General features: G+C 45.9%; 2 protein-coding genes and 1 long non-coding RNA gene across 6 annotated transcripts; 1 reads left to right on the forward strand and 2 right to left on the reverse strand.

The window, feature by feature from the left end:
- Positions 1-14,937: 14,937 nt before the first annotated feature.
- Positions 14,938-74,245, forward strand: DEUP1 (deuterosome assembly protein 1). Of its 2 annotated transcripts, none has more exons than XM_081002123.1 (13): positions 14,938-15,058; positions 17,815-17,875; positions 24,006-24,177; positions 26,863-26,958; positions 29,687-29,821; positions 33,050-33,163; positions 36,887-37,141; positions 41,638-41,783; positions 44,329-44,434; positions 51,476-51,673; positions 56,140-56,339; positions 67,746-68,034; positions 73,826-74,245. In XM_081002123.1, exons 2-13 carry the CDS (start codon positions 17,832-17,834, stop codon positions 73,997-73,999), a joined length of 1,929 nt encoding a protein of 642 aa, XP_080858249.1. In that variant the 5' UTR covers positions 14,938-15,058; positions 17,815-17,831; the 3' UTR covers positions 74,000-74,245. The 2 variants fall into 2 exon arrangements, with proteins under 2 accessions (XP_080858249.1, XP_080858250.1); XM_081002124.1 differs by having other exon boundaries at positions 36,890-37,141.
- A 127-nt stretch (positions 74,246-74,372) lies between these two features.
- Positions 74,373-76,042, reverse strand: LOC308475499. The gene is made up of 2 exons (XR_013985267.1): positions 75,505-76,042; positions 74,373-74,890 (listed from the first exon to the last, which is right to left on the reverse strand). It is a non-coding gene; the product is annotated as an uncharacterized lncRNA (long non-coding RNA).
- A 17,593-nt stretch (positions 76,043-93,635) lies between these two features.
- On the reverse strand, positions 93,636-143,042 carry SMCO4 (single-pass membrane protein with coiled-coil domains 4). 3 transcript variants are annotated; one of them, XM_081002521.1, is made up of 2 exons: positions 142,939-143,042; positions 93,636-94,825 (listed from the first exon to the last, which is right to left on the reverse strand). In XM_081002521.1, exon 2 carries the CDS (start codon positions 94,685-94,687, stop codon positions 94,508-94,510), a length of 180 nt encoding a protein of 59 aa, XP_080858647.1. In that variant the 5' UTR covers positions 94,688-94,825; positions 142,939-143,042; the 3' UTR covers positions 93,636-94,507. The 3 variants fall into 3 exon arrangements, with proteins under 3 accessions (XP_080858647.1, XP_080858646.1, XP_080858645.1); XM_081002520.1 differs by lacking the exon at positions 142,939-143,042 and adding an exon at positions 142,781-142,932; XM_081002519.1 differs by lacking the exon at positions 142,939-143,042 and adding an exon at positions 116,213-116,358.
- Positions 143,043-144,179: the final 1,137 nt, after the last annotated feature.

Here is a 144,179-nt window from a genome sequence, read left to right on the forward strand (position 1 = left end):
CATCAGGGTCTTTTCCAGGGAGTCTTCTCTTCTCATGAGGTGGCCAAAGTATTGGAGCCTCAGCTTCAGGATCTGTCCTTCCAGTGAGCACTCAGGGCTGATTTCCTTCAGAATGGAGAGGTTTGATCTTCTTGCAGTCCATGGGACTGTCAAGAGTCTCCTGCAGCACCAGAATTCAAAAGCATCAATCCGAATGCTAAGGTGCTTCTTTTTCTCCATAAGAAATTTGGTCAGAGACTCTTGACAGCTCCCCGCTCCCAGCAACGATATTGAGGACAGGGATAAGGCCACCTACTCGTGGCGGGGGTGGCAGCGGCATGATCCAATGTGTCACTGCAACATATTTAAAGCATTCCCCCCCCCCCAAAAAAAATCCTCTTTCTGTCATGGTAATTATTCGTTTGGGTGGACAATTTAGCTCAAAGGACTTTGGGAGGCAGGGAGCTGAGATGTGATTTTCTGGTTTGGCAAGAAAATTATACACTGGGCAGGGTTTTTATTGGGTCTGTGGGGCTGCACTGTTTTTAAACATTTGTCAGATGTTAAAACTACAAAAATCTCTAATTTTCCAGGAAACTGGAACTGAGTTCCTGGTGCAAACAATTAACAGTTAAAGAGGGGGAAACAGAGATGAGGCGATTTGAAACAAACAAGGACAGCAGGTTTCAGTTCTTGAGCCTTTTAATTTCTTTCTTACAGTACATCGATATTCCCCCATTTTCTTCAGGGGAAAATAATGCCACAAAAAGGCAGGTGATGAACGGGCTTGGGATTAGGAGCTGCTTTTGGGGTGCTCACAAGCAGCACATAAAGGCAACAAGTCTCTGGTGGGGGTTTTTTGTCCCCTGATTTTGGTGTTCAGAGGCAGACCTCTGTAATGAGATGAGTGGGGTTGTTTCCTCTTAAAGGGATGTAGAAGAATTTTGATTTTTCTTTGCATTTTAATGAGAAACTACCTAATTCACACTTCTCAAATCAACACAAGAATACCGAAATCCTACAACATTCACACATCCCTGAATTTTGAGATGCACTTCCCCAAGCAATGTGTGCAAAAACGCATACACCAGGCAAAATCGTGCACGGAGCTGCATACATTGGTGAAAATAACGTCCAAAAATGCATTGTTATCAGGGGGGAATTACTTTCAGAATATGTATATTAGGGGAAATGTGTAGATTAGGAGGAACACATGAAATTAGAATTAATAATAATAATAATAATAATAATAATAATAATAATAATTTATTATTTATACCCCGCCCATCTGGCTGGGTTTCCCCAGCCACTCTGGGCAGCTTCCAACTGAATATTAAAAACAATACAGCATCAGACATTAAAAACTTCCCTAAACCTTCAGTTGTCTTTTAAAAGTAAAATAGTTGTTTATTGCCTTGACATCTCCTGGGGGGAATCTTCCAGAGGATTTTTTTTTTAAGAAACGGCGAATTGCTGTGGAAATGTGGTGAGCTAAATTTAAGACTGGGAACAGGAGAAACTGGGAGAAACCAAAATTGACAGATCTGTCCAATCCTAGAAGTATTTCTTCAGGATTTCTCTCTCCCCAGTATTCCCCCAAGTCTAGGTTTGTTTGTTTTTTAAAGGTTCTTTAAGATTCTTTTTAAAGATTCATGGGTGTCTCTCCCTCTTGCTGTCACAAGCTCCCCTTCCCTCTGGTCTCCGAGAACCAAAAGAGGCATGAACAGGGCAGAGTAGAGGTTGGCTTCATTTAGGCACAGTCTCCAATTGCTTGGGGGAAACCCTAGGGAGGCAGGGATTTTCAGTCTCAGCAGCTGATCCATGGGGCAAGACCTAGCGGCCTGATACTCTGCCAAGTCGGTACAGATCATGTTCTTGCTGATAAAGAACAACTCCCACTTGAATGGTGTGATTTTTGCTCTCTACTGTCATTTTGCATCTCCTTCTCTTCTCCCTCTCCCTCAGGAAGCCTGAGTTGTTGGAGGGAGGGCATCAGCGACTGTTCTTTGGAGTTGGCTGCTTCTACAGTGCAAAGAAGCCAGCAATATGGCACAGATGACAAGCCAGGCAGATCCTGCGTGACTAAATGTGAATCCAGATCTAAATCACAGTGTGGGCAGCCTCATTCAACATCAAGAGCGCTACGCTGAGAAGACACTGCAAGCCCCAGGGCCTCCACTAATTTGCTCTTTTAGTTGCACATAATTAACAAGATGTGCATGTCATTTTTATGAACCTGGCAGATGCCAAACTCCAGCTGGTAAATATCTTGCATTTAACCTGCAATTATCTTGATCTGAAATTGCTCTCTTCCAGTGTGAAGGACTTTTTGAGTTGTTCCAAGGGGGCGGGGATGATACCTCGACTTTTGATGCATCATTTTTTCCATACTTTTAAGCCAGTTCTGCTGTCACGCTTTTGAACTTACAGCCCGATCCTACAGATCTTTGCTCAGAAGTAAGCCTCTATACATTCAGTGGAGCTTTCCTTGAAGTTAGGTTCTCCATCGGTCGGAGAAAATGACAGAGGCTAACCAGAGAATTATTGAGAAGCAAAGCAGCTAGTAAGCCTGATCTTTATTGAACTGTTGCAACAGGGTGCTCCCCTCACATGCAGGAAAGGAGGAGGACCCAGAACAAAGGTGTGCCCGCCCTTATATAGACATTTTAAATTGCCAGTCCTGGAGTCCAAGACCACCCCCCAGACACATCATACCTACATCACAGAAAGGGGGGTCTACAACAGAAATCTGAGTGCGTTGTTTACCTCCTGTCTGGCAGGTTACCTGTTAATGCTTACTTGGTTGGATACCCTGGGGAGCCTGGCCAGTCTTTTGTAATGATAAATACTTAGTTCCTGAGCCAGGTCACAGGTTCACCCTATTCATCCACAGACATACCCTTAAGACAGGATTTGTGAACAAAATGACAATGGGAAGGCTCCCCCACCTCCTCCCTCCTTGCAGAGAAAACATTTGGTCAGTCTGGGAGTGAAAATGGTTTCAGGGCGGTCCTCCTGTGCTGCTCCAGACATGTGGTCCACACATTTATGTATGCGCTTGGTTGGTACATTTATGAACATTTATTGATATGTATATAGATAGATATAGATATAGATATAGATACAGATATAGATATAGATATGACCTTAAATTTTTTATTTCACCTGTTTACTTAGAAAGCAGAGAACCCCAAAGTTTGAAGAAATACCAAAAAAATATTGAGAGAGACCTAAGGGGGCCACACCCCCAGCCAAAAATAAATAAATACCACACTGGAATTAGGACTGAGCAGCATGATCAGTGGGCATAACTGCTGAGGGAAAACAGAGGGGGAAAAGGAATGGGTCCCTTGCTAGAGCCCTGAACTTAATCGCTCCACACTGCAACATTGTGTTGCAAGCCCCATTTTGTTCCCCATTTCCCTGCACATCATGAAATGTCGCTGTCCAATCACACTGCATCAGCATGCCATTGATGATTGTGGAGATCGCCTTATATTGATTCAGGATATATCAATTAGTTCAATCTACCCAACTTAAGTGTTGTTTGCTGGGCCTTGTGTACCTTTAGACAAATAAGGCACAAGAATTATATATTCCTATTTAAACCACAGAGCCTATGAATTGCCGATCAGAAGGTCGGCAGTTCGAATCCCTGCAACGGGCTGAGCTCCCGTTGCTCGGTCCCTGCTCCTGCCAACCTAGCAGTTTGACAGCACGTCAAAGTGAAAGTAGATAAATAGGTACCGCTCCAGAGGGAAGGTAAACGGCGTTTCCATGTGCTGCTCTGGTTCACCAGAAGCAGCTTAGTCATGCTGGCCACATGACCCGGAAGCTGTACGCCGGCTCCCTCGGCCAATAAAGTGAGATGAGCGCCACAACCCCAGAGTCGGCCACGACTGGACCTAATGGTCAGGGGTCCCTTTACCTTTTATTTCTATCCTGCAGCCAACAACTGAGGCCCTGATCATCGTTCCCCATCTTCAAAGGGGAGATGAGTGGGCACAAAAGACAAGACAGGAATACAATTATAGTTGTAATATTACAATAGCAAACCATGCCAAACAGCAGGGAAAAGGGGGAAATGACAGAAGAGGCCATTAAAAGCAACACAGTTTCCTTCCGGCAATTGAAACAATTCAATAAGAACTGGAAAACCTCTCTTAGCTCAAAATGAAATCACCAGTGCCCATATACCATTTCCATATGTTGGCACTCCCATGGTCTCTTTTAAAAGCCCATTACTTAGATCAAAATGTCTTTGAACTTCTTTTTTTAGGCATTTTATATCATCCTTCATATATCTGTTCCAGGCGGTTTACAACTTTTTTAAAAAATCCGCAATAACCTGGGACCTTTATGTCAGACATCATGCTGTTGGTTGGTTTGGAATGTCATGATTGCACAAACATTTTCTAGTTTTCCATTTTCTTATTCTCCCTCTCTCTCTCTCTCTCTCTCTCTCTCTCTCTTTCTCTCTCTCTCTCTCCTTTCTGCTTGCAGTTGCTGCAGTCCCTTTACTATGGGCTTTGCTGCCACCATGTGGAACGCCAAAAAAATTCTCACATTTGATAGAACCGTATTTGTCACAGGCTGACATATTAGAATCATAGAATTGTAGGGCTAGGAAGGCCACCAGGGTTAGCTAGTCTAATCCCCTGTAATGCCCCCGATGTGGGGCTTGAACCCATAAACCTGAGTCTCAGGCTCTACTGACTTTGCAGCTATAGTCTGGAACATGAAGAACTACACAACCAGTTATTCTATTTCTTTCTTTATGTGTTTTATTGAAAGATTTTCTTCGTTTATGAAAGTAAACCAAACCTTGTCTCTTTTTTCGGGTTGTACAGTCTCTTACAAATCAGTTACATTTGTTGTGAGGCATTAGTGTTGAGTACAGTATAAGGTTGGGGAAAAGGAGACGTGGGGTGTTTATATAGTGTACATGTGGGGTTTGGGGTCAGCGTCAACTGGGCAGGTTCTCTTTCTATTACTATTTATTCTATTTACTATTCTAATTGAGTTTACTATTCTAATGTAATTTACTATTCTGTTGTAGTTTACTATTCTAATGTATTCTAATGTAGTTACTATTCTAATGTAGTTCTAATACTATTCTAATGTAGTTTATTACATTTCCTTGGTAGTGAGAGGTATTGTGGGGTAGGGTATTGTTCGTTGGCTGTGGTTTGCTGCAGTGGGGTTTTTGTTTGCATTTGTGAAGGGGTGAGGGCTTGTTGGGTCAGGAAAGCCAGAATGATTCGTATGCTATCAGTGGATTCTTCTTGTTGGGCTGTGTATGTGAGAAAGGGGAGCCATACTCGCGTCCTCTTCTATTTGTTCCCATGTCAGTTTCAGTTTATTGGTTAGCTTTTCTAGTAAGGTCGTTTCCCATACAATTTGATACCATTGGCCCATGTTTACTCCTGACAGATGTCTCCAGTGTCAGGCTTGTTGGAAACACGCCCTGGGAAGGCTGCCAACTTCCCAAGTATTCGAAGCGGCTCTCCGGTGGTCCTCTCTGGCTGTAAATCTCCCTCAGTCCAGAGAGACCGGTAATAAGTGACCCTTCTCTCCTGAGAAGAGCACGCTAGTCTTCTGGTATATCACAGCAGAAGAAAGACTCAATCATAATTCTAAACTACTTTATTTACAGTCTTATAATACAGAGACTCCATCAGTACATCTGTGCCCTCTGAACACCAGTACAGTGGTACCTCAGGTCAAGTACTTAATTCATTCCAGAGGTCCGTACTTAACCTGAAACTGTTCTTAACCTGAAGCACCACTTTAGCTAATGGGGCCTCCTGCTGCCGCCGCGCCGCCGGAGCATGATTTCTGTTCTCATCTTGTTGGTTTTTTTTAAATAATATTTATTAATAATTTCAGAATTACAGGAAAAAAAGAAAAAACAAAAAACAACACTACAATACATAAAAAGAAGAAAAAACGCGAAACATAAAAACCAATACAACAATACAGCAAAAAAAATAAAAAAGAGGGGGGAAAAGACACAAATCCCATATTACATATATTTAACTTCCATTTGCTTGTTTCGTTGACCTCCTCACACCTCCCTTTTTGTATTCTAGTTTAGTTAGTTATTTCAGCAAATTCTTTCCATCTTTCTCAATTTTTATTAAATAATTTATCTTAACAATTTAACCTATTAATTAACTCGACAGATCCTTTCCATCTTTCCCCATATTCTGTTATTCAAATTACCTTAATTTATTTAACCTTATCTTACCATAAAATACCTTAAAGCTTGAAACTTAATACTCAGTTATACATAACTCCTGATATCATTTCTACTAGAGTCATATAGTTTCATTCCAACATTTTCCCTAATATTCATTAATTTTAGGCCAATTCCCTAAATAAAAATTTTCTTTATAAATTTTCTTCCAATCTTCATCCAACGTCTCTTCTTCCTGGTCTCGGGTCGTGTCAGTCCTTACTGTCCATTCCATGTAGTCCATCAACCTGGAAGTCTTATGTCCAAGGCCCTTAAGTCTCTTCCATGTCCCTTCTGCAGATCTTCTTCTTCTTGTTTATACTTGCACTTTTCCTTGTCTTTTGTTTGTCTCTTTCTTAATTTCTTTCCTTTCTCATTGAGGAGTAGGTCTCTGGGGGGTTCCAACCCAAAATTATCTCCGTCTCCCTTCATCAAACCAGCCCATTCCCCACAGTCCCATTCCCCACAGTCATCAATATAATCCAAAAAATATTTACGAGCATATTTCAAAGTCTCTCCAAAGATAAGAGCCTCCTCAGCTCCAGACTCCCCCTGGCCCACTCCAACTTCAATCTTCAAAAACAGCGGCTTATGCTCCTGTAGGGCCTTGGGACTCTCCATTTGTATTATTTGAGGTGCAACCGCAGCCTCCTCCATTATCTTCTGCACTTGCTCAATCAATACAGGTTCCTGAGTTGGTCCCTGGATGGTTTCTGTATCACTATTCACTATTTGTCCACAATTATTGGCCACAACAGTCATCAAATCCATTTTCTCATTCATCAAATCCATCTTCTCATGCATCTGTTCCAACAAAGCACTTGTCTTGCATAGAGCAAGCACCAAAACATCCTCCCAGCTCATATTTAGTCAAGGTCAAAAGGACTAATCCCACGATCTTAATCTCACAGCTGTGGAGTCCTCAAGTAGACTGCAGCAACAATTTAACAAGCTCCCTCTACAGGAGACAATTTCTATTTGTATCCATCTTTTTAAGGCAAGTCCAACAAAGGAAAATTACTTTCATTTTTCAGATATTTTGTTTCTTTAGAATGCAAAAGGCAACATTGGAATCAGTTTATTTCTCTTCTTTAGCTATCTGTCAAAGTATTCCATTCACAGTCAATGAACCTCTCCAACAATTTCTGTCTCTGACACCCCGTTCCCAGGTTAAAGACGGTGGAAACTTATCTTTCTTCACTCCCTCTCCTGCAGGCGTTACACAAAGTCCCCCCCCCCTTTTCTCCTGCTTCCAAGGGGGTTTCAGTAGTTATACATGAAGGAAATTTAGGCTTTTTTAATGACTTTCCAGGCTTTAGCTTACAAGGTTTTTGCTTCAGTCTATATACAAAAAGCGGAAGGCGGACTTCCTGTTTTGAACCTTCCCGCTTCGATGTCAAATTAAGATATTTCTTGATCCAATTTTCCGTTTCTACTCACGGGTACTTGTTTTAAATCCAATTGTCCACAGGAAAAAGTCAGCGCTCTCCGGCGATGGCTGTGCGGCTTCACTCCGTGAAAGTAGCAGTCAGTTCACAGCACCGCGCCGCTCACCCCACTTCACTCCGGAATCCCAAAAAGGGGTTCCCCGTGAGTAGGGGGGCACTCCTGGTGCCCTGCCGAACTCCACGTTCCCAGGCTTCCTCCGCCTGGGATTTCTAGCGGGTCCCCACCTTCGCCGCAGCGGGAAGACCCAGTTTTCACAGAGCCAGTTCCTCCGGTCGGAGGAACTCGGCCATTCGCCGATGGCGCTAACCCGGAAGTCCGATTTCTGTTCTCATCTTGAATCAAAGTTCTTAACCTGAAGCACTATTTCTGGGTTAGCGGAGTCTGTAACCTGAAGCATATGTAACCTGAAGTGTATGTAACCTGAGGTACCACTGTACAAAAATTCCAAAGCATACAGAAGTGAAACTAAATTCCAATAGTACTCAGACTTCCTGCTTCATGCTCTCTCAGACACTCACATGATATATACAAAACATAGTACCACTGCTGGAGTAGCTTGGATAAATAAAAATACTAACAGGGCTATGAGGTTTCTGGCTGCTGAGAGTAGGTGGGTTATAAGCTCTGTATAACGTGAGTGGTCATTTTGATCTTGGAAGATGTTCATTAGGGCCAGTTCTGGGGTGAGTTCTAATAGCTTTTTAGTTATTTTGCATATCTCTTGTAGGACTGCTGTCCAGAAGGGTTGGATTTTAGGGCAATCCCACCACATGTGGCGGTTCAAGGTTCTCCAGTCGTTGCAGGGCTTTAGGCATGTCAATGGCCACGTGCTGTGTTGTGTCAGTTGTTAGAATGAGATGAAGTGGGAAGCCCCATCAGTACAGTGGTACCTCAGGTTACAGATACTTCAGGTTACAGACTCCGCTAACCCAGAAATAGTATCTTGGGTTAAGAACTTTGCTTCAAGATGAGAACAGAAATCGCGAGGCGGCGGCATGGCGAGAGCGGGAGGCCCCATTAGCTAAAGTGGTACCTTAGGTTAAGAACAGTTTCAGGTTAAGAACAGACCTCCAGAACAAATTAAGTTCTTAACCCAAGGTACCACTGTACTTGATTCCTGCTTGTTGAAGACATTGGATACATGGGCGTAGGTGGCTTAGGGTCTCGCGATAAATCCTGAAAAGCCAGAATTGGGGGGTTTTCCCCATATCGGAGGTTGGTTGAGTTTCTGAGTTGTTCCATACATTTTCTTTCTTTTTTTGCGGGAGAAGCACACAAGGATGTCTTGTGGAGGGCCGTTGGCTTTCGGCATGGGTCTTAGAGCTGACCTCTGGACTTTACTGGCGTGGATTGAACTTTGAACTTTGGACCTGACATACTGACTTGCTGCCAGATATGACAGGGGTTCAGGACAGTTAGCCAGTTAGTGTTTAGGGAGAGTCACATCCAGCCAGGTTAGGGAAGCAGCTATAAAATTAGTTTTGTAACTGTCCTGGGATGGATCTACACACGGGGGGGGGGGGGGACCCACTATAAAAAAGTCAGAAATTAAATCTTTATAACAAAAGAAAAAGACACTATGGAAAATTGCAAACGCCATCTGGTGTTGCATGTTTATAACGCATTCAAAATGCTGGTTGTTTTTTTTTACTAATGTAGCTGAGTGCCTGGTTTTTATACTAACATTTTGATCTTACCAGTTGGTTGAACAGTGGATTGTTCCATATTCTATGTAACTTTTTATGTGACAGACTCCCTCGAAATATGGTGGACTCTCCTTCCTTGGAGGTTTTTAAGCAGAAGTTGGCTGGCCCTCTGTCATGGATGCTTTAGCTGAGATTTCTTCAATGTGGGGGTTAGACTAGATGACATAGCTGTCAACTTTTCTTGTGAGGAATCCTATTCGGAATAAGGGAATTTCCCTTAAAAAAGGGAAAACATTGACAGCTATGCCCTTGGAGGTCCCTTACAACTCTACAATTCTATGATTATATGATTCTATGGTCCAGTCCTGGTTTTCTGTACTTAAAAAAAGTTCAAAATCTGCCCTTCCCTCTTTTCAGCCAGAATAATTAAAAACACACACATCAGGAAACAGCAAATTAGAAGGGGGGAAAGTGTAGCAGTTGTGGAAAGAGGAAGCAATTAATTGGGTTGAAACCAGCAGGAGGAGACTTAAAAAAAAAAAAATGAAAAACAGTGATCAGAACAGGAATCACCTGTGGAGATTCTACTATAGATCTGCTCCTTTAAAATGTTGCATTTTTCTGTGGTGGGCGAGAACAGGGGGTGGTTGTTGAGAAAAGAGGCTGATTACTCAAGGATAGAGAGGTCATTTGGATCCCTCATAAAATGTGTGTGAACAAGGCATGGCTATTTGACTCACCCAGAAGCGGCTTTATTTTTTAACTCTGTACCCAGAGCATGAGATCTGGGGCACCGCTGAAGATTTTTCAAACTCTGGTGGACAAAAGAGTGTTATTATTCGCAGATCACAGAGCCTCCTTGCTGATCTCCGGTTCTGCTTCCCTCGTCTGCTTTCATAAATGCTTCTTGTAATGAAAAGGCAATGTATTCCTGGTTGCTGATGGTATTCAACCTCTGGGTCACTATTTTCAAAGCCCTCTGAGCAGCTTAAGAACATATTTAGGTGGGAATTTCAATTGCCATTCGAAAATGGAGAGAGTAGAATGGGAATAATAATACAGGGTTTAAACACACGCAGCCCATAAAATTTATGTTTCCATACCACGGGTGGCGGGGGGGGGGATGGTATGTATATGTGACATAATGAGAAAAAGAGATGAACACATACAAAAGCAAGCAGCTTGGACCCATCTTTTCTTCAGATGTCAAAGAGATAAACAACTACCTGACATTTAGAAGACATCTGAAGGCAGCCCTGTTCAGGGAAGTTTTTAATGTGTGACATTTTAATGTATTTTTAATCTTTGTTGGAAGCCACCCAGAGTAGCTGGGGAAACCCAGCCAGAGGGGCGGGGTACAAATAAATTGTTGTTGTTGTTGTTGTTGTTGTTGTTGTTGTTGTTGTTTTGTTGTTGTTTTACAAAAATAGCAGTGGAACAATAATAATAGAATTGTAGAGTGAGCAGTGAGCAGCTGTTCCCTGAAAAACTGAGTCAAAAATAATTTTCTGGTGATATATTTCTTAAAATCCCCCACCCACATCTTTTCTGGGGCTGCTCTTGAACTATTGGAGAACATTCATAGGATCATAGTGTTGAAAAGCGACCCTGAGGGTCATCTAGTCCAACCCCCTGCAATGCAGGAGTCTCAACTAAAGCCTCCATGACAGATGGCCAGCCAACCTCAGCTTAAAAACCTCCAAGGAAGGAGAGTCCACCACAACTTCCCAAGAGTGTCCATTTCACTGCCGAACACCTTTCTTGTAACTTGAAGCCACTGGCTTGAGTCCTACCCTCCAGAGCAGGAGAAAACAAGTTTGTTCCATCTTCCATGTGGAAGCCCTTTAGATATTTGAAGGTAACTATCCTATCTCCTATCAGTCTCCTCTTTTCCAGGCTAAACATACCCAGCTCCTTCGAGCGTTCCTCATCAGGCTTGCTTTCCAGACCCTTGATCACCTTGGTTGCTCTCCTCAGCACACCTTCCAGCTTGTCAACATCCTTCTTAAATTGTGGTGCCCAGAACTGGACACAGGACTCCAGGTGGGATCTGACTGAATAGAGCACTACTATTACTTCCGAAGAATTGATGCTTTTGAATTATGGTGCTGGAGGAGACTCTTGAGAGTCCCATGGACTGCAAGAAGATCAAACCTATCCATTCTTAAGGAAATCAGCCCTGAGTGCTCACTGGAAGGACAGATCGTGAAGCTGAGGCTCCAGTACTTTGGCCACCTCACGAGAAGAGAAGACTCCCTGGAAAAAACCCTGATGTTGGGAAAGATTGAGGGCACAAGAAGAAGGGGACGACAGAGGACAAGATGGTTGGACAGTGTTCTCGAAGCTACCAGCATGAGTTTGACCAAACTGTGGGAGGCAGTGGAAGACAGGAGTGCCTGGCATGCTCTGGTCCAGGGGGTCACAAAGAGTCGGACACGACTAAACAACAACAACAACAATTACTTCCTTTGATCTGGACACTATACAGTCGTACCTCAGGTTACATACGCTTCAGGTTACATACGCTTCAGGTTACAGACTGTGCTAACCCAGAAATAGTACCTCGGGTTAAGAACTTTGCTTCAAGATGAGAACAGAAATTGTAATCCGGCGGTGTGGCAGCAGCAGGAGGCCCCATTATCTAAAGTGGTGCTTCAGGTTAAGAACAGTTTCAGGTTAAGAATGGACCTCCAGAACGAATTAAGTTCTTAACCCGAGGTACTACTGTACTTCTAGGAGCATTTGAGATCTTTTAGTTTGGAGAAAAGGTAACATAAAATAAGTTTATAAAATCATCATCATATGGAAAAAAGTGTACAGAAAAAATTGTTTCTCTCCCTCTCTCATAGCTCTAGAACCCATCCAGTGAAGCTGAATGTTGGAAGATTCAGGACAGGGCCTAGTTAAACTATGGAACTTCCTCCCACTGGAGCCAGTGATGGCCAGCCAACTTAGAATCATCGAATTGTAGAGTTGTAAGGGATCCCAAGTGAGAAAGAGATAAAACTACAGTATACGCAGAAAAGGAAATTTGATATAAAAGCACAATTTAAAGTCCTGAATCAGCAGTCAGTTAGTGGCCCTTATTCTGATTGCCCCTGCTATGAACCTAGCAATCTTTGCTGTTATCTGCTCATTTTGATCTGATAGAAGAAAGGACATTGTGGCAGTGGTTGAGCGCCCTGGGATGGTTAGTATGAGTGGGGTGATGATCTCATTCCCCAGGTCTTTGTAGAGACTACAGGACAGGAGGACGTGTGCCGCTGTTTCGGTGCTACCGTCTCCACAGGGGCAAAGACGTTTCTCAGGCGGGATCTTTTGGAATCGACCCTCAAGTACCGCAGATGGCAAAGCATCCAGTCTTGCAAGTGTAAAAGCACATCTGTATTTTGGGATAATAAGTTTGTGCAGATATGGGGCCAGAGAATCAAAATGGAGAGGTGGAAACTGGACATACCAAGGGCAGAATTTCCTTATAGTGGCCAGGTTGTTCTGGTGCTTGATATCTTTTAGACGTTGACAAATTAGACTGTTTGCTTTAGTGAGGCCCATAGTGAGTAGGTGTTGTGGGGATAAGCCACAAGAGTGAAGTTTTTAATAGACGGTTTTAAGCCAGGCACTTTTATGGGAGTCTTGAAGTACTAGGGATAGTAAACCGGGGGGATTTGAAGGGACCCCAAGAGTCATCTAGTCTAGCCCCTTGCAATGCTTGGATGGCTTTAAAAAATGACTGGAAAAATCCATTGGGGATAACTCTATCCATGGCTACTATCAGTGGCTATGCTCTGCCTTCACAGTCGGAGGGCTCTTGTGCTCAGATCCTGCTTGCCCAGTTCTGACAGGCATCTATGGCTGCCTACTGTGACAACAGGATGCTGGACCAGACGGGCCATTGGCCTCATCCAGTTGGGTCTTCTTATGTCCTTACATAGCTTGCTGAGAGCAAATAAGCAAATAACAAGCTACAGTTCCCAAGATTCTTGAGGGGCTTTTTAAAGTGGTGTGATACTGCTTTAAATCTACAGTGCAGATGGGGCCGTGTTGTTTGACAAAGACCTGAATTTGACACAGTCTAAAAAGTGGCGCTGGGTGGTAAGGGTGCTGCTGCTGGAGGGATGCTTAATCCTTCTCCTGCCCCCTTATTTCTCTATATGCTCACCTCCCTCTTCTGTTGCCCCGTCCTGAGCTGGAGGAATGTGGTGGCTACAGGGGGGAAAGGGGGTGGCAAACTTAGGGGGAACCCTGAAGTTTGTTGGAGGGGAATAAGATCACTTTAAAAGCTGTCCAAGATTTCCCTCGCTCCCCTTCATAGACCTGGAACTGATGGGATCTTTTATCAGAGATTTGCAGTTTTCACGGAAATAGCAACAGACAAGAAAAGCAGCATGATGTCACTCTGGAAACAAAACAAAGAGAAACCGAGTCCCCAGTCTTGAGCTCATCTCCCTTTGCTGCTATCAGCCCTGCTTCCCTTTAAAGACCTCGGTGCAATGAGATAAAACTAATCTTTGTCAGTTGCTAAATAATTAGGGTACCCTAGGGTTCTGGCAGTCTGGAATGCTTGAGATAAAAATCGCTTTATTTTGCTAGAAAGGAACTCGGAAGAAAGTAGGTTCTGACTCAACATCAGGAAGAACTTTCTGACTGTAAGAGCTGTTCAACAGTGGACTCCCAGGAGAAGTGGTGGACTCTCCTTCTTTGGAGGGTTTTAAGCAGAGGTTGACTATGAAGGCCACTCCATTTCTTTTACGGGATTCTTGCCCACAGTAGTAGATATGGTCATCTGAGCTGAATTCGCCCATTCCCGTCCATTTTAGTTCACTGATGCCCAGGATGTCAATATTGGACCAGAGCACACCAGGCACTCCTGTCTTCCACTGCCTCCCGCAGTTTGGTCAAACTCATGCTGGTAGCTTCGCGAACACTGTCCAACCATCTCGTCCTCTGTCGTCCCCTTCTCGTTGTGCCCTCCATCTTTCTCAACATCAGGGTCTTTTCCAGGGAGTCTTCTCTTCTCATGAGGTGGCCAAAGTATTGAAGCCTCAGCTTCAGGATCTGTCCTTCCAGTGAGCACTCAGGGCTGATTTCCTTAAGAATGGATAGGTTTGATCTTCTTGCAGTCCATGGGACTCTCAAGAATCTCCTCCAGCACCAGAATTCAAAAGCATCCATTCTTTGGCGATCAGCCTTCTTTATGGTCCAGCTCTCACTTCCATACATCACTACTGGGAAAACCATAGCTTTAACTATATGGGCCTTTGTCGGCAAGGTGATGTCTCTGCTTTTTAAGATGCTGTCTAGGTTTGTCATTGCTTTTCTCCCAAGAAGCAGGCGTCTTTGAATTTCGTGACTGCTGTCACCATCTGCAGTGAGAGAGCTACCAAAGTCTATTTTGTTGCCGTGCATATTTGGCACACAGGCAAACGGGAGAAGGGCGCCCCCTCCTCTGATTCAGGCCCCGCCCCTCCGCTCTGGCCCCGCCTCCTCCGTCGGGGGATTCCCCAGGCCTGCTTCCTCCCTCCGCCCGCGGAGGCTCTTCCCTAGGCCGCCCCGTTGCCCCGGCAACGGGAGAAGCTAGCCGGGCCCTCCCCGCAACTGCCGCCCGGGCGGAGGGGGCGGGGCCTGCGCGAGGCGGCAGCCGCGGCGGGAGGGCAGGAGGGCGGCGGGGCGGACGGGCTCCTTCCCCGCCAGAGCGAGGGCAGCCGCGGCTCGCAGCAGCAGCAGCAGCAGCAGGGGAAGGGGCAAGGTAAGCGGGTCCCCACCCACCCATTCATGCTAGGTTTCTGAGCGCTGTGCATTTAGGGCTGCGGGAGGCAGGGAGTCTTCCTCTGGAGAAAGGCACTCTGTGCATGCTCAGAGGCCCTCTTTCTACTGCCCGGTTTCTGCGTGCTCCAGAGCTCTTGACTGTCTGGAGGAAGCCTCTCTAGCTATGCTCATAACCGTAGGGGTCAAGACCCCTGGAGAGAGCCCTCTGTGTATGTTCAGAGGCACACTTCCTTCCTCCTTTTCCCACACAGCTCCAGGGCAGAGTGCTGAGAGAGCCTGGAGAAAGCTGTTCTGTGCATGCTCAGAGGCATTTTCTCTGCTTCTCCTTCCCCAAGGCGGAGTACCAACAGAGGCTGGAGAAAGCCTTTCTGCAGATGCTCAGAGGCGCCCTTCCTTTCCCACATGCTCTGGGCAGAGTAGTGAGATCCTGCAAGAAAAGCCCCTCTAGGTATGCTCAGAGGCACTTCCCCTCTGCCTCACATTCCCACACGTGCACCTTGGCGGCATACTGAGAGAGGATGGACAAAGCTGTTCTGTGCATGCTCAGAGGCTGTTTTTTTTTATCTCTTCCTTTCCCACTTGCTCCAGGGTGGAGTATGGAGAAAGTTTGGGGGGGGGGGGGAGGCCCCTCTGCATATGCTCAGAGGAACCATTCCACCCTTTCCCACATTTTCCATGGCAGACCGTTGAGAGCAGGGAGGGTCCATCTGTGGCACTCCACATAATGCTAGTATCAGTTGCTGGGAATCATAGAATCAGAGTTGGAGAGTTGGCGGGATACCTGAATGTCATCTAGTCAAACCCCGTGAAATGCAGGGATCTCAACACGCAGTCTCCCATCCAGTTGGAAACCATACAGGACCCTGCTTAGCTTTGCAAATGTGCTAGCAGTTTTGTTGCGGCGGAGTGCTGTTCCCTTCTCATCCTGCTTCAGGCCTCTAGTCAGCCACTGTGAGAACAGGATACTGGACTGGCAGGGCTATTGACACGATCCAGCAGGTTCATTTTATGTTCTTACATTGGATTCCAGCTCCCTTAATCAGCGACCATTAGCCATCTGGGGCTGGTGGGAGTTGTAGTTTAACATTTGGAAAGTCATAGGTTTGCCTCACTGACTGAGTCTGAACTGAGGAATCCCCTCTGTATATGCTCAGAAGCACATTCCCCCTGGAGTCCTACATACTCCAGGACAAGGTATGCCCCTCGATGTTCACAGACAGCTGCCTTGTACCAAGTCAAACGATGGGTCCATCTAGCATAGTATGGTCTACTGGGAACTGCTCTCAAGGGTTTCAAATAGGGTTCCTGCCCCCATCCCTGGAGAGAGCAGAAATTGAACCCAGGACCTTCTTCATTTAACACGCTCCATTGAGCTTTGGCTCTTCTGACTCGCTAGGTAGCCTTAGACTAAGCTGTTTTTTCTCTCAACCTCCACCCCCCACCCCCGTTTGCACTATAAATGCTAATTATTGTCACATCAGTATACCCCAGTGACATGCTGCTTGGCAGCTCAATTCTGCGTCTGTTTAACTCAGAACATGAATAGGTTCCCGTGGTTTCTACAGGACATATTTCCAGTTAAAGAGTACAGTGGTACCTCAGGTTACATACACTTCAGGTTACAGACTCCGCTAACCCAGAAATAGTGCTTCAGGTTAAGAACTTTGCTTCAGGATGAGAACAGAAATCGGGCTCCGGTGGCGCAGCGGCAGCAGGAGGCCCCATTAGCTAAAGTGGTGCTTCAGGTTAAGAACAGTTTCAGGTTAAGTACGGACCTCTGGAACGAATAAAGTACTTAACCTGAAGTACCACTGTATACATAAAACTGCAGCCTCCCAAAAGCCATCTCACATAGCCTGCCTTGGTTGTTGAACACCGTGGTACTCGTACATTTTGGCTCCTGAAATGAGTGTTCCACTTTTCGAACTTTTTTTGGAAGCCAAACGTCTGACGGGGCTTCCGTGGCTTCCAGTTGGCTGCAGGAGCTTTGGTTTCCGAACATTTTGGAAGTCGAACAGACTTCCGGAATGGATTCTGTTCGACTTCCAAGGTACGACCGTATAGCTTTTGCTAATGAAATCACCAGATTAGAGGATTCCAAAAGACTATCAGAGACTCGCACAGATCTCTTGAGGGGATCCTTTTTTCACCATTTGAAAACAGGCAATCATGGATGCTTTCATTGAGATTCCTGGGTGCGCTTCCACCTCTAAGATTCTATGATGCCACATAGTGACTAGCTCATTCTGCAAAGCGGTGAGAATTTTATCTCTCCCTGCTTCCCCTGACCCGTCAGTTTCTGATCAGGCACAAATCCACCACTGGGCTGGATGTTTTATTTATTTAATGAAGTTATGCCCCACCCTTTAGTGTCAAGATATCTCCAAAGCAGATTAATAGTCCCATCAGTTGAAGACCACATATTACGTGCAGATTGATGTTAGCTTAACAGTTAAGCCACAGCAAACAGCCCTATTCCCACCCCTCTGGCCTGGCATGTTTGCACTTGGAATCATAGAACTGTAGAGTTGGAACAAACCATGAGCGTCATCTAGTCCCCCAATGTAGGAATTTTTTGTTTGACACGGGACTCAAACCCACAACCCTGAGAGTAAGACTCTTGTACTCTGTTACTGCTGTTTCTCAGGTCTCTCCTTTTAACTATGAGTCTTCTATGTAAATGAATAATTAAGGGGAAAAACATTAACCCACCTGCCCCCAAAATGTTCTTAATAGATTGGAGAAATGCTAAAATGGAGAAGAAAATAGAAGCACTTCAGGAACAAATGATGACTAGGTAGGTTGACGCATAATTTCCTGGTCGTTCCTGATTTATCTTATCTTATTTACACCTGTATGCTAAATATGATGTAGAACTTAAAACCTTACACTTCAAGATTTCAAAGTTCTGTGGTCTTTTGATTCTTCATTACTGCTTATCTCATAAAGAAACACCAGGCCTAGACTGCTCAGGCAGCAACTATATTGAACAGGAATGGTCACCTTGTTTATTTGTTTATAAAAATATTTATATACCACTATGTCATTAAAAAAAATCAAAGCTATTTATAACAATAAAACAGTACCAAGAAAACCATATTAAAAAGTTAAAAACAGACATCACTTAATCATTTGTGGTAAAACATAATAAACCTGTTCTTAGCCATACTGTGACGCTTGACACTGATGAGTTAACGATTTCGTTTATTAGGCAAACCATGAAGTGGTAATGCGACTTACTGCTTTTAATGAAGAGTGCACCCCTAATTGACCTACATTTCTTATTGAAATTACTTTTCAGGCCTGGTCAAAGCAGTAGAGGCGTCTTTTGTTTAAAACCTTTAGCGTGCATAACCTTTCCAATTAGAAAATGTTACGATCTGGAAACTGCACTGTAAAACTCACCCCTGACGAAAGACTATTGTTGGGAAAGCTTTTTTAAAATCATTACCTAATTAGAGTAGTAGGATTACTGTATCATGAAGAGGACACTTAAAAAAAAAGAAAAAATTCCTCAGAAGTGATGTCATCAACCTGCTTGAGATTTCTTTGGGCTCAGCTATACACAATTAAGATGTTTTAAGTGTGTTGTAAAGTACATTATACAAACATGACACTAGATGGCGATGGTTACCTATGGCAAATTCAATATATTTTTTCAAAACTTTTTTGTAAAAAACATTTTCACAACGTTTTTTATATGTGTCTATATTCCACCTTTGTCTTTTTGACATTTTGATTGCAATGTTTATCAGCAGCACAGCATGAAGCTATGCGTGTTGACTCAGTCCTGCTGAGACTTACTCCGATGTAAGTGTTCGTGGGATTGCAGTTTTAAAGCGATTCAATACAATTAATTGCCCAGAGTCAAAGATTGGGCTGGTTATTTGCAAATCAGCATGTGAAAACATCGTTTCTTACCTTTGCAGTTCCTGATCATGCAAAACTCATTCTCTCTCTCAATCTAGGGCAATGGTTGGAGGAGGGCGGTTAGATGAGGAGGGTGGGGAGTTTGTCGGGGAGGAAGCAGAGGTGGCAAAAAAGTGATGTTTTAGGGGACCAAAGATACTTTCTTGCCCAAGTGCCCACAAAAACCTGGAGCAAACTAGTCACTTTGGTGGGGAAATTAACAAACCATCTAATCATCTTTGTTCAAAGGAACAAATATAAAGATTCTTTTCTGGCATAGTAGCACTGTTTCATTGTTCATGCAAGTGAAGATTAAATGCAAATATGCCTGTCAGCAGCACACCAAACTTTCCGTCTGCTATGAACATCACAGACTTGACTGTCGATACTTCCTCTCTCTCTCTTTTCATTTGGTTTTCTGTTTGCATTTTCAAAAACAGGAACAGAGAGCATCTTTAACCCCCTTCCTTCCCCCTCCCCCTGTCCTACCTACAACTTGGTACCAAATACAGCATGTATACATATACCATATGACTTCACTTCCACCCTTTTCCTGGTTCCTTTGCTTTTCTACTACTCCGCGTAATCCACATCTTTTTAATCATTCAATTTGTTGTCTATTAAAAGCTCTTTTATCTATTTCAACTCTGCTGGATTTACTCGAGACCTGCTAAGCTGTGTATTTGTTTATACTGGTTCTTAAAATATTCAATAAACATTATCCATTCCTCCTTATATTCCTTATCTTCATTTTCACTTATCTTGTTCGTCAGACCAGCCAGTTCAGCATATTCGAACATTTTACACTGCCATTCTTCCTTAGTGGGTACTATACTTGTTCTCCACCTTTGTGCCAATAAGGTTCTAGCTGCTGCGGTGGCATATAATAATAAACCCTTTTGTGTGTGTGTGTGTGTGTGTGTGTGTGTGTGTGTTTTGGGGGGGTTACATTGTTACCACCCCCAAGAGGAAAATCTCGGGGGGGGGGTTGTTTCCCCCTCCTTTTAAAAAATATTTCGAAACCAAAAAAATTACAAACATCAAATTCAAAATCCATATTCATTTTCTAACATAAGCCTATTACATAGATTACCTAAATTAAAATATATCTAATTGCTCTAGGCTGAGGAAAATCTCAGGGGGGGGTTGGGAAAGTTTTTTTTAAGTATCCTTTTTAATTCATTATATATAGTTTCCCAAATTTCCTTAATTATTTTACAGGGCCACCACGTGTGAAGAAAGATCCCTCATTTTCATCACACTTCCAACATACACCTTTTTCTTTGAATGTCGATACTTCCTGATGGCTTACGCTGACAGATTAGTGTCTTTGGTTGGTTGGTTTGGTTTGGTTTGTTTGTTTGTTTGTTTTTAGCAACTCTCCAGGTCTCATGCAGAGATCTTTCACATCACCTGCTACCAGATATCTTTTAAACTGTAGATGCCTGGTTACCAGACGTCCCTGGGGACAGTCCCCGGATTTACAAATCTGTCCCCGGACAAAATCCGTCCCCAGAATGTCCCCGGATTTCATTTAATGTCCCCGGATTTATATTTTAAGTGTTGTAGATTTATTAGTAGGGAATGAACGTTCCGTGATTGGTTCAACGGCACAAGACACATCATATGGGGACTTCCGGCAAGGCAAAATGGTGGGCGCCAAGGCAGCAAGCAGCTCCTGAAGCCAGCCAGAGCCAACTGCGCCACCAGGCTGGCTCCAAGCTGCTGAGACTGCCACTGCCGAGGGGGAACCAGGGACACCCGGTGCGTCAACTGGGGGAACCGCTGACACACACACACCCCGCGACCCAAATTGAGCCGGGAGCAAGATCGCTCTGTCACCTGGCCGACTGCCCAGCGGCGCTCTGGGGCCAGTAAAAACCCCGGAGCCGACGCAGGGAGAAGGAGGAGAGGAGAAGGAAGAGAGAGAAAGAGGAAGGAGAAAAAAGAGAGGACCCCCGACCTTGCCGCGCCACTGCTGCTGAGGAGGAGAGGTAGGAGAGCACCGGGAGGACAAGGACATGTGGCCGAGCCCAGGCCCAACCCAAGCCTACTCCACAGCAGCTAGCGCTCCAAGAGAGTAGGCTGGGGCCTGGAGGAAAGCCATGCGACAGAGGAGACTACAGAAGGGAAGAGATTACTTCTTATTTTTTTAAAAAAATAATTTTTTGAAATAACTTTTTCTCTTTTCAAAAAAAAAAAAGTGTCCCTGGATTCTTTGAAAAAAATCTGGTAACTATAATTTGGTACCTTTCAGAGAAGGCTAGGCATATACTTTCCCTACATTGCCTCCTCTCGTTTCACTGGACTGCTCCCTCTTAATGCTCTCCTTCCCTGGCCTATCCAGCCTCAGTTCACCTGCCTACTGCATCCTCCCTCCCTAAGCCTCTCCTCCTGTCACTACTTTCCCTGTGGCTCTTCTGCCCGCCCTGCTCCTATTCCTTTGTACAACCTGAGCAGCTCAACCAGTAAGAATACCCAGACCCCTTTCTGCCCCTCTTGCCCCTCTTTAACCTTAAGGCAGCTTAGTTCAATCACTGCCAGAGGCTTCTGCCCATCCCTTCCTAACCTGCTGCCACTCGCAAGAACCCATTGCTCACATATAAAAGCTGAAGGAATACGGGTGAAAAGGCAGGAATTATATCAGTGACATGGCAATTTCCTGCAGCAATCCACGGCCACCTTCATTCCTGGGCTCCGGACCAGTTTCCTTTGTGAGAAAGCTACTCCACAGGGGTATGAAAGCAACTGTAGGTTCGACAGCATAGTTTTAGCAAATTGCATGTTCTCCTAGCAGGGCCGCTTCTTCTTTCCCCTCTTTCCTAGCATACTCAACTGCTTTAATTCATTCTATTTTGTGCTGTCACATTTCCACAGCAGGTCTTGTCCGCACACAGCTTGCTGTCTGACCCGGTGAGCAAACAGAGCCCCGCTGTGACTGTTGAAAGCACAGTTCAGGATCCCTGACAGAGAGGATGCCAAGGAGATTTGGCACCGGGGCCTGCAGCCCTGTTTAACTCTGCTCTTAATTGCAGCGTTCCCAGGCAGATGATGTGAGGGCTGTTGATCTGGAGGCCCCATCAAAACACAAGGCGGGTTGCAGGCAGGTTGAGAGAGGTGAATCTGGTCAGGCAAAAGGACCAGCACTTGGGCACATGCAAGCTGACATGTGTCTCTTTTCTAAAGACAATTTTTGGGGGGACACATCTGGAGCGTTTACAGGGCCGGATAAAACCTTGTTCACCATATGGCATCTAATAACCACTTAATAGGCATTTCCTTTCTATCCACTGTAGGGGTGGCATAGAAGTACCACATATACCAGTGGCACACAGTCAGTGGACTAGGGGGACTAAGCAAGTTCCTTAAATAGGGGTAAATTAGAGTATTAATGTATTAAAGTCTGGTGCCTCCTTCCCAAAGCCTGGGGAGCTTCTGCCTGGCTTAGGGAGGGAGGTGTGATGCTCCAAAGGGGTCCAGGTGCCTTCCCAAAGACCACCTGGCTTTAGGAAAGAGGCAGCCAGGCTCCAGCATCCTATCAGTGAAGACCTTACTTGGAAAATATATACAACCCAAGTGGTTAAGAAAGCCCAACAGAGACTCCATCTCCTCAGAGTATTGCAGAAGAACTATGTCAATCAACATTTGATGATCTCCTTCTACTGGTCAACAATAGAAAGTGTCCTTTCATACTGCATCACGGTGTGGTATGGTGGTTTGACATCACCTGACAGGAAGTGCCTACAGAGGGTGGCGAATACAGCACAAGATATTATGGGCTGTCCCGTGAATCCGCTGGATGAAATAGCAGAAGAACGTTGTCTCAGGAGAGTGAGGAGAATTCTCAGGGATAATTCACACCCTGGCCGGCACTTTCTTGATCTCCTGCCCTCAGGCAGAAGATATAGAAGCATGATTAGTTGCACCTACAGGGTAAAGAACAGCTTCTATCCGTGGGCTGTTAGGCTGCTGAATGAAAAGATAACAACAGGGCAACTGACTTTTGGGTTTGGTGGGCGTGCGTCAGTAAACGAGGGGAATTAAGACTAAGAGAGCTGAATGGGGGGTGCGCGAGTAATCTCACTGTATACAAGTTGTACAAGTAACAATAAAGTATTTCAGTTTCAATTTATTTCAATTTCAATCAGAGCCCTGGCACCTCCTTCCCAAACCCCAGGGAGCTTATGCCCAGTTTAGAGAGGGAGGCAAAATGCTCACATATCAATCCAATCGCCCTCACAAGCCGGCCCTCTGGCCCTAACTGTTCCCTTACAATAAAATTTTGCTGCACTCCTCTGACATATTCCCTCTTCTGCCAAACTGTCTTGGTAATGCCAGCAAGAAGAATGGAGCGAAAGGAGTCTGTAGCCCAACCAGTGTGTGGTGGGACAGGGTGTTTTTTTGATAGGGCCATGACTCACATGGGCAGGTTCATTTTTGAGCTGCTGCTCTTTATGTTTCTCACCAGGTGGGTAGCTAGGACGAGGCACTGTAATACATTGCGTTTGCACCATGATAGCAAGGGTTGATGTAAATGATAGGCCACAGTTAGAGCAAGCCAGGATTCATAAAACAACTTCAAATCTAAGATCCTGGTTTTACAGCCTCCAACAAACCATAGCTTGTGAGAGGGCCTAGGTTCCGATATACAACCAAACCATAGGGTGATATTCAACTTAAATTTTACTTAGAGTAGGTCTGTTGAAATGAATGCACCTATCTTAGGCGTGTTCATTAATTTTAAGGGGTTTTACTAGGAGTAAAATTTAGTAGGATATCCATTGGTAGTTCAGCTAAACAAATGACAGTTTAGTGTTACATCCAAACTGGACCAAGGAAACATTGACTAAGGAAAAAAACACATTAAAATAAGCCATTCGGTAAAACCATTAAAATAAGTCATTCAGTTATTCTCAAGTCGAATATGAGCTCACTGGAGGGAAAAAATAGCCTGAAGAATAATATTTCAATCTGTTCTATGCAGTACATTTAAAAAAGACCTCTTTTGTTGTTTTTAGATCCGTCCCTTGCAATGTTGAGCTTCAAGAATTAATGCATCAGATTGATATCATGGTAAACAACAAGAAACGAGAATGGGAAAAGAAATTGCAGGCTTTAGAAGCACGAATGACTGTCCGGGATCAAGAATTGGCAAGTGCCCAAAGCAGGTTGGATCAGAAAGGTCTAGAGGTATGGGACGCCTTCTGTTTTGTGAATGAAGCATTGACCTGGAGGTACTACTTAATTGTTCACTTTATTAACATACATGCACTTATCAACAGCTCTAATCCTGTACCCATCCATGAACATTTGAGTACACATAATTCTCCCCACCCCCACCCCAGACCCTCTGTGCATGGTGAGATCAGAATTGAGTTTCTAACTCTTTTGCACTGTCTTGGGTATATGTGTAGAATGTAATGGCTCGGCTGGGATATACAACACTGGTTTGAAGCTGGGAATTCCCTAACTTGCAAAATCCAATCCATATCTGAAAGAGTAATATGCCTGAGATCTGTTCACTGCATATAGATTTAGCTGAGAGGAATTAGGTGTCTACAGATGTAACATACATGTGTTTGTATTATGTATTATATGTCAGTTCCCAACATTTTGCCACTCTGGTATGACCAGGAACCCAGGATGGGGTGACGCAACTGACTGTTGTGGTGAGGGCAAAAGTTGCCCTCTATCCTGACTCGGATGGTCTAGTCCTTGCAGACTAGAATCCTGCCAGGGAGTGCAGTGTGTCTATTTGCAAAGTGCACCAAGATCAATTGAAACCCTGGCAGCAGTGCTTTTTGGGGGGTGGTACTCACTGGCACATGGAACGCGTGTGGCGCTGTGGGCTAAACCACAGAGCCTAGGACTTGCCGATCAGAAGGTCAGCGGTTCGAATCCCCGCGACAGGGTGAGCTCCTGTTGCTCGGTCCCTGCTCCTGCCAACCTAGCAGTTCGAAAGCACGTCAAAGTGCAAGTAGATAAATAGGTACCGCTCCGGCGGGAAGGTAAACGGCGTTTCCGTGCGCTGCTCTGGTTTGCCAGAACTTAGTCATGCTGGTCACATGACCCAGAAGCTGTACGCCAGCTCCCTCGGCCAATAAAGCGAGATGAGCACCGCAACCCCAGAGTCGGCCATGACTGGAACTAACAGTCAGGGGTCCCTTTACCTTTTTACTCACTGGCACAGAGTACCATCGTCTCATTATTTTGCTGCCAGCTAGATACCAGCACCTCATTTTATTTTACTTTATTTTTTTACCAAAAAAGCAATGGCTATGGGTATTTGCAACGCATAGATATTCCCTTTGCAGCTATCCCACTATGACCCACCATCCTGGACAAGTCACCCAATTTATAATAAACTGTGAAAAACTACCTACCTTGGACCTGAAATCAAGCCAACATCTGCCCCAGCCGTAAAGTTTTACAAAGCAGTTAAGCCCACATTTATATCTAACCATTGCAATAATGCATTAAATGTATTGGGGTAGCTTTTTCACCAGTTTCTCCTTTCACTCACCTCGCCTTCAGATGTATTAATCAGTACTCTTTGTATGAAACCCAGAAGGAGCAATTGCTTCCTTTCTAAGCTTGGTTCAGAGAAAGTAAGTATGCTGCTACACTAGGTATTTGTTCTAGAATTTTGTTCGTTTGCCACCCATTGTTTGTTCTTTGTATGGGGTGCCTATCAAATCGTTCTCCTGCCTTTCCCCCATACTTATCCCATTTCTTTTGAGAACTCAACATACCTGAGCAGCACCATATCTGCAGGTGCCCATTGCCTTTAAATTTCTCTTTGAAGATGCACTCGTATTTTCCTGGTGATGCTCTGCAGAAAATCCAACATCACATGGAAGATCCATTCTGTTGGCTTGGAGGGCTCCTGTCTCCTGATCAAAATGGAGCCATCTCCAGCTGGGATGTCCATTGCTGTCCTTGCAAATCTGCCATCTGGGAAGGGCATTTAAAGGCAGCAGCAGCAGAATGTTCCAAATTAGGAGGGGTGGCTTGTTCCTACTCCTAACAAAATATATTGTTTTGAAGTGCACAGCTATTACAGCTTGGCTTTTGAATTGTGCTATGTGTACCCATGTGATACCCAAGGATTTGACATGCACTTCATTCATGTCTACATATATTAGCTCTAGTTGAGAACTTCCTAGGCACTCTTTAAGGCCAAACAATTGCATGAATGTTTTTTATAGTAGAAGCCTCTGGAGAGGCAGGCAGGATCAGGGCCAATAGGATGGAGGGGGGGGGGAGCTTAACCCTTTCTGCTCTGACATAGCCCTGACGAAAATCCCCTTGCCCCAAGATCCTGTTTTCATTACAAGCAAAATTAGTAGCATTTTTATAGTCTCATAAAGAGAAGAAATAAAATACATTTACTAGATTGTGAGAACCCTCTTAGATTAGGATAATCTCAGCTGCACTCTTATATGGTCTCAATCTATCACTGTGTGCCTTTCAGACACAGACTTCAAAACCACTTATTTTGATTTAGTCTCTTAGGCTGTGGTCAGGCAGCTTCAGAACATAATGTAACGACTTGAGCTATAATCAAATGCAAAAGGTTTGTAGGGGGAAAGTGAAACTTTTCAGAAGATTCATAGATTTCCTTTTATGATCAAATTGTCGTAAAATTCTCGCAGTCCAACAAAAATGGATCAGAACATGCATCTGGGTAGGCTTGCCAAAACAAAAATGTTTTTAGCACGTGGAATGGGTATTATGTGGTGCCTCTAACTTGCAATTTATGTTAATAGCATGATGTTTGTTATTTTTTTAGCAGTGATATCTTTATGCTTTTAAAAATTCCTTTGGCTTTTGGAACTCTTTTGATGCCCAAGATTCATGTCCACTTCAATGCAGGTTGGGCTACTGAGGCAGAAACTGGACAGTTTGCAAAAGACAAAATATGAGATGGCTCAGAACTATGACACGCAGCTTCAAGCCCTGAAGAATCAAGTAAGGAAGGGGAAATCTCATTCCTATTTTACAGTTCATAATATTTCAAGCTAGGTTTAGTAGATTGCGGGCTGCTTTGTAACTAGCTCAATGACTGCCTATATTGTGATGTACTGAGTCAGGTGGCGGCTGATCTTTCTCGCCCTGAGGGTCCAGTTCATCCTCGCCAAACCCGCCAGGGCCCAGGGGCTGATAAGCCTTCCCATTCCCTCATGTGTGCAAACACAGGATATACACAGAGAGAGGATGTGTGCATATACATGCATATAGGCACACTGTCTGTGTTCTCCTGCTACTTGCACCAACCCTAGTGGAGTTTTCAACAAGTGACACATTTATGCAGCTTCGTGCAGCCCCCACCCCACACAAGCGTCAGGCTTAAAACTTATAACAAAGGCGATTATTTTTTTTGAAAGAAGCAGCTTTTGTTGTTGTTGCAAGAACACCTGGTATTTGTCCCAGCCCGACCGACCGCCCCCCCCCCCCCGACTTTATAATGGTCATGGGACCATAAAAAGATTTCTGCAGGATCAAACCACATGCTTATGGGAAACCTGCAAGCAGAACATGAATTCAACAGCCCTCCCAAAATTCTGAGCGAGCTCACCTTGAACAATAAATTTGGATAGCCGCTGTTTGGTGTTTCATGAACCCAGTGTCACCTTTTCCCCCACGCTGTATCCCTTATCCTGCCACAATTTTCATTTTAACCAAGTTCTTTTCTCGACGACATTTTTCAAGTATGTACATCGGGGCAGCCCAACTTTTCATACCAAAAAGAGCGCTTTGACACGAAACCCGTGGGCCGTGCACTGTCTTGCCGTGTGGGGTGGGCAGGGAGCAAGGACAGAATTTGAGGCCCACCTCTCAGGCCTCCCACTGCCTTCCCTAAGCTGGCTAAGCAAGGCGCCAGGCCTTGGAAAGGAGGTGCGAGGCTCCGGCAGAGTCCTAGAGCTCTCCCACCTTCTTCCCAAAGCTGGGGAAGTGCTCACTAGGCTTTGGGAAGGCGGCAGGTTCCAATCCAGGATCCGGTCAGAGCCCTCATGCCTCCTTCCCAAAGCCCAGTGCCTCGCTCACCCGGCTTTGGAAAAGCAGTGCAATGGCTGAAGGGGGCATCAAATGTGGAAGAGGGGCACCCAAAAAGGCCTTGAGGGCCGCATGTGGCTCTCAGGCCATGCATTGGACCACCCTGACAGGCCCCAATCATGATAAGGGCACATTGGCATTTAGCACGTCTGATTATTGTCTGTTGATAGAGTTGCCATGGGGAGGGGTATCGCTCTGGATTGGGACCATGGTGTGTAGGGAGTGCCCACCCAACCCCCACTCCATGCTGTCATCCCAGTGAAAATCAGCTTGCCTTGAAGCTGCTAATTATAAACAAAGGTAAAGGATTCCTGGATGGCTAAGTCCAGACTATGGGGTTGCGGCACTCATCTCGCTTTCAGGCCCAGGGAGCCAGCATTTATCCACAGACAGCTTTCCGGGTCATGTGACCAGCATGACTAAAACCGCTTCTGGCGCAACATAACACTGTGACGGAAACCAGAGCATGCGGAAACACCATTTACCTTCCCACTGGGCTTCCCCCCGTCAGCCCCAAAGAGCAGGTCGAAAGGAACCTGAAGCCTGGAGAGCGAGAGGGGTTGGTGCGCACCGACCCCTCTCGCTCTCCAGGCTTCCAAGGTAGCCACCTGAAGGCAGCTGAACGCACCTTGAACGGCACCTTGTTTTAGAGGGGGAAAACAAGGGGGGGGAATTCTCCCCCTCTCTGCGCAGCGCCTCCTGCCGCTTCGCTGAAGGGGCGCTGGGCAGAGAGGGGGAGGTTTTTTTTTCTTGTTCTCCCCCCTCTAAAACAACGTGCGTCCTATGGTCCGGTGCGTCCTATAGAGCGAAAAATACGGTAGTTAACCCCGCTGTCTAACTCTGAAGAACCATTAAAGCACCAACACAAGATGGCGCTACACTGATGCAAAACACTTCCTACAAAACCAGGCAAGAAATCCGTGTACATCAGAGCTTTCCAAACTTATTATGTTGGGCACACGCTTTTTAGACATGCATTGTTTTGCGACACAGTAAATCAGTTTTACTAGCAAGCCACAGGTTAAACTAGCCCCTTTCCAGCTCTGGGAGGAGCAGGGGGAGCGTTCACACAACACACCTACACACTGCAGCCGATGCACTAACGTGTCATGACGCAGATTTTGGAAAGCTCTACTCTACATGGTAGTATGAAACAAATATCCAGGCAATCTGTGTTTAAAAGTGCAGTTAACTAACATCACAGGTTGTATGAAAGCACTGGCTTGTTCACCCTTAACTGTTTAGTTGTAATAGCTGGTACAGGTGGCTCTCAATTTCTGCTGGGATTGCATTCCTGGGATAGCACCATAAAGCCAAAATCAAATATAATCGAAATGTATTGGGTTCAATGGGGGGTGGGATTGCCAAAGACTTTCTTCCTGGTTGCCCCCTTCCTTTCTGCCTCCCTATTTTCTTTAATTTGCCAAGTGCATAAAGCTGAATGCGTACCAGTTAAATGCATGTTAAGTTGCTGTACTTGAATGCACGTAAGTTAACTGTACTTTTTTTAATGGAAAAAAAAACCCCAGCAACCCAGATTAGATGGCTGTTTAGATCATTTAAGCTTAACTGCCTTTGCCAATTACACCTCCAAAACCGAGGCAAAAAAATAAGGCGTTTGTGACGTTCATTCCTCTTCCAGTTTGCCAAGCTGACACAAAGCTACGAAAAGCTACAGCTGCACCAATTAAAACAAAAAAAAGCTCACAGCTTGGAGAAATGTACAGAAAACCAAGAAGCCCCATTTCAGCTGAGCAGTTTGAACCAGAAATTGGAGGTCAGTTCCTGTATTAAAAGGAGCGTCTTTCTTCTTCTTCTTCTTCTTCTTCTTCTTCTTCTTCTTCTTCTTCTTCTTCTTCGATTTCCCAAAGTATGCCTTGTGACCACAGGATTCTTCTCAGTTGTGTCCCTCTGCACTACCACCACCTCTGTTGTGGGGGGAGGGGTGAAGACCCCTGAGGACCAGTCTTAGCCCATAATAGGTTCCCATTGGACCTACAAGGCCATTTTCTCCCAACCAGGCCTACCTGTATCATCACTGGGCAATGTCAGCGGATGGGCAGGGCTGCCAGGTTCAATCCTGCCAAGAGCAGGGTTGGGACTGTTCCTTGCCACCAGGGTGGTATTTGGGTGGAATCTAAGAGTTGGTAGGGACCCCAAGAGTCATCTAGTCCAACCCCCTGCAATGCAGGAATCTCAACTAAAGCATCCATGGCAGATAACCACCCAACCTGAGTTTAAAAACCTCCAAGGAAGGAAAGTCCACAACCTCCCGAGGCGGAGGCTATTCCACTGTTGGAGCAGCTCTTACTGTCAGAAAGTTCTTCCTGATGTTTCGTTGGAATCTCCTTTATTGTACCTCCCCCCCACCCTTTGCCCATCTTTAAAGGTAAAGGTAAAGGGACCCCTGACCATTAGGTCCAGTCGTGGCCGACTCTGGGGTTGTGGCGCTCAACTCGCTTTACTGGCCAAGGGAGCCGGTGTACAGCTTCCGGGTCATGTGGCCAGCATGACTAAGCCGCTTCTGGCGAACCAGAGCAGCGCATGGAAATGCCATTTACCTTCCCGCCGAAGCGGTACCTATTTATCTACTTTCACTTTGACGTGCTTTCGAACTGCTAGGTTGGCAGGAGCAGGGACCGAGCAACGGGAGCTCACCCCATCGCAGGGATTCGAACCGCCGACCTTCTGATCGGCAAGTCCTAGGCTCTGTAGTTTAACCCACAGCGCCACCCGCATCCCTTGCCCGTCTTTAGAACTGTGCAAAAAGCTGCTTAGCCCCTTTTTCTCAGGGGCAGAAGTTCAACCAGTGTACACACCACAAGGAATATACTTCCGCTCTCTGGGGGGAAACACCATCATCATCATTTGTCTCCAACTGTAGTTTGTCACAGCAGGCTATAAATGCCCTGGCTATAGGGAATTTTTTGGTGCACAATGTTCTTCAGATGTAGGGGAATATTTACTGGCACTAGCTACGATTCTAAACACATGCTTTGTGTGACCATTTCTTACTAAAGTGGTGTGCGCATTGCCACCTAATTGCCGATTTACTGCTGGCTTTTTCTCTGGTTCTGTCCTTGTCACTGTAGAACCTACATTTTTGCCACCAGGAATTTACTGCTGCTTTCCCAGGGCTTCCTCCGAAAGAGAGTGCTTTTGGAACTTCAGTTGTCCTGGGCTGAAACAGCTGAGTTAGGCAGCTTTGTCCTTTGCTCAATACAGAGAACGGAGAGTAAACACGGTATTTTCTTCTTAATCTGAAAGCAAAGCAAAGAAGAGCAGCAGTTGTTTATTCCCTTCCGAAGCAGACATGGAAAAGTATAGAAGAGGAAGAACCTCATGGCAGGAATATTTTACTGCTGTTTGAAGGCACACATGCATAAATGCCCCAGGTTTCATGGGACATTGTCCAAGGTTGTAAAGGCTGCGGAGAGAATAATTGGGTGCACTCTTCCCACCTTGGATCAAATCTATGCTTCCAGGTGCCATAAGAAAGCTGCAGAGATAGTGCAGGATAGTGCGCACCCCGGAAATGGTCTCTTTCAGCTTCTGCCTTCTGGAAGAAGGTACAGGGTTATAAAGACTAGGACTAGCCGCCTGTGAAACAGTTTCTATCCAAATGCGATTTTGATTTTAAACGCAGTGTAAGGAGTCTCTATGGGAGTATATTGTATTAAAAAATGGGGTATCATAGTTTTTAGGGGGCTAACCAGGCTGGGATAGCAGGCTTGTTGGTTTTTTAATGTCATGTAGATTTTTTTCAATTTCGTTGTTCTGTATGGGACAATGACAATAAAGAGTATCGTATCGTAACATGAGAATATAAAAAGAGCCCTGCTAGATCAGTCCAAAGGTCCATCTTAGTCTTTTTCCAACGTTGACTAGCCAGGTGGGATGCTTATGAAGGCAGCAGTCCTGCCACAACTGATGTTCACATGAACTGAGCGTGGAGGCGCCATGTAGCTATGGTGGATCATAATCATTATTTTATTATTTTTACCCCACCCATCTGGCTGGGTTGCCACTCTGGGCACCTTTCAACACATATGAAAACACAATTTAACACCAAACGTTAAATACTTCCCTAAACAGGGCCGCCTTCAGATGTCTTCTAAAAGTTGTGTAGTTCTTTATCTCCTTGACATCTGATGGGAGGGCATTCCACAGGGAGGGCGCCACCACCAAGAAGGCCCTCTGCCTGGTTCCCTGTAACTTCACTTCTCGCAGTGAGAGAGCCACCCGAAGGCCTTCGGAGCTGGACCTCAGTGTTTAGGAGGAATTTCCTTTCTTGAAGCCATTGATTCAGGTCCCACTGTCCAGAGCAGTAGAAAAGCAGGCTTGGTCCATCTTCCATGTGACAGCCAGTTAGACTTCAGCCCTCTCCTGGCGAATATTTGGCAAAATGGCCTCCCCAGTGTTGCCATCCTATAGATCCAGTATTCATATTGTTTAATATTATTTAAAGAAGCAATAGTGATGTCAGGTGATGCTGCCCTTTGAAGCCTTCAGTTGTTCCTTTGAAATCTTGCCCTTACCTGTCCCACACCTGACATCAGGTATGGTATCAGAGACGGGTGGGGCTTCCTGAAAACAGTCCTGCAGGGCAGTGGGAAGGGTGGAAGCTTCCCTTCCCAGATTTAAATACTAATAATTATTGATAGTTGTGAAAGTGCTTTGTACCTTGCAAGTACTATATAAATAATAGCTTAACAGTATCTAATGCAATAACTTGAAGTGCTCCCGACATTTTACTTCAATAGCCATGTATATTGACCCATTTATGTTCTTTATGTACAATGTGCTTTTCAAGTTCTCATTTTATACTTTTACTTCTTCCTCCCCACCAATATTTGTCCCCTGTTGTTAATTGTTATAAATAACCAAAATAGCTTTATACTTGAAATTGCAACATACATTATTTTTCTGGTTGTACACAGAGAATATACATATATAGAGATGTGATTCATTTCTTTTGTGGGTTTCTCTTTTTTTCATTTTTCAGGAATTTAGAGCAAAATCAAGAGAGTGGGATAAACAAGAAACATTGTATCAGAACCACCTCGTTTCATTAGATGCTCAGCGAAAACTGCTGTCTGAGAAATGCAATCTCTTTCAGGTACCATGCTGCTGTTTCTACTTTCATAGAGAAATTGTACCTAAAACTGTGCACGTCTGGATAGCAAAATCACACCGTTTTAGAAATGGCTATGTGGAGATCATTGCAAGTCAGGCTCTAAATGTTTGAAACGCAGTGTCATTAAAGGATTTTCTGACATAAGTACACAAAACGTCTCTGTGTTGTAAGAAAATGTAAATGTCTCAATCTCTGTTGTGAAATAACTGGTGCTGGAGATTGTTGTCTGCTCACTAGCAGTGCCAGGAGAGCCACTTAGGTGTGGGGTGGGTATGTTTTGAGGATATTGCATATTCTTTCTGGAGCAGGTACGTTTTCACTGATTCTACCCTCTCAAGACAGGTGACCTTGGACATCTGTGATCAGATCTCCTGGCTCTGGGTTTCCTTAGATGGGCTTGTGTGTGTGTGTGTGTGTGTGTGTGTGCGCAAATGTATTTTCTGTCTGCAGCTAATAGCAGCTTCAGGAGTGCTACCATTTGCTGGGACCATTTGCGGGGTATTTTGCTGCAAATACCAGAGCCAAGAAATGTTGCAGTTAAAGCAAAGGGGCTGCTGTGGATGACGTTATGTATATACCGTATATACTGGCGTATAAGACGACTTTTTAACCCCAGAAAATCCTCTAAAAAGTCGGGGGTCATCTTATATGCCAAGTATGGGTTCACTGGGCAACTTCGCCGGGCAGCTTCCTCCTGGCGTGGAGCCCGCCGCCCACTGCCGCTGCCCAACGAAGCTGCTGCGTATAAGACTGGGCATATAAGTCGACGCCCCAAATTGGCAGTGGTCGTCTTATACGCCCACTCGTCTAATACACCGGAGTCTACGGTATATGCCTTGCTTTTCCACTCTTGGGCTGAAGGTTCTGTACATTATCATCCCCTCCCCATGCTTTCGTCTTTGCAAGAGCATCCTTTTAATTGTTTAAAAAAAAGACAAAAAACAAGAAACGAATCTTACAGCATTATAACCTGCCCTGGGACCTTACAGGGGAAGGGCAGGTAAGAAATCAAATAATAAATGAATAATATCAATATCGGCAACAACAGCCCTTTGAGGTAGGCTATGCTAATATATGTACATAAGCAGCAGGTCTTGTAAATAGATCGCAGTGGGGAGCAAGCCACATACAATATCTTATTGGCATCCCAGGCAAGGTGGACTGATTCAGGACAAAGCAGCAACTCATGTTCATTCAAGGAGATGGGGGAGTGCTTAAGAATTATGGGAAACGCCAGCCCGAGTCTAAGGTTACCAGATTTTTTTTCAATGAATCTGGGGACTCTTTTCAACTTCCTACTAAATAGATGGATTTTGTCGGGGGACTGATTTGTGAATCCAGGGACTGTCCCCAGGAAACAGGGACGTCTGGTAACCTTAAACCAGAGTTCTATGTAGACTATGAGGATAAGAGCACCGCATGAAAATAACTCGTGCAGAAATGTCCTCGGAACAGTCTAAAATGCCTTTAAAATTCCTATGATACTCGGGCTCAATTAGCCACCCCCACCCCCATTTTGGTTGCTCAGTGCACTCTGTAGGGTTTACTAAATTACAGAGTATTGGATTAGAAGAACGAGCTTGATAATAATGGACCAGGTCACTCTCATTTTCATATTTTTGTCTGATTTAATGGACTATGCCTTTGATGTGGATAAAGCAGATGTCCAGCATTCTCAGAGCAGCACAATTACCATAGTAACATCGTTTTCCTGCCTGGCTTGTTGGGTGTCAATCAGAGAGCCACAAGTGCATTTCTGCCCTGAAAAAAAAAGGCACGTAAGAAACGCTCGGCGAAATCAATGGAACATAATCAAACAAAACAAAGGTAGCAGGTGACGAGGGTTTTATTTTTATACGGCTAAATTATGTGCCTCTGTTGTGCAATGGGTTTAACTACATATAGCCATTTATTGTCACATTTGTATTGGGATGTTCTTACTGTTTGATATCAGCTTTCCTAGCTTCCTCAAAACAGGCAACAATTGCAGGTGTGGATGTGTTCAGGGCATGCAGGGGTGGCAGGTGGTGCCCATTAGGGCTGGTAGGGCAGAAGGCAGGGAGACTGCCAGTAGGTGGCGATAGAGCCAATAGCAGGCAGGGCCAACTCATTCCTGTTTTGTCTCCATTCTCCTCCATGCTGAGTCCCACAGGGGGCAACAATGAGGCTAAGGAAGAGGAAGTGGACAGTTGGAATGGAGGGAAGTAGACATGGTCAGCTGGGGTTGCAATTGGTGAGGCAATGCCTTCTTTGCCGTAGTGGTCCAACCTCCACCAGCTGGACACGAAAGCAGCACAGTCCATCGCGGCTTGTGCAAATCGCCACAAACGTCGGAACCGCCAATAGAAAAGGATGAAGGAAAAAGATAACGATAAGATGTTAAGCTATTTTAAGCAAAGGATTGTACGCACTATGATGCAGCAAGAAGGGAGGAGAAGGGAATCACTACAGAAAACAGGAGGGGAAGTCAACTTTGTACAGTGGTACCTCGGGTTAGATACGCTTCAGGTTGCATACGTTTCAGGTTACAGACTCCGCTAACCCAGAAATAGTACCTCGGGTTAAGAACTTTGCTTCAGGATGAGAACAGAAATCGTGCTCCGGTGGCGCGGCAGCAGCGGGAGGCCCCATTAGCTAAAGTGGTGCTTCAGGTTAAGAACAGTTTCAGGTTAAGTACGGACCTCCGGAACGAATGAAGTACTTAACCCGAGGTACCACTGTAATTCGTATTGAATTAGCTGGATGTAGATTCATTAATTTTTTTGAAAACTAATAACAATTAATTGGCTTTAAAAAAAAAGTGGGAGGACAGGGAGATTTAAAAGTGCAGGAACTGAAGTTTTTCCCCAGCCCTGTTTTTAATCCCTAAAACTGTGAGCAGAAACACTGCAGCTCAGTGGTATAAGGTCCCATTTCAGTCCCTGGCATCTCTAGGTCGGGGTGGGAGAGGCTATTGTCTGAAACCTTATAGAGCCGCTGCCAGTCAGTGCAGACAGCACTGAGATAGATGGAGCAATGGTCCAACTCATCATAAGGCAGCTTCCTATGTAGTCCCAGGAGAAAAATTAACTGGGGAAGGAGTGATTGTAGGGGGCATCACCGTGCCATCTTTTAAATCTCCACCCCACTCTCACTTTATAGGGAATTGCCTGCGACCCATTGCAGTTGTGTAGATCTGTCCTGTGTAACCTGCCTCCCCATGTTCAAATGTGTGGGGACCACTGGGGACCACAGTGGTAGCCCGGCCCAAGTCTCAGGAGCGTACAAGTCTGGTAGTGAGTCTTATGTCAGAAACCTGCTGTCAAAAAAATACCGTATTTTTTGCTCTATAAGACTCACTTTTTCCCTCCTAAAAAGTAAGAGGAAATGTGTGTGCGTCTTATGGAGCAAATGCAGGCTGTGCAGCTATCCCAGAAGCCAGAACAGCAACAGGGATTGCTACTTTCGCTGTGCAGCGATCCCTCTTGCTGTTCTGGCTTCTGAGATTCAGAATATTTTTTTTCTTGTTTTCCTCCTCCAAAAACTAGGTGCGTCTTATGGTCTGGTGCGTCTTATAGAGCGAAAAATACGGTAATAATTTCTCCAGTGTTGGATTTCTGCTTCAGAGTTCTAAATTTCTGAACAGAAGGCGACTCACAGAATGGGAGAGGCACCTCTGTGCAAAAGAGATGGATTTCATGCGGGCCGTTTTCCTTGTCTCGCCAGAAGCAAGCACAGCACTGTCAAATCCAGACGCGGTGCCAGAAGCTAAGCCAAGACGACACGGGTACCTGCAGCCAGTGCCAAACCGAGCACCCCGGCATTCAGCGTGACGTCCTTGCGGAACCCGCCGAAAGGAGCGAGCTCTTTATGGAAAAACTGAAGTCGACCGTGAGCGAAATAGCCGTGAGCAGAAACAGGCTGCAGGAGGAAAACCGAAAGCTCCAGCAGGAAGTGAAAATGTACCAAAGGAAGTGCCAGGTAAAGAGTCAGCGGCGGTAATAAGGACCTTCCCAGGTGTTAAGATCAGCAGAGGGGGTGCCCTCTTGGTAGTGCCACTGCCCTCAGAAGCTGGATTGCCTGCCCCAGGAGAGGGTGTTCTCTGTGGTCAGTCCCTAAGTTGTGGAATTCGCTCCTTACATCCTTGCATCCGACACCTTCACTGCACGCTTTTTGTCCTATGCTGAAATTACATTAATTTACCCTGGCCTTTGACACTTGAGAGGTATGTTTTTATGGTGTGTACCCTCCTCTTGTGATTGCAATTTGTTTTAAACTGCTCTTGATTTTAAATTGCTGTGGCCGACCCTGGCACCGTAGGGTGATGGACGGGATAATAATAATAATAATAATAATAATAATAATAATAACAATAACAACAACAACAACAGTCAGTGCTTTTTTTCTGGGGGCACGCAGGGGTCCGCAAACGCTTAAACATTTTGTGAATCTTTGTACTTTTGTCCATTTACTGTATTTATTTCCCCCGATTTGAACTATAAAATGGTGGTTTTCTTGAGTCAAAATGAGAGTACCCCTAAACGCATTTTTAGGGGGGGAAAGCACTGGTAATAGTAATAATAATCCATGGTCCCAGGGTTGCTTTGGAATGTAGATGGATATGGCTGGAACAAGTCAAAAGAGGAGTCAGAAACAGGGAGGTTGGTACCTTCTCACTTGCTCCTTATTTGCCGATTCTGATGCAACTATTCCCGCTACCTTCACCGAAAGCTTACTTGTGGGGAAAAGATAAGTTTTGAATCTAAAATATACAGTGGTACCTCGGGTTACATATGCTTCAGGTTACAGACGCTTCAGGTTACAGACTCCGCTAACCCAGAAATAGTACCTCGGGTTAAGAACTTTGCTTTAGGATGAGAACAGAAATTGCACGGTGGCAGTGGGAGGCCCCATTAGCTAAAGTGGTACCTCAGGTTAAGAAGAGTTTCAGATTAAGAACGGACCTCCAGAACAAATTAAGTTCTTTTTTTTTTTTAATAATATTTATTATTTTTCCAAAAACTTAAACACTAAGAAGACAATACAATACAATACATTAAATTAACAAAACAAAACAAAAACAATAAAATAAATCAAACAATTTCATTATCCCATCTTTCATTCACTTATTTCCACGACCTCCTCACACCTCCCTTTTTGTATTCCACTTCTGTTAATTATTTCAGCAATTCCTTTCCATCTTCCTCTGTTTTCTATCCTATAATTATCTTAACTCATTCTAACCTTATTTTTTCCTTTAATGCTCTATTAACCTATCTGTACTTAATTCCTTATAACATTTCTACTAAAGCCATATAACTTCATTCCAACATTTTTCTAACATTCATTAATTTTACAGTATTTCTGTAAATAGTCTTTAAATTTTTTCCAATCTTCTTCCACCGACTCTTCTCCCAGTCATTTCCGCCAGTTCCATATAGTCCATCAACTTCATCTGCCATTCTTCCCGGGTGGGTAAATCTTGTGTCTTCCAATATTTTGCGATGAGTATCCTTGCTGCTGTTGTTGCATACAGAACAAATTAAGTTCTTAACCCAAGGTACCACTGTATCCAGATTTTGTAAGAAAGATCCACGAGAAGGTGCAGACGGATAAGTAACGGACACGTTTTCCTGTAACACCACGCCCTGCCCCCTGCAACCTCCCAAATCTCCTATCTCTGTCCACTCCTGGGGAGGATAGCTTTTTGCATTGGCCTAAATGGTCCAGCACCTGTCTCCCCATTGTTGCTTAATACAGGGGTTTTCCACCAGTGTGCTGTGGCATCCTGGGGTGTCTTGAATGATGGTCAGGGGTGCCGCAGGCAACACTGGCCTCTGTCCCTCTTTCCCTCCCTCCCTCCTCTGATGCCCTCTCATGTCCCAAAGGCTTGTACAGCTGTTTGTTGCCGCGGCCTTGGTTTACAAGCTCCCGAGGCGAATGGTGCCTCTGGGGCTAGACAGAAGGTGCTTCCCAGGCCCTTGTGGGGCAATGGGAAGAGGCACCTCTCTTTGGGGCGGGGGGGGCGGCAGCTCAGAGACCGGGAGGCAGCAGTGGCTGCCCAGAGGGACTCCCACGGGAGAGGGGAAAGGAGAGGAGGCTGAGGGAACACTTCGCAAGGGAGGGTATTTGAAAAAGGGCAAGAGGCTGCCCGCTCTGCAGACAAGGGGTGACAGAACTGGGTTCCTGAGCCCCACAGGGGTGCCGCAGAAAGAATGTAGTTGGCCAAGGGAGCCCTGGACTCTAAAGGTTGAAAACCTCTGGCTTAATAGCTCTGCACTCAGCTAGCCCAGGCAGCCTGGCCCAGTTGTGCAGCTTGCATTTCCCCTTCAGATCCCAAATATTATATAAATACTACCGCTCTTTAGTTTCTAATATTCACTAACAGACTCTAGTACCCCAGCTATAACCATGTGTACTTTCCCCACCCGAGTCCACTTTGCGAAGCAGCTGCATTTTTTAAAAGCTCAGATAAAATAAAAGGACCAGCAGAGGGCGAAGCAACAGCAGCTACCCAAGACACCATATAGTACAGATGGCTGCGTCTAGGTATTATAGTAGATGGTAGGAATGCTTCTAAAAATAGCTATGCACGTCCGACTTTTCTCTCCCCAGTATTGTCTAGTGCAAGTGTTAGAAACCTTTGGACTTGCCCCTGGCACAACCCCTCTCCAGCTTTGCTTCATACCCTCCTTGGGTGTTTCTGTCTGGCTGGAATGTGCCCTTGAACTCTGGGGTGCTCCTCCTCTTGGCTCTCAGCTCCACCCACCCCTCGGAAAACTGCTCTTTAACGCTCAATTGGTGCAAACTGCAATTCGGGTTTTCTCCAGATAGATAAGGCAAGAGGGAAACCTAGAAAGCATTTGAGTAGCAGAACTACAGGTGGCTCCCGCCTAATTAAGAAGATGACCTTGTGAAGATGGTACAGTCTCGCCTGGGCTCCTTGCAGTACCTGAAGGAGTTCTACCCCCTCCCTTCTTCTGCTAATTACGTTCCATTTTCTCTTGCAAATAAATGGCCCAACAGCCCCTTCAGAATAGCCAGAAGTGGTTGCCATTGGAGGGGAGGGTCATTTTCACCTGTGGCCGCAAATGAGCTTGAACTGGCTTTGCTCATAGGGTCTATGAGCTGGGATTGTACCTGGGAGGAAGAAGAGTTTGGATTTGATATCCCGCTTTATCACTACCCGAAGGAGTCTCAAAGCAGCTAACATTCTCCTTTTCCCTTCCTCCCCCACAACAAACACTCTGTGAGGTGAGTGGGGCTGAGAGACTTCAGAGAAGTGTGACTAGCCCAAGGTCACCCAGCAGCTGCATGTGGAGGAGCGGGGAAGCGAACCCGGTTCACCAGATTACGAGTCCACCTCTCTTAACCACTACACCACACTGGAGATGAAGAATGACCCTGGGGCTCACTTCCTTCCTCCCCCTTCTCTCACTTTGGGGCAGAAGTGAACAAGCAAGCCAAAACATCTCACTTTTGTATGGTCTCCCATGATCTTGTGAGACCGGCATCCCTTTAAAGAGACCCCCTTTTTTCTAATTATGAGTAGATTGCTTCTGTGCAACACCTCATCTATATTTGAGTAGAGTTATGATGGAACCACTATTGAATTGTAGAGGACAGTGGTCCGTGAATCATCTCTTCATTAATTTCCATAAAGGATGCCTGTTCCGTTCATTCAGTGTAGTTAGTTCTCTTCCGTTCCCCTTCTACCATTTCGAAAAATGTCTCCAAAAAGCCTCTCAGCCTCTCAAGGCGCTTGTTTTCCATATCACAGCAGATCATTTTTGGAGTTGTGAGTCACCACCATGACTATTTCAGAAGCTTTCAAAAGTTTGGCATTTCAGTTTGAAATGTAGTCAAATAAATGGAAGCAATAACTCCCACACTTGCACGTTCCAATGCTGAAATCTGCAGGCTTTCTCTTTCTCCTGTTGACGGATGATATGGCTGTTGATATAATTTAGTTTGTTACCGTCATATGGTATAGCTTGCCTTGTGGATAACACCGTTACCACTTACCATAACAGTAAAACATATAATTCCAAATATAGTGAATGTATTTCTGGGAGTTGTTTTTTTTTTGTTTGTTTGTTTTTTTTGGAGGGGGGGGCCTTTTAAATTACAGACTTAAATTGGTTTAAACAGCCATTCCCTTTCCCAAGAAAATATTGGGCATGTATTTATGTGATGGAGGACTAGGGATCTCTAGGAAGAAATTCTTGCCCTCACCAGGCTGCAGTTCCCAGAGTTCTTTGGTGAAAGCCATGGCAGCTAAACCGATATAAAACCTATATATGTCTTGTTAATGCAGATACGAGAGTTGGATGTTGAATGTAGGGACTGAGAAGCAGTCTCTGCATGGAACTTCCCAAAACACCAGGTTCCAAGTCTATCTCTGCATTGCATTGTGCCCCCTGATATCCTTACAACTGGGTAGGCTATTTTGAAGGCATTTCTTTGTCTTTGTTCAGAATATTGAAGCAAGGCTCACCCAAGTGACGAACGAACTGAAGTCACGAGAGGATCTCTTGAATATGGTCGAGCTGGAGTGCCAGCAGCTGCGCAACGAAGTCGCCAAAATGGAAGAGTATAAAAATAACGAAGAAAGCCGCGTGAAGTAGGTATTTAAAATACAGGTCTCCCCTGCATGAATTGGTTCTTGTTGACGTGAGAGTGAGTGCCTCTGGGTGGCGATAGCAAACATTACACATGCTCAGAGCAGAGACACTGAAATGGATAAACCTGTCCATTGGTTTTATTGGATTCATCAGCCAGTGGTCTGACTCAATATAAGTTCACTGCGAAAGCCCAAAAATAGTGACGTGCATAGCAATGCACACTGTTCCTATTGTAAATATAGGCGCAGTACAGTGCGAAGTTCTCCTGTTGAATTGGATGGGCAACCACACTGAAACGAGTGGTGGTGCCCCCCCCAAACACAAATGAATGGGAAGACCAAGATAATTTTGTCCCCTTTTTCTCTTTGGGTTCTTACTTAAAAAAGAAACAAGCAATTTGCTTTTAATAAAAGACGCCTGCTTCTTGGGAGAAAAGCAATGACAAACCTAGACAGCATCTTAAAAAGCAGAGACATCACCTTGCCAACAAAGGTCTGTATAGTCAAAGCTATGGTTTTCCCAGTAGTGATGTATGGAAATGAGGGCTGGACCATAAAGAAGGCTGATTGCCGAAGAATGGATGCTTTTGAATTATGGTGCTGGAGGAGACTCTTGAGAGTCCCATGGACTGCAAGAAGATCAAACCTATCCATGCTTAAGGAAATCAGCCCTGAGTGCTCACTGGAAGGACAGATCCTGAAGCTGAGGCTCCAATACTTTGGCCACCTCATGAGAAGAGAAGACTCCCTGGAAAAGACCCTGATATTGGGAAAGATGGAGGGCACAAGGAGAAGGGGACGACAGAGGATGAGATGGTTGGACAGTGTTCTCGAAGCTACCAGCATGAGTTTGACCAAACTGCGGGAGGCAGTGGAAGACAGGAGTGCCTGGCGTGCTCTGGTCCATGGGGTCACAAAGAGTCGAACACAACTAAATGACTAAACAACAACAACACACTTTCAAATATAGGAGGGAAAGCTGTCATCAAGAGAGTCCTGAACTCTTTTTTTTTTTTTTTTGCAGCTTGATCGATAGGGATGGGCAGTTGAATAGATGTATTTTGTGACACGTTTTGTTTGATAGCATGCCCGATGGTGGCTCGTCGGAGGGGGTCTGGCGTTATGCAGATAACTGGGAACCTCGAGCACTCGGCCTCGAAATAATTAGCTTCTGAACTGTGTTGTTTAAGGTTGCGTTTTGTGTTCACATCAGGGCACCTGACAGTGTCTTGCCAGCACGAGCATTTTACTACATTTAAAGGGCAGGAGCTGAATGCTTGGTATTTCTCCCTCGTGGCCAAATGCCTAGTGAGCCTAAGGTTACAAGCCAGAGCCATTATTGGGGATCAGCACTGATTGAAACCCTGTTAGAGCTCATGACCCAGCAAGGGGCCTGCTGCCAAGATCTGGAGAGCCTAGCTGCTGCCTGCTGCTACTGCTGCTACCCTTTGTCCTTAATGTTGCTGCCAATTTTCCTGCCCTCTCTGAATAAACAACCGGCAGTGGAGCAAGGAGAAGGTGTGGGAGCCAGGTGCTTCTCTCTGCCTCTGGGCAATGCTGCAGTTTGGGCCACCTAAGACGCGGGTGGCGCTGTGGGTTAAACGCTTGCCGATCAGAAGGTTGGCGGTTCGAATCCCCACGACGGGGTGAGCTCCCATTGCTCGGTCCCAGCTCCTGCCAGCCTAGCAGTTTGAAAGCACACCAGTGCAAGTAGATAAATAGGTACCACTCCAGCAGGAAGGTAAATGGCGTTTCCGTGTGCTGCTCTGGTTCGCCAGAAGCGGCTTAGTTATGCTGGCCACATGACCCGGAAACTGTACGCCGGCTCCCTCAGCCAATAAAGTGAGATGAGCGCCGCAACCCCAGAGTCGGCCACGACTGGACCTAATGGTCAGGGGTCCCCTTTACCCCTTTACCTTTAAGAGAGAGAAAGCAAAGGAGGAGTGGCTTTTGAAAGTAGTCGGCTATGCAGACATGGCAAAAAGCAGACAGCAAAATTAAGAGATCAAAATGAGGAACTTTTTATAGAAGAATGGGGAGGCCTTTCATGGACTACTTTAAAAAAACAACAACATGACAGCGGGCAGGAGTCGAGAGAAAAGCAGCAGACGAAAAATGGCAAAATAATTGTGACAGAAGCCTTTTGTAATAGATTAAAATATATCACAGTAGAAAAGGTTTGAGTAAAAACGCTGTGGAAGTGAGGGTGGGCAGTAAGCTTATGTAATACTGTAATTATTTGATTTGAAGGTTATTGTGAAAATATTTGGAAAAAAATTATATATGTGTGTGTGTATATATATATTTGACAATTTTTTCACCCTCTCAGCACACTGCTATTTACTAAAAACAGTTTGGGAATGACTGTCTCAGGCAAAGAGACTTGTATAGTATCATACAAACATAATGTAATGTGTTTCATATAATAAAACAATAATTTTGGGTTTGTTTGTTTTTTAAGAAGGGAAAACTGGACTTGTAATAGGTTTCTTTCTTTCTTTCTTTCTTTCTTTCTTTCTTTCTTTCTTTCTTTCTTTCTTTCTAGACTTCAGTCAGCTTATGCACAATGCATCAAGGACCTGGAAATAAAAAAAGCTCAGATACTTGCCTTGGAACAACAGCAGGAAAATCAGCAGAAAGAGCTGAACCAGGTATGTTCTGATCTTATTCCGTGGGTCACAATTTAGGAAAAACTATGATCCAGGCTGTAGAAGGACATTGGAGCATGAGAAAGCTGCTTTCTGGGCTAACTGTGGGTCTCAGATCTCTCTTCTCCAGCTTTGTACCAGTTAATGCAAGTGTTCTAAGTGTGTTTCCAGTGTGCCGTCAGTGTTATCAGCATCCAGTCACTGCTGTTAAAGCTGGAAGTGGAATAACAACTCTACTTCCAGGGGTTGGGGTAATTTTCATTGGGATTGTGGTGTGGGAGAGAAGCACTCCCAGTTATGATTACTGCCCCACTCCATCCTTGCTGTGGTTTAAGGAAGGCAGTGCAGAATATAAAGGCAATGCGGTTTGGAAAGGGAAGAGAGGGATGCCAACCAACCAACCAGAGGGATAAAACGGACTCCTAAAGAGGTGAGAGATGGAATTGGCTTCAGCAGGCAATAATCTGCCAGAAAAGCTATCGAACAGCTGCACAGCAGGCTGTATGCACTTGGGGCGACTGCATAGCTGTCGCTTTGTGTGTTTTTTTTAAAAAGCAAGAAAGTTGGATTTTCTGAGCTCTGAGAAAGGAAGGAAGCTGAACAGGTAAAATCTGGGCAGGGTATGTTTCAGGGAACTGCCATCGGCTCAGGGGCGAGAGGGGAAAAGCCAGATGGATTACAGAGAGCCCCCAAAGATCATGGGAAGCAGCACCTCCTCAGCAGAGGAGAGTAACCACGCCTCCAGCGGAGAGGGCTCATAGGAGGTGAGGCGGTGCCAGGACACCTTGCCTGAGCAAAGCAGGGAGGAGAGAGGTCCTCCGTTACCCACGCCCTCCCTGCGCAGTAGGCTTCCGCGCAGAGAGGGGAAGCACAGTCTGGGCGTCAAGAAACTACTCTGCTGGGGAAGGTTTAAGGACCTCCCACTCTCAGATTCTGCCAGTGAATGAGCCAGCCACGGAATAGTGGTGCTCTGCATGTTGAAGGTTTCTTTGGCACCAATAACAAGGCTTTACAGCCGACCAGGGAGGCATTTGCCTGATTGCTCTCGAGCAACCCCCTGATACCCTTACAGTATGTCTTGATCAGAACATCACGCAGGTGTAAAAAAGGGAAGTGGCCAAAGTTCGGCCATTCTACAGTAAATGGAAAGTGTGGATGCAGCCGGAATTGGTGCTTTTCAAACTGCCTCTTCTTAGAGAATTTTAGAGCTGGAAGGGGCCCTGAGGATCACCTTTTAATGCAGGAATATGCAGTTGTCCTATATGGAGGTTGAACCTGCAACCTTGGTGTCATCAGCATCGACTGAGCTATCCATTCACTAGCCTTACACGCTGCAGATAATTTTGGTTTTTTTTAAAAATGATATTTATTAAAATTTCAAAAGAAAAGGATCACATTAATAAGAAAATTAACAATAAAAAGGAAAAATACAAAATACAAAGTACAAAAAAACCCCCGTTAAAAACAATTCCATCTTTTCATCACTTCTTTTACATTTACTTGTTTCCCGGACCTCCTCATACCTCCCTCTTTTGTATTCTAATTCAATTTGTTAGTCCAGCGATTCCTTTCCCTCCTTTTTAATCCTGATCTTTAATCTTGATATATTATAACATTAAATTTTTAGATATTAAAAACCAATTTTTCCATATTCCTTTATACCATTACCGCTAGAAACCGCTTAACTTCAATCCGTCATCATTCTAACATTCATTAATTTTGCAATATTTCTGTAAGTAGTCTTTAAATTTCTTCCAATCTTCTTCCACCGACTCTTCTCCCTGGTCTCGGATTCTGCCAGTCATTTCCGCCAATTCCATATAGTCCATCATTTTCATCTGCCATTCCTCCAGTGTGGGTAGATCTTGTGTCTTCCAATGTTTTGCAATAAGTATTCTTGCTGCTGTTGTAGCATACATAAAGAAAGTTCTGTCCTTCTTTAACACTGATTGGCCGACTATGCCCAGGAGAAAGGCCTCTGGTTTCTTCAAGAAGGTATATTTAAATACCTTTTTTAATTCATTATAAATCATCTCCCAGAAAACCTTAATCCTTGGGCACGTCCACCAAAGGTGAAAGAATGTACCTTCAGTTTCTTTACATTTCCAACATTTGTTATCGGGCAAATGGTAGATTTTTGCAAGCTTGACTGGGGTTATGTACCACCTGTATATCATTTTCATAATATTCTCTCTTAGGGCATTACATGCCGTAAACTTCATACCTGTATGTATAATTTTGCAGCCTGTTAGAGGTCATGCTGTCAAGTCCCACTGAATGCTAACCAGGCCTGTTGGTCTCTGCCCATGTGGATTACATCATAATAATAATAATTTATTATTTTTACCCTGCCCATCTGGCTGGGTTTCCCCAGCCACTCTGGGCAGCTTCCAACCAAATATTAAAAACAATACAGCGTCAGACATTAAAAACTTCCCTAAACAGGGCCGCCTTCAATTGTCTTTTAAAAGTAAAATAGTTGTTTATTGCCTTGACATCTGCTGGGAGGGCGTTCCATAGGGGGGTGGGCGCCACTACCAAGAAGGCCCTCTGCCTGGTTCCCTGTAATGTCACTTGTCGCAGCGAGGGAACCGCCAGAAGGCCCTCAGTGCTGGACCTCAGTCTCTGGGCTGGATGATGGGGTGGAGACTCTCCTTCAGGTATACAGGACCGAGGCCGTTTAGGGCTTTAAAGGTCAGCATCAACACTTTGAATTGTGCTCGGAAACGTACTGGGAACCAATGAAGATCTTTCAGGACCGGTGTTATATGGTCTCGGCGGCTGCTCCCAGTCACCAGTCTAGCTACCACATTCTGGATTAATTGCAGTTTCCGAGTTACCTTCAAAGGTAGCCCCACGTAGAGCACATTGCAGTAGTCCAAGCGGGAGATAATTAGAGCATGCACCACTCTGGCAAGACAGACTGAGGGCAGGTAGGGTCTCAGCCTGCGTACCAGATGGAGCTGGTAGACAGCTGCCCTGGACACAGAATTAACCTGGGCCTCAATGGACAGCTGTGAGCCCAAAATGACTCCCAGGCTGCGCACCTGGTCCTTCAGGTGCACAGTTACCCCATTCAGGACCAGGGAGTCCTCCACACCTGCCCGCCCCCTGTCCCCCTGAAATATACTCAGAGTCGGTGGGGACCTTACGTTTCTGGAAGTCCCGTAGGGTGAATGGGGCCGGCCTGAGTTTGGGACCCCCAGTAGGACACAGTTTCCTTAAGGTCCTTGCCGAGATTATGGATAGAGTTGAACCCGTGTCGAGCTCCATGCGGCATGGGGCCCCCTCTATCTGTACCTCTACATAAATTTTCTCTACGTTGGGGTGGGGCAACTGGTATACCTGGCAGTCCGTGAGCTCCGTCGAGTTGCCTTGGTGCGTTGGGCCCCGGGACCTGGGGCTCTTGGATTGGTCATCTGATGCCTGGTGTCGGGTGGGCCGAGCCCGACACACCCGGGCAATGTGTCCCGATTTTCTGCACTGCCTGCACTCTGCGTTGCGGAAACGGCAGGTCCTCCTCTCGTGACTCTCCCCACAGCTTGCGCAGTTCCCTCCTTCTCGTCGAGGCAGCTGTGGTCTGTGCACTGCTTGAGTGCGCTGCTGTACTCGGTGCACCTCCTCCCTGTCGGATCCTGAGTCGTCGGTGAGATCTTCGTGGTGGACCCTCGGTTGGGATGGCAGGCTCGGCCGTGCCTCTTGCGTCGACCTCTCGGCAGCTTCCGTTGCCAGGGCCTCCTCCAGAGTGACCTGGAACGTTAGGTCCTTCTTAGCGTAGAGGCGTCATTGCAGCTTCTCATCCTTCAGGCCACTGACGAGGCGGTCACGAAGCATGTTCTCCAGCTCTGAGAAGTTGCAGAACCGGGCGGCTTGGCGGAGAGAGGTCACAAACCCAGTTATGGTTTCCCCAGGGGCTTGCCGCTTTGCGTAGAAGGCATTTCGACGAGCCACCACTGAGGGCTGCGGCGAAAAGTGCCCCTTCAGCTGTTCCATTATTGTTTTGTATGGAACAGTAGCGACGTCTTCAGGCGCAAGGAGAGCCCGGGCGATTTCAAACGTCTCCTCTCCGCAGACACTGAAGAATATCGCCCTCTTCTTGGCGTCTTCTTCATCGGTGACCCCTTTGGCTTCTAGGAGGAAGGTGAAACGGGAGGCGTACGCTTCCCAGTCTCCAGATGCTGGGTTGAATGGCGAGAAGCTGCTGTTGGCTGCCATTCTGAGTTCCTTGTGTCCCGGAGCTGAAGCCTGGATACACGGTGCGAGGCAGCGGTGCGGCAGGTGGCGGTGCTGCGGTGCTGTGTGTGGCAGTCAGCTCAGCTGGATCCCATCCTCGTCGCCAGTGAAATATACTCAAAGTCGCAAAGTGATTTCAGGCTCTTTATTCAGCTCATAGTGGTGAGGAGGAATGAACGAAGTCCCCTCACAGTATCTGCTTTATATACATTATTTACACAATGGGCTGCACATGATTGGCTAATTCCGGAATTCTACTGTAAGCCAATCAGGTTGTGGATTCACTTCTATCTGGAGCAGGATTGGGTGGTTCCTGCCAACCAATCATACTGCTGCATTGTTCTAGGACCAATCAGACTGCTGCATTCTGAATCCTATTGTTCTAGGACCAATCAGACTGCTGCATTTTGGATCCTATTGTTCTAGGACCAATCAGACTGCTGCAGTTTGGATCCTATTCAACTCAGTACATAACACCCCCAATAACAGTACTTCTGTCTGGAGTTGTAATCCAAACATCTGGAGGGCACAGGTGGGCAGAAGCTGCCTGAGGAACTGGGGGGGGGGGGGCTTTTAAATATTGCAGCATTTAAGAGCGTTGATTTCATTTACACTAGCCTCCTAAAGCCATCAGTTTTTAAGGCGAGAGACATCCTTGGTTCTTAGTGACTTTGAAATGGATCTCCAGCGTGTCTGAAGCATGTGCCCAGTAACCCTTAATATCGCCGAAGGGGCACATTGCATGTAAGAGTGCAATGAAAATCAATGGCAATTCATAAGGAAACAGAATACAACTGAACGTTGCTTGATTGGCCCTTTTTATATTGGCATCCAGAAGGGCTGTATTGTTCTAAGAAACAGGAGGATTTATTGGCATCTCGCTATTTGTTATTGGCAGAAAACTTATGAAAACCCACAAGCTTCTTTATACTCTCGGGGGAGAGCGAAGCGGTACAGGAAATGTGACCTTCAAAGCTAATAGCATAGAACAACCCATTAAATAACACTAGTGGCAAGCTTATTTTCTCTGAGAGTGGGGCTATTTTATATATATATATATATATTTTGTAACACTATGTCAGCATAGCCTTTATTTATTTTTATCATGTTTTCTCTTTAGTGAGCTGCTAAAAGTTATTTCTGGTAGTACCTGGTACTTTAACTATTGACTTTCCTTGCTTAGAGGGGGAACAGTAGACTCTGGTTACTACGTGCAACCTGCTTTTAAAGCTGACATAAGTAGTTTCTAACCATTTAGCCCTTTTGGAAAATTCCTTTGCCTCTCCAGATTCTCATTGGAGAAGATTTGGGGGTAGGCCCTGGGCTTCTGGGCTTGCTATCCCAAACTCCTTCCCACTCTCTTCGCTATAGGGATAAGAGAATACCTTGAATTGCAAGGTGAAGGATTTCCCTGTGTCTGAGTTTTCTCCGTAAATAAGAGTGCAGAAGGGAATCGACATACAACTGCTTGCCTGACGCTCACTCTCCAGGGTACGAATTGGTCAACATCACATCCAAACAGTGTAACATTACACTTTGTGACATCAACAGCATTGACGGAACATACTCTGAGCATTTGTTTGCTGATGCAGATATCCTTCTGTTTTCGCGAATGCCAGAAATGGCATTTTGCAATTCTGCTCAGAACTGAACAGAACAGAACAAGTCGCGTTTGCTGTGTGGTGATCACAGTAAAGTGAAGGACCAACAAGGCAATATATGCAGCTTGATAGCCCACTAACCACTTTCATCCTATGAATGTTTTAAAACAGTGGTGGGCAGGGAGCAAAATGGGGACCTCCCTGCCTCCATTCCTCTTCGAAATCTCCCCAGGTTGCATCCTGCTTCAAATTCTGAATGTTTTTGACTGGCTGGGATGTGTCCTTGACCTCTGAAAATGCCTCTTGTTCATCTGGGTGGCAGATAAAGAGGAATGTGTTAGAAACTAGCCTCCTCCTCCTCCTCCTTCTTCTTCTTCTTTGGCAATCACTCGTAGCCGAGTAAGATTGTCTTCCATAAACACGGTTTTAACAAAGTGACTGTGGAGGCCAATTCTGGACCCACACGTCCATCCACAGTGGGGACATTGGTCGGAGTTGATCACGGTGTGGATTTGCCAAGCGTGCCTTCCTCCTAGCACATTTCTCCCTTGCATCCTGAGTTCGAGTGTCTTCAAAGTCCATGACACCTTGGGTAAAGGCTGTTCTCCAACTGGAGCACTCACAGGCCAGTGTTTCCCAGTTGGCAGTGTTTATACAACATTTTTTTAGATTTTCCTTGAGACAGTCTTTAAACCTCTATTGTTGACCACCAGCATTACGCTTTCAGAGGCTGGACTGCCGGGCACATTAACGTTGGTGGGTAAATTTTCTTTCACTTGACTTCCTTTCGGCAGGGGTGCCAACTTGGATAAAATATTGTGGGGGCCCAGGTTAGCCCCGCCCCACAAAATCGATCACATGACACAGTATACACACACCATTTGAATGGGAATGCCAGTCAACTTTGTTGGGGCCCAGCCTCCTCAAATATTTTATTGTGGGGGCTGAAGCCCCCCATGCCCACTCAGAGTTGGCTCCTATGATTCTTGGCATGTAGCGTTTAAACAAGAGAGGAGGTGGAAAGTGTGAACTCTAAACTGAAACACAAAGAAGCTGGTCTGAATCGTAAGCCTTTCTAAATCTCTGCGCTATCGCTCACACGGCTGGTAGGGTTGCTGTGTTGGAAACGGAGAACCCCAAAAGTTGGTGGTATGTGAAAAAAACGATGCTATCTGCAATGCCAGCGCTCATTCTTCCCTTTTCGCTGCAGATAAGGGACCGCCTTTATCAGGAAGAACAGTCCCATCGCTCTGAGGTGGAAAGAATGAGGACGGAAATCTCTGACCTGACAGAAGAGCTTCATCAGAAGGAGATTACTATAGCAACTATCATGGAGAAAGCTGCTCTACTGGAAAGGCAGTTACAAACGGAGTTAGAGATAAAAGAGAAAATGTTAGGGAAACAACAGGTATGCAAACAGAATAAAAAGCAGTGCAGGTCATTTGGTCCTTACGGAGATTAGCACCTATTGACGTTTAAGGAAGCGATTGCCTCATAGAATATGGGCAGGGAGTGGGGGGGGGGACAAGACTACAGCAGGAAATAAGACCATTTGACATAACGCTAATCTTACACTTATCATACAGAACCAAGCATTCTGGGGTTTATACTCCTAGCATACACATGAAAATCTTTCCAACGTTCCTGCTCATATCTCTTCCCTATAACCTGCAGTTTCTTAGCTGTATTTGCTGATCTGCATTACTTTTCTGAATTTCTTGTTGGGATTATTTGGGTGTGGCACCCATGGGCGTAGCCAGGATTTTTGTTACAGGGGGCGGCCAAAGTTGTTGAGATTTTTTAAAGAAATCCAAGTTGTCAAGCTTTTCTTGGAAAATCACGGTTAAAAATACCCCATAAATAAGGCATTGTGGGTACAGTGGTGCCCCGCAAGATGAATGCCTCGCAAGACGAAAAACCCGCTAGATGAAAGGGTTTTCCGTTTTTCAATGCGCTTCGCAAGACAAATTTCCCTATGGGCTTGCTTCGCAAGACGAAAACGTCTTGCGAGTCTTGCGATTTTTTCCGCTCCCCCCCCTCTTTCTAAGCCGCTAAGCCGCTAATAGCCTTTTAGCCGCTAAGCCTTTAATAGCCGCTAAACCACTAATAGCGCTAATCCGCTAAGTGGGTTGCTTCGCAAGACGAAAAAAACGCTAGACGAAGAGACTCACGGAACGGATTATTTTCGTCTTGTGAGGCACCACTGTATCAGGCTTCTGCTGGGGGCTAGGGGAGAACCTCAGATAATTGAGTACTTTCAACGCTTTTCAAAAATAGTTGTGGATCTAGCACCCTTGGCTATGTCCATGATGACACCTGTAGACCTTGCAGTTTAAATTGTGCTAATAAGCAATTAACAGCGCTGCTGTTCTTCCTGCACCACCAGAAATTGCAAGGGGAGTCGCGGCTACATGCTTGAAGTCAAATATCTGTGTTAGCATCACCAAATTGACCTCCCCTGAGCGCAAGCCTAGGCAGTGTGTATGGAAGCATATAGATATATACGTGTGTGTGTGTGTGTTAACATTTAAATGTGCGGTTCCCCACCTGTGCCCTGAAGTGCTGTTTTGACACATATTTGCCTTCCTAACCATATGTCGGAACTATTTCAGCATAGTGTGATCCCACCCTGCAGGACCATGTTGGGAATAACATAAAACCACATGAGCAGGGTCAGTCCCGTGGCCTGCAGCCTAAGACCACACCATGCTGAAGTGTTTGTGTCTGAGTGTAGTGTACCTGAATCAGCTTTCAAAGAGAGGGTGGGGAAATCAAGGGCATATAGCACACCAAGCAACTGTTAAATCACATAAGTTGTTTATATTTATAATCTGGGTGGGCCTCTTTGGGAAGTAACAGCAGAATGGCCACTGATCTTGTCTATCAAAACTTGCTTTTATTTTCCATTCCACCCACAGGAAATCACTCGCACAGTGTCTAAGCTTGAGGATATTACATGAATCTTTTACACTTGATAGTTTTTATGCTGATTACTTCTTGTCTTTTTCGAAAACACAAAGCATCTTGATATTGAAACAAGAATTTAGTTTTATTGTTGTTAGCCGCCCTGAGCCCGGCTTCGGCTGGGGACGGCGGGATATAAATAAAATTTATTATTATTATTAGTTCGTTGGAATGCTGCACTCCAGAGTGGTGTGTTTAATTAACAAATCTGAGCTGTTCAAGGCCTCCATTTAAAGTTTTTGAAACGTCTGCTAAACTTCCCAACCCCTTTGCAAATTGTTGTTGTTGTTGTTTAGTCATTTAGTCGTGTCTGACTCTTCGTGACCCCATGGACCAGAGCACGCCAGGCACTCCTGTCTTCCACTGCCTCCCGCAGTTTGGTCAAACTCATGCTGGTAGCTTTGAGAACACTGTCCAATCATCTCGTCCTCTGTCGTCCCCTTCTCCTTGTGCCCTCAATCTTTCCCAACATCAGGGTCTTTTCCAGGGAGTCTTCTCTTCTCATGAGGTGGCCAAAGTATTGGAGCCTCAGCTTCAGGATTTGTCCTTCCAGTGAGCACTCAGGGCTGATTTCCTTAAGAATGGAGAGGTTTGATCTTCTTGCAGTCCATGGGACTCTCAAGAGTCTCCTCCAGCACCATAATTCAAAAGCATCAATTCTTCGGCGATCAGCCTTCTTTATGGTCCAGCTCTCACTTCCATACATCGCTACTGGGAAAACCATAGCTTTAACTATACGGATCTTTGTCGGCAAGGTGATGTCTCTGCTTTTTAAGATGCTGTCTAGGTTTGTCATTGTTTTTCTCCCAAGAAGCAGGTGTCTTTTAATTTCATGACTGCTGTCACTATCTGCAGTGAATCATCTGCAAATAGAATCATATAATCATAAATAGAATCATACAATTTTCTATGATGATTATGATTAGTAGTAATAACAAAAACAAAATTGGTTAATTCAATTTCTTAAGCACTGCTGGCGCATCCTCTAGACCAGGGGTCAGCAACCTAAGGCCCATGGGCCAGAAGCAGCCCACGGAGGTCGTTTGACCGGCCTACAAGCCGTCCCTGAACGAAGCCAGCCGCTCTCGTGCTGTGCTAAACCGGTGCAGCGCAGCGCAGGAACTTGCTTCCACGGCACCAGAAATTGCATCTGCACAGACGCAGGCACTGGATATCGCGTCTGTGCATGCGCAGGCGCCGCAGATTGTGGGCACGCGCACAATCCGGCCCACAGAGGGATCTCCGCGGGACCGATCTGGTCCAGGCAAGATAAACCTTGCTGACCCCTGCTCTAGACAACTTACAGTAAAATGTTAACAAAACAATCCAGCATGAAAGAGCCATTATTCGATAAAAACAGTGGAACAAGAAAAACGACTAAGCCCAAGTTATCCCCATCCACATAGGAACATAACTGGGGTATCAACTTCAGCTGGTAAAAGACGCTCCATGATATATTGGATGTAGCTGATGGGAAATGGAGTCCAGCAATATATGGAGGGCCACAGCTTCTACCTCTCTGATAAATCAAGGGGGAAATATGGGAATAAACCCTTGTCTCCACCATCAAGTGCTTTTCAACCTGGAAAAGAAATGCAGACTCAAAATATTATATTTGTCCTTAACAGCCAGTAATATCGCTTTGGAGAGCCCGCTGGCATTCATGTCTCCCTTTTTTTATCTGCCATTCAATAAAAGCCCCAGTGATCAGATAAACCCGCAAAGATGTTTTATCTGAAGACCTGTTTTTGTTAAGGAATGCAAAAACCCACAAGCCTATTACGAGAGAGACTTCAGGTCTGAAGTAAATGGGATGAAGGCTGTAATCCTAAACATACTTTCTAAACTCTAGAGAGTGAGTTCCATCAAGCTCCAACTTCTGAATAAACATCCTTAGGATTGTGCTGTAAATCAGCTTATAGTCAAGTATTTCAGTTTAAGTGTATGGTGAATTAGGCTGTTTATACGAAGTGGTTGAAGTTCAGATCCAGCACAGCTGAATGATAATGGAGTGTGTGAGAGCAAAATTTGAGCTTTTTCCCTCTTTTAACTCCCACTGAGGTGTGAAGAGTTCATTGCATTACAAAATAAATATATGTGTGTGTGTCCCTTGCATATTTCATATCCCATCCCATGAAAAACCATCTCCCCTTGTAGTTCTTAGTGTCACTGCAAATCTATGATTTAACTTTGTAGCAACTAAGCAAATTAAACATTTTGTAAAAGTCCCATTGCTTTTTAATGGAAAAGGAAAGTTTGTGTGTGAGAGTTTGCTCTGTTTTAATCAGTGGGATCATGTCTCCCGTTTCCTTAATAAACCGCCTCCAAAATATTTAACATGGCATTGGTTATGCTTTTTTAGTCAGCACTTTTAAGGCAATTTTTCTCATTGACACGAGGATATTGCAATTTTATACATAAAGATTTTGAAGGAATTATGTAGTTACAACTTCAGCATTTTTCTACAATTCTCTCTTTCTGGAAGCATAACTTGAGGGAGCGTTATAATGAAAATATTTACAACTCTGGCAGCTAAGGATGTCTTATGTGCCTCTTTAAGACTTCTGAGGCAAGCAGTTCAAATGTGTTGAGTGATTTGAAAAAAAGAAAATGAAAACGCAGTTTGCAGGGTTCATTGAGCAATTGTAATATGGTGCTTTTTTTGTGTTACACAGGCTATTATCCTTTCTACCCATTTGTCTTGTTTGCTATTTCTGGAGGCAGTTCTGTGAGGGTTATCATTTACAATAAATGCTGTATGATTACATATGGTAAATAAGCAGTGAAAATATTGCCCCGTGCCTGTTTCTTTGTTGAATTGTGTGAATTCAATTATGATGAAGTTGTAAACAAACTGATCTTTTTTATAAAAAAACAAACAAACATAAAACAAAACAATTCCTTCAACAGATGATAGATTTGTCCAAGAAAGAACACGCGGCCTATTCCGATTCCATCGAAAAGCTGGAGCGCGAGAGTGGAATGTTACGCAATGACCTTGCGAAATTGCCAAAGGACAAAGAAATGCCTTTGCGAGTGAACCCCATTATGTACTTTGGAAGAAATTGTGCCAAGCAGACGGCAGTAAAAGTGGAAGAGAAAGAAGAGAGGTAGGTGCATGACAGTACACAAATAACTGCACTTTGTCTCTCCGTAGCTATTCTTTTTTCTTCTCTGACGTCTTCAGGGCGGGTGGAGGGGAATTGCTCTGCAATTGACATAAGACAGGGCTCAGCAAACTTACCGTGCCTCAGGCTGGTGTCTCCAGCGCCAATCGTGCCGGGGAGCGCATGGCCATATGTGTGCGCACACGCTATTTCCGGCGCACTTCCAGGTTGGAGGAGCACCGGAAATAGCTTGTGTGCATGTGCACGGGCCTCCTCCGACCCGGATGTGCACAGGAAATAACATTGCACATGCGCACAATGTTTGCACATGCGCACAACGCTTGTGCATGCGCACAAGCTATTTCCAGTGCTCCTCCGACCCAGAAGTGGGCAGCTACACAGTGCAGTGCCGGTAAGTGTGGGCAGCGGGGGTCGCCGCGGGCTGGATAAACGAGTCCCTCGGGCCTTATCCAGCCCGCAGACCTTAGTTTGGGGACTCCTGACATAAGAGGTGCCTTGCTGGCCAAATGGTCAACCTGGTCAACTCTCTCTTTCCAAAAGCAGCTAAACCATATGCCTCTAGCTTGAAGCAGCTGTTTAGCATCAGCAGCCTGGATCCTAGCATCTAAGACACAGTTCTCCTTTGCAGCTGTAAAACATAGGAGGGTGGGAAGGTGCTAGCCTTGCTAAGCACAAGGACTGTCAGGGACTTCAAGGAGCTGGGCACAGCATGCCCTGGGATACTGGAGTCAGACTTGGCATGTGTGTCACCTGCCCACACTTGGAGAATTTGTGAAAAGTGGAAAGAAATGTCAGTCTCTCAACATTCCATGCCACACAGTTCTTAACAGGGTTTTGTACAGAATCATTTTGCGCTCTTCAATTAAGGAATGTTGTTTCAATATGCGATCACAGTGGAGAGACACTAACACGGACACAGCGGAAGAATTTACTGTTGTCACTCAGCATGGAGGCATGGTGGTGGGAATTACCGGAGGTCAAGTTGAAGAAGCTCAGATGACATTTACTATTAGGAGTAATAATTTGGAAAGTCCTCTTGGACTTTTCATGGGGAAAGGAAATGAGTGATTTTGAGATGCTTTTATTGAAAGGAAATATTGCTTAACAGAAAGTAGAGAAGATGTCGTTCAGCCCAGTCACTGAGATCCAGTGCCGAGCAGTGGCGTAGCGTGGGGGGTGCAGGGGGGGCCGGCCGCACCGGGCGCAACATCGGGGGGGGGGCCGCTCGCACTCGCAGCTCTCTGCCCCTACTAAAATCCATGGGTTAGGGGGCGCAAATTACTTACCTTGCCCCCGAGTGCTGACAACCCACGCTACGCCACTGGTGCCGAGGGCCTACTGGTGGTTCCCTCATTGCAAGAAGTGAGGTTACAGGGAACCAGGCAGAGGGCCTTCTCAGTAGTAGCGCCCGCCCTGTGGAACGCCCTCCCTTCAGATGTGAAGGAAATAAGCAACTATCCTATCTTTAAAAGACATCTGAAGGCAGCCCTGTTTAGGGAAGTTTTTAATATTTAATGCTGTATTGTTTTTAACACTTGATTGGGAAATGCCCAGAGTGGCTGGGGAAACTCAGCCAGATGGGCGGGGTATAAATAATATATTATTATTATTATTATTGTTGTTGTTGTTGTTGTTGTTGTTGTTGTTGTTAGTCATTGTGGACTGAATGCCTTAAATGCCTTTTTCTTATGAAATGGAAAATCAGAAGTCCTTTTTATTTTTCTTTATTGTTCTTTTCCCCTTTCCTTTTTCTTCTCTATTTCCTTTCTTCTTCCTGCTCATTCTCTATTCTCTTATCATGAAAAACTTTAATAAAAGATTTCAACATGCAAAAAAATATTTTTGTGCCCTGCCGTCTTGTGCAGTTCTTCTTTGGAAATGGAGAGTTGGGAAACAATTCTTTCACTAAGGGATAGGACATCTCAGGAGGAAAAGGGAGTCCCTCCACAATCTGTAGAATGCCTCTTATGGTGAGGTGTTATAATGACTGTCCGAGAGCCTTGTGGTTTATGTGGCTGTTTTCCATCCCTCCCTCATCCCCGCTGCTTTGGAGATGGCAGCGTATTGAAAGTGAGCTTGACCCCATTTGCTCTTCTCTAATGACACTTCAGGACACTGTAGTTTATTGGGAGGCTCTGTCTGACAGTGCATTTGCAATTATATCCGTTATAGCAGGGAGCAAGCCAGGGAAGATGAGCACACTGCTATCCTTCACACGTTAACCAAGGGAGCAGGACATTCCACAACAGTTGGGGGACAATTATAATGCGATCGTAATGGGTTACATGACCTGAAAGAAAATGCATCTTTGATGGGATTGCTCGGCTCTAGACCTCTGCCAAGGAGAAACGGGGGCCTTGCCCCTCTTGAACGGCTCTCCGTTAATGGGTTTCTTTCAAGGCAGAAAAAGGGTGACATAAAAACACAAGAAGAGCCCAGCTGGATCAGAACAAGGACCCAGAATGATGGTCTAGAGACCATCATTCTGGTCTCACAGTGGCCAAGCACACGGTGGTAGGAAGCTCACTGTGATGGCCTGGGAATCTGATTCAGAGGCTGAACCTGAGGAATCCCAGCCTGCACAGGAGTCCCCGCCTCCAGGACCAGCTGAGCCGGGGCTGGGGCTTGAATCTGAAGGGCCCTCACCTGTGCCAGATCCTCAGGAGCAGACACCAGCTGAATCTGCTCTGGCTCTGGAGGTGACCCATTGCCTATAGGTGCTCCACTCTCAGCCCCGTCAGGGGAAGGTGAGGTTGCCTCTGGGTCCAGTAACCCTCCAGCCTCTCCTGAGCTGCAGAGGCTCAGGGCAGAGAGGCGGAGGGAACTATGTTCTCGCAGGAGGAGTGCTCGCCTCCAGGCCATGCGAGGCGAGTCACCTGTGGGCCGGGACCACCCTATGCCTCGGGGCAGATAAAAGCCAGTCAGCCCAGTCCCAGGTTGCGGGAGCAACATCGTTGGTAACCTGTTCCTTCCGGCACCCTGTCCTGCTCTTCTGCCAGAGCTCCGGACCACACCCGACTCCTTGCCTTGGACCCCGCTTCTGCCTTGACGGACAGCCTCCATACCACACCCTCGACCTCGGACTGGACTTGGACCACGCAGCACAGTAATCCCCCGGGACCAGCACACTCACAAGCAGCACGTGAGCACAATTGCCCTCTCCCAGTTGTTAAACTGCATACAATTGCCCCATCAGCTGTTAAACAGAAACATACTGTCTCTGACGTCCACCACCAAGATGAAGGTCTACGAAGTTTGCATGTTGAGCATGCTGCTTTATTGTAGTGAGTCATCAGCAACTTGCAACCTCCAGGAGTGACACCTCAATGCCTTCCGCTTGCACCGCATCAGGAAGATTTTGGGCATCACGTGGCATGACAGAGTCTCAAACAAAGATGTGCTCTTCCAAGCCCACATTCCAAGCATGTTCGGTGCCTGGAGACAGTCAGGTTGTGCATCTGTAGTAGTGACCAGAGGCGGAATGACTGCTGGGAGGAGCACAGAGAGAAGAAAGACCATGGTGCATCTGCAGCAGCGCAACCAGACGCCTTCATCTGCCCCAGCTGCAACAAAACATGTCTCTCCCATATTGGTCTCTACAGCCACAGCAGGTGCTGAAACCTTCCAACAGTTTGAATTCACCCCCAATGCACACTCCATCATTTTCTCCCATGCCAGTTGGATGCCAACAGCACTGTCTCTGAGGCTGGCGATCTTGAGCCATAGCCATAGACAGCCTTGCCTAATCTCATTTTCAAGCCATCCAAGTTGCATCTTGTGATAGCCAATGCCATAGTTTATTTACTGTATGAAGGCAAGCTGCTTCTTTTTCTGTCCTGGATCCTCCAACCTTTTGCTTCGTTGGATGACCCCAGATTCTAGCATCTTCTAACACGGTGCATATTTTTTTTATTATGCCTCTGTCATGTCTCCTCCCCTCTTACTTGCTTTTTCTTAAAATTAAAAAAGCCCAAACAAAATAAAAAAATTCCTTCCAGTAGCACCTTAGAGACCAACTAAGTTTGTTATTGGTATGAGCTTTCGTGTGCATGCACACTTCTTCAGATACATGCACATGTACGCTTATACCAAGAACAAACTTAGTTGGTCTCTAAGGCTCCATGATCACTGCAGATGGTGACAGCAGCCGCAAAATTAAAAGACGCCTGCTTCTTGGGAGAAAAGCAATGACAAACGTAGACAGCATCTTAAAAAGCAGAGATATCACCTTCCCAACAAAGGTCTGTATAGTTAAAGCTATGGTTTTCCCAGTAGTGATGTATGGAAGTGAGAGCTGGACCATAAAGAAGGCTGATCGCTGAAGAATTGATGCTTTTGAATTATGGTGTTGGAGGAGACTCTTGAGAGTTCCATGGACTGCAAGAAGATCAAACCTATCCATTCTGAATGAAATCAGCCCTGAGTGCTCACTGGAAGGACAGATCCTGAAGCTGAGGCGCCAATACTTTGGCTACCTCATGAGAAGAGAAGACTCCCTGGAAAAGACCCTGCTGTTGGGAAAGATTGAGGGCACAAGGAGAAGGGGACGACAGAGGACGAGATGGTTGGATAGTGTTCTCGAAGCTACCAGTGTGAGTTTGACCAAACTGCAGGATGCAATGGAAGACAGGATTGCCTGGTGTGCTCTGGTCCATGGGGTCACGAAGAGTCGGACACGACTAAACGACTAAACAACAACAAAGGTGTTACTGGAAGGATTTTTTTTATTTTGTTTTGACTACGGCAGACCAACTCGGCTACCTACCTGTAACTAAAAAAGCCCAGTTATTACTACCTTTTTTCCCCTCACAGGGGAATTGCTCTAGCACTCATCCTGATTTATTTGCAGGGAGATTAGACAATGTTGGCTGTTTAATGAGAACTCGGGTCTGATTTGTTGGCGGAGGCTAGATGACGTTGCATCAAAACATCTTCTCCTTTCCAGAGCATTTTCTCATCACTTTCCTTATCTCAAAAAAGGACTGATCTTTTAGCTATGCAAGGCATCCCAACTACAGTTGCACAACCTGAACCTGCCAATGCGTGACTGAATCCCACCCGGAAACTGTGACAGACTGGAAGCGCCCAGAGTAAATTCCATGACAATCACATCAGTACTGCCCTACACGCTATTATCAGTTTCACGGCTCCATCAGAATTGGAAACGTAATCTATACAGCAACTAGTTAATAATGGAAGCACACCGCTGAGGTCTAGCCATAGACTTGTAGATGAGTGAGAAATTGGCATATATATTAACCGAGCTATGAAGCTTTTATGATAAGTCCTGATGAAACACATGGGCGTGTGTGTTTTATTCCTATTAAATTGCCTTGGATTGTCTTAAACACCTGCTATTCCTTGCTTTTAGGCATCTTGCTAGGATTTCTTCAAAATAATAACCAATTTACCTCTGCATTCTGCAAAGGTGGTGCAACAAGCTTCACCCCTTGTAAACCTCAGAGGTCTGGCGTGGGAATTTATTTATTTTTATTTATCTGTGTAGCAATAATTTCTAACTGTTATTGAATTTGGCACAAGGCTCACATGGAGGCTTTCCTGATTCTGAAAACATTTAATGGAAAATCCTGTTTTTCTTCTTCCACAATACAGCCGTACCTTGGATCTCGAAAGACTTGCAAGTCAATCGTTTTGGGTCCCAAACACTACAAACCCAGAAGTGATTGTTCCGGTTTGCAAACGTTCTTTGGAACCCGGACGTCCGACACAGCTTACATGGCTTCTGATTGGCTGCAGAAGCTTCCTGCAGCCAATTGGAAGCCACACCTTGGTTTCCGAACCGTTTCAAAAGTTGGATTCCGTTCGACTTCCAAGGTACGACTGTACTAATTTTCCATTTGTATATGGCAGAAACAGGGAGCATCTGCCCACTGGGGAAAACTACCAACACTACAGGCATTAGAACCACAGTTGCAGGTCTTGGCTTATTGATAAAATGTGGATAGTTGCTCCTCTATAGTTTTTTACCTCTATAGTTTTTCTTCTCTGTGTTCTGATTGGCCCACTGTCGGCTGCAGTGATGAACAAGAATGGGACAGATTTCAGCCTCTCTCACTTCCTAAGCACATTACTTTCCTCATACAATCCTGGGAACTATAGTTCGGGATGCTGGGTATTGTAGCTCTGTGTAGGAGAAATTACAGCTCTCGTGATTCTTTGGGGGAAGTTGCGTTCTTTGTCCCAGCCTGGGATGAAGGAGATCAACTTTGTCTGGGATTTGTGAATCTTATTGAAGCTCAAGCTTTTTCTTAGTTCATTAAGGGTATTTCTTAAGAGATTACCTCAAAAAGAATATTGTATGCGTTATTGCAGATTCTCTAAAATTGAATTGCAAGATGAGAAAGAACAGATATTTTACGATCTCCTTAGTCTCATGTTGTGGGATAGCCAGCCTCATATAACCAACATGTCTAGTTAGTGCATAAAGGGGTTAATGCCATAGAGCAGGCTGTCCTGCCAGGCCACTTGTAATCAAGCCTACTTTTGTATTAAGTCTACTTGAGATGCTCAGCGTGTGGAGAGGTTTGAGCTGGTTGTTCCCTGACTCTCTTGAGTTCCTATACCAATGATCTAGAAACTTACACCATTTTGTAACTAAGCTAAGTTCTACCTGCACAACTTTTTGGAAGTGCATGAACCTGACCTTTGAAGCGTTTGTAAGTAAGCCCATTTTTAACTTGCCAAATGTGTTGTCTTTTCCTATGCTGATAGAAGGTAGAAACTTTGGAAAGAAACTTTTTAAGGGGACCTTTTGGAATTCACTTGGAGGGGCACATATTTTAAAGGTCTAACAGCCTATACAGTGGTACCTCGGGTTAAGAACTTAATTCATTCTGGAGGTCCGTTCTTAACCTGAAACTGTTCTTAACCTGAGGTACCAATGTAGCTATTGGGGCCTCCCGCTGCACCACCGCTGCACGATTTCTGTTCTCATCCTGAAGCAAAGTTCTTAACCCAAGGTACTATTTCTGAGTTAGTGGAGTCTGTAACCTGAAGCGTCTGTAACCTGAAGCGTACGTAACCCAAGGTACTACTGTATTTATACGCTTTGCTTTGCTGCATGTCTTCTGGTTTTTTAATCTCTACTGGGGTTGTCCCAAACTTGAATCTTGGCATCCAGAAATTCTCTTTTCTATATTTCCCCCCACCAACACATCTTGTATACTGAATCTGCTCTCAGAGCCATATATCTAAGGTTATCCAGCCCAGAACTATGTACGATATTTCAGAAGAGGTCTTTGGTGCTAAGTCAGGTGCTTCCAAATCTTAGAAATAGACATAACCTTTTGTGCCATAGCCACATAAACTTTTGGATGGGACGGTCCATCAGCAAAAGGATTTCCCCTAATGCAACAGAACTCCCGCTGCCCTGCTTCTCAGCACTACTTTGGATACAACCTTTTGTAATATATTATCTTGATTCTCCCCCTTGCTTTTCATTTTACAAGCCACAGAGAATATGTTAATACTGTCTAATAATAAAAAAAATTAAGTGAGGGCCAGAGAAGCCAGTGTGAGATGTAAACTGCTCAGCAGGAGATTATTTTAATAAGCATCTTGAACTACACCTGCCATCTATCATCTCTTTCTCTCCTGCCAGTTTCAGTTTTTTAAAGTTTCATTAAAAGTGTTTCAATGCTTTTTTTGTGATTTTTAGTGCTCCCCATTGAGTTGACATGAAAAGCTGCAGCATTTCAGATGGTACTGAATAAATTAATATCACATTAAACTCATACGCGCCATGAAAGAGCAGCGCAATATATAACAATATCCTGAGCTCAATAGAAAGAAATAATTTGTAAATATCTCTCTGGCTCGTTCATTTTTAGCCAGTCGCCCACTGAATTACCTTAAATGTTTCATAAATACTGACACACACAGTTGAAAAATAATCCTGAATTGCCTACTTAAAGCGAAAGAAGAAGGTATGAAGTTTGGATAAGATGAAATATTTTAAATGGTAGGAAGAAGAAGAGAAATTCATTCTAGTTTGGCTTTTACGGCAAAGCTATTTGCTCTTTCCAAAAGAATATGCAAACTGAAAGACAGCTGTGCATTGAAATTCACATTTCCCCTAAATTTTGTAGTGTAGTTCTCTAACCAAATAAGATGTAGAAAATCGTGCATATTATGGGAACGTATGCATCAAAATGCATATATTGGTAAAGGCAACATATAAAAATGATTTATTCTAGGGGAAACTGCTTGCAAAAATGTTCATGTTAGGAAATATCACACTGATTTTTTTTTAATTAAAACAAAGGCAGAGGACCAAAATTTCACAAGGGAAGGAGTAAAAAGAAAAAGTAACCTGACTGCAATTCTGGGAGGTAGAAATATGTCAATATGTGAAATGCCTGAGAATTAGTACTGGGGCCTTGTGAGACATGAGTGTTCATTGGACAGGCCCTGAGTCTGAGATACACCAGAGAGACGGGCTCAGTTGAGGACCTGTAAACCCATAAAGTAGAGACCATCACCTTGCCAACAAAGGTCCGTATAGTTAAAGCCATGGTTTTCCCAGTAGTGATGTATGGAAGTGAGAGCTGGACCATAAAGAAGGCTGATCGCCGAAGAATTGATGCTTTGAATTATGGTGCTGGAGGAGACTCTTGAGAGTCCCATGGACTGCAAGAAGATCAAACCTATCCATTTTGAAGGAAATCAGCCCTGAGTGCTCGCTGGAAGGACAGATCCTGAAGCTGAGGCTCCAATACTTTGGCCACCTCATGAGAAGAGAAGACTCCCTGGAAAAGACCCTGATGTTGGGAAAGATGGAGGGCACAAGGAGAAGGGGACGACAGAGAACGAGATGGTTGGGTAGTGTTCTCGAAGCTACCAGCAGGAGTTTGACCAAGCTGTGGGAGGCAGTGGAAGACAGGAGTGCCTGGCATGCTCTGGTCCATGGGGTCACGAAGAGTCGGACACGACTAAGCGACTAAACAACAACAACAAACCCATAAAAACTTCCAGAGAGTGCTGATTTGGAGGGGGGTCATTGGCTTTGCAGTTTCCCCCAATAATCCATCTGAGCCTTGCTACCCTACAGATCTGCTGCTGTCGAACTCCAGTGATTTCTCGCCTTCCAAAGTTGCTTGAATTCCTAGCACTCATTCCTTTCTCGCACAACACCCTCTCTGCCCATTGATGGGACTTGTCAGAGCAACGCAAATGGTTACTTGTCTTCCAAATCCAAGATGAACCCCAGCTGAAATCTTTCCAGAACTCCTTTACCTTTGCTTGAACATCCCATGGATGACCCCACCTGCACCTGGTCCTCAGAATTTGTGTAGCAAAACTGCCCTACCTCGAACATCTCCCAAGAGGCTACTAATTCCTTTTCCTTTGCAAAATAGGGCCAGGCTGATGGGTAGACAGAAATGTATATGCTAAGATCGCTTACCTGGATCGTGCAACACCATTCTCTGATCTGGGGGTAGCAAAATCTTAACCCCCATCGTTCAGCCTGGACACTGAGGTCCAGCACCGAGGGCCTTCTGGCGGTTCCCTCACTGCGAGAAGTGAGGTTACAGGGAACCAGACAGAGGGCCTTCTCGGTAGTGGCACCCGCCCTGTGGAATGCCCTCCCTTCAGATGTGAAGGAAATAAGCAGCTATCTTCTTTTTAAAAGAGATCTGAAGGCAGCCCTGTTTAGGGAAGTTTTTAATATTTAATACTGTATTGTTTTTAACACTTGATTGGAAGCCGCCCAGAGTGGCTGGGGAAACTCAGCTAGATGGGCGGGGTATAAATTATTATTATTATTATTTATTAACAACTGGTTGTCAGAATGGGCAAGGATTTCCTATGTGGACTATGGACCTCTTGGCTATTCCATAGACTATTGTGAGACGCATAAAGTTTCAGTGGTTGACTTTGGGAGCGTGCTGTGATGAGAACAAGGTGCCACAACTGGGTTGTTGGTAGAGCACACAATCCAGACTTAATTGTTAAAACCACAGCAGCGATCGCTAGGCAAATATGAATATAGATTGATTTAATGCGGATGTCAAGTCCATATAGTTTATCCACAAATTGTGGTGCCTCAACATGAAAATTCATACATAGTTTTAAACATATGCCAGAAATCCTAGTATCTAGGTTCTGGTTTTGTAAATCAGGAAAGGCACCAATATTTTCTCCCAAAAGCCTCAGTTATATTATCAAACATCAAACAGAAGCAGACAAATCAAGCTATTGTTGCTAGCTTATTTTGACTCTAGGGTATATTTTATTTTATTGCGGACATAAACCATGTTTTTCTATTTTAATTTGCTGTTCTGTTTCCATGGCAATTATGCCAAGGAATGAAGGGTAAAAGGATATCTCTGAGATAGTAAAAATAGAAAACATGTGGTGAGGTTTTTTGGGGGAAATGAGTTGGTAATTGGCAATTTCCAGATGCCATGCTAATGTCTTTGTGCTGTTTATGTTTATGCATCTTGGTAACATTTGCCCAGTGGAAACCAAAAATAAAAAAAATAATAATTGAGTCATTGCTAATAACTTCACAATTGTTTCCTTCAGTTTGTAGCTGTATAGAATCAGAAGTGTGTAATCTCCAAGAAAGCCTCAGTGTGAGATTTGGCAGCAGGCATTACTGAAGGCTACCACTCACTAAGGAGGGGGGAGAAATTGAATTTGGTTCACATTTAAAGCCAAATCAAATGTGCATGTTCTTAAACAGTGTAAGAACCGAAGCACAGCCTTTATAATAACTGTTCTGGTATTTCCCCCTTATTCCCTCAAAAAAGATAAGGCACGACACAGTCTTCTACAAAAGTATAAAAAGGTTTACTCACATATCATTCTGTTCACTATCGGATCCCAGAAGGTAGACTTAGCTTAGAAAAGTAACATACACCTAGAATCTATCTCATAAGAAGACAGTCCCTTTGTCCTCTTGGCTGGAGCCAAGAGAGCATCTTTGGCTAAGCAGATGTTGCTTCTTCTATGCATGTAGTGAAAGAGAGAGAGATTGCTGCCCTGCCCTGTGCTTTTGTCGTTACCTGCACAAGTGAGGCCACGCCCACCTCTAGTCACAAGCAGAGGAAGTCTGTTCCAGCCCAGAAGGAAACAGGAAGTTTACCTGCTGGCTGGACAAACATTCCTCCCCATGTGTAAACATGTTCACTCTAGGAATGTTGTACTTGACTGTTCTGGTGTTTCACATCCCACACAAATTTGGCAAAAGTCAAGCCAAATTTCAAAGTTGAATGTTTCTTCTGCCCTCCAGCCCAAAAGGAGACCTCACTCTGGAGTCCTGTAAAGCCACATTCCATGGGACATTTTGGAAAAGACTGTTTCATGTCAGCAAATATTTCCTGGCAATAAACCAGCTTGTAAACCTTTTAATTCCTCTTTTAGACCTGCGCAGAACGAAAGCGAATGGGCACCGCAACCTGCAGCTTACGAAAACTTCGGGCACTACAGGACGCAGATTCCTTCCTGGCAGGGCCAAGGCGACATTGTCAGCGTCGAGAACAGCTGCACGCTGCCTCTTCAAAGACCAAGCAGAACCCGAGAACCCACAGCAGATGGCAGGTCTCCATCACCCCAAGAGGCGTATCCAGCACATTACAGCAGCTGCCTCTCTGAAAAGAACAAGTCTGAGACGCTACTGAGCCAAATCTATGTTGCAGATGAAATCCGGATGGTAAGAATCTCCAGATCTTGTTTTGTAAGAGAAACACTGGGTTGCATCCACAACTTGGGCGAGTGGAAGGTTGCTGGGCAATCGAGCTTTCTCGCCATTCTTGACAGTCCTGTGAAAAGTCTCTCCTGAGGATGTTCAGGAAAGGTTTGAAGGGAGCAGAGTAGAGATGGGGTGAATCAGACTCAGGCAGCTTGTGCAAAGGAAGCAGATGGCATGTGCAGGTCAGAAGGGCCCTCACACAAACGCATGCAATGGTAAAGGCCTAGCTGGAAAGCTTAAAGCCCATTGCGACTACGCGGGAGACAGAAGAAAAGGAAATATGAATTGGCCCCGCCCTGTGGCTTGACCAATTGCAGCTAGGAGCAGCTAGGAGCTAGGTAGAGTCAGAGATCTAAAAAAAAGTGTAGACTTGCACACAATGGCCAGCTTCCGTTTTGACTTGAAATGTTCGTTTGGGGCTTCTCAGAAGTGCGTATAATAATAATAATTATAATAATTTATTATTTATACCCCGCCCATCTGGCTGAGTCTCCCCAGCCACTCTGGGTGGCTCCCAATCAAATGTTAAAAACAGTACAGCATTAAATATTAAAAACTTCCCTAAACAGGGCCGCCTTCAGATGTCTTTTAAAGATAGGATAGCTGCTTATTTCCTTCACATCTGAAGGGAGGGTGTTCCACAGGGCGGGCACCACTACCGAGAAGGCCCTCTGTCTGGTTCCCTGTAACCTCACTTCTCACAATGAGGGAACCGCCAGAAGGTCCTCAGCGCTGGACCTCAGTGTCCGGGCTGAACGATGGGGGTGTACATGCTCCTTCAGGTATACAGGACCGAGGCCGTTTAGGGCTTTAAAGGTCAGCACCAACACTTTGAATTGTGCTCAGAAACGTACTGGGAGCCAATGCAGATCTCTCAGGACCTGTGTTATATGGTCTCAGTGGCCACTCCCAGTCACCAGTCTAGCTGACGCATTCTGGATTAATTGCAGTTTTCGGGTTACCTTCAAAGGTAGCCCCACATAAAGCGCATTACAGCAGTCCAAGCGGGAGATAACCAGAGCATGCACCACTCTGGCAAGACAGTCCGCAGGCAGGTAGGGTCTTAGCCTGCATACCAGGTGAAGCTGGTAGACAGCCGCCCTGGACACAGAATTAACCTGCGCCTCCATGGACAGCTGTGAGACCAAAATGACTCCCAGGCTGCGCACTTGGTCCTTCAGGGGCACAGTTACCCTATTCAGGACCAGGGAGTCCCTTACACCCGCCCGCCCCCTGTCCCCCCAAAAACAGTACTTCTGTCTTGTCAGGATTTAACCTCAATCTGTTAGCCGCCATCCATCCTCCAACCGCCTCCAGACACTCACACAGGACCTTCACCGCCTTCACTGGTTCTGATTTAAAGGAGAGGTAGAGCTGGGTGTCATCTGCATACTGATGAACACCCAGCCCATGAACACATAAAGGCAAGAAGCGGGCAGGGGGTACGCCGGCCTGCAATGGCGCCCACCTGAGAGGTGCTGGAACTGCACTCCAGCGTCCTCTGGCTGAAAATAAGCTCTGCACCCCATCCGGGTGGGATTGCAGCATAAGGCAAGATCAGCTGCTATTGCACATTGGCTTCAGCCATCTTGCCCATCTGTGCTACAGATCCTTGGGAGCTGCTTGATCCTCGGAGTTCTGGCACCACAGACACTGAGGCTGAATCCAGTGCAAAACTACCGCCCCACATCACGGTCCTAATGGCCGGCATGTCTCAGCCCCCAACCTTGCAGGACTTTTATTTCCACAAGCACCTGGGAATTAAAAGCAGGTCGAATTCGTGTGGTGGGTGCAAGGATATATAAGCTTTAATTGATTTAATTGGCAGGTGAAGGTTTAGTCACAAACTAGATTTGCATCACCCCTTAGGCTACTCTGACTCCTTCCTTGCTTTGCCAAATTTGATTTGAAATAAACAAACAAACTTAGTACACAAAACTGTTGGAATGATAACGATGATGATGTTCAGTTTTAAAAACCGCATCTTTCGTAATGCCGATGCCACTTGAATTTGAACCCTGAGCCAATTGTGGGGGTGGGCAGGGGAGAGGAGAGGAGAGGAAAGCCCCATTGCACTAGTGGGACTTACTGGCCTGGCTCCTCCTTGTGCAACTATTTTGTTGAATCCAGCCTTATGAATGGAAGCACCTTCAAGCTGTTCTGAAGTCTCACAAATATATTTGCTTCCCTTGGTCTCCGGATCACTCTCAACAAAAGTATTTTGTTGGAAGAGGGGTCAAGTGCTATGAAAAATCTTGTGTGGTGATTAACCTGTAATAGGGCATCACTTGATGCTGCAATCAAAAAACAATTAATATGTGTGTGTGAACAAGCACTTAGCTTCAAAACCTTTAAAACAGCGCACAAGGTATGAACAAGATTCTTGAAGAAGTGCGGGGCGTCCTGTGTCTACTTGACCCTCACTTTGTGAAAACAGCTCAGTGATGAACACTTCCCTTAGAGAAGGCTTCCTTCCTTTGGTACTGAAGTAAAGTGTAGTGTAGCTTTTATTGGAAATAATAATAGGAACGCTCTGATTTGAACTGTTACCTGTTGGCAAAGAGAGAGTGTGTGTGTGTGTGTGTGTGTGTGTGTGTGTGTGTGTGTTTTGCAACTTAGTTCTGGGTTTCTGGGTAAAACCGATTATCAGGGACTCTTCCTTTCTGGCTTTGGACTGCAATTGTTTTGGTTACCCTTGTCCATGACTTGTGCTGGGACAGAGGGAGTGTGATCCTGTTGATTCTCCTGGCCATCTCAGTGGTGTTTAGTCACCATTAACTGTGGTGCATTTCTGGGATGCCTTGGCAGGTGTGGCTATTAGGAGCCCCATCTCGAGTCGGCTCTGCTCAGTCCTGTGAGGTAGGACCCAGAAGGTAGCACTAGGACTTCGCTGCTCTTTCCTTTGGCTTGCGGCCTCTGGAGTTTTTCTCTTTTCTTCCCATGCTGCTTAGCAGCTGTTCAGAGATTTGGCTGCGTATGTAAATGATACCCAGCTCAATCATTGCCTTCTGAACATGGGGAGGTAATGGAGCCCTTAAATGCTGTCTGTCAGCCGCAAAGGACTGGATGGGACAGAACAAATTGAAACTTAATCCAGACAAGCTGGAAATGCTGTTGGTGGATGGATGATCTGACTCAGAGTTAGGTGTGCAGCCTGTGAGGAAGTTTGGTCTCTTGTCCTCCATTATACTTTGGACAAGAAGACAGGTCCTTTCTTAAATACACAAGTGCCAGGGCCATCTTACCCAAGAGGCTAGTGGTGCAGGGCGCCAGGGCACCAAGTTCTGGGGGGTGCCAGGGAAGAGGCGGAGGCTGGACGCAGTGCCTCCCTGCATCAGCTCGCCGCCCTCGCCCACCTCCACCATGCAGCGTCGCGCCCGGAGCCTCCATCTGCTGTGGCCACCATGGCACAAAGCGGCCAGCTGAGCCGGGAGCCGCCGCGTCCAGCCTCCGCCTCTTCCCCACCGGAGGAGCTGCCCTCCAGCCGCTGCCCGCCTCCTCCAGCCCCGCAAAGCTGGGCACATCGCTGGCAGTGCCGTCCTCCCTAAAAAAGGTTGGCAACTCTGGGAAACCGGGGGGGGGGGGCACAGGAAGGCTCTTTGCACCACAGCACTGGATATGCTGAAGATGGCCCTGACAAGTGCCTAATTAAATTCTATCTACCAAGGAGATAGAGAAACCTGGCAGTGAATTACACCCTCGGCAGCCATCTTTTCCTGCTCCCAGGAGGTGTCTGCCATCTCCTCACCACCAGCCTATAAAAAAAGGTGTCAAGCTGACCATCTTGACCTGAGAGATGATTGGCAGGACATGGCCACGTGTCAATCAAGACCCACCTGGCTCAAGGGCTCTTTAGAAGGTTACTCTTTCAAGGCAGTTCTTGTTCCTCTTGATTCCGTCTAACCTGCAACTGATTTCTGAAGCTGCCAGGACCAGAGGTGACCGTGTGTTTAGCAATGTTAGTTTGGATCAAGTGATGTGTAGTTAGACCTATAATGTTTTATTTCAAGTTTGAGCCACACCCTTGCTATTTCTTTCTCCTCTTTCTATTTACACATCCTCCTTTTGAATAAATTGCTTAAATCAGCTTTCTGGGCTGTACTGGCCTCAGGGGCTGGCCATGTGGTTTAGGCTGCCGGGTCTACGCTGCTGGGAGAGCAGAGTGTAGATGGGCTGAAGTTGCCAAACCAGAGGTTTGGATTCTGCTGCTTGTTCCCCTACTCTTGAGGAGATCAGGTGGCAGCGGCGGCAGCAGCGGAGGGAGGACAAACCCTCGGTGCTAGTGGGTTAACCTACAGGGTTAGCTGACCTGCCTTTTTAGGATGTGATTTCACTGCTCCTAAAATATCAGGATCACAGCTTTGGGAGTACTCCTTGATGCGGCTGCATGTGCAGCTGGCATCAGTGGTGAGAGGTACGCTTTTCTTTCGAAGCTTTGGGTGGTACGCTAGCTACAACAAACCTTCCTGCCTAAGCCACAACCACGCCACTTTGGTTCATGCCATAATCACACACACACACACACACACACACACACACACACACACAGGATCTGCCCTTGAAAACTGTTCAGAAACTTCCCAGGTTTGATTCAGTGTGTTGGTTTTAACCTTTAAAACCTTAAATTTCCCCAAGGGCTGCCTCTTTTGATATGTTCCTCTCCACATGCACCTTTCAAAAATCTAAGGCCTTGCTCCAGATCGCTTGGATAAATGAGGTTCAGCATACACCTGCTGCCTTTTTGACAGTGGCCTACTTTGTGGAACGCCCTCTTCTGGGAAACCGATCTGTCCCAAGCATGTCATTCTTTTAGGGATCTGGCCCAAATGTGATTGTTCCAGGAGGATTTTAGTCGATTGATCTCTTAGCTATGCTATTTTAGTGCTGTACCTCCATGCTTGCTATTTTGTGATACAGGATTATTTTTTTTAATGGGCATGTTTTTATGTGGTAAAAGTAAAGGGACCCCTGACCATTAGATCCAGTCGTGGCCGACTCTGGGGTTGCGACGCTCATCTCGCTTTATTGGCCAAGGGAGCCGGCATACAGCTTCCGGGTCATGTGGCCAGCATGACCAAGCCACTTCTGGTGAACCAGAGCAGCGCACGGAAACGCCGTTTACCTTCCCGCCGGAGCGGTACCTATTTATCTACTTGCACTTTTTGGAGTGCTTTCGAACGGCTAGGTTGGCAGGAGCAGGGACCGAGCAACGGGAGCTCACCCCGTCGCGGGGATTCGAACCACCGACCTTCTGATCAGCAAGTCCTAGGCTCTGTGGTTTAACCCGCGTACATGACCCTTTATACTCCAAGCCGCATTAAGTTAGCTTATGAAAAAAATGGTGATGCATATGGTTTTAAGACAAATGCAGAGATTGGATACCTCTTTGGAATAAGAAACACATAGATCAAGACTTCAAATTTAAGATGTGAAATGAGGCAGAGTTTCAGTAATGTTAAAATACTGGTGTTCATGCACTTTTATAGTAAGGAACCTTAAATAAGGGATCCGTCCCAGCATGGTTATTGTAGTTTTTCTTCTTCCAATTTGATGGCAGTGGCGTCCCGATATAGACACGGACTTATCCCAGCGGGATGTAATACCACTGGCTGAGCTAAGTACTCTGTGGAACAGAAGGTGCAAAAGAAGGAGAGATTGTTTCACCAGTGCAGTATTGTCAGTGTGCAAGCTAATAAGAAAAGCTGGCTAATTATACCCCGTCCTAATTGTGCCAATTCTTTGTGTCGTTCAGGCTTCCCCAGAGACTCCATTTCCTGCAACGGTGACAGAGAAATTCCTACAAGAGGAGGAGAAGCGAGCGAGAGATTTTGAGCAGGTTTTAAACTCTCACATTGAAGAGCTGCAAAGGCAGTCGGAGAACACCATAAAGAAGTACACCGCTTTCAAGCAAAGCAGGCACAGATGAGCCTGGAAAACAAGAAAAATGAAGTGACAATCCCAGAATAAATAATCAGCTGCTGCTTTATAAAAGGGGGAAAGGGGGAAAAGAATTGCCTTTATGCAAAGAAGTGTTTGTAATGTGAGATTTTGTATATACTTCGACTGTGGATTTCATTTCAACATGAATTTGGAATATTGTGTATTGCAGAGTGTATGAGATCTAAAAAAAAGAAACCTGGAAATTAAATATGAAAACTTTTTAACCTTTAAATGTATACCAGATGTCCATATTGTTACAGAAAAATCTAGGTGTGAGGCTGCTCAGTCACCCAGCTCATCGGGCAGAGCCCGCGGGTCTCTGAGGAATAAAGGAAGGATTCCAGCCACCAACCAGCAAATAGCTGTAGACCAAAGTTTATTCCGCAATAGGTTCAAAGAGGAAATTTGAACCCCGAGGATGGGGTGACAAAAACTTTTAAAACTTTCCCACCATATCCCAGAATACAGTTCGTACAGCATCATTGCTACATCACTGACATGTCACAAAAGGGGAGGGGTAGACAGGGGTTACACTAGTTTAACCTTGGCAAACATGTCTTGGTACAAGATTAGCATAAGCAGACATGGCAGGGCAAGACTCAGGTATAAGATTAGCATAGGCAAACACCTCTGAAGTCCCACCACCCAAAGTACAATAGAACTTCCTTTGCATGTCTGGACTCCTTGGCAAGTCTGGTGATGGGATTAGGCTTTCCTTGGCCAACAATCAGCTCAGCAAGTGTCACCTCTGGGCACTTCCTGGAGTCCTTTTTCAAGGGGAAAATAGCTTTGGAATGGAGGAAACTGGCAAAGGGGTTGATTTTATATTATTTTTAAAGCTAGGTAACTTCCCTGAGCTGTCAAGTTGAAAGCATAGCTGTCAAGTGTCCCTTATTTGAAGGGACAGTCCCTTATTCCAGTGCCATGTCCCGCTGTTGTCCCTTATTGATGGATGTCCCTTAAACGTCCCTTAAATAATGTCCCTTAAATTTCAAAGGAAGCAACTCCTCTCCCTCCCTCCCTGCCGGCCAGGGAGGAGGGAGGCTCCACCTGTGTTTCTTGGCTGTGTTGCTCACCCAATAAAAAGTCTAAGAACGACTGTGGGGTGGAGCTTGCATGCCTTGTGTGTGGCTAGTTAATGCAAGCTGAGGGGGTTTTTGAATGCTGGACGCCATTTTGTTGCACGTGCTGCTGCAAACTTTGCAGTGCAAAGCCAGGCCAGGGAGCCATCTTAAATTGAGGCTGCATAGGCCTTGTGGTGCATGTGATTCAGATTCTATTCAGTTGAACCTCTGGTTACAAAGTTGGTTGGACAGTGTTCTCAAAGCTACCAGCATGAGTTTGACCAGACTGCAGGAGGACAGGAAGACTGGCGTGCCTGGAACAGGTGAGGCTGCAGATCCCTTATTTTGGCTGCTGGTCCCTTATTTTCAAGGCTGCTGGTCCCTTATTTTCAAATCTGCAAGTTGACAGCTATGGTTGAAAGGATACATTCAGGCATAATATTTGTAACATTTAACTTTAAAGATGTGCACCGCCCCCCCCCCTAATTTCCGTAACAATATATTGAACTTTTATTAAAGATGCACCCTGTTCACAAACCCAGCCAACTGCAGCAGATGCTAAAATATAATAATTCAAGAGGGTCCCACACCTCTCCTCCCTCACCTTGGATTCTGTCTGTCCTTCACTGCACCGTAAAGCAAATATACAGAGAGAGCAAACAGTAGCTCAGCTAAAAACCTTCATTTATTTATTTTTCCCATCCTGTTTCCAAAGTCCTCAAAGCTGTGTTAGTTTCATATTAACCCTGTAGGTTAGGCTGAGAAACAGATGATCTGTTGCAGATTAGGAATCTGTGTAGGACTGGATATGGGAAACCCCGAACGTTGCAACATAAAGGCACAGTCTCAGAAAAGGGCTGTAGCTCAGAGTTAGAGCATCTCTTAAAATGCAGGAAGTCCCAGGTTCTCAATGTCTGAAACCCTGGAAAGCAGCTGCCAGTCAGAGTAGACAATAAAGGTAAAGGGACCCCTGACTATTAGGTCCAGTCATGGACGACTCTGGGGTTGGGGCGCTCATCTTGCTTTATTGGCCAAGGGAGCCAGCGTACAGCTTCCGGGTCATGGGGCCAGCATGACTAAGCCCCTTCTGGCGAATCAGAGCAGCGCATGGAAACGCTGTTTACCTTCCCACCGGAGCGGTACCTATTTCTCTACTTGCACGTTGATGTGCTTTCGAACACACCTAGGAGGGCAAACGCCACAGTGCTTTTCCTCAAACAACGTCTTTCTTCCCATTGGAAACAAGGGGAGGGAAAGATTTAGGCCAGGCAGCTGAGACACCTCTGAGTACAAATCACTTTGTTGTGAGGGAGGAAGGGAAAGGAGAATGTCAGCCGCTTTGAGACTCCTTCGGGTAGTGATAAAGCGGGATATCAAATCCAAACTCTTCTTCTTCTTCACTTGCTACTCTTCCTGACAGACACTCTGGGGTCCCACCAATGTTGGTTGGGATAGAATTTCGCAGTGGCAGGGAGGAGAGCTTTGGTATTCGTTCTACCTCTCTGGTGCCAGAGGTTTGAGAGCAAGATCTGATATCCCACAGTCATCTCCAGGATGCGATCACAGGGGCCATGGAATTGCAGCCTCAACGATGCGCCAAGTTTGTTCTCCTGTTTCCAAATGTCAAGCCTTTTGTAGAAAGAAACGGCGTGCTGGACTGTTGTTTTCGGAGACTAATACAGAGTTGGCGTAGCACCTCTCTGCAGAATTGCTTCCTGCCAAACATACACATTTGCGAATCAAGAAGTATTATTCCAAGACTTCTTTTACATTGCCCGTACTTCCTTCGACAAAGGAAATGAATCCCATTAAGCTGTCAAGAAACTTCTTCCCGCACTTTGGAAAAAATGGAGAATGCCTTGAATACAGAAATGTAGAAAGGCAGTATTCAAAATTAAAAACGAAATGAAATAATACCTTTGAATTAGGATGGCACATTATCTTCCTCCCAGGTTGCATTGCACTGACACATTAGAGCCAACTTATGTTCTCAGAACTCAGCTATAACAAAGACTCTTGTGAAGAAAAATTAGTTTATGCACTACTGAAAATAAAAGGTTTTTATGTAAAAATAAATGTTTCCTGAAAGGAGTGTTCATATTTGAAGAACAATGTTGACCTACTTAAAGACACTGAGAACATGTGCAGTGATAAGTTGTTATATATAAAACTGTTGCACATTCCTTGCGCAAAGCTCTCAGGCATTGCATTTGCTACATCCAGAAAAGTGTAACCAACAGATAGGAGTGTAAAGAGGCAGCAATTTCTGCCATGACGCGGGTTCATTGCCATCATTGCTGTTTCCATTCTGCTACAGTTGGGCTTCGCTAAAACCTCAGTTATTCATCTTGCTATTCCCTATGGCCAAAATTCATGTAATTAATTAGCTACATAATTTAATTTAAATGCATTTCAATGGAAGCGATATATATATATATATATATATATATATATATATGCACGAAATAATGTAATTAATTACCTAACATTAGTGGACTTAAAACAATAGTACTGAATACAACTGGTATTTCCTTGCATGATTTCCGTTCATGACCTCAGGGGAACATGTGATTTTCTGTTCCCATTTTCCAATGGAATTCTCCCTACCAGTACCAGCCATTCCAGACTTATTCCAGTCAAATCAGTTCATACAACAACAGTGTTTCTCTGATTCAGCTCGCACCAGCCCTAGGAAAGGTCTGCACACACAAGAACCTAAAAACCTCTTGGCAAGCTGTTTAGGACAGCAAAAATGAAAGTTTCCTTGTCTCCCCTCCCTAAAGAGGTGGCTACACTAAATACAAAGGGTGCTGCCCCAAGCATCACAACACATACATTGGGAAACTTGAACACCCCGCATCTATGAACTCTGCTAAGTACCTGTGCATGTATTTTTCCAAAACGGCATTTTCACTAAATCACACATTGGGCAAAACTTGATGGCAACCAAAGCTGAATGAGGACTGCAATAATAATGGTGAGGCTTTGCAGCTCTGTGTTGGCACCCATAAATAAGGTCCAGGGTTCAGTTAAAGGATCTTGGCAGGATTTAAAAACCTTTGCTGGAGATCATGGAGTGCCACTGCTGGTCATGGGAGACAATAATCAGTTACATAGGACAAGAGACCTATGTACCAAGGTCTCTTGTTCTATGTAACTATGGCACCAAGACAAATCTGAGCAGTGCCTGCAATGTTTGGGCAGACTCATATGGGCGAAGGTGGTCCTCTAGATACCATGTGATGCTGTTAATCAGGTTTATATGGCTAGAGATAGCTCCAAGGTTGAGGGAGCATCATAGTGCCTCTGATATGTCCTTGAAGTGAGAGCTGGACCATAAAGAAGGCTGATTGCCAAAGAATTGGTGCTGGAGGAGACTCTTGAGAGTCCCATGGACTGCAAGAAGATCAAACCTATCCATTCTTAAGGAAATCAGCCTTGAGTGCTCACTGGAAGGACAGATCCTGAAGCTGAGGCTCCAATACTTTGGCCACCTCATGAGAAGAGAAGACTCCCTGGAAAAGACCCTGATGTTGGGAAAGATGGAGGGCACAAGGAGAAGGGAACAATAGAGGACGAGATGGTTGGACAGTGTTCTCGAAGCTACCAGCATGAGTTTGACCAAACTGGGAGGCAGTGGAAGACAGGAGTGCCTGGTGTGCTCTGGTCCATGGGGTCACGAAAAGTCGGACACGACTAAATGACTAAACAACAACAACTGTAGGTAAGTAGCCAGTGTCAGGCTTACCTGGCAATGGTGGAGGTCAGCAACAGAACAGGCAGCACCAGGCAGGTGGGTTTAGCCACCATTTTAATTTCCTACAATGCCCCAGAGGAACGCTACAACAAGGCATTGTGGGAAATGAAAATGAAGGCGAGAGCCAGCTTCCTAGTGCTGCTTTAAAACCCAAGGCAGGAAACATGAAAGCAGGAGTCCATTTTGCATAGCTATATGTTCAAAATTCTTTGAACGTTTAGCAAAGCCACGACAGGATAACTGAGCGCCATCATTGCTACCCTAATCTTTGCAACTGCGGCATTCAGGGAGCAATTCAAGGAGCTCAGAATAATGCCGATATTTCAAGCAGGTGGGTTTTCACAGTGAAGGGACAAGGAATCTTTTTCATCATGGTTTTGCTACGTGTTCCGAGCCCTTTGTGAACACCGAGAACGATTCAGCCCTGCCTTCTTTCTGTACAAGATGAACTGCGGTAATGAGGACATCAAAGACCCGCACATAGGGAAACTCCAGGAGGTAATTAGGAACCACTAGAGAGGAACAAACGGCAAAGGAAAAGAAAATGATCAAGTATGTGAACATTGTCAAGCCAGAAAATCTTATATCAAGACGTGATACAGCTGGGATGTGTCGGTGAACTTGCACAGAAATTGAGAAACCATTTCAGTCAATTACTGGAGAGTTGCGGAGGCTAGAGTTAAGTAAATGGGTTATCTAAGGTCCAGCGTTTAAAAAACGGGGAAGTTATTATTACGAATGATTCGTTTTTCCAAGCGAAAGGTCCAGCTAACTAGAGGTGCAATGTTCCTTGCCCCTTGGAGTGAATCTCATGGGCCATAGGATACATCTGATATTCCCCTCCTATATCAGAGACAGGGCTTTTATGCCAAAAAAGAGAGAAATCTAATATTGGCCCTCCTGCCCCTGTTAGAGCCGAGAGCGAAGGAGTGGGTGATCATTCAGCCACAAGCACGGGAAGAACCAGGAAGCAGCTCGTGAAATACTGGATTGTCAAATGCACATCATCTTATTACACTGGTGAATCCAGAAGGTGATGACCAAAAAGGATTAAGATATAGATTTGTACAAGCTAAGAACATCAGGCCATGAGGCCCATCAAGTCCAACACTCTCTTCCAACCAGTGTCCAACCAGACGCCCTTAGGAAGCCAGCCAGCAAAAACAGAGTCCAACAGCAATTTCCCCACTTGTGATTCCCAAAAGTGGTATTCAGATGCATCCTGCCTCCAATAGGCATCACCTGCTCAGTAACCTTGTCCCCCAGTAAATTTGTCTAATCATCTTTTAAATGATTTGGTAGAATATCACTGCATATTTGGGGAGAGAATTCCATAGCTCACACTATTTTATTATTATTAGTTGTACCCCCTCCACCTGACTGGGTTGCCCCAACCACTCTGGACAGCTTCCAGCATATATTATAAAAACATAATACGAACATTAGACATTAAAAACTTCCCTTTAGATGTCTTCTAAAAGTTGTGTGGGACGCGGGTGGCGCTGTGGGTTAAACCACAGAGCCTAGGACTTGCCGATCAGAAGGTTGGCAGTTCGAATCCCCGTGACGGGGTGAGCTCCCACTGCTCGGTCCCTGCTCCTGCCAACCTAGCAGTTCGAAAGCACGTCAAAGTGCAAGTAGATAAATAGGTACCGCTCCGGCGGGAAGGTAAACGGCGTGTCCGTGCACTGCTCTGGTTCGCCAGAAGCGGCTTAGTCATGCTGGCCACATGACCCAGAAGCTGTACGCCGGCTCCCTCGGCCAATAAAGCGAGATGAGCGCCGCAACCCCAGAGTCATCCATGACTGGATCTAATGGTCAGGGGTCCCTTTACCTTTAAAGGTTGTGTAGTTACTCATCTCCTTGGCATCTGATGGGAGGGCATTCTACAGGGCAGGTGCCACTACAGTGGTGCCTCACAAGACGAAATTAATCCGTTCCACGAGTGTCTTCATCTAGCGGTTTTTTCGTCTTGCGAAGCAACCCTATTAGCGGCTTAGCGGATTAGCGCTATTAGTGGTTTAGCGGCTATTAAAGGCTTAGCAGCTTAGCGGCTTAGCGGCTTAGCTGCTAAAAGGCTATTAGCGGCTTAGCGGCTTAGAAAAAGGGGGGGGACGGGAAAAAAATCTCAAGACTCGCAAGACATTTTCGTCTTGCGAAGCAAGCCCATAGGGAAATTCGTCCTGCGAAGCAACTCAAAAATGGAAAACCCTTTCGTCTAGCGGGTTTTCCGTCTTGCGAGGCATTCGTCTTGCGGGGCACCACTGTACTGAGAAGGCCATCTGCCTGGTTCCCTGTAACCTCACTTCTCGCAGTGAGGGAACCGCCAAAAGGCCCTCGGCGCTGGGCCTCAGTGTCTGGGCTGAACAATGGGGGTGGAGACGCTCCTTCAGACATACTGGACCGAGGCCATTTAGGGCTTTAAAGGTCAGCACCAACACTTTGAATTGTGCTCGGAAACGTACCGGGAGCCAATCTAGGTCTTTCAGGACTGCTGTTATTGTCAGTTTGCATTTCTATGTACAGAAAGTATTGATCTGATGTGTAGAGATCTTTCCTATTCTAATTAATTCAGGGGCTTCTGGAAGCTTCTCTTTGTGAAAGAAACTTAATGATGTTTGGGTTATTCCTTCAGAGAAGCTGAGTGCAGCTGGTTTAAACTGGTTCTGTTATCTCTTTCTGTCAAGGTCATGCTGACTATAATAGCGAGGCCAGAAGGAGCCTGGGTTTCATTCTCTCTCTGTCTCTCTTTCGTACTGGTGTGGTGTTCTGTATATAGTGTTCAGGTTTAGACTTATTATAAGATATTGTAAGTTAAGTCTGCTGCAACTGGATTTCTTATGGACAGTGCCAATCCTGACTGTATTGGATTTGTGACCATTATGATCATTTGCCTCCAGGAGCAGTAAAGCTCTGCTGGATGAAACGCCTCTGGTCTATTTTTGGGGAATCCTGCAATGTGTTTAACTTTTGACTCTGCTAACTGTACATTGGAATCTACTCTGGATCAATAATGAGTAGCAATTTAAATGACAGTTATATGGTCCCGGCAGCCGCTCCCAGTCTAGCTGCCGCATTCTGGATTAGTTGTAGTTTCTGAGTCACCTTCAAAGGTAGCCCCAAGTAGAGTGCATTGCAGTAGTCCAAGCTGCCCATGCCCTGTGTGAAGAAGGACTTTCTTTTGCCTGTCCTCAATCTTCCTGAATTCAGCTTCACTAGGTGGCCAACAAATTGCGTGTCGAGGTCCCCAGGGCCACCCCAATAACTCACACATCACACCAATATTTTTGTTTAAGGTTTTTGGCATAATTTTGGCCACAACTTTATTAAAATACAAACATGTGAGTGGTTGCTTAGGCATTGGTTGCGACTATCTGCCCCCACCGTGGGTGACAGTCTGACATTCCGCACACCTGCGAAAGTCAGAAAAGGGGAATAGATCTGGGGGTAGCGTCGGCGCAGGGAACCTGCCCTCAGCCCTCCCCAAATGCAACCAGGGGCTCTTGCGTGGCCCTATCCCCTTGACAGGGTTTGGACAAAAGCAATGGTGAGCCCCTGTATTCCTTTAACGGAATCCCTTGCAGCAGCAGCATTAGAGGGGCAGGCACAGCCAATCCATGCCCCTCAACCAACCAAACTATAAACCAATGCCTAACCGCAACCTTACAAGTTGTGACGATTTGCTACGCAGTAGGCAAAAACCAAATGGCCCCAGCCAATCAGCCAGATGGACAAAATTCCTACCGGGCCCCTGCCCCAAGAGCAGATGACCCCATGAGAGGCATAGCAAGGTCAAGCGAACAACCCTAATTCTGGGGGGGGGGGGGGACGGGCAATCTGATGCACGGGCGAAAAGAGGAAGCCCTAGCCTCGTGCAAGGAGTTTTAGCATTTCTGGCTGTCAATCAACAAATGGCAAAATTAACTTCTTCCCAATGACAAAGGAAGCCCAATCACATCAGTGGCCAACAGCCAATTAGCCTGCCCCACAACTTTGGAGTGTCCTGACGGCCCCCACCGCAACACGTGCTCTCCCTGAAGGGGAACACACTTTTTAGTACTATGAAAGCAGAAGAGAACTTTTTCTACCCACTTTCTGCACACCACGCATAATATTAAACACCTCCATTTTTCTAAACTAAAAAAATAAAATAAAAATTCCTCATAAGAGAGTTGCTTGATCGTTTTGATTCCTCTGTTTGGAACCTTTTCCAGCTCCTTTTTGAAGTGAGGTGACCAGAACGGTACACAGTGTTCCGAGTGTGGTCAAAGGCCAGTGTTGCTTGTCTGCAAATGCTTTGGAGGGAACCCTTTGTAATGAATGCTTTTCATTCCCCCCCCCCTTAGGGATGCAAGGCCATACAGAAACTCTGATGAGCTGGAACCGCCTGCGTCAGGTTAGCAAAGGACAGGGAGGCAGCCCAGAACTATCTGGGCAACTTGGAATGCGATGCATTTTTGACAGCGTTTAGCGACTCTCTCTCTCGAGAAAATGATTTGTGGAGCAGTGCTATACAGAAATAATAACTGGGAGATAAAACTAATGAGTACCTGCAGGAGATAGCTTTTACAGTCAAGAAGAGATGTACTCGGAAAGGGATATGACCCAGCTTCAATAAGACACCTGAAGGTAACTACAGGAAATGCGAAGAGAGTATTGTATTATTCAAAAGGTAAATCCAGGGGTTGGCAGGCAAAGAGCAATAACCTGGAGCGGATGCTGACTCGGAGCGTGAAGGAGACTTGCGCAGGAGAAAGGGCAAAAATAATAGACGAGCAATGGTTATTAATTACGTTCCTAATTACACACTTCCTTCAAGGAACCGCCTTTTTATTTCGTTTTAAATTTGTATACGCGGCTACACTCAAGGTGCCTTACAGGACAAAGAAATTACAAAGCACGAACAACAGCAGCCCTGTGAGGGGGTAGGAGTTAGGCCAACAGATCACGACTTACCGAAGGTCACCCATTTGGCTTCGTGGTCAAGTAGGGATTAGGAACCAGGTCTTTCCAGCTATACTGCAGCATTCTATCTAGTACACCAGTGTTTCTCAACCTTGGGTCTCCAGCTGTGTTGGACTACAACTCCCATCATCCCTGACCACAGTTCCTATTAGCTAGGGCTGATGGGAGTTGTAGCCCCAACGACAGCTGGAGACCCTAGGTTGAGAATTGCTGCACTATACCATGCAGGTTCACACTGTGATTTCTAAACTGTGTGCCGTTAGAAACAGATTCAGAGGAAGGTTCTTGCAAAGCATCGAAACATCCACCCGTACAAAGGCTCTCTCATTCTTTCCGTAAAATCCCTTTCTCTAGGCCTGTGTCTAGACCAAGAGGCATCCCTTGATAAACGACTCGTAACAATTCAGTGGGTGGACTCCTTAAAGGCCGGGCAATTCCTGTTTTGATTGGATTATTTCTACCCTATTTTCCCCTTTGTGGACCCATAAAGTGAACTATGGGATCAAATCGTAAGAGCACCATGCATACTGATGGCACGTCATTTCTGGGAAATGATATATAATGAGTTGAAAAAAAATCTTTAAAATAACCTTTTCTTTTAAAAACCAGGAAAAGAAGGGGGAATCACCAGTGCCCCATATAGCCAACATCTGGGAAACTTGCAGGAATAGACTTGCAATGAACCACGTTTGGGGGATTTGTGTTTTATAGGGAATGGGAGAAGAAATTGCTTGAGGGAAGGAAAGTTAAGGGGAGCAGGAAAGAGACTTCCGGGTTGGCGCCATCGCCGAATGGCGGACTCCCTCCGAGCTCCGGAGGGAGTCTGCTCGGCAGGGGCTGGGTCCTACCGCGCCGGCGACGCGGGGACCCTCAAAAACCACGGGCACGGAGTCCGTGGACATGGGTGACTCGGCTTGCACCATTAGCGCCCTCCCGACTCGTGAAGGAGCCTTTTTAAAGGCTTCGGATCGGGTGCCGGGGAGTGGCGTGGTGCTTTGAGTCTTCTGCTTTCCCTGCCGAGCGCAGCCGCATGCCATTCGACGGAGAGCGCTGACTTCTTCCATTGAAAATTTGGACTATTAACAACAACCCGTGAGTAATTGGGAAACCGGGTTCTAAATTTCGGATTTGGTACGAGCGGGGGCGATTTAAAAAGGAAGTCAATCCCCCCCCCTACTGTAAGCATTCCAAAACAAGGACTGAGCAACCAAGGTCCAAAGGGAAGTATATTTCTGATAAAAATCATTAATTCCACGATGGGAAATTATAAGAACTGTGCTGGAGGAGAAGAGTGGTGGGGTAGAAGGAAAATGCAACCCCCCCCCGGGAACCGGGGCGATCCGCGGAGCCTGGTGAAGAGAGACGGAGATTTTGACAGCTGTCAAAGTAGCTGTCAAAGCTGGAGAATATAAAGAGGACTTTGTTACGAGGACTTTGCTGGTTAATTTTGTTACATTTTGCTATAATATGGATACAAATTGTTGGAAAATAAGGAACAACAATTTGGCTTTTGGATCAGAGGATACAAAGTTATTATAATCCCCCTAGAGGGGTATTGGGACATTACAAGAACGGTCGTAAGTGGAAAAATACTCTGGGATTTGCACAGGACTGGTTATCTTCTGGGAAAGCTGCAAAACTGAAATAGTATTTTGTCTACAGAGGTATTTATATTAAAGGAGACAATAGAATTTCTATTGAAGAAAGGAAGGGACTGGACGTAAGTTTTTGTTCCTGAATAACAAACCTCTGTAGAGATACCAGATTTCTGAATAAGAAAGTTTTAGCAGCTGAACAGGACAAGAAACCTGAGAAAGTGAGGAATAAGAAGAACAAAGGACTGATTACGACACGGAAAGAACAATGGGAGGAGTGGTAAAGATCAAGGAAATTAAAGGCCTTTGTTTGATTGGACACTTGAAGTTAAATATCATTAAAATTAATAAATTAAAAGAAAACCGGCAAGATGGAATTGAGGAGAAATTTGGCCATGAATTGAGACTTCCAGGCTGATAATTGTATAGACTGATGGACATGGGGAATTCAAACCGGGGAAGGGGGGGGGGGAGATTTGGAATCCAAAGGCTGTGTAACAATCTTTTGAATTTTTTTTTTATATCTCTTATTTTCTATTTCTTTATATAACTTACGCATGTCATTTTATTTTGATTGGACGTGTTTAAAAAAAAGGGAATTCGTGGAAGGAACTGGGGTGGATCTTGGGGAAAATCTTTTTTCTTTTCTTGTTAATGATGTGGGACGGTGTAAGATCTGTACAATTTAATTTGGATAGTGGGTTAAACAAATTAAGCCTCAAATTGGGAGTGAGAGCTTGTAGAACTAAATTAAGGAAAGGGGAATACAGTCGGGGGGGGAGGGGGGGAGTCCAAGAAAGTAGGCAATGAAAGTAAGGTTCTAAATATCTTTTTTTTCCTTTTCTTTTTTCTTTGTATTTTTATATCTTTGGAAACTTTAATAAATATGATTTAAAAAAAAAAGGGGGGGGAGCAGGAAAGAGATGTTAGAGGGAGCAGGGCCAGACAGTTGCAGTGGTGGCGGTGAGAATAATACTATAGGCTGCTTAATTGCCAAAGTGGCTTCAAAACTATAATAACAATTTTTAAAAAATATGTTGTTGTTGTTTAGTCGTTTAGTCGTGTCCGACTCTTCGTGACCCCATGGACCAGAGCGCGCCAGGCATTCCTGTCTTCCACTGCCTCCCGCAGCTTGGTCCACACATAATTAACACAAACAATTCCATCAGAGCCTTAAAATGAACACCCTCAATTAAAAGGCACAATAAAACAAGCCCACTAAAGCAGAACAGCACTTAAAATAGTTAAAACAGCAATCGAAACCATTCAGAACAGGAGGTTCAGGTCCGGAGAGTAGGGATCTTTTTTTTAAATGTATTTTTATTAAAGATTTTATTGATTTACAAAAGTATGTGCAATGTGTCTCTCTCTCATCTAAAGAGGTGTGCCTTCAACAGCCGGCAGAATGCCAATACTGATGGGTCATCTACTGGCTCACCGGTATCCGTTGACTATCAGAAGAGGGTGGAGGGGAGAAGGAATTAGCTGGGTGGAAGCAGATTTAGCAGATTACTAATTCAATTTTCATTCATTCTAGCCTTTGGTTTACAGTTAATTTTATTTTCATTGTTCTTCAAATAAATATTTATTAACCCTGAGCAGTTATAAGTGAAAACCCACGTTTAAAGGATTTTGGACACTTACCCCAAGACCTACACCTTTGCAGTTCTGTTCGTGTACTAAGGTTGTGACTGCTTTTTGTGGGATAACCAGCCTCATATAACCAACATGCTTAAATCTAATTCAGGCTTCCTCAGACTCAGCCCTCCAGATGTTTTGAGACTACAATTCCCATCATCCCTGACCACTGGTCCTGCTAGCTAGGGATCATGGGAGTTGTAGGCCAAAAAAACATCTAGAGGGCCAAGTTTGAGGAAGCCTGGTCTAATTAATGTATGAAGGGGTTAATACCACAGAGTAAGGTGACCTGCCAGGTCACTTCCCCTTACCTTTGGAAGAAATAGGTAATCAAGCCTATTGCTTTCCCCATCCTCTGTCTGAGATGCCCAGCATGTAAAGTGGACTGAGCTGGTTGCTCCAGCTCAGCCGCATGGCTCTCATCAGCCATTCTTGAGTTCCTATACCAAAAATCTAGGAACTTTATAAAGTGATGAAACTAAGCTAAGTTTTTCTGCCTGCGCATCTGAAGCATGTGAATCTGACCTTTGAAGAGTTGGTAAGCAAGCCCATTTTTAACTTACCAAATTTGTAGTCTTTTTCCTATGCTGGTAGAAGAAGGAAACTTTTTAAGAGGGCATTTTGGAACTCACTTAGAAGGGCACATTTTAAAGGCCTAACAGCCTTTATTTCCATGCATATTTTGTGACTTTAAATCTCTGCTGGGGTTCTCTCAACAAAGAATATTGTCCTAAACTTGAATCTTGGCCTCCAGGAATTCACCTTTGCCAAATTCCTGAAAGCCACTAAGATGCTGTTCGTTGTCTAAAGTGCTTTTTTCTAAGGTGCAAAACACATTATGAGAAGTATATGGTGCAGAAAGTGAATTGTCCTGTACATTATGATGCAGTCTTGACATTATTCCGATAATTACTAAACGGTCTTTAGACATCCACAAGGGATTAAAAAGACAAAAAACAAAATTGTTACCCTCCCACGTGTATCCATTAGCACCGTAAGCTGACTCTACAACTTTTACCCCGAACAATCATTATTTATTATTACAAGAAGGGGCCTGTTGGGGAAAATATATATATTTGGGGTCAATTATCTTCAGTCAGGCCTGCAGTGTCTCCTACCAATGCTTGTCCACCCACCCCTTTAAAACAAAATGGTTCTCCTTGTTAGAATTCCTGATCCATGATTGCAGTCATAGGATTGTTGTCTTTCACATGACGCTATATGTTTTGACTCCACAGAGTGGGAAGTGACGAAGGCAGGATGTTTGTGTTACTGTGTTCCGCGAAGTGGGACTATTGTCCTTTGTTCTTTTTCTCTTTGCTGTCTGATGCTAGAGAGAGAGGGAGCCATGTTGCAGTGATCCGGGTGTGTTTATATGTAAATAAAGTAGATTAGCCAAAATGCTGAGTTGCTGAGGTCTGTTATGCAACTGCACAAACTCTGCGGATCCCTAAGTGTGCCGATGTCTGTTGGCATCGGTCGCTGTGATGTTCGGGCAGAAGAAAGCTTTTGAAGCTCCCGAACGATCGGCCAGTTGGGCATGTGTCTCTACCAGGGTCCTACTCGAGTATAGGCTGAACTCCTGACACTCCTATCAGTGCAAAAATAAAAACCTTGGTTTGAGGGCTACAGAGAAGGGCTTTAAGGAAGAGAGAATTCCAAAGATGGAGCAAAGAATAGCATCAGCCAGAGATGTAGAAACCAGTCCATCACACATTGTTAAGCTTTAGCACTTCCCATCCCTGACCACTGTACATGCTGACCGGGGCTAAGGAGACGTCCAAAGGACTGCTATAGGTTATCCAGGAGAGCTTTCCAGGCCAGGGGGCAGTGAGAGAGAACGGGCAGCATCCTTTACGGAAGCCCAGGATAGAGCTGTCAAAACTCCAGCAGCCTCCAGCCGTCAGAAAGATATAGAGAGTTAATTTCCCCTTGTGCTTTTCTTCCAGCGGAGAACCGGTTCCACGGACCTCCGTCGCATTAGAATTCTGGCAGGAACCTTCCCATTCCTCTGCATGTGTAGCAATTATCAAAGAGGTTCCTTTCCTGAAGGAAGAGGTTTCTGCAGCAATAACAACTAGCGGATTTGATGGCTGCCCTGCTTGCCAGGGCAAGTCTTGAGTTAGCAACACCAGACAGAATGCCCCAGAACCGCAAGTGCTATTCCCCAAGCATGGTCATTAATACGCAGCCTGGAGGAGCATAAATAAATTTAACACAACTGAATCAGGTTGAAAGCAGATTGCTTAAGTTAGGTACCAAAGCTCAGGGCTATGTTTCATGTCATTCGCATGCATATCTCCTCCCGCCCAAGAACAGCAGCGAGAGAGGAGATATGATGGCCATCTTCAAATATCAAGGGCTGTCCCGTGGAAGAGGCAGCAAGCTTGTTTACTCCTGCTCCAGTGGGTAGGATTCAAATCGATGGCTTCAATTTACAAGGAAGGAGATTCCAACTAAACATCGGGGGAACTTTCCAACAGTAGGAGCTGTTCTGACAGCAGAACAGACTCATTCGGAAGGTGGTGGTTTCTCCTTCCTTGGAGGCTTTTAAGCAGAGGTTGGATGGTCATTTGCCATGGATGCTTTAGTTAAGATTCCTGCATCCCAGGGGTTTGGACATGATGATCCTTGGGGTCCCTTCCAATCATGATTCCATGTTTCTATGAAGCATCCCGCTTCCACAATTTGCTAAGGGTAGAATTGTTGCAGCTGGCATCAGTCCGCCTCGAGAGAAAATGGAGTGCGCCTCCAGAGGTAAAGTCAAACTACAGTGGTACCTCGGGTTAAGAACTTAATTTGTTCCGAAGGTCCGTTCTTAACCTGAAACTGTTCTTAACCTGAAGCACCACTTTAGCTAATGGGGCCTCCTGCTGCGCCGCTGGAGCACGATTTCTGTTCTCATCCTGAAGCAAAGTTCTTAACCCGAGGTACTATTTCTGGGTTAGCGGAGTCCGTAACCTGAAGCGTATGTAACCTGAGGTACCACTGTACAGTGGTACCTCTGGATGCAAACGGGATCTGTTCCGGAGCCCCGTTCGCATCATGAGAACGCAATCCGCATCTGCGCATGCGCGTGACGTCATTCTGAGCGTCTGCGCATACGGCAAAACCCGGAAGTAACCCGTTCCATTACTTGCAGGTCGCCGCGGGACACAACCGAAAAGATTCAACCTGAAGCAAACGTAACAAGAGGTACGTAGCAGTGCCCAAGTGACCAACTTGGGGCACAAGCCTGGGCAGTGTGGATGGAGGTCCTGGGCTGCCCAGACAACAAGACCTCTCTCTTGGCCTCACTTATGTGGTCCAAAGGAAAGCAGAGCAATATGCTTGGCACCAGCCAGTAGCGTAGGAAGGCAGGGGCAGGGCGGCAAGGCACACCAGGCGGCACGGGGGCAAGAGGGCACCAGAGATAGTGTCCTTTCCAGCCATCTCCCCAATAAATCTTTCCCAAAAAATATCCCCCCAAAAGCTCCTTAGCCTTTTCTTCTCTCGAAGATGTCCTGCAAGGTAGTGAAAGAAGGTAGAATTAAAACTGTGGTTTCATATGGCACTTCATAGAGTGTCGTGTTCCCCATAACCACCCCACGGTTCCTGTCCTGGCAGACGGGAGCCTAAATAGGTTTACTCGTGGTTCCTTTTTGGGTCAACAAGAGGACTTCCTCCCCATGAAGTGGGTTTAAGAATGCAGCCTGAGAGCTCCCCACTGAGAATATTATTAAAAGTTTTGTTTTAAGGGGTTTTCAAATAGCAACCCCGGAAGCCAGAAGCGGCAATAAAGGTAGGATTACAAAAAAAGGAAGCACAGATCCTGTCCAAGTACGGAAAAAAAACTGATGTTGGGGATGAGGGGAATTGGAGAAACCACAAGATCTCCACCACTGACCTAGATTTCTCAACTTCACTTCTTCTCCAGTCACCCTTGAGCCATTTCTTCCTAGCATATGGTTCTCAACAGTGCTGTTCTTTTGTGGGAGGGAGAGCTTGAAATAGCAAGGTTCTCTTGGGGGACGCAAGTCATTCAGCATGATCCACCTCGGAGGTCAAATATTCTGCTACCTTAGTAATGCGTCCAACTTTAAACAAACGAAGAGGAATCCCTCGAGTCCTCTGGCAGTTTCAAATTGCTACAGCTGTGTTTTTTTAAAGCACTTCTCATTTGAAAGAGCTAAGTATTCTCACCATTGTAAAGAGGGAATGCCCAGTTCTTCCTATTCCCCTTTATTTTCTTGCGACTCAAAACACTAGTAGTTAAAAAGAAAAAGGAAAGAAAAACTTACTTGCAAGAGCTCCATTAAAGTCTTGGCCCTTTATAAACATCTTGCACCGAGATGGGATTCACGCTAAGAAAATTTTGCTGCTAATAAAGCCACGGCTATAAATGGATTTGTGGGGAAGGGAGGGCTGACAGAATATATGCAAAATGGTTTTATCAGGTAATGAGCACCTTTGGTGGCTTATCACATGATGGGGCTCGAAGAAATAGCACAGTGTGATTTTTTTTTCCCTGCTAAAAGGATTCTAATAAATCATTCCATTCTGTTGCCGCCTCTTCACGCCCAGAAACAGTTTGAAATCCTATTGCTGAAACACTTAGAAAAGTTTTTGACCAGAATAATGTATACAATTTTAAATTTTTTTTTAAAAAAGGAGTATTAAGAGAGACAGACCTATGACCAGCAAATTTGTAAGCCGATGTCTTTTATCACTTGCTGTTACTATTTTTCTATACAGCAGAGTGAACTTTTGGCCCTCCAGATGAAGAAGAGGAGTTTGGATTTTATATCCCGCTTTATCACTACCCTAGGGAGTCTCAAAGTGGCTAACAATCTCCTTTTCCCCTCCTCCCCCACAACAAACACTCTGTGAGGTGAGTGAGGCTGAGAGACTTCAGAGAAGTGTGACTAGCCCAAGGTCACCCAGCAGCTGCAGGTGGAGGAGCGGAGACGCGAACCCGGTTCACCAGATTACGAGTCCACCGCTCTTAACCACTACACCACACTGGCTCTCAGATGTTGCCAAACTACAACTCCCATCAGACCCAGCATTTATGGGAACTATATAGTTCAGCAACATCTGAAGAGCAAAAGCTTCCCCCACATTCACACCTGCCATACAGCTTTACTGTATCTCTCATTTGATTCTCTACCATAGGACAAAACCCTGTTAAAAGGGCAAGCGATGTGCAGCCTACTGACTGCAATACAGAAGATACTTGAGCTACCATTTGGCCCCCGTTCTTAGAAATGTTTCCTTTGGAGCACCGTGAAGAGCAGCTACCAGTCAGTGTAGACGAGACTGAGCTAGAGCAGGATTTCCCAAATTTGGGTCTCCCAGCTGTTTTGGGACTACAACTCCCGTCATCCCTAGCTAGCAGGACCGGTGGTCAGGGATGATGGGAATTGTAGTCCCAAAACATCTGGAGGGCCGAGTTAGGGGATGCTGGTCTAGACAGTGGTTGGGTGGGAGATGCCAGGGTACCCCATGTATACCACCTGGAGGTGCATGATGGGAGGCAAATCTTCAAAATAAATGTATTTTTTTATTATTATTATGTTTGGAGAGTTTAGTGATCCCCTTGTAGAATCACTTCTGAGAATGACTGCTCAGGCAGGCACACTGCACTTGCTGCTTTCTCATCTGTGTGAGTTCAGAAGATACCGTATTTTTCGCTCTATAAGATACACCAGACCATAAGATGCATCTAGTTTTTGGAGGAGGAAAATAAGAAAAAAAATATTCTGAATCTCAGAAGCCAGAACAGCAAGAAGGATCGCTGCGCAGTGAAAGCAGCAATCCCTCTTGCTGTTCTGGCTTCTGGGATAGCTGCGCAGCCTGCATTCGCTCCATAAGACGCACACACATTTCCCCTTACTTTTTAGGAGGGAAAAAGTGTGTCTTATAGATAAAAAAATACGGTGTTTTTAAAAATTGTTTCATGCACCAAACATTCCCACCAATGGGAATTGTTGTCCCAAAACAGCTGGAGACCCAAGTTTGGGAAACATGGGAGCTAGAGGAATGAAGGGCCTGGTCATTAGAGAGCAGATTCCTACGTATGTTCCTACAGCCTAATGGACCTGAAGATTGACCACCGATGGTTGGGGAAGAGTCATAGTTCTGTGGCAGAACGCCTGCTTTGCATGCAGAAGGTTCCAGGTTCAATCCTCGGCATCTCCATTTAAAAGCGTTGGGTAGGAGGCGGTGGAGAAAGTTTCTAGGCCGAGACCCTGGAGAGCAGCTGCCAGTCAAGACAATACTCAACCAGATGGACAAATAATTGGAGCCAGTGTAAGGCAGCTTGCTAAATTTTGTTGCCCTCAGTTTTAATGTACAGTGGTACCTCAGGTTAAGTACTTAATTTGTTCTGGAGGTCCGTTCTTAACCTGAAACTGTTCTTAACCTGAAGCACCACTTTAGCTAATGGGGCCTCCTGCTGCCGCCGCACCGCCAGAGCACGATTTCTGTTCTCATCCTGAAGCAAAGTTCTTAACCTGAGGTACTATTTCTGGGTTAGCGGAGTCTGTAACCTGAAGCGTACGTAACCCAAGGTACTACTGTACCGTATGTGGTTTTTATGCCGTGTTTTGAGCAGACCCTCAGTAAATGTTGGAAGGAAGGTCACTTCATTTTTATTTAGGGGAAAATTAAATCCCCTGCATGTGGACCACTTTCCAAAATGCTATTTCTTATTGCTTCTCAAACCATTCCAGCCACCACTTAAAGCTACGGTTATCACTGATTACAAGCAGTTTTGCAGGGACACGCTCAAAATCTTAAAACTATCTTAATACCAGTTTAGCCTCACGGGGAAGCCTTTTGTCTGCCCTCTGACGTGTGTTTGATGGAAAACGTTACATAACGGAGCTGGGTTTTGTGTTTTTTGAGGGTCAAGTCGAAAAGAAAGTTTTTATGCAAGACTCATCTTCTTTATTCCAAAAATAAATATATGTATATATATATATATTAGTCAAAGTTTTCCAAATGCCATTATAACATTCTGAAAGGGGGTGGGGGGGCAGTTTTGTTTCTTTGGAAAGTTGCGAAGCCAACGTACAACGACTCACGGTAACAACACTAGCAATGTTGCCAACAAATTGATAGGCTCAAACTCGATTTATAGAAATTTTTGAAAGCAACAGTGAACCGCCCCCCCCCCTTTATGACGAAAGGATTCGAAAATGGGGAGGGGTCCCTGCGCTCCCCCCTCAAAGTCAAAAAGGCACATGAGCTGGGCGAGAAAAATTATTTTGTGCCATGGTGGCAAATACGTTCTGTGTTTACTGTGGAGTTTGGTTCAAGTCAAAGAAAGAAGATTCCTTTTTTCTTTTTGCAAAAGGATTATTATTATTATGAACTCGGAGATAGAGAAAAGGCTGTCTTTCTCTTCCTCCTTTTGGGGGCTTTCATTTTGGTTTGGTTTTGGCATTGGGCAGAAGAGGAGGCAAAAGTTGCGGCGGAGTTCGACAGCCGCATCATTCCGTTGTGTTTGGGCGGGTCGCCACGTACACAAAGACCACGATCAAAAGCACGACCACGGCCAGCGTAGGGAGCACCACGGTTGTGACCTGCTGTCGCGCTTCCTGCATGGCTTGTTTTCGCTCCTTTTTGTCTCTCGACGTCTCTTTTTTGGGCTTGCCTTTCAGCTGTCTCATTCTCCTCTGGGACTCGCCGTCAATCAGCCAAAACGAACAAACGGGAATCAAGGTTGTGCCGGGATGCGAACGAAGAAGCACCTCTTCGAGCCAAAAGTTCTTTCCCTCTCAATTCTGAGGAATTCTTGTATTTAAAACCTGGAAAAGAAACAGAAGAGAAAAAATGATTCTTAGGCAAGGACAGGGGTAGCTGCTGAACAAAGATTTTTTAAAATTTCATTACGGTTTTCACAATACAATATCTGGAACAGATAGAATCAAAAGACAAGAAAGAGGGGAAAGAGAGAAAGAAAACAGAGGAGAATAGGAACGGAGAGATAAGAAACATTAAAGATAAAAGGGGGGACTTCTGCTTTTCCATCTGCCGGTTACATTAGAAAATGATTATTTAAGATATTCAGTCCATCCATCTTTTCTACTTTCTGTTTAACTATAGTCAAAGTGCCATTCATTTCTTCTTCCCAAGAGGGAATCCCAAATTTTTCTTGTTATTAATTAGTTTCTGTTAGTTCCCAGCACCATTCCTCCATATTGGATAATAGTAGGTTCTTCCATCCATTGTGCTGGACAAGGAGTACATGCTTTTATAGGGGAGAGTGGTGAACCTCAGGACCAGATGCTGAATGCGGCCCTCAAAGCTGCTCTGTTTGGCCCTTGGAACTAACCCCCCCCCCCAGCTCACATCCCACAAAGGCCCTGCACATCCCACAAGTGTCCCAGGGGAGGTCGCAACCATATAAAGCACAGCATTACAATCACAACTAGACTGATTTTTTTTTCTACAGGAAGGTTGGGCAGACGTGAGGGTTGTGGAGATCAACATGAACCCTGAGTCACGTGAAAACTAGTGGTTTGGGAAGTAGGGGCAGATAACTAGAATTAAGAAACTGAGCAAATGTTCGTCCCGAGAATTTGTTCTCTGTATCCAAACTGAGCTCAGCAAAATCTACTCTGGGTTTCCCATCCTTGTGCCCCCCCCCCAAAGATTTCTTCATTTTAGCAGCCTAACTCTCGGGGAGGAAAGAGGGGAGACTTTTTGATGCTCCTGTTGAACAACAGGGGGACAAAAGAAAGCCCTTTTCTTTCGTGTTTTTGGTGCATTTTGATTCATTAACAGTCTGCATTGGTTGCGTTCAGGTTTTAAATCTCCTTTGCCTATACATCACTTACGAGCCACCTTCTCCCCCTAGGTGCACTCCTGGGACTACAACTCCCATCAGTCCCAGCCAGCACAGTTATGGGAGTTGTAGTACACAATACCATGCTGGCGAAGGCTGGCTTTGTACAATATGTAAAACAAACAACTCACTTTATTTTGTAAAATAACGCTGGCTTTGTAAAATAAGTAAAAGTAAATAAAACCTGTCTTCCCCTGATGATGATGATGATGATGATGATTATTCTACTCAGCCACTCTGGGCAGCTTCCAGTAAAATATAAAAACATAATAAAACATCACAATAAAAAACTTCCCGATACAGTGGTACCTCAGGTTAAGTACTTAATTCGTTCCGGAGGTCCGTACTTAACCTGAAACTGTTCTTAACCTAAAACACCACTTTAGCCAATGGGGCCTCCTGCTGCCGCCGCACCACCGGAGCATGATTTCTGTTCTTATTCTGAAGCAAAGTTCTTAACCTGAAGCACTATTTCTGGGTTAGGGTAGTCTGTAACCTGAAGCGTATGTAACCTGAAGTGTATGAAACCTGAGGTACCACTGTACATGACTTTTATTTTTCTGAAATCATAGGAGCCCTGTGCTCCTTTCACCCGATTCCTCCCACCCCGACATTGTTGCGAATACCTAGAATAGCTTAGGAGCTTTTACCCAAAGCATTCCTAAAAAGCCAGGCCGTCTCTCTGGGAAACCAAAGCCCAGACAGCCTTAACAATGCTCTCCTTGTGGAAAAATTACAGCACTTCATCATGCCGCAGACACTTCTCCAAGGCCACCAAAGTTGTGGCCGAGTTTAATTCAGCTACAAGGCAGGACCCCATTCATTCCAGGCAGCCGGACAAACAAGATAACACCAGCTAAGGGCTTGATGGCAATAACGAGAATTAAGTGTCCTGTCGATAACGGGGCCCTCGGCTGCCATCTTGAACAACAGGTCCCAGCCAGAGGTCTACAGCCTTCTGCTTATATGCAAGGCAGACGGTGCAAGGAGGAAACATGGATCTTTTCTCACTAAATTCAGACCCAAGGTGCATTCATCATCTCTGAAGGCAGGAGGAGAAGGAATCAAAGGGCTTTCTGTGGACAGCTCAAAACTTAGCTCACTTCCCCCCTGGCAAGGGCAGGAGAATTAAAGCTCTCTGCGAAAGAATGGTCACGCCTGGAGTTTCAAGAGAACAGGCTTTGTCAGGAAAATTTCACAGATGTAGACAGGGGATCGGGTATTCATTGGCCCACAGGTTCACACGGCATCCATAATTGTGTATCTGCAGAATGCACCATTGTACGCTCCACAATTTTCAGAAGTGTGTGGCCAAACAGATATATCGCGAGCTGTTCACGCACAGAATGGGTTCTCGGGACACCATTGCAGAATGGGGACCCCTGGCAGTCCAAATTGCGGTGTTGAACAGTGTTGTGGTTTGGATCTGCAGCTTGCGGTTGGCTGTGAGAGCTTGCTCCCCGCTCTCTTCTCCCCAAAGTGCTGGGTTTTGCAGTGCGTTGTTTTTGTAAAGCAGCATCAAAACAGCGAGGGAGGCCAAACGGAAATGTTATAAAGGAGTAAGCCAGGGGTCAGCAAACTTTTTCAGCACGGGGCTGGTCCACTGTCCTTCAGACCTTGTGGGGAGCCAGACTATATTTTGGAGGGGGGGGAATGAACGAATTCCTATGCCCCACAAATAACCCAGAGATGCATTTTAAATAAAAGGACACATTCTACTCATGTAAAAACACGCTGATTCCTGGACCGTCCGCGGACCGGATTGAGAAGGCGATTGGGCCGGATCAGGCCCTCAGGCCTTAGTTTGTCTACCCATGGAGTAAGCAAATGTTCTGGACTCATATGGGGAAAGAACATACCAGGAAATAATCCCCACAATACAACGCAAGCTCCTGTCAAGTGTTGGCAAGCTCTCCACATCTTCTGGGCTGGGTGCACCACCACCTTCTTCTTCTTCTTCTGCGATCACTCGTAATCGAGTAAGATTGACTTCCATGAACAAAGTCTTAACAGTGAGTCCGTAAGTGACTGTGGAGGCCAATTCTGGATCCACACGTCTTTCCACAGTGGGGACATAGATTTCCAGGCAGGAGCTGATCACGGTGAGGGTTTGCCAAGCGTGCCTTCCTCTTCGCACGTTTCTCCCTTTCGTCCTGAGTTCAAGCACCTTCAAAGCCCATGAAAGCTTTGGTAAAGGCTGTTCTCCAGGTGGGGCGCTCGCAGGCCAGTGTTTCCCAGTTGTCTGTGTAGGGTCCACCACCACCAGGGAGCCGATCCCTCCAGAGCCTCTTGCCATACCAAACTTGGAATGTTTACAATGCAGCACATATAGGTGTCTATGCACGTTCCTGTATCAAACAGGTATGCATTCTCCCTTCTTCTCAGTCTTGGAATGGAGAAGAGGTTTGTCTTCAGTTCAACCAAGGGTTTTGGAAGGAACTGTAAAGGTAAAGGTAAAGGGACCCCTGACCATTAGGTGCAGTCGTGGCCGACTCTGGAGTTGCGGCGCTCATCTCGCTTTATTGGCCGAGGGAGCCAGCCTACAGCTTCTGGGTCATGTGGCCAGCATGACTAAGCCCCTTCTGGCGAACCAGAGCAGCGCACGGAAACACCGTTTACCTTCCCGCCGGAGCTGTACCTATTTATCTATTTGCACTTTGACGTGCTTTCGAACTGCTAGGTTGGCAGGAGCAGGGACCGAGCAACGGGAGCTCACCCCGTCGCGGGGATTTGAATCGCCGACCTTCTGATCGGCAAGCCCTAGGCTCTGTGGTTTAACCCACAGCGCCACCCGTGTCCCTCAGAAGGAACTGTACCTACTGTCAAAATTCCTCTATCTCCCCCTCCCCTTGGCAGCATATTATGGGAGACAATGTCACTCTTGCCATCAGCGGATGCCTGATGGTCGCGCAGAAATCTACACCAGGTGAGAGAATATGACTAAGTTACTTTTCTTTTTTTAAAAAATCACTGTTTTAGAGAAAGCTTCTTTAAAACAAAAAACAAATCTCAGTTGGCGCATGGCTGTTATCTAGACAGCAGAAAGCAAACCAAGGGATGGAAAGGAGGGATCTGCGTGAGGAAAAGAGACCGTGAAAGGATCTGCTTCGTAAGTAGAGCGAAGCCAGTTTCTGTGGAGTTTGCACACATGTGCACCAAGACTTGCAATATGGTTGTTCCAAGTCAGCTGCGGTGTTGCTATACTTATTTTGCAATGTATGTGTCAGGGAACTGACATCGGAGCCAGAGGCGGAGGCTAGGCTCTCAAGCGATGCTGGAGAAGGGGCCAGCAGGGGGAGAGGCGGCTCACCAGCTGGGGAAAGAAATCAGCGTAACACCAGGGATAAAGGGGGGCAGATGGGGGAATCGGCGAGGGGGCTCCAGGACTCCTCGCCGGAGATCAGCGAGGAGAGCACGGGTCCTCCGCTACCCACGCCCTCCCTGCGCACAAGGCTTCCGCGGAGGGAGAGTAGGAGGAGACTTGGAGTCAAACAACTTTTATGCTGGAAAAGGTTTAAGAAACGCCCACTGACGGATTCTGCTAGCGACTGAACAGCCACGAAGTGCAGGGCTGTCCAGACAGAAAAGGTTTAACAAGGCAACCTAGCCAGGAGTGGCACCAACTTGCGCACGAGCAACCCCTACACTTATTACAGTATGGAAACACAACACAAGCTTAATGTGAGTCCACAGTGTGATGCAGCAGCAGCAAAAAAAAAGCTAATGTTATTCTAGGCTGCATCAACAGAAGTCTAGTGTCCAGATCAAGGGAAGAAATAGTCCCACTCTATTCTGCCTTGGTCAGACCACACTTGGAATACTGCGTCCAGTACTGGGCACCATAATTTAAGAAGGATATATATTCACAAGCTGGAATGTGTTTACAGGAGGGCGGCCAAGATGATCAAGGGTCTGGAAACCAGTCCTTATGAGGAACACTTGAAGGAGCTGCATATGTTTAGATTGGAAAAGAGGCGGCTGAGAGGATATATGACAGTCTTCTTCAAATATCTTAAGGGCTGTCAAATGGAGGAGGGAGCATGCGTGTTTTCTCCTGCTCTGGAGGGTAGGACTCGAACCAATGGCTTCAAGTTGCAAGAAAGGAGATTCCGACTAAACATTCGGAACAACTTTTGACAGTAAGAGCTGTTTTGCAGTGGAACGGACTCCCTCGTGAGGTTGTGGATTCTCCTTCTTTGGAGGTTTCTAAGCCGAGGTTGGATGGCCACCCACCATGGATGCTTGAGCTGAGATTCCAGCACTGCAGGGGGTTGGACTAGATGACCCTTGGATCCCTTCCAACTCTAAGACTCTATGATTCCAACACACATAGTGGAAATCAGATTGGAGAAGAAAATGAAGCAGTCAAAACATAGGAACAGAAGATGACAACTTAGATTGCTCCATCAAGCTTAGAGTCTTAGACTGGGAACATTTCCCATTCCTACCTTGGAGATATCAAAGACTGAACCTGGGGTCTTCTACATGCAAGCCAGATGTTCTAGCACTAAACTATGGACCTTCCTATGTACACAGGGGGGGGGAAACCTGCCTTACGCAGCTCAGTACTGTCTACACCAATGTCTCTCTAACTTGAGGTCCATAACTTGAGGTCTTTCCCTCCAGAACTACTGGAGCACCCAAGACCATGCATAGAATTTGCCATCATAAGACCTAGTGGTGGTCACCAACTTGGAAGGCTTTAGAAAGAGGGTTATAAGCCCCACAATAGGGATGCGGGTGGCGCTGTGGGTTAAACCACAGAACCTAGGACTTGCCGATCAGAAGGTCGCGGTTCGAATCCCTGCGACAGGGTGAGCTCCCGTTGCTCGGTCCCTGCTCCTGCCAACCTAGCAGTTTGAAAGCACGTCAAAGTGCAAGTAGATAAATAGGTACCGCTCTGGCGGGAAGGTAAATGGCATTTCCGTGTGCTGCACTGGTTTACCAGAAGCGGCTTAGTCATGCTGGCCACATGACCGAAACTGTACACCAGCTCCCTCGGCCAATAAAACGAGATGAGCACCGCAACCCCAGAGTCGGCCACGACTGGACCTAATGGTCAGGGGTCCCTTTACCTTTTAAGTCCCACAATGGATGAAATTCACCACTTTCGAACGTATTGCAAAGTGCCAATAAGCCCTGGAATTGTCAGAATGGCAGCTTTTTTTGTGTGTCTTGTCTCTTATAAGGTTGGTGGTGATGAAGCCTACTTCTAAGCTAGACGTTCCTTCGCTTTATTAAGTGCTCACAACCCAGAAAGGAACTTTTGATGCCAGCGGCTCCATTTTATCCCCAAAGCTGGCTCAGTCTACAAGCAAATGCTGAAAGGAAATAAATGACCAGGAAAATAAAGAACTGTCCTTGAGTAGTTCCACTAAGCATTTTTAAAAGACCAGATACTTGTAATTTTCAAGTCACTGCATTGAAAGCTACTGAACTTTTTCTTTCTTTCTTAAAAAAAATAAATACTTAAACATTCTTATTTATCAAGGTCAGCAGGGTTTGGATTTAAAAAATAAAATATACCTGAAGCATCATTTAAAAGTAATGTATTGAAGAATTATACCTACAAGAGGTGTGGGGAGGGCAAACCTATTCTCAGAAGCCATTTATGTTGTGGCCTTTCACATTTGGTTCAGGTGTAATAATAATGCACCACACTTAACAAAGGGAATTTTTAAGAATAATAGTTTTATGCTTTATATGCCGCTCATCTGACCGGGTTGCCCCCAGCCACTGTGGACCAACAAATTATAAAACCACTGTAAAACAACAACCATTAAAAGTTGACACATGACGCGGACTTTGGTGGCAAAGGGGGGGGAAGGAACAAGAAGCCCAGACAATAACGGACTGGCATTACAAGCTACAATAATTTGCTGAAATGGCGCAGTTAAGAAATACCCTGAGAGGCAATTCAAAACAAAAATTTATGGAAAAATGGGATAGATATAAAACGTATGTTCAAAAATACAGTAAAGGTTTGCTATCTATGCTAGCATTTGATTGACGTTGGAGTGACACTGAGTTGAGAAATAAGACTAAGAGCACATATTGATATAGGAATGTATTAGATAATATGTAAAGAAATATACAATAATAAGAGTACATTCACTTGTAAAAAAGGAATATACAACAGGAAAGACAGGAAGTCTAGTGTGTATATGATTTGGGGGGGTTGTTTTTGTTTTTTCCTCTTTGTTCTTTTTTTTTGTTTCATTTTCTTTCTTGGTATATAAAATTTGTATATAATTTTTGTATACATGTTGGAAATTATATTATAGTAAGTCCTGTAATGTAATATGACAACGTTTACCGATGTAATATAAGAATGTTAACAAATAAATAAAATGCAAATTCAAAAAAAAAAAAGTTGACACATGATACAGATGTCTACGGAAAGTCCTATAATTGTTTATCTCCTTGACATCTGGTGGGAGGGTGTTTCACAGGGAGGGTGCCACCACCGAGAAGGCCCTCTCCCTGATTCCCTGTAACTTTACTTCTTGCAGTGAGGGAACCGCAAAGGAAGTAGGAGGGAGCGGAGGACCCCATAACACACTCCCCAATTCCTAAAAATGGCTGAGTGGCTGTTAGTATTCTGTCTGCACTGCAACACAGAGCAGAAACTTTCCTCTAGTGCATGAAGATAAATTTTCTAGCATATCACAGAAATTTCCGGCAGCCCATTACATACCACTGAAGTATTATGATCTGTTCGTCCCCCCCCCACCTCCCCGGTTCCGTTATTTTCAAGGGTAAAAAGCTTTTAGTTATATGCACGGCAATTCTAGGAGTATTAGAAGAGCACATGAAATTGCCATCCTTCAGACGGGAGATAGCTATCTCCCCCCCCCCACCGCCCCCGCCAAATTACAGGCCTAAATCAAAATTGACCTGCCATTAACAAAAACATCGCTTTTTACAGTTAAGTGCGGCTCGGAAAGTTTCCGGGCTTTCCGATTGCATTTGGAAGAAATGAAAATAATCCCCACATTCTGCCAGAATGACAGGAAGTAAAAAAAAAGAAAGAAAAAGGGAGGAAAGAGCTATTTCAATGAGGTTTTAATAATTCCAAGTGTCTCGGGACTGCTTCACAGGTGACATCTCTTCTATAGCAGGGGATGAAGGAAGAAGATATTTTTTTTGCCCTGATCACTGCCTGCGGCCATCACATATGCAGTAACCCTACTTAGCATTCACGTTACAGCTTTCTGAATGCTCAAAGCACTTTCACATATATTATCTCAATTACCCTTACAACGCCCCTGTAAGGTAAGCCAGGTAAGCCGCTATTATGATGGTCTGCATATTACAGGCGGGGGAGAAAGAGGCTGCGAAGCAGTTACCGTATTTTTCGCTCTATAAGACACACCCACCCATAAGATGCACCTAGTTTTTAGAGGAGGAAAACAAGAAAAAAAAAATCTCTCCATCTCTGCGCAGCACCATTCGCTCCACAAGACGCACACACATTTCCCCATACTTTTTAGGAGGAAAAAAGTGTGTCTTGTGGAGCAAAAAATACGGTAGCTTGTAATATCCATGAGTCGCCATTCTTTTTTAGTTGGGACCTCGCTCGTTTTCCATTTTGGGGCTAACAAAACACGGGCTGCAGTGGTGGCATTCATAAATAGCCTTTTTTGACACCTGGGAATTTCTATCTGAATTATCCCCAACGAAAAGGACTCTGGGTTTTTTTTGGGGGGGGGGGTTGGAAAAGTACATTTAAACATTTTTTTCCAATTCATTATACATTATTTCCCAATACTCTTTTAAAAGTCCACAGGGGTCATCTAGTCCAACCCCACCCCCTGCAATCCAGGAATCTTTTTCCTCCAAGGAAATACTCCATGGCGTATGTGGTTCCTCTCTGCTGTTGAAACTGTCTGTTTACAGGGAACAGTTTGAGAATGGCACAGGGAAGGAGCCACTCTAAGAAAACCTTTTTTCTGTTGAGTATGGCAAAATCTCTCCCCTCCCCCCCCGAAGATCTTTTTACCTGTTACTTAGGAAAATCACCCAAGAAACAAACACTGCCGAAATGGGCTGCCATCCACATGGGTTTCCCCAAACATTTTAGCCGCCTTTCAAAAATTCCGCCCGGACGCCATTTTTGACAGATGGATCCCAGCTCTATCCGGGAAATTCCGGACGTATTACAGAACCTAGTACAGTGGTACCTCGGGTTAAGAACTTAATTCGTTCTGGAGGTCCGTTCTTAACCTGAAACTGTTCTTAACCTGAGGTACCACTTTAGCTAATGGGGCCTCCTGCTGCTGCCACGCCGCTGGAGCACGATTTCTGTTCTCATCCTGAAGTAAAGTTCTTAACCCGAGGTATTATTTCTGGGTTAGCGGAGTCTGTAACCTGAAGCGTACGTAACCTGAGGTACCACTGTATTATGAAAAGTGAAAAGCAATAGAACTTTCCCGCTCTTTCCTTCCCATTTTGAACAAGCAGAGTTAGGTTTATGGTAAGCAAAATTTGTCAGGAAAAATAGCACAGGACTGCTCCTATCCCCACCCTACTCTCTCCATTGATCCAACAGAACAGTGTTAGAAATTAGGCAGGTGCCAGGCGCGTTTTGCATCTGGCAGGGGATCCAATTGCGACCACGTGGAGATCTCTGAATGCCAAGTAGGCGACTGACATCTCCACCTGGCTGGCGGCTCCAGCTTTCTTAAGCAGGTAAGCCAGGCATCCTCAAACTTGGCCCTCCAGCTGTTTTGGGACTACAATTCCCATCACCCCTGACCACTGGTCCGGTTAGCTAGGGATGATGGGAGTTGTAGTCCCAAAACATCTGGAGGGCCAAGTTTGGGGATGCCTGAGGTAAGCAGAAGAGCTTATTTTCATTGAATTTATCTCCCACCTTTTCCTCCAAGGAGTCCATGGTTCACCCCCTCCTCAGTTAACCCCTACAACCGCCCTGTGAGGTTAACAAGCTACGACTGGCTCCAAGGTCACCCAGGGAGCTTCCTGACTGGGTGGAGATTTGAACCCAGGTCCTGGTCCGATACTCTAACCATTACAGCACCCGGGTTCCCTAGAGTACTTCTGCTCTGGGGCAGCTATAGATAAAACAAATATGGGGAAAGCAAAACGTCCCTCAGAGAAGGATCTGAAATATTTTTCCTTGAAGTCTGAATTTGTTTTATTCTGGACTGTTTAATTTGATGTTTTAACGCAGAGCTCTCCAAACTTTTCATGTCGGTGACGCACTTTGCAGACACGCATCATTCCGTGGTGCGGTAATTTCAGTTTTACCAGCAAAACAGAGATTAAACCAGCCCCTATGCTAACGTGTAGCAACACAAGGTTGGGAAAGCTATGTTTTAATGCGTTGCAAACCACTTTGATATTATGTTCTTTAAAATATAAAGCGGTATAGAAATGAACTGAACAATAACCACACTGTGATAAATTTCATTTATTACAGCACCCAGGAATTCCGTTGTAGCGACTGTAACCTAGGTTTAAGGTGCCTTTTGGTTATTCCCTTATAAATCTGAAATGTGGTTATTGGCTTATAAATCTGAAACTGCCTGTGAAAGGTGGGAAAGGGCTTCTGAATGCTACAGGTATGGTCAGCCACATGAAACAGAACCAAATCTCTCCACCCTGACCTACATTTCTACACCCCCATTCAATTCCCACTGGTTGACCGGATGCATGTATTGAAGGCATGAAAAGTGCTATGCTGTGATTTCTTTCTAAGGAATAACTTAATAACTTATAACTATGTATGTCTCACGATTAATCTCAAGGCCACCCTTTATCAACTCCTGCAAATTAGGCTCTCTTACTTTAAAGAAAAAATGCTTGGCAGACAAACGGAACTTGCCAGAAAGCTGGCATTATCTGATAAAACCTTTGCATGTATTATCGAGGGTCCAAGGGTCTCTTGAGCAACGTATATCATTTACAAATCCAAAGAACAGCCAATAATCCACTAATCAAACACAGAGATTTATGGGCTCACAGGCAGGCCATCAAAATAAGTAGGGATTTATAGGGGATGAATTTGCAATCCCCAACTGCCACAATTATAAAAAGGAAATTTCCATAAAATTTGGGGTTAGACGTTATTTAACGCCTGCAAAATCAGGGCAGATCAATAATGTAAGAAGTGTGCCTTGAGGAATGCAGAATACGATAACTGCTTGTGGTCACATTTTGTTTAAAAAATCCCATATTTAGGGAGTTGAGGAGAAAAATATTATAGAAATAACAGGGAACCAACTACCTATTCAAATATGTATACAGCAGTTGCATAAAAAATATAACAAGCAGCCTGTAACATAAAACACAACATTTCAGTAACATAAATAAAAACATCAATAAACGTTAGTTGGTTTAAAGGGTTTGCTTCAAAGCCCTGTCTAAATAATACAGTTTTCAAAAGATATATACAGTGGTACCTCGCAAGACGAATGCCTCGCAAGACAAAAAACTCACTAGACGAAAGGGTTTTTTGTTTTTTGAGCTGCTTCGCAAGACGATTTTCCCTATGGGCTTGCTTCGCAAGATGGAAACGTCTTGCAAGTTTGTTTCCTTTTTCTTAACACCGTTAATACAGTTGCGACTTGACTTCGAGGAGCAACTCATAGAATGCGGTGTGGTAGCCTTTTTTTGAGGTTTTTAAAGACTTTGGTGATTTTTGAAGCTTTTCCAAAACTTTCCCGACACCGTGCTTCGCAAGACGAAAAAAATCGCAAGACGACAAAACTCGCGGAACGAATTAATTTCGTCTTGCGAGGCACCACTGTACAGTGGTACCTCAGGTTAAGTACTTAATTCGTTCTGGAGGTCCGTTCTTAACCTGAAACTGTTCTTAACCTGAGGTACCACTTTAGCTAATGGGGCCTTCCGCTGCGGCCGCCGCCGCGCGATTTCTATTCTCATCCTGAAGCAAAGTTTTTAACCCGAGGTACTATTTCTGGGTTAGCGGAGTCTGTAACCTGAAGCGTCTGTAACCCGAGGTACCACTGTACTGACTTCAACAGCTGAGGGGGAGCATAGCCCTCGTGGCTGATTCTGAATTCCGTGGTGATGCTGCTACAAGATCTGAAACGTTTGTCGGAAAGACGACATTGGCACGGGCTTGGAGATTGCCGGACTAGAATTGGCAAGTAGAACATTAAAAAGATCTTTCAGACTCCTTAAAAGATCTAAGGAGATGGCTAAAATTGAGCTGCACTGTTGAATTTGTGAAATAGATTTACCTTGCGAGCTCGCAGCAAGGAGAAGCACTCTGTGATACCTTTCAGAGAAAAAAGGAACTCTGCGTTCCAACTGGGAATTTATTTGTGGAGCGTCAAGCTACTTCTGCGAAGCTTTCTTTCACCATCATTCCTTTTCTGCAATGCAATGCAATCTGCAACTATGTTTTATTTGAAATGCATAGTGTGTGCATCGGTTCAAAGTACTGTTGTCATATTGCAGTTTGTTTTTTTAATTAACCCCCCCCCCCCAAATCTTAGGGATGCCTGACTAAAATTCAACACGGATATCATCTCTGTGACACAGCACTTGTGGGAAAGGTTACGACATGCCTCACCTGCAAAATATGCAGGTTTCAATCCCTGGTGTCCCCAGGTATGGTTGGAAAAGACGCCTTTGTCTGAAATCTCAGGCAGCTGCTGCCAGTCAGTGCAAACAATATTTAGCTAGATTGACTCCGTACAGTGCAGCTTCCTGGTGTTCCTATACATTCTGATGAATGCACTGAAATAACCTTGCACAAGCATAAGTGTGTGAAACATATTCGCCATCAAATCTTTACCCAAGTCCGATGCAGAAATCATACAGGACAGGTGTGTCATCCAACCTCTGTTTAAAACCCTGCAAGGAGGGAGTCTACCACTACTGTTGTTTCCCTACGATGACTTTTAAACTGTAAGCTCCTTGGGGCAGAAACCGGCAGACCGATGGGCCTATACAGAAAAATAATAACATGCCTTCAACTCCTTCCCTCTGCTCTGGACCCAGGCTAGGATGCAAGCAATTGCTCACCGTTCCACCTGAATCCCAGCGCACCTGGTGGTAAGGCCCTTAGTGTCAGGAGTGCCTGCAGGAGCCAGGCCCTGGGACCAGTAGGACTTCGCAGGACTGGGGCCTTCCTAAGTTTGTTCTGGAGAGGCAAGGTGCGGCCACACAGGTGAGGCCGCTTGGTAACTCGCTGCACCTGGTGGCAAAAGCCTGGAAGGGATATAAAGTCAGCATTTCCCTTCGGCTCTTTGCCACAGCAACATGTTCCCTGCCTTGCTGTGGTTGGCTTTTTGCTTCTTGACCCTCGGACCTTGGCTTTGTGACTCCTTGCTTCTTGACCCTCGGACCCCTGGCTTCTGGACTCTCGTTCCTGCTACCACCCCGCCATCTTGTCCCTGGTCCCAACATCCTCAGCCGGGACTTCAATCGCCCGTAGACCGGACCGTGACACTTAGCATGCATAGATCTCTACAGTCACGACCTGTACAGTCCCTGGCCCCTGTGGGTTTTGGAGGACCCTTTAATAAATTGGGGTGGGGGAGCAATTTTTCAAAAAGCGTCCCCCTATGTGTTCAACACCCCCCCCCCTTTGGCCTATCTTTCCCCATCCCAGTTCTCCCACTCTGCACACTCACACGCAAGACACCGGCTCAAAAATCAGGGCAACGGTCCTAAAAGCATGTTACTTCACAACAACCCACTCTGCTCTTCTAAAGGGGGAATGATGCGTAAGTCATGTGCTAATAATGTGCGCAGTTTCTACACAAATGCCACTTCCATGCAGAAAAACAGGTGCAGAGCAGCCACGAGGGACGTCTAAATGAGAATGGATATTGTTTGTTCCCTTGGAGACTGAGCCACTTCTACTGGAAATTCCTAAATGTAATGCTCGGAAGTCGTTAGAATGCAGAAGCCTGACAATCTATACTTTTTTTAGGCTTCGGTGCAATTTTGTGCCAAATTAAAACCGCGCGGCTTCATGGGCAGCAGACAGGGGGATGCAGATACCGTTGAGGGCAGGTTTAGCTTGGCTTTTAAACATTTTCCTTTCTTATATATGAGGAGATTTCACCCCTCCCATATCCAAGAATCTCCTGAGGAGTCTGCTGATTCTCCAGAGAGGAGGCGGCGTGTTCTGCTCTCTACTTATTCTGCTCCAGCACCAAGTCAGTCAGTCAGTGTTGGGGGGAGAGAGAGAGAGAGAGACTGAGTGTTAGAAATCGTGTGTAGAGATAAGGTTGCTGCTAAGAGCAGCTGCAGACACTCAGTGCAGTGTAGCATTCATTTATGCTTAGACCTATTTAGCTCTGTATATAGTTGTATAATAGTTGTAGTTATAGAATAAAGAAGATATTCTACAGAGCTGCTCTCCGAGTTGTTTATATACTCTGCTAGAGTCTGCTGTACTCTGCTGTGCGACGACTGTCTTCTTGTGGGAGTGAATCCGGTGCTCACAACTCGAAGCTGTGAGTCCACAGCACTTTGACCTGTTCCAGTACAGAAGGTGGTCTCTGGAAGTGCTACCCAGCTCACCTAGCCCAGTCGGGGCTGAAGTGGATGAGTCCAGTTGGTGGCACTGGCTCAAGGGCGATGCTGACATCATACCCCACAAAACCCTATGCATTTAAGGGGGGAGGTGTGCTTTAAAGGGGGGGGGCTGCAAAGGAAAGGAAGACCATTTGCACTTTGCTATCGACCTGTGATGATTAAGTCTAAATTGCAAGTTGACACCCACTACGCGATGCAAACACAACTCGGGGATCGCGTGTTTGTTCAGTGCTTCCCAGTTTAAAATCTACAACAACTGTGAAGGATTCTTTTGAAAAAGAGCAATTTGTCTCGACGGTGCAGTTATTTGCTCAAATTCACTCAGTGTCTCAAAAGTAAGGGGGGGGGGGGACACACGAAGATGACCAACCACCAAAATACCACCAAACCACTGCACTTAGCAAAAGACACTTAAACCACTTATGAATGACAGCAACAAAAAGGGGGGTGGAAGAGACATGCCATCATTTAAAAGTATTTGTCTACATAAAGTGAAGAGAATAGTGTGCCTTGCCAAATAATTGCACAATCGTCTGTGCTTGACCAATATCTGCTAGGAAGGTCAGAGCTCAGGAATCTTTTGCCCAACATGGGGCTCAAACCGACAACCCCGAGATTAAGAGTCCCATGCTCTACCAACTGAGCTACTACTAATAATAAACAATAATACATTTTATTTATACCCTGCCCTCCCCGGCCAGAGCCAGGCTCAGGGCGGCTAACACCAGTAAAATTACAGTAAAAACATAAGGGGGGGGGAAATCAAATTTAAAATACAGGTTAAAATGCAATTTAAAATGCAGCCTCATTTTAAAAGTAGCCCATAGATCAAAACCATAAGAGGAGGGAAACATAAGGGTCAGACTGAGTCCAAACTAAAGGCCAGATGGAACAGCTCTGTCTTGCAGGCCCTGCAGAAAGATGTCATGTCCCACAGGGCCCTAGTCTCTTCTGACAGAGCGTTCCACCAAGTCGGGGCCAGTACTGAAAAGGCCCTGGCCCTCGTTGAGACCAATCTAACCACCTTGCGACTTGGGACCTCCAAAATGTTGTCATTTGTGGACCTTAAGGTCCTCTGCGGGGCATACCAGAGAGGCGGTCCCGTAGGTACTACACAATGTACCAGTGGTCTGACTCCCTATAGGGCAGCACCCTACGTTCCTGATTCCCTCTGAGGGTTTATAAGCCACTAGGAGGAATCTGAAAGCCTGCAGCCTCTCATCTGCTTCATCCTTGTCCACCTGCAGACCAGCTGGGCTGAGCTGATTATTGGTTGTGCTACTCGTGAGCAAGCTGCTGGCCCAGCAGCTTCCTCCTCACCCGAACAAAGACAACTGTTGTCCCAACAGCATTTATAGGAGCGGGCAAGGCACGCATGCAAACTGTAGCACATCGCTGGAGATCTGGATAACACCCTTGATGGAAATGGGCACTGGAGATAAGGGAACAAACAGCCTAGACAAAAACGCTCGTCTGGTTCCACATATCTGCAAAAATGCACACAAACACACACTCTTTCACCGCTATACCAGTTCTTTCATCCTATGCAATGCAGCATCTGTGCAAGGAATTTGTTGGCCTCATTTGCCTTCACGGTTTTGCAAAAAAGGGAAAAAGCACAGATAAAGAACCATCGGCGCTTTTGATTCTGATCTCAGTTGGTCATTAAAATCCTGGCACAGATATTCCCTTTCAGGCTCCGGACTTGGCAGGACCAGGCCCACAGCAGAAACGGGCTGTTAATTCTAAAACCACAAAACCAAAGGGGATTCTGGCACGGAAGAGAAGCAGTACGAAAACAAGCCCCAGGACTTTAGGCCAAGAGAGCCAGCGAAAGAGCTCTTGGGCTGCCCACATTCTCCCCTGCCCTGCCTTTCTCTTCCTGCACACCACCCCAAACTCCCAAAATACTATTCTACATAAATTCCAGCCAACAGATGCACATTTTAAGAAACTGCCCACTGCTGATTTAATCCAGACAGCATGAAAAGAGTTGGACTCAGAGAGCCAACTTAAGACAGCCATCTATTTTTTTGTGGGGTGGGTTGCGTGACTGCCCCAAGCTAATTATTTTATCCAAACCCATTGCACAGGTTGGTGAAACTGCTCCTGGATTGCACCACTGCAAACTGCAGGGCACAGAGTTTGCAAGCTTGAAGGCTTCCCCGTGAAAAATGCACTAGAAAAACCTTTCCTTACAGCCAAAAGAAACTAACCTGTTGCTCTCTGGGTGAAGTTTGAGTCCACCACCCGCCAGCCCCAGCCAGGTCATGAATGATGGGGAGTTGAGTCATGTATTTATTGCATTTATGAGACGCCCTCCCTCCCAAAGGAGCCCAGGGTAGCAGGCAACAAGTGATAAAACAACTGTAAAAACCTCTTTAAAGCAATTCCAATACAGATGCAGTCTGGGAAAGAGGTCAACTCATAAAAGCTTGGTTGGAAGAGAGAGCTCTTCAGCCAACAGTGAAAACACAACCAAGACTATGTTTGTCTGATTTTCAAGGAGAGGGAATTGCAAAGGGTAGATGGATACCACAACGCTAGAGGCCCGATTCCAGGTACAAGGGCACCTGTAAGAGGCCTTCAGGGACGCAGGTGGCGCTGTGGGTTAAACCACAGAGCCTAGGACTTGCCGATCAGAAGGTCGGCAGTTCGAATCCCCGCAACAGGGTGAGCTCCCGTTGCTCGGTCCCAGCTCCTGCCAACTTAGCAGTTCGAAAGCACATCAAAGTGCAAGTAGATAAATAGGTACCGCTCTGGTGGGAAGGTAAACGGCGTTTCCGTGCGCTGCTCTGGTTCGCCAGAAGCAGCTTAGTCATGCTGGCCACATGACCCGGAAGCTGTACGCCGGCTCCCTCGGCCAATAAAGCGAGATGAGTGCCGCAACCCCAGAGTCGGTCACAACTGGACCTAATGGTCAGGGGTCCCTTTACTTTTACTAAGAGGCCTTCAACAGCAGAGCAAAATGATCGATTAGGTAGTATATAGGGGGTGAGACAACCTTTCAGGTATCCTGGTACCAAATTGTGTACCAAAACCAGCATCTTGAACTTAGCCCGGTACCTAACTGGCAACACAAATAATCCAAAACACCCGGAAGGTCACAGGCTCCCCATCCCTGCCTTATGGAGAAGATGTTCCCAACCTCCTTGATGGTATTGGTTTCTGAAATCGCTCTCTCTGCTCGCATGCCAGGGGAAAAGGGTACACTGAGAAGTTAGAAACTCAGATATATAAGTTAGTCATCAAATGGCACCTTAAACCTAGGTTGCAGTCACCAAAACAGAATGTCTACGTGCCTTTTTTAATAAAAATAAATAAATCAGTGAGGTTTATTAATTCTATTTTTATTATTCGTTTCATTTCTCTGTCTCTTTGTATTTTAAAAAAAAAGTTTCAAGGTGGTTTACAAACATTAAAACATCAAATAAGACAATCCAGAATAAAACCAATTCCAAGCTTCAAGGAAAATATTTCAGCTCCTTCTCTATGACATTTTGCTTTCCCTGGATTTATTTACCTACTTAATTTATGGTATAGACCTGGGAGATTGGGGTTCGAATCCCCACTCAGTCAGGAAGCTCCCTGGCTGACCTTGGAGCCAGTTGCAGCCTCTTAACCAGGCATAGGCAAACTCGGCCCTCCAGATATTTTGGGACTACAATTCCCATCATCCCTGACCACTGGTCCTGTTAGCTAGGGATCATGGGAGTTGTAGTCCCAAGACATCTGGAGGGCCGAGGTTGCCTATGCCTGCTCTTAACCTACCTCACAGGGCCGTTGCAAGGATTAACTGAGGAGGGGGGGGTTGAATCATGGATTCCCTGGAGAAAAAGGTGAGAGATAAATGCAATGAATAAGTTTTTCTGCTTACCTGCTTAAGAAAGCTGGAGGGACCAGCCAGGTGGAGATACGTAACACCCAGAGATCTCCACAGTCGCAACTGGACCTGCGCCGGTTGCAAAACACACCTGTCTAATTTCCAACACAGTACACGATGGAGGAGAATCTCATCCTTATTAATTCAAGGTTTATTTCCCATGCACTCTCGCCAAAGACAGCTCAGCGCCATCTATGGAGAAGGACTTTTGGAGACTGGAGCTGAAATGCAGGCCACCTGATTCCTGCTCCACACGTAACAGGCCAGTGAGAGCAGAACTGAACAAGAAGAACGGTTAGATTCACCTGGATAGGAGTTTCCTCTGTGAGCAGACGGAGGAATTGAGCCCTAATTACCAAGCTATGCCTAGGCAGCTGCCCGCAGGGAGCTTCCCGACTGGAAGGAATGCTTGTTTGATTAGTCTCTTCCAGCTTGTCAGATTGGCAGGGGAGATGTTGGGGTTTAGCTTTATTAAGGAGGAAGAGGTGAAGCTCATCTTTCTCCCCTGCCCCGAGCCTGTGTGGAAAGGACCTAATAAAAGTGTTTGTTTGGTTCTAAAGCAAATTAAGCAGCCAATTTATCAGCAGGAGAGTAATGCAACTTCAAAGGCTGGAAATAGGTGTTTTTTGTTTCGTTTTTATAAATGCCTATTATTGCATCGGCTGGTAAGGATGCTGATAATAAATGGGATCAGAGCAGGTGTGGAGGCCAGGGGCTTAAATTTCCCCTTCCACACCTGCTTGGATTCTGTTAATTACCAGTTCCACACATTATTAGACAGACAGACAGAGCAGGTTGCATATATATCACACCTTAGATCAGGGTTTCCCAAACTTGGGTCTCCAGCTGTTTTTGGACTGCAAGTCCCATCATCCCTGGCCCTGCTAGCTAGGGATGATGGGAGTTGTAGTACAAAAGCAGCTGGAGGTCCAAGTCTGGAAGCCCTGCTTTAGGCATAGGCAAACTCCGGCCCTCCAGATGTTTGGGTCCACAATTCCCATAATCCCTAGCCACTGCTCCTGTTATCTAGGGATGATGGGAATTGTAGTCCCAAACATCTGGAGGGCCGGAGTCTGCCTATGCCTGCTTCAGACACATGATGTGTAGCTTGGCTCTAAGCATCATCGACCCACGAAAGAGAGCTGGGTCTCTGGGTTTGACATTTTATTATACGTGCTGGAAGCCGCCCAGAGTGGCTGGGGAAACCCAGCCAGGTGGGCGGGGTATAAATACTACTGTTATTGTCACTATTATTATATGGGCAGCAGTGGGTAGTACCCAGTGCTGTTCTGCTAGAGCATCAGAACTTCCCCCTCCTCTCCCTTGCAGCCCCCCTGGCAAACCCCTCAAAATCCAGAGGGTATGGGGGACCCTGCAAAGTAGATTTTGGGGGCCTGCAGGGAGAGGAGAGGGAGTCCCGCCATGCAAGTGAAACTCCACACATACAACACTGGAGACATGCCAATCATTTGAAACTGACTGGGGGTGGGAGGGGGGGAATCTGATGTAGACATTAGGCTGGAGTGTTTCCAACCACATCAACAGGTGTACAGACCTCCACCTGTGCAACAAGATTTTCTTTCTTACTCTCTTCTCCCCTTGCTCCATGCCCCACAAATCTGCTCCAGAGGATTGGGGGATCCTCCAGCCCAGAACAGATTTGGGGGGGGGGCACCGGGAGAGAGAAAAAGGGGGAGGTGGCCAATCAAATCCCTGCCAGTCTCTCTTAATCCTACACATAAAGACAGTACAGAACAAAAAAACAACTAAACCAAAAACTGAAACCGAATCCCCTTTGCTGAAATTCATTCCTTTTTCTCAGAAGAAGAAAAAATAAGCAAGCAGCAGGATTCTGCCTGGTATAGACAGGTAAGGCAGAGACATAATTGCCCTTTAATAAGAACAACAGGAGGCTTGGAACAAAATCCCGCAGCTCATTCTTCCGTCCGCCCTGTCGCTGTACCAATGAAAGAAAATTACCTCCCACTGGCTGTGCAGCAACGGCTCCTCGGCTCACAGATATTGAGCCAGCTTTTGCCAACCTGGCTGTCCGCCAGGCATTTCGGACTACAACTCCCACTGGTAGAGGGTGGTGGGAGTTCTAGCCCGGAGCCTCTGGAAGGAACCCTGTCGGCTACTCCTAACCTAAGGCATATCTTGCATGTGTATGTTAAGGTCATTAAAAGTGTTTTTGGACTACAATTCCCATCATCCCTGGTCCTGCTAGCTAGGGATGATGGGACTTGTAGTCCAAAAGCAGTTGGAGAAACAAGTTTGGCAAACCGTGCACTAATGCAGCTTCAGAGGAGCACATCGTTGGTTCCACATCATTCCTGGAATGCAACAATACATTCTCCAGGCCTCTTAACCTTTAAGGAAGGCACAAGGGACCTTTGTTGCTGAACTACAATTCCCATCATCCCTGGCCATTGGCTATGCTTGCCAGGCATGATGGGAGTTGTAGTTCAGCAATATCCGGAGGGGCAAAGTTTCCCACAGCTGACCCAAGGATTTCTGCTCTGCTTTCTCACAGCGTCACACTTGAGTCACTTCACGGCCTGCGGCGATTTTTCTTGTTTCTATTCTGGCACAATCCTCGTTAAAAGGAAAAACAAGGGCACATTTATTAAGCACTTCTTCTCTGCTATAAATCCCCAGCGCTTCAAAGGCTAAGCCAAGGCTGACAGGAAACATCTTCCTTAGGCTAGTGTGTCTTCCAAAAGCTTTGCGGCTTCAACCGCTGCGCCAGATACAGAACTCTCCTTCAACCTTGCCTTGCAAACCTGTTATATATCGAGGTGAAGGGAAATAATATTTTTAGTTCCTCGGGTGCTTGTGTCAAGGGCTCGAGCTACCTGGCACAGGGAACACCTCAAACCTTGCCAAATACAATGATATATTTAAAGGCAGATATAGACTGACCTACAGCGAACATGAGGCCTGCGCGACTGATTTATCCTGAATTTGAATGAAGAGACTCTTAACGGATGTGGTTCTCTGGTGCAAAAAAGACTGAACTACGGATAGTTGGTTGCTGAGGGAATCTGTTGCCAGGATTGGAATTTCCAGGTGGAATCCTGTGCTTGAAAGGGAAGAGGCATCAGAACAGCTCCATCCAATTGGCTTCGGGCATGGAAATGAGGCTGCCTTTCTCCTCCTTTTTAAAAATGCAATAGGTCTTCCGCATCACACACTCAGATGCATGCCAGAAAAGTACACGTTTCTGATCTGGCTCTCTGTGGCAATGTGCTAAAACACAAGCTGCTTTCGGATAGTGCGGTTATCTGAAATGGCTGCAATCATCACCCAGGCGGGAGTACCAATATGCTTTCTAAAAAAATAAAATAAAAAAATCCAAATCAACAGGTTCTTGCACAGCAAATGTATTTGGAAAAGGGGGGGGGAGTGTAACAACAACAACATTCCACCCATCATTTGTGATCTCTCTCCAACAACACGCTGGACACGGCCTTGGTCCAGTATATCTGAGGGAGCGTCTCCACCCCCATTGTTCTGCCTGGACACTGAGGTCCAGCGCTGAGGGCCTTCTGGTGGTTCCCTCACTGTGAGACGCCAAGTTACAGCAAACCAGGCAGAGGGCCTTCTCGGTAGTGGCACCCGCCCTGTGGAACACCCTCCCACCAGATGTCAAAAAGAACAAGTACCAGACTTTTAGAATACATCTGAAGGCAGCCTTGTTTTAGGGAAGCTTTTAATGTTTGATGCATTACTGTATTTTAATATTTTGTTGGAAGCCGCCCAGAGTGGCTGGGGAAGCCCAGCAAGATGGGCAGGGTATAAATAATATATTATTATTATTATTATTATTATTATTATTATTATTATTATTTAGTTGGCTACAGCTGGTTCCTCTACTGAAGTAGAAAAGCAAGCAAAAGTCAGTGTGCCAATATTTCACCTGATCAAAATTATCCTGCAGCTAACACTTAAGACTTTCATCATTTCCAGGTCACATCCAGTTTAGATTATACAGCATGCGCTCAGTCACAGGGCTCTGTTGAGGCGTTGCTGCCGCCAGTGCCTTTTTTCAGATGCAGCGCACCAGAACGCAGTCGCGGCACCTCACAGGTGTGTGCCATTGCAGGCAGGTGCTTCCCCCGTCCGCTTCTTGCCTTTACGTACTTCTGAGAAGCCCAAAACGAACACTCCAAGTCAAAACAGGCAGTGTGTGCGAGTCTACACTTTTTCAAGATCAAGGACTCCACTTCGCTCCTGGCTGCTCCTTTCCAAGCTACAGGACGGGGCCAATTCATATTTCCTTTTCTTCCACCCATCTCCCGTGTAGTGGCGGTGGGCCTGAAGCTTTCTAGCCAGGCCTCTGCTGTTGCACGTGTGCGCACTTGCGCAATGGCCATTCTGAGCTGCCCTAGCCATCCGCCCAAATCTAAGAGAATGAGAGCGTCAGGGACACATTGATTTGGCCTTCACCAGAACCAGGGGCGACTCCCAAACCAGTTAGGCGGTGAACGTGGCTGTTGTCAAACCAGCATCTGTTCAAGGTCTGCCCCAAGTCGCCCGCTGGCTTACTGCAACAACTTCACGGTGGGTTCCTGCACCTGTTTTTTCTTGAAAAACAGCACTGGCTGAAGTGTATTGATCCAGTTTTGTTCAACACACCACTGGCTTTCAGTTTGTTTCCAAGAACTGGTTACTAGCCACAAATCCCAAAATGGCTTGGCACCAGGATATCTAAAGGACCACTTCTCCTTCATATGAGCTTTCCTACCCACTGCAGTTTTCCCAGTAGTGATGTATGGAAGTGAGAGCTGGACCATAAAGAAGGCTGATCGCCTTAGAATTGATGCTTTTGAATTATGGTGCTGGAGGAGACTCTTGAGAGTCCCATGGACTGCAAGAAGATCAAACCTATCTATTCTTAAGAAAATTAGCCCTGAGTGCTCACTGGAAGGACAGATCCTGAAGCTGAGACTCCAATACTTTGGCCACCTCATGAGAAGAGAAGACTCCCTGGAAAAGACCCTGATGTTGGGAAAGATGGAGGGCACAAGGAGAAGGGGACGACAGAGGACGAGATGGTTGGATAGTGTTCTCGAAGCCACCAGCATGAGTTTGACCAAACTGCGGGAGGCAGTGGAAGACAGGAGTGCCTGGCGTGCTCTGGTCCATGGGGTCACGAAGAGTCGGACACGACTAAACAACCACAACAACCCACTGCATTCTGCATTTGAGACTTTTATTGTTGCCTTCAGAGGCACAGTGGGCTGGGACTCCGAACAGGGCCTGTTCTGTTGTGGGACCCAAGATGGTCCAACACCCTTCCTCGCAAGCTCCAGCTAGCTTCATCCTAGATGGTTTTTGGGCAGGTTTACTATTCTGCCAGGCATTTGATCTGAACCAAATTTCTGTTTTCCTTATGAGTGTGTATTAAATGGCTCTATCATAATGCTGTGTGTGTGTGTGTTTATCTAAGTTTATAATTGAAAGACAACAGAGGGACTTTTGGGGGCTGAACAACAAAAAAAGGAGATATTATAAACAAAGGAAACAATTAAAATTCCAACAGAACTTATTTCTAAGGGCGAGTCATGACACCTGTCAGCTTATTACTCAATAATTATCCACAAGTGATATCCCGAATGTGTGAAAATAACTACTACAGGCAGATTTTTAATATCATGACTATCATAGGCTATGACTCATGGCTTTCAGAACACATTTTAAAACAGAAGGTAGGTTAGGAACTCTGGGCGATTTGAAGTAGGCTGGCAAGGACCTGATTCCAAACTGCTTCGCAATGAGAACAATAGCACTTCCTCCAATTATTCAGCCGAGATGGAGAAAGCTCTGGTCGGGACAGGAGCGGGTTTTTGTGTAGAAAGGACTGCGAGTTCCGTTCTGGTCCTCAAAAGGAATTCCTGGGCTCCGGGTTCTTTGATGTCTTTTCCACAGCTGGCTCAGGTAAGATCCCGCGAGCCTGACAGCTGCCGCTCTCCCCTGCTAAAAAAAATCCGTACCCACAAAGCATGCGAAATAACACAAAGCAAGCGGCAATTTGCATGCACAACTACACCTTGTTGCGTTACATGCACATGTGAAATCAGTCCCCCAACTACCTCTTGGCTCCTAAGAAGGATATCCGGGTCTTTTCCAGTTCCTACTTTTGAAAGCCAGCACTGCAGAGATGACGCGCCGAGCGCGGGACGACTTGAGACGGCAAACACTTGCTCTTGCCTAGCCCTCCATAAATCAGGACTGACAACAGTAGATTATTACTCATTCAGTGTAGAGCATTCTTGGGGCCCGGGGAGTGCTGGCATCCTTCCAAGAGCTGGTGAACATTGGTTCATATACATGTAAATGCTTTATTTTTCTCCGCATAGGCAATTTCACAAAATGAAACACCAAATTAGAGAAAAGCCTGGTATGTGTGTGTTTTCCCCCTCCCTGGCTTGATGTCTGTCTCAGATACAGAAAACCATTTTTTATATATATATAAAAGGATCTCATCCCTTCTCCACCCCCCTGTCCCCCCCCCCAACACACACCCCAGATTCAACAGGGAAAAGTCACCACTTCCTTTGATAGAAAGACAATTTTGCTGTGGAAACATGAAAGCATTCCGTATAAATATTAATCATGGGCACTGTTCTGGAGTTAAAGGAGGACAGGCTTATCCCAGGCTCCTGTGGCGATTTCAGTTGCCCAGTGTATACTGATGAGGTTTTCCGACGCAGGGAGCCAGCGTTCTAAATTAAGGTGCTTTTCAGCAAAAAAACAGCCACCAGCATCGGGGGCGGGGGGGAGAAGGTCCATAAATCCCACTTGCAAAACAAAACGCCATGGCGCCCTCCGGTACTGTCTGCCCCTCTCATTTTTCTACAACTGCATTTTTTATTTTTTGGGAAGGTTGCCTGTTTTAAGGGATGCTGCTTGCTTTTTGCGTCTGTTTCGTCCGTTTTCAAGTGTGGTGTAGTAGATGTGTTGCCTGTTTGAGGGCAAGGCTTCTGAGCACCGCCAGTTTCTCCTTCTGCGGAATGGGTATTTTTTGGGGGTGCCCACAACCCATTCCACATGCAAACGGTGTGCCTTGCCCCACAGAGCTATGATCCCTTCCCAAAAGGGCAGCTCCAGCTAAAGGGAACAGGGCTGGTCCAAGGCATTTTGCTGCCTGAGGCGGAAGATATGACGCCCAACTATCTGGAGCAAACTGGACATACAGCTGGACCTTACTTCAACACTGGCGACAAGAAACATCCTCTGCTTGTGGGGCACGGGGCAAGCTATGTGGCACGTACAGACCAACCCCTCACCTGTGCTTCTCCCCTCCTGCATTCGCCACCTGAGGTTCCTCGTTCAACCCATTGTTAGGGCTGGCCTTGCATGTGCACCCATGCATTTCAAGTGTGTAGCTTTCCTGCAAAGAATCCTGGGAACTGCAGTTTGTAAAGGGTGCTGGGAACTGTAGCTCTGTGAGGGGAAAACTACAGTTCCCATGATTCTTTGGAGGGGGGAAATCCTCTTGCACTAGTGTTAGTACTCGCCTTACTAATGCAATAATTTAGTTGAAAACTGCCCTTAGTTGTTTGCCCGATTCTTCACTTTAAGGCTGGGCCCAAACTTTTCCCAAAGAGGGCCAGATTTGATGAAGTGAACATACGTGAGGGCCGACCAAGGTTGCTGAGCTTTTTTTAGGATTGAACTTCTTGAGCTTTTTTGGGGATTTAACCCCAATAAAAAAACTGCCACAGGGGCCAGATAAAACAGGCCAGAGGGCCAGATTAGGTCCCCATAGCAGACTTGGGCATGCCTGCTTTAAGGTTTTGGGGGTTTTTTGGCATTTTTAATTTGCTTTTGTCTCCTTGCACTTTGTTAAAAGTTATTTGCTGGTTTTAAATTACATTAATATGCTGCGGAGGGGGGCGGGATTACTTTTTATTCGTGCTTTCGTACCCCCCCCCCCGCATTATTTCAATAAGAAGCAGTTAATGAACACTCTATATAAATGTTTGATCAAGACACAAATCCTCTTCACAAATCTTATTTAAAAAGGAGCCCGCGTTCAAGTGTTTCTTATTTTGTCTACGATACGAATTCTACCTCTTTATTTCATTTTACTAGGCAATTGGTATTTCAAGGCTCATTGCAGCTGAAGAAACAATGTTCTCTCGGTAGCAAGCGCTGGTCAAACTTTGAGAGTTTCATCTTCTAGCGATTCACCCAGCTGTGTCATCGTAATACAACAGACAACACCATCTCTCCTCCTTTATTTCTGCACTAAACTCAGAGTTTGGGCTGAAGGGAAGGTCGATAACAGCTGAACGGAGTCTCCAAATGATCTGAAACCCATTGCGCAAGTTATCACTTGACCGCTCAAGCTTGTGCCCGGCAGGACCAAAGGCCACTTTTCCTCCCAGAGAAAGTGTTTCTCTCAATCTAGTGTTCTTACAAGAGAAGCCACAGATCATTCAACGCAACTGGTCTCTGTGTGAAGCTGCCCTTGTCGATTTGGTTTGGGAACGGCAACCAGGGCAGAATGCCACAGCTGGGCTACTTACTGCAGAACAGCTCAGTTGGTAGAGCACAAGGCTCTTAATCTTAGGGTCGTGGGTTCCAAACCCATGCTGGGCAAAAAGATTGCTGAGGGTTGGACTAGATGACCTTCCAGTTCTACAATTCTATGGTTCTTTGACCCATTCACACACAGGTAGGTAGCCGTGTTGGTCTGCCTAGTTGAAACAAAATAAAAAAATTCCTTCCAGTAGCACCTTAGAGACCAACTAAGTTTGTTATTGGTATGAGCTTTCGTGTGCATGCACACTTCTTCAGATACCACGAAAGCTCATACAATAACAAATTTAGTTGGTCTCTAAGGTGCTACTGGAAGGATTTTTTTTATTTTCCATTCACACACATGTAACACCTTTCCTGAAGCTGCTACACAGGTTGCCAACTTGCTCCCCAGCCGACTTTAAGGTTCTGTTACAAGTTGCTGCAAACTTCAGGAGCAGGGAGTGTCCTTGTGCTTGAGTCCCTTCCCCTTTCCCCACATGCTGTTCTGGGGGTTCCCCCGACCCTGCCAAGCCAATTTCAGGGGTGCAAGGGCCACATGCAAAGGAGAAGGGGGAAGTCACATTGCACAAGCAGAAGTCCTTGCACAGGGGGTGGCTAGGCGAATCCCACCCCGTGACTGTTAAAAGTGGCATAACTGAGTTTTAAAAAATATGGGGTGGCTGTAACCATAGGTCTGATGGCTGGAAGAGAAATATTTCCATTTCCTAAGCATCAATTTCACAGCTTCTGCAGATCACTGGCTGCCTAGGATTCTCTTGCTAGAAAGCTGCCATGGTCCACATTTCTTAGAATGTGGGGTCCCCAAACTAAGGCCCACGGGCCGGATAAGGCCCGAGGGACTCGTTTATCTGGCCTGCTGCAACCCCCTCCGCCTGCTGCCGCCACCCGCTCTTACCAGCGCTGCACTGCGCAGCTGCCCACTTCCAGGTCGGAGGAGCACCAGAAATAGCTTGTGCGCATGCACAAGCGTTGTGTGCATGCGCAAGCATTATTTCCGTTGCACATTGGGGTCAGAGGAGGCCCGTGCACATGCGCACAAGCTATTTCCGGTGCTCCGCCAACCTAGAAGTGCGCCAGAAATATTGTGTGTGTACACGTATGGGCACGCGCTACCCACCCTCCGCGCGATCGGCGCTGGAAACACCGGCCCGAGGCGCAGTAAGTTTGCTGACCCTTGAAATAACCTGTGCAAGTTTCTAGGGTGGCAGGAAATGATATGGGTTTTCAAATCAAAATCAAAAATCAAATTGAAAATCTTCTCTGCAAATTAGGGCAATTTGCACTGGATAATTTTCCATTTATATTGGAAAATGTTCCGATGCCCTAATGAGTGATCTAATTTGGCGTATTAATTCAGCTTGTAATCTGTAAACGAAGTTTTCAAAAGAAGTACCCCCATGTTACTTTTATTTTCCTCCCTACACTGTTAATGTGGTTTAAATGTAGCATGCTTTTCTTGAAATAGGTGCAAAAATCCAGGGACAACAGCAAAGGGGTAATCACCTGAGAAACATTAATTACTAAAAATATTTTAATCGGAGGCTAGCAAGTTTGTCTAATATTGTATTTGCAACTGGTATCCGTTTCATCGAGAGACAGACACTGCCATGTTCACGGACCACAATAAACTAGGGTTTATCATCATTTGTTGTGAACTGGCACAGTATAAGGCTGGGTAGTGATCCTGGTTTTTTTAAAGGGAGCAACAAACAACTATCCTAGGCTCAGACATCAAAGGAAGCCAAGCTTAATTGTGGCTTCCTGCATAGAATCACAGAACTGCAGAGTTGGAAAAGACCACCTTGGTCATCGAGTCCAACCCCCTGCAATGCAGGAATCTTTTTGCCCAATGTGGGGCTCAAACCCACAACTCTGAGATTAAGAGTCTCATGCTCCACTCACTGAGCTATCCATTGTCAGTTTATTCCACTTGTGCCACAGGAAGAGCCAAGCAGGGTCCACCAGTAGGCAGGGTTCGAAATTAGCAGGGCGCCAGGCGCATTTCACGCCTAAAGATTCTCCATTTGCGAGTACCTCCGAAAGTCAGGGTGCCATTTTTTTGCCCCTGGCTATCACTCAAGGATTACTGAAATGTATGTGCTCTGAAGCCTCAAAGTATATGTTAAGGATAGACAGTATGTTAAGGAGTTTAACACTGCCTGTATGTTTGCTCATAACCAGAAAACCAGAAAACCATGGTTAGCCAGCAACCCTGGTTTATTGTGCTGTGCAAACATGACCACTCTGCCACAAGTATGAATCTGTACTTTTAGAGCAGCAGGAATGTCCACTTTATTCATACAGGTACATTCCACACCAGAAAATATCCAATTACAGTGGATGCTTGGGTTGTGAACGTGATCCGTGCAGGATGCACGTCCGCAACCCGCAGCAGCGCATCTGCGCAAAGTGCAATTTAGTGCTTCTGCACATGCGCAACCACCGAAACCCAGAAGTAACCCATTCTGGTACAGTGGTGCCCCGCAAGACGAATGCCTCGCAAGATGAAAAACTCACTAGACGAAAGGGTTTTGCGTTTTTTGAGTCGTTCCGCAAGACGAATTTCCCTATGGGCTTGCTTCGCAAGACGAAACGTCTTGCGAGTTCTTGCGAGTTTGTTTCCTTTTTCTTAAAGCCGCTAAGCCGTTAATAGCCGCTAAGCCGCTAAGCCGCTAACAGCCGTGCTTCGCAAGAGGAAAAAACCGCAAGACGAGGAGACTCGCGGAACGGATTAATTTCGTCTTGCGAGGCACCACTGTACTTCCATGTTTCGGAGGTCCATAACTCGAAAAAACGCAACCTGAAGCATCTGTAACCCGAGGTATAACTGTAAGAGGAAGTGTGCCTCTCAATCAGGCTCGTGGCCATGTGCCAGAAATCACTAACGCCAGAAGCACAACTGCTGCACGTTCAGAAACATGCACCTCTGCATCATGCTTGCAAACGAGCAACTAGGGTATGAATCAGCCCAGCAAAACACATCTTTTCTCACCTTAGGCACTTGGAAGATGTTAAAGTTAGCACTTCTTTCTCCAAAATACTTGATAACCCAACAGCACGGACAGCGAGTGGCATAGATAGTGGAGTTCGCAAGATTGCAATTTGATTGCCCCGTACCGGAGCCTGTCGCTGACTGAGCCACACAAGACTAAGGCAAACAAGAGAATCTGACTGATTATAAGGAAAATACCTATTGATCAACGATTGCCTACAATTCAACACCGGTAATTGCATTCTGCTCCTCTAAATTCCCCTGGTGAGTAGGAACTGGAAAGGGCTGAGAAGCACGCAGCCGCTCTCTAACAAAGAGATTGGGCTGGTATATAGTAATATACAGTGGTACCTCAGGTTAAGTACTGAATTTGTTCCGGAGGTCCGTACCTAACCTGAAACTGTTCTTAACCTGAAACACCACTTTAGCTAATGGGGCCTCCTGCTGCTGCCGCGCCACCGGAGCACGATTTCTGTTCTCATCCTGAAGCAAAATTCTTAACCTGAGGTAATATTTCTGGGTTAACAGAGTCTATAACCTGAAGCGTATGTAACCTGAAGCATATGTAACCCAAGGTACTACTGTATTATATTACTATATACCAGCCCAATCTCTTTGTCAGAGAGCGGCTGAGACATCACCTTGCCGACCAAGGTCCGTATAGTTAAAGCTATGGTTTTTCCAGTAGTGATGTATGGAAGTGAGAGCCGGACCATAAAGAAGGCTGATCGCTGAAGAATTGATGCTTTTGAATTATGGTGCTGGAGGAGACTCTTGAGAGTCCTGTGGAATGCAAGAAGATCAAACCGATCCATTCTGAAGGAAATCAGCCCTGAGAGCTCACTGGAAGGACAGATCGTAAAGCTGAGGCTCCAATACTTTGGCCACCTCATGAGAAGAGAAGACTCCCTGGAAAAGACCCTGATGCTGGGAAAGATGGAGGACACAAGGAGAAGGGGACGACAGAGGACGAGATGGTTGGACATTGTTCTCGAAGCTACCAGCATGAGTTTGACCAAACTGCGGGACGCAGTGGAAGACAGGAGGGCCTGGCTTGCTCTGGTCCATGGGGTCACGAAGAGTCGGACACGACTAAACGACAACAACAATATAGGAATAACTCCACTTTTCCCATACACACATTGCAAACATGCCAAATATGAGGCCAAATATAGTGGAGGATAAAAGTCAACAACTACAGTGGTACCTCGGGTTCGGTACTTAATTCGTTCCGGAGGTCTGTTCTTAACCTGAAACTGTTCTTAACCTGAAGCACCACTTTAGCTAATGGGGCTCCCTGCTGCCGCCGCACTGCCGGAGCACGATTTCTGTTCTCATCCTGAAGCAAAGTTCTTAACCCGAGGTACTATTTCTGGGTTAGCGGAGTCTGTAACCTGAAGCGTATGTAAGCCGAGGTACCACTGTATTGACTTCAAAACAGGGAAAGACGCGGTTACATCAATTATCCCAAATTTTACCACTCTCCAAACCAAAACTTTCACCACTCTCCAAACCCAAACTCAGGATGAAAACACGAAAGCCAAAACTGGGGGGGGGGGGGATTCCTGCATTGCTCCCACCCCTATCAAATCATTTGGGGACCAGGCGGACTGAGAGTTATTGCATTCCTACTTTCCCAGTGACAAAGCTTCCAGCACATTGACTGAGGCGGAAGACCGCTCCTCCTCCTTACCCTTTTGAAAATAAGATAAATAAAATCTAGTACCGCTCTTTATTCTTTGCGATTTCTTTGTGCAAACAGAGAAAAATTTGAGCAAAGCCTTCGGAGGGCGCGAGGTGTCGGGAGAGAGAGAAAAGGGAACGCTTTATTCGGAAATTACTAGTCCTCTGCCATAAACAATGAGTCTCAAGAATGCAAATGAGTTTCACTAAAAGCAAAGAGGTACAAGCGCCTTCCCTGGGAGAGGATGAAAGTTGAAAGTGGGAGGGAGGGTCGAAATATATATATATAAAGGAGATGAAAGGCAAGAAATCGAAGTCTAAAATCGAAGTCTAAACAAAATTAAGACGGGGAGAGTCTAGGCTGGGCGGGAGCCGCAGAAACCGTGAGATTAGCAGTTTCAAAAAAAAATTGAGGAAGGCTGGCTAATAGGCAGCACTTGGGGAAGGGGACAACTTAACATGAAACCAAGGTGGGGAGTGGAAATACAATTAGCGGGCAGAAAATGGAATTTTATAAGAAAACTGAGTGGGGAAACAATTTAATCCACACTGAAAGAAAAGCTCAAGAGGCATTCAAGATATTTCAGAAGGATCTCGGGCAAGGAGGTGCATGTAGCTTAGTGGTAAAACACCTGGTTTGCATGCAAGCGGTCTCAGGTTCAAATCACTCATCTCATGAGTTGAAAGCTCAGATTGTAGAAGTTGGAGAGATGCCCTCAAACTGAGCTAGGTTGGACCTGGTGTAAGGGACCTTCTCAAGCTCACACAGCTTTTTCTCAAACTTCCATGTCATGTCCTTAGAGGTAACCCATGCATACTGATTGCGCTGTGGCTGGATAGCTCAGTCAAGAGAGCAGGAGACTTTTCATCTTGTGGGTTGTGGGTTCGAGTCCCACTTTGGACAGGAGATTCCTGTATTGTAGGGGTTTGGACTAGATGGCCCTTGGGGTCCCTTGCAACGCTACAATTCTATGATCAGGCGCACCGGTCAGCTGGTCACAGCCCTCCCTGCAATGGTGAAATAACAGTCCGCATTTCAAGCTTTCGTTATTATTATTTACTGAATTTGTATCCAATGTTCTCAGGGAAGTTATACTGTCATGGGAGATATGGTGAGGGGTTGGGCTCTCTATAGCCATTTACTCAGAAGAAAAAAAACGCAGTACATCAAATCTGTACTGCAAATGAAGAAATTAGACATTTAAGAGTCAAGTAGGTTTGCTAGGAGACATCTCGGGTGAATACAAGCTACACATTTTATTTACCTGTGACTCAAAATGGCTGATTTATTCAATTCCGTAATAGCACGAGACAATATATTCGTTAAATATATCTCACACTTAAACAGAAAGCTACTGACTACCTATATCATCTGAGGTCTCTGCCTGTGTCTGGCTGTTCCCTCAGTGCACAAAGAGTTCAGAGGCTTTCACTTTTGCATTCAACTGACCGCAGTTTTATGATGCTGGATTGCCTGATCATGTAGGAAATCCATGTTGTAGAATCCCTGGCTGACAGCCAGTATTAAAAACTCAAGATATAGGAGCTGGGTGCCAAATGGCTTTTTCAACCAAGGTTATAATTGCCAAAACGGAATGTCTAGTTCAGGGGTCAGCAAGGTTTACCTCGCCTGGACCGGTTCACTCCAGCAGCGATCCCTCTGTGGGCCGGATTCCGCACTTGCGGCCGCGATTTCCGGCGTCTGCACAGATGCGATTTCTGGCACCGCGGAAGCGAGTCGTGGGCCAGTTAAACAACCCATGTGGGCCGCTTGTGGCCCATGGGCCTTAGGTTGCCTACTCCTGGTCTAGTTGCCATTTTGGGGCTAGATGGCTTGAAATGATGGACCGACTGTGATTGATTCCTAGTGAAACATCTGGCTGGTTCAGTGGACTAACTTGAGCTAGGTTAAGAGCTTTGAGAACTTAAAGAAGAAAATTTACTTGATCCAGAGACAGTCCACATATAGATTGGCCTATTCCGACCTCTTTTTCTTAATGGTGACTGCTCCTGCTGAGGATGCACAGAAAAAGCATTTTGGTTCCAGAAATTCATCCCGACTGGGCAGATAAAACAGAACTGATAGATTTCTACAGGATGGGGGTGTTACTATGTGAAAACAGTGCGGATCCAATGATCCCTAGGCACGCACCACCAAATGGTGGTGATGTCAGGGGCAGCATATTCACTTGGTCACAAGTACAGTGGTACCTCCGGTTGCAGACAGGATCCATTCCAGAGCTCCAGTCGGATCCCGAGGTTTTCGCAACCAGAGGTGCCTGTTCAGCGCATGTGTGCGGCACAGAACAGTGCTTCTGCGCATGCGTCAAAACCTGGAAAATACTTCCAGGTTTGCCGCGTGTGTATCCCGAAGGATACGTAACCAGAGGTGCTCATAAGTAGAGGTACCACTGTAGTCAGGCAGGTGCAAAATTTGCCTGGTGCCTGCTAACAGCCATCCAGAATCCGCTAAAAAAAATCTAAAGAAGAATAGTCTGCCGCTTTCAGAGGCAATACACTCTAATGAGCTACTCATGCAATCAGAGAGTTCTTGTCATTTGAACATGCTGGTTTGGTTCCTACCCAGTGCCGGATTTACGTATAGTGGTACGTCGGGTTACAGACACTTCAGGTTACAGACTCTGCTAACCCAGAAATAGTACCCCGGGTTAAGAACCTAGCTTCAGGATGAGAACAGAAATCGTGCAGCAGCAGTGCAACGGCAGCAGGAGGCCCCATTAGCTAAAGTGGTACCTCAGGTTAAGAACAGTTTCAGGTTAAGAATGGACCTCCGGTATGAATTAAGTTCTTAACCCGAGGTTCCACTGTATAAGCTAAACAAGCTATAGCTTAGGGCCCCACTCTCTTGGGGCCCCCCAAAAAAATTAAAGAAAAAAAACTGGATGTACATTTCCAAAATATAAGATAAAAAAACAAATTACTTTGATAAAATACATATTTTGTTATGTGCAAATGGCTTTAGATACCTATTAGGTCCATAAATTAAGGGACGCGGGTGGTGCTGTGGGTAAAACCTCAGTCCCTAGGACTTGCCGATCGTATGGTCGGCGGTTCGAATCCCCGCGGCGGGGTGAGCTCCCGTCGTTCGGTCCCAGCTCCTGCCCACCTAGCAGTTCGAAAGCACCCCTAAAGTGCAAGTAGATAAATAGGTACCACTTTATAGCGGGAAGGTAACGGCATTTCTGTGCGCTGCGCTGGTGCTGGCTTGCCAGAGCAGCTTCGTCACGCTGGCCACGTGACCCAGAAGTGTCTTCGGACAGCGTTGGCTCCCGGCCTCTTAAGCGAGATGAGCACGCAACCCCAGAGTCTGACACAACTGGCCAGTACGGGCAGGGGTGCCTTTACCTTTAGGTCCATAAATTACCCTATAGCATATATTCCACACACAAAACAGCGACAATTTGTTGTTGACAAAGGACAGCTGGAGATATAAAGGGCCCCATTACCTTCAGTAGCATAGGGCTTCATCAAACCTAAATATGGCTGTGTTCCTACCCATGACAGAAAACAAGATTTGCTCCACCTTCTGAGCCAGGCTTTCACATACATGAGAAACACTATCTTCTGACCTCTTCACGAGACTAAACATACCCAGTGCTCCTCATGGAACTCCCATCTCCCGATCCATCACCAACTATGTCAAACTCTCCTGCGCATGCTCCAGTGCGTCGATATTTTTATGAAACAGCAGCACCCAGAAGAGGGGGCAATACCCCAGATGGCAGGTGGTTTTAACAAACCATAATTAAGACTAGACACGACTTAGGGTTTCATCCAGACCCTAAACAGCAGGAAGTGGAAGCTTCCAATTTCCTCCTTGCGGCCAGGGCAGCACAAAAGCTGAAGGGGCACTTCTGATTTCATAGAATTGTAGAGTTGGAAGGGACACCTTGGGTCATCTAGTCCAACCCCCTGCAAGGCATGAATCTTTGGTATATGCAAAAATCCACAGCAGGCTTACCAAGAAGAGGATGTCTGTACGTGCACAAAATATGTGCACCAGCTCTGCCTAAGTTTAAGTTAGAGCATTGGCCCACAGATCCCAGAGCTACTTACATAAACAGGTAGTGGCTATTCAAGGTCTCAGGCTGAGATGTTATCCAGCCTTGTTGCTTGGGATCTCGCCACAAATGTTAAAGCATTTCCCTTAAGGCTTTTTTTGCAAAATGCACCCGCACACACAGTCCCCGTGTACTTTGCTTAAACCTGCCACAGAATTTATCCCTCCTCCCTGCCAGTCTCTGATAATCTTATCCGTTTAGAAAGAAACTTTTTAAGCCTGCAGATTAAGGATTTATTTGATAATTCCATGCAGCTGGTTCTGTGAAGTTTGTTAGCAGAAGCGGGGAGCAGAGAGGAACTGCAGACTTTGGCTCACTGTAGAACGGAGTTTGATGGGCCAATAGTCTGAAAATACAGAAGGCAACTTCCTGGTGTTCTAAGAGCAACTAAAATGATAGAAAGATTGGAGTGTCTTCCCTAAGGGAAAGTCTGTAAAGCATTTGTGAGCTTTTAAGGGGGGTTTGGGGGGGAACGTGTCCAAAAGAAGATATGGCAAAGATCTATAAGATTAACAATGGCATTGAACACAGGAATTATTTCTCCCTTCTCTAACCGTAAAAAATTGGTTCACTCATTGAAGCTGGTCGACAATGGACTCAGGACTTAATGGATGACTTTCACATTATGGGTGGGGGACCTACGGCACTCATTGCCACAAGATGCAGTTGGTGATCTCCCTGACAACTCTTGCCACCCTTAACAAACTAGAGTTCTCAGCATTCCCAGGGGAGAAGCCACGACTTTCCAAAGTATATAATGCCTGGAAACTTGCCATTTGTCCCCCTTCCTCTGCCCGTAGATTCTGATGGCTCTCCTGCGATTGCTTCTCGCTATAGGCATGATGACAGCCATCGAGAGGCTAATTTATTTCCAAAATAACTCATAAGCTCAAGCCAGTCTGGAAGCCCTCAGCGCTGCAGGCAACCGCAACAGCTCTCGGCACAATTGGTTTTGGCACGGCATCCTGGAACAGCACGCGAGGAGCTCCGTGACGTGCCGAGGGAAATGTTCTTGCGCAGAGAGGAATGATTGAATTTAAACAAAGAGGGAGACCCACGGGAGGGGGGGATTGCCAGACGCTTTTACCCACGTACGAACCAACTGCTAGGCACCGCATCCTGGACAGTCCCCACTCGGAGAGTTTACAATCCACGCTAAACAGAAGGCAGGGGAGAGGAGTTAAGGATGAACAAAATGTGTTAACCAGATGGCTACGGAGATGCGGGCGAGCTGCAGATGGCTGAAACATAGAACTGGGCCAAGTTGGTCTTAATTAACTTATCTAATTTGCTACGGTAGCGACGGTCATTGGTCTCGATGTTTTGTTTTTTCAAGAAAGCCATGAGGCTCGTGCTTATTTGTCTATCAGTGGCTACAGGCCAAGAAATCTGAAGAGAGTGTGTGCCCTGCTTTTGCCAAGATCCTGCCTGGCCGCTGTGAGAACAGGATTCTGGAGCATGTGGGCCGCTGGCCTGATCCAGCACAGAACTCTACTTACGTTCTAAAGTGAAGCAGTATCCACCAGCCGCTTCGGATATCTCATAGAGACATCTCTTTCCTTGACCCACAAGACTCGCCCCTGTCACTGATGCTTTGATAATACTATTTGTGTTTGGATCTCTGCTTTTCTCCAGCGTCCTCTCCAGAACTAATTTCAGGGAGGGGTGCAGGGGGAGGAGGGGGGAAGCCCCCGTTGCACAAGCAAAAGTCCTTGTGCAGGGGTTCCACTGTCCTTAGTCAGGGATTCAACTGATGCACAAAGCTAAGAGGCCCACCTGTTGCCCTGCCCACTATGGCCTCTGGCCATGCCTGCCTCTGACAAGTAGCCTCTAGAAGATAGGTAAAGGTAAAGGGGCCCCTGACCATTAGGTCCAGTCGTGACCGACTCTGGGGTTGCGGCGCTCATCTCGCTTTATTGGCCGAGGGAGCCAGCGTACAGCTTCCAGGTCATGTGGCCAGCATGACTAAGCCGCTTCTGGCGAACCAGATCAGCGCACGGAAATGCCGTTTACCTTCCCGCCAGAGCGGTACCTATTTATCTACTTGCACTTTGACGTGCTTTCGAACTGCTAGGTTGGGAGGAGCAGGGACCGAGCAACGGGAGCTCACCCCGTCACGGGGATTCGAACCGCCGACCTTCTGATCGGCAAGCCCTAGGCTCTGTGGTTTAACCCTTAGTGGCCCTAAATCTCACTGCACCCTCGATAAATCTAGCAGCCTTTGCTGTTGTCTGATCATTTTGATCTGATCAAAGAAAGAACAATGTGGCCTCAGATGGGCGGCCTGGGATGGTAAGTTAAGAGTGGGGTAATGATCTCATGTGAGGTAATGTGAGGGCGATCTGGCTGCGACATCTGTCACCCCATTGATTGCCAGGGTTGATTCGGCTGATCTGGCTGGCTAGGCGGGTGCCCCCTTCCTCCCTCACCGCTCCGTGTGCGTCCCTCCCGAAGCTGCGCGCTCGGTGGAAGAGGACGACCATCCCAGATAGAAGGAGTGGCCTCTAGAAGGTTGCCCACAAGGGAATGCAGCCCTCAGCCTGGAAAATGGTTCCCGTGTTTTAATGGCACTCACCACCTGAGTTTGCTGCTAGGACTGTCTCAAACTGGTTGGACGCAGAGTTATGTTGGGAGGAACCACCTGGGAAACCTCCAAGGGAAGAAGGTTCCGATCCTGGGAAGTGGTGGTGGTGTGATGATGAGTGGTCAGAGGGAGAAGGCTGGGGAGTAGAGGTGTCGGAAGCTGAAGAGGTAACGGGGTTTAGTGAGCAGGAAGAGGCTGTGGCAGAGGGAAGTGTGGAATCAGAGGTAGAAAAGGAAGCAGAAGAGGAGGGAGGCCAAGAAGCAGAGATGGGTCTGGCTGGTGAAGAAGACAGGGTGTCTCCCCTTCCTGCTGTAACAAGCTCCCCTCCCACCTGGACTCGCAGAACCAGAAGAGGCATGAAACGAAAGGAGCAAAGGCATCAGCAATATCATCAGCAGGCATGCCAAAATTCATCGGAACAGGACTTTGGGTTTGGAGCTTGGCTACCAAATGGTGGTGAGCAGGGCAATCCTGACATCTCCACTGCCCGGAGTTACCTGCCTGGGGATGCTTGGATCTGGGCCGTTTTCACACACTAGCAGCACATCCTGTAGAATTCTACCCGTGATATTTTAGTTGCACAATCAGAACGAATGTCAGGAACCAAAAAGTCGCATTGAAAAATATGACTTCCGAGCCGTCTGGCCCCAAAACGGCAACTAGACATTCTGTTTTGGTGACTGTAACCCTGGTTTAAGGAGCCATTTGGCACCTATACCTGAGTTTCTAACGCTGAACACACTTCTTTGCTGCAACGCCTGCTGCCCTACTGTAGATACAGAGTCCAGAAGAATGAGTTCAGCAACTCCAATACGGCAACTACAGAAGCACAGGTACTGTCCTTATCTGGGATGCCTACAGCAAAGGGGAGAGGATGCACTTCATTGCGTCTACCTGAGCACAGCACCTCATTTGCATGCCTCTTTCATCTAGGGGCAAGAAGATCCCATTTCGTCGTCTCAGAGCCTGACGCATGACAAACACTTCTAGGTATGTTCCCGCCAGCAAGCTAACCGGGGCCTTGAGTGTTTGGAAAAGTAATTACATTGCTTAGCCCACATCTTGTTTTGCTCATTCCACCACAATAACAGTCCTTGCATTTCCAAGCACACACAAGCAGCGCCCGACTAAGTGACTGGGAGGGTAGATCAGGCACATTCCACTTATGCCTTCCCTCTCTGATGCTTCAGTAACACACTGCGGTCCAAAGGCAACAGAAGCACAAGGCTGGGCTGGTTAGAGCTACTCCCTGTTTCTAGAAAAGAAAAATTGGGTTCCTGAAATTCATTCTGATAAAACATCGCAGGCAGAATTCCACAGGATGTGGTATTAGTTCCAAGCTGGCGCCCAACATCTCCATCATCTGGAGGTTCATGCATACCAAGATCCTTGGATCTTGACTGTTGCAAGTTGCCTACAGCCAGGGGCAAAAGGCGCCAGGCTAATTTCCAACAATGAATGCAGCCTACAGGGGCCTTCAGGCGGCTCCATCGCTGCGAGAAGTGAGGTTACAGGGAACCGGGCACAGGGCCTTCTCAGTAGTGGCACCTGCCCTGTGGAACGCCCTCTGGGTCAAGGAGATAAAAGATTATTAGGACCTTCCGTAGACATCTGTATCAGGAGGTTTTTAATGGTTGATGTTTTACTGTGGTTTTATAATTTGTTGGGAGCAGCTCAGAGTGGCTGGGGCAACCCAGTGAGATGAGCAGCATATAAATAATGTATATTATTATTATTATTATTATTATTATTATTATTATTCAGGCTGTGCGTGTGTTGTCATACACCTGGCAGTCAACGCTAGACAGCTGCTGCATTCAACTTGATGGGCCGCTAGTTGTGTAAGTCAAATCCTAAGCCACTATGTAACCCAAGTGGACCAAATCATATTTCCTTTTCAGATCTAAAGCACTGAGCCACATCTTTCAAGTTTATGAGTTCAAGAGACACTTAATCTCCCGGATAGTATCAACCTCCAGTTCAAAGGAAGCATCCAACAACAGATGGAATTGGCGCTACTGACAATATCACTCCTTCAGACATTAAAAGCTACAAGGACTCATGTTCACCCAACAGGCTGGATGTTTTGCGATGGGCTTTTGGCACAACTGAAGTATTATTGGGGCGGGTGGGTAAGATCTGTTAATATTAAGGAAGTGTGCGATTTACAAAAAGAAAAAAGATGGGCTCTTTTTTCATTTGTGCAGGTAGCTGTCAAACTCGGAATCTTTTTTAAAAGGAGGGCAAGTTGTAAATTAAACTTGGCTCAATAAACAATTCACATCTGTGCCCCCTTCGAACTGCCAAACTGTGCCTAGAAACTCAAGCAAAGCTGCACTGCTCACATTCAGAGCGGATTATCCTGCCAATTATTAGGGTTCTCCTTTTAATAATCTCCCGACATTCTTTAGTAGGCTGTGTTAATATGAGCCTTCTGATCCCCCCCCCCCCTTTTCCTTTTCAATTACAACAATTCTGGCGGTTTAGGACATTTAATTCTTAAAGCCTAACAATGGAGCTCTCTTTTTCTTTCCCAAGTACGCCCGGCTTAATCTCTTCAAAGCACTTAAGAACTATTTTCGGAGGACGGCAACTGTACCGCCAAACAGCTAAAGAGCAGATCTACGCACGCTTGCTAGATTAGCAACCTCATCTTAAGCAACGGGTCTGGAACACAAGATGCGATCTTAGACAGAGTTGGACCTTTAGTCCATCTGGCTCAATGCTGTCCACACTGACTGGCAGTGACTCTCCTGGGTGTCAGGCAGAGGGACATTCCCAGCCACAGCTGGAGAGGTTTAGGAATGAGCCTGGGTCCTTCCGCTTGCAAGAAAAATGCTTTGCCACCAATGTTCTCCAACATCTAGAAGTTCTCCAACATCTTCACCAATCTGGGGCTCTCCGGTTGCTTTATTAGACTACAATCCCCATGCTGGGTGGGCCTAATGAGAGGTGTAGTCCAAAACAGCTGGAAGAACTCACTGCCCCCTTGGCCATGAGGTGCCTACATTTTTTTCTCCCTTGAAAATTACACAGTGCTGAAACAGGAAGTTGGAAGAGTGACCCTCTTTCCCACTTCCTTTTACAACTCTATGTGCTTTCCAAGGCTCAGTTTAATTCTACGGGATCTTATACTCAGAGCTCTTGAAAAAGCAAAGGGAGCACGTACACATTTTCTCTGTCTTGGGGGGGGGGGTAGAAGTGAACCAAGGGAGTGGTGCCCACAAACCTTAAAAGTCTGGAAACCCCTGAAACACTGAGCACAATGAGCCAATGATCTGACTCAGTTGCAATGTTCAAAATGCAATTACAGTGGTACCTCGGGTGACATACGCTTCAGGTTACATACGCTTCAGGTTACACACTCCGCTAACCCAGAAATAGTGCTTCAGGTTAAGAACTTTGCTTCAGGATGAGAACAGAAATTGTGCTCCAGCAGCATGGCGGCAGCAGGAGGCCCCATTAGCTAAAGTGGTGCTTCAGGTTAAGAACAGTTTCAGGTTAAGTACGGACCTCCAGAATGATTTAAGTACTTAACCCAAGGTACCACTGTACAGTGATACCTTGGTTTACAACCATAATCCGTTCCGGACGTCCGGTTGTAAACCAAAACAGGTTGTGACCCAAGGCGCGCTTTCGCCAATGGGGCCTCCAAAAAAATAAATGGGTTGTAATCCAAAAAAAGGGACACACACTTCAGGGTTTGACGTGGTTGTAATCCAAAACGGTTGTAATCCAAAAGGGCTGCAAACCAAGGAACCACTGTATGTGAAATTCTCCTCCGTTTCCAGGCCATAATTAGCTCCTTGGGATCACAATGCTTCAATAAAGGTACAGAGGCAACAGAGTTCCCCTTATATGCAATATTTAAAGAGTGAAACCAACCACATGGGCCAACTGTGCAACTGCCCAGATTGCCAAATGTCTACGGATGCAGGTAAATGTCTTTGGGAGGGAGTACCTGCCTGCCCCCTTAGATTTCCCCACTACCCCCCCCCCACATTCTCATTAGCAAATTGCGGGGTTTTTAATCTCTGTTAGTGAAGGCAGCCAAGAATCCGAGGGTACTGTTTTCTCCACGCTCCGTAATGTGGAGCCCCACAGGGTGCTAGCCAAATTACTGAAATTAAAAAAGGAAGTGAGAAAAGAGGGTTTGATTAAATCCTGGATCATGGTTAACGTGCTGTTGTCAAGCTGCCCAGCATCCAATAAAACCAGGGCAAGGGATCCAAGAACCTTAGACTCACGCTGGTCTTAAAGGCACCACGGCCGCATCATCAGCTCTAGAACATCGTCAATGTGGCACCCTCCAGATGTTTTGGACTACGGTTCCCATCAGCACCAGCCACGGCAAGTTCAAAACATCTGGAGCAGCGAATGTAATTCACCCGGTGACAGGCGCACTTTGCACCTGGCTATTGGCCATTTGCGACCAAGTGAAGATGCCCAGTATGGCAGCTGACGTCTCCACCATTGGAGGTGAATGCCTGGAGATCCTTGGACCCGGACTGTTTCCACAGGCTAGAGCAACACAGCCTGTAGAATTCTACAGTGGTACCTCAGGTTAAGTACTTAATTCGTTCCGAAGGTCTGTACTTAACCTGAAACTGTTCTTAACCTGAAGCACCACTTTAGCTAATGGGGCCTCCTGGAGCCGCTGCGCCACCGGAGCACAATTTCTGTTTTTATCCTGTAGCAAAGTTCTTAACCTGAAGCACTATTTCTGGGTTAGCAGAGTGTGTAACCTGAAGCATATGTAACCTGAAGCGTATGTAACCCGAGGTACCACTGTATCTGTTGTATTTTATCTGCACAATCAGAATGAATTTCAGGAACCCAAATTCACCTTGAAAAACACAATTTTCTAGCCATCTGATCCTGGCCCTGCCCTCTCGAACAACAGGAAGCAAAAGTCTGCTCTGCCTTCGGCCCTTCAGATGTTGAAAAGAGGCTGTGTCTTGGCTCCCTGGCCAATCATTCCCAGATCTCTGAAACGCCCCTGCTCCTCAGCTTCCTTCCTGCTGCCAGCTCAGAGCCCTGCCTGTACTTAAAGCTTTGTAAGGTATTCGGTGCCAGATTTACATTCTCTTTGCCTGCCTCCCACACCTTTCCCACACATAGCCTGAAAAACAGGGACCTGGAGAAGCAATGTCCCACCACACTTTCGGCAAAGGATGGAGAACGTTCGGCCTTCCAGATGCTAAATCTTTTCCCTTGAAGCTTGCATTTGTTTTATTGGACGCTTTAATGAAAAGCACAGTTGAAAAAGGAAGTGGGATGCCCTTCATCCCTGACTGTTTGGCTGGTCAAGCTTAGCTGAGGCTGATGGGAGTTGTAGTTCAGCAGCACCTGGAAGGCCAAATGTTCCTCACACCTGGCCAATAGAGAGAGGAGGCATTTGGAACTTCCATCATGGCTGTGCAAAGAGGGATGGGGGGGCCTGCTGCCACCTCCCCAGACGAAACCAGTCCCGAGCACAATGCAATACAGGTTCCCCAACTGAAAAACACAACGTTGGTACAAAAACACAGGCGGCACGTTAAAAATAACTATTAGGTCAATGGGAACGCACAAATTCCCTTCTCTTTTCCAGCTGCAGGCTCCCCTCCTTCAAACCAGAATGGGGTAATGCTCAGAGAAGGGGTTGCCTTCTCTACAAGGGCTCCCAGTATGTTTCCGAGCACAATTCAAAGCATTGGTGTTGACCTTTAAAGCCCTAAACGGCCTTGGCCCAGTATACCTGAAGGAGCGTCTCCACCCCCATCGTTCTCCCCGGACACTGAGATCCAGCGCCAAGGGCCTTCTGGTGGTTCCGTCGCTACAAGAAGCAAAGCTACAGGGAACCAGGCAGAGGGCCTTCTTGGTAGTGGTGCCTGCCCTGTGGAACGCCCTCCCATCAGGTGTCAAAGAGAACAACAACTACCAGACTTTTAGAAGACATCTGAAGGCAGCCCTGTTCAGGGAAGTGTTTAATGTATTTTAATCTTTGTTGGAAGCCACCCAAAGTGGCTGGGGAAACCCAGCCAGATGGGCAGGGTACAAATAAATTATTATTATTATTATTATTATTATTATTATTATTTATTATTATTATTGCCAACGCAGCACCTATGTGCCCACTGAGGCCATCGCTAATGCCCTCCTGGTACCCTCACCCCCCCCACCAGTTGACCAGGAAAGTTTTAAAAGAAGCATAACATTACTGTATAGGCAATAGAACAGGTTGCAGCACCTGTCTAGGTGTGTGAGAGAAGTGGGTGCATCCACAACAAATTCTCTTTTTCCCATGGGCCGAAAAAGGGTGGCAATGCCCGAATTCAAATCCACACCATGGGAACAATACCTTTCGCATAATAAGTTGATGTAAATCAAGTCGGTGAAAGTTAAGCTGGCAGATCCAAACTCCGTTCAGTAGCGGGGTTGCTTTAGGGTGGCAGAGCCTGGCAGAGGCAAAACAAGCCTTTAAAATAGCATTTGAGTGACACTGCCCCTTTTGCCGGCTTAAAATTATTATTATTATTATTACTACTACTACTACTACTACATCTGACTGAGATGCCTCAGCCACTCTGGGCGGCTTCCAACATAAAATAAAAACACAACTAAACATCAAACATTAAAAATTCCCTAAACAGGGCTGCCTCCAGATGTCTTCTAAAAGTCAGATAGTTGTTTATTTATTTGACACCTGCTGGGAGGGCGTTCCACGGGGCGGGTGGCACTACCGAGAAGGCCCTCTGCCTCATTCCCTGTAACCTCACAGTGAGGGAACCGCCAGAAGGCCTTCGGAGCTGGACCTCAGTGCCCAGGCCAAACAATGGGGCTGGAGACGCTCCTTCAGGTATACTGGACTGAAGCCATTTAGGGCTTTAAAGGCTTTGAATTGTGCTCAGAAATGTACTGGCAGGCAGCATAGGTCTTTCAGGACTGGCATTATATGGTCCCAGCAGCCAGACCCAGTCACCAGTCTGGCAGCCGTATTCTGGATTACTTGTAGTTTCTGAGTCACCTTCAAAGGTAGCTGGGATTGCCAGGTCATGTGACCAAGATGAAGTGGCGTGGGATCCTGCCTAAGATCCCTCTCTGTTCCTGCCACCACCTCACATCCCCGAACGCCCCCTTTTTTCAGAACTGGCTTAAACTGAGCTGGGATGGGGGACGATAAAGCCCAGCTATGCCAGGAACTTCCTGGCTCAACCCCAAACCCACTCATCCAGGTGGAGTTTGCTATAGGATCACATCCTAAACCACAACGCTCACTGCAAGAGTTCAGACCAGTCACTCTTCCCCAGCGTAGCCTACCTCACAGGGCTGTTGTTTGGATAATGTGGACTCCCCTGTGTGAGTGCCTGAGGGCCCTGCTCCTTCCTGCCACCTACTATCTGGCCCAGGGTGGGGCCTCACAAGGACGGTTGTTGCCACTGATGCTGCTACTGCCCAGGAGGACCTGGAGGGGTGCAGAGTTCTTTTTAACATGTTTTAAAATCTCCCTTTCCCTTTTTTTATATATGGGGGTGGGATGGATGTTTGGGTGGGCTTGGGAATTTGTTAGATTTTGATGAATTTGTAATTTCTGCAGTTTTTATGAATTTGTAATTTTTGCAGTTTTTATGAATTTGTAATTTTTGCAGTTTTTATTTGTATTGTTTTATTGTTTTCTGGGTTGTTTTTGTTTTTATTGTTTTAAGGTTTTATTGTTTTAGGCTGCGAAAGAATAACATTAATTTCCATCAATGGAGGCTACTATGAGGCTTGGGATTGCTACCGTGGAGGGGCGAGGGAGGTATGGCGGTGGGGGCAGATGTTATAGGCGAAGGGGATCGAGATATGGATATGCTCAAGGCCCTACGGGACTTGACATCTTTCCGCAGGGCCTGCAAGACAGAGCTGTTCCACCAGGCCAGGGCACAGCCTGACTCCCTCCCTCGGCAATCTTCACGGAGCTCTGGCCCAATGGTTGCCAGTGGCTTGAATTAATTAATTTTATAATGAATGATTTTAGAGTGTTGTTTGTGCTGTTCTTTTGTACTGTTTTATTGTTGTTAGCCGCCCTGAGCCCGGCTTCGGCTGGGGAGGGCGGGATATAAATAAATTTTATTATTATTATTATTATTATTATTATTAAAACAGTAGGAACCATGTGCATTGCCTTGACCTCCTCGGAAGAAAGGGCAGGATATAAATGCAATAAATAAAATCATACACCTTGAGCATAATATTAACTGAAGAAATGTGTGCCCGACGTATGTCACTGTGTCCAAAGATCAAAAGCAGTCGCCAGTTTCACAGCTACTGGAGCGAAAAGGATAACGCTGCCTTTGGTGTCCCACTAACCTCAAGTTATTGGGCTGTTACGCTGCGACTTCTTCCCCTTTACTCATATTTCTGAGGGCCAGGCTAAATTTATTTTTAAAAGAACTACAGCTCCCAGAGTCTCATGCAGTGCTGCTATATTCATCACCCCTCTTGTTTCAAGTTCCACTCCCCAAAACTGCACTAAATCTTAAAGGTGCTTAGGATTGCAACGCGAGTAGGCGTAACATATGTCGCTGAACATTGCTGGGCTTACTTCCGAGGAAAACATCCATGAGACGCCCCTGCCCAAGCAAGGTGCAGTCCTGATCTCCGCTCCCACAAAACGCAGCCAAGACCTACTTTAAAAGGGACCGGGTAAATCGCCCCAGACATGCAACAGAGTCCAAAACACGCTGGTGGGGGTAGAAAGGAGAGAGGGACGGCTCCTTGTTGGATCAGCAGCAAAGCGGCGTTACGTGTACGGATCCTCCTCTCTCCCCCAATCCGGGCTGGGGAAGTCCTGGCCAAGTTGCGCAGGAAGTTGCAGCCTGCACGACTCCCCATTTCGATCCACACAGCAACTCGTCTCTTGGAGATCCGCTTACTAGGGCGCTTACAAAGCCGAGCAGCTGCGCGTCTGGAAACTGACTTAAAGGGGGGGGTGGAGGGAAGGACTTGTCTCCGGGTCGCGATCAGGGCAGCAACTTGATCTGCGACCCCCTTTTAACCCTCTCCTCCCCTCCACCCCTCCCAGCTTTAAACACGCCTCTTCCCTTTGCTCTGCGAAGTTTCCAACGGGACTCCCGCCTCTCGCCTTCCTTGCAACCCGAAAGAGGCCTCATCCCGCCCAGACGCACTCAACTATTTCTCTGCCCCCCGATTTCCACGCGTTTTGAAGCCTCGCGCCACTTTTCCTGCGCCCCCTTGGCTCCCCCCTCCAAAAAAAGGAGCTTCAACCCTACCTAACGCACGCTTTTCTTGGAAGGCTCCCCCCTCGTCGCCGGCACCGCGGAACTCTCCGCCGAGTAAACACCGGGGTGAAATCCCACGCGCGCGCCCTATGCACGAGTTCAGACGAACATCTACTCTCGAGTAAAGCGCGCCACGTAGTCTCGGGCTACAAACCCAGACGGCACTTTACTCCCCCCACCCTCCTCCCGGGGCCCGGACTTGGACCTCCTTCGGCGCAAAGGCTTGGGGAGGGTTGTTTTTACGCAGGGCGCAAAGTGCGCTGCTGGGCTCGACGCGGCTCCTACTCGTGAGTAACCAGCATGCACACGCGCTCCCCTCCCACGACTTACGCCGACTGCGGAATCTACAGCTGGGAAAGAAAGTCCCGGGCAGGCAGCGATCGGGGCTGCGGGTGTCGGGTCTTTGGCTCCTTTTTAAATTTTTGGAGGAGGAGAGAAGAACGGAGATCGCCGCGCTCCTGCAACTTGGCCGCCCCGCCTGGACTCACCACCGGCGCGCACGTGCGGGCGCTCCAGCCGCTTCCCGGCTCGGCTCAGCCCGATGGACGTGGCACAAGCGGCGGCGGCGGTGGCGCAGCTCCTCCCCGGCCCAGGCGCGCAACGCACGAGGCTCCTCCCGGCTCCGCTCGAAGCCGCAAGCGGGACGCCCTCTGCCGAGCGAGCGCCGCCTGCGCCCCCTGCCCGAGCGAGTCCAGCGCTGCGTTGAGCGGCCGCCTGCTCTGGTCTGGCAAGCTTCGCCTCCTCCCGGTTTCCTTGTTGCTCCAAGCGCACGATCGCCAAGTCTTTTTACTGGGAAGCCTCCGGCGGAAAACGCATTTGCGCTCCCCAGCAAGATTTAAACTTGCAGGCGATCGATCGCGGTGTGTTAGGCAGAGGGGTATGAAGAAGAAGAAGAAACACGCAGGGATTTTGTTTTATTTTTTTAGATTCCTGACCCGTCTCCGGTCTCCTCTCACCCACTGGTCTTTATTAAGGCATTTCGCGTGAAATGTTAAAGCGGAGGAATAGATTTATTTGTTTTTTTGAAGTCCACCCCGCACATTTGAACACAGAACCAACTTCAAAAACGAACCTGTGAGGAGAGAAAATCAAACGGGGGATCTAAAAATACTTCTGTTCCTTTCGAATTATTTATATCTCGCGTTTTGCCCAAGCAATCAAAGCAGCATGGCACATCCAAATAAAAATATACTAGTAATAAACATATTTAAAAATATAGGGAGGTTTTTTTTTGCGAGGGGGGGGGAGAGAGACAGCCACCCACAGCTTCAGTAAAAAAAAAAAAAAGCCTGTTAAAACCACAGAAATTGCTTATAAAATGCTCACTGTAATAAAACGAGCTTTCTTCTTCTTCTTCGTTGGCGAACGCTCATAGCCAAGTAAGATTGACTTCCATGAACACCGTCTCAGCGGTGTGTTCAGTAGGTGCAACATGAATCAAAAACTGAGAAGAAAGGGAGCTTGTTAGACCTTCCTGGGAAGAGAAGTCACCTTTAAGTATTCTCTCTTGCTGGTACCTCACATTTATTTTATTTACATCCCAGCATTCTTCCCAAAAGTCAAGGTAATGGGCATGCTTCTACAGTGGTACCTCGGGTTAAGAACTTAATTCATTCTGGAGGTCCATTCTTAACCTGAAACTGGGGCCTCCTGCTGCTGCCGCTGCGCCACCGCTGCACGATTTCTGTTCTCATCCTGAAGCAAAGTTCTTAACCCGAGGTACTATTTC

The sequence above is a fragment of the Podarcis pityusensis genome (genome assembly GCF_964106645.2).
Source record: "Podarcis pityusensis genome assembly, chromosome: 4".
In the NCBI taxonomy this organism is placed as follows: domain Eukaryota; kingdom Metazoa; phylum Chordata; class Lepidosauria; order Squamata; family Lacertidae; genus Podarcis; species Podarcis pityusensis.

Excerpts from the sequence above, each read along its gene's own strand:
- DEUP1 (XM_081002123.1), top strand. The coding sequence starts at position 17,832 with ATGGAGAAGAAAATAGAAGCACTTCAGGAACAAATGATGACTAG. Across the intron at positions 29,822-33,049 it reads GTTTGAACCAGAAATTGGAG|GAATTTAGAGCAAAATCAAG; the intron begins GTCAGTTCCTGT and ends TTCATTTTTCAG. Across the intron at positions 51,674-56,139 it reads AAATGTTAGGGAAACAACAG|ATGATAGATTTGTCCAAGAA; the intron begins GTATGCAAACAG and ends TTCCTTCAACAG.
- SMCO4 (XM_081002521.1), bottom strand. The coding sequence starts at position 94,687 with ATGAGACAGCTGAAAGGCAAGCCCAAAAAAGAGACGTCGAGAGACAAA.